Genomic DNA, 120,285 nt, shown 5'->3' on the forward strand with positions numbered 1-120,285 from the left:
TTCGCTTCATGTCCTACGTTGCTTTATCCATAGCTCTACACATTGCCACGCCTACTAGCCTACTACAGCTAACCGCCCACGAGGCCGGCAGATCTGCAGAGTGTATCCTATTTGCGCCCGAAACTAGGCACCGAGAATAACTCTGCCCGTCCTCAAGTCACTTTAGAAAATATAAAATGAGGAAAACAGGTGGTTGGTTTAAAAAATAATACATGTAATTCATATATATATTCATACATAGATGTATGTGTGTGTTTGGGTGTGCATAAATAGGTTTCTTAGAATCGCTTAATGTTTTTTTTTTGTGTATTTGGTATAAAACAAACTATTTGCAATATCAACTTATTAACTAAAAACGCTACCGCTAAATTAAATTAGGATTAAAAAAAATATTTTATGGATACGGATATTTGTATATATAGAACTACGTAGATATATTTATGTATATATAATATAATAATGTGACTTGTTGTTGTTTCTGTTGTTTTTTTTCCCTAAAGATTCTCGTTAACTGTTTGCAGCTGAATAAAATATTATACAGAAATTTATATCTCTGAAATCAAATTTCCGAACTTAGACGAAACAAAAAAATATATGTCAAATTAGAGTACAAAATGTGTGTGTTCCATCGCTTACAAAAACTAACAACAAATAAAAAAATATACCAACAGCGCCTAGCAAAAATCGATGTCAAGCCATCCAGTTTTCCGCCTCTGGAGCCAGAAATCTCAATTTGGAGAGTTAATAGTTAGATTGGTTTGTCTGTGCGCAAAGTTTTTGCCTGAGCATCAATGGGTTAAGCCTGGTTTTAATTATAGACTTTAATTATAGACTAAACGACAGAAGAGGATGTCTCATTCGTAAATGTGTAAATGAGTGTAAATGGAAAAAAGTGGAAACCGTAGGTTAGGATATTAAATTATGGTTGGTTCAGTTATTCCTAAAATAATAATCGGAATATTCCAAGTTCTTTTCAGACATGCACGATAATCATTACAATTTATAGTCGGTAGACTTGATTTGGCGATTCAAAAATCGGTTGTACCAAAAAAAAAAAACTATTTCAACGACTATCCGAACACGTCTTAGTTACAAAAAAAAAAGTAGCAATATTTTCTCTATTCGGTAAGCCGCAGAGATCTCTACAGAACAAATGGATTTAGTTTTGAGAAAAGTCAAATAAAATCGCACCAAGTCGGTTTGCAGAGATTTCTGCGGCACACCAAATAACTATTTAGCCATGGTAAGAGACTAAACTAATGGATATGATTTTCGGTAGTAGGTTAAACCAATTCCATGAGCGATTAGAGCAAAAGCGAGCGGAAAACTGTACACAGAATGTTGACTAACTTCGATACTAATGATAATAAATACATACAACTTAATAACAAAAATATCCGCGTGTGTGGGAGGGTTGGCGGGGGGGTGGGGTGTGTAGTCAGAATAAATAAATTATGTAATACAATGTAAAGTATTTAATGCTTTCGCCTAGCAGTTGTCTTCCAACATTTTCCCTCTTCTCCCTCTTCTCTTCTTTCTCAAAATTCTCACGTCTAAGTGAAAAGCCTTCGCCTACATTTTGGTCTGGTGTGTGTATTTTTTGTGTGTGTGTCCGTGTTTAGCCGTGTGTCTTGGGTGTAGTTGTGTGTGATCCTTTCCTGCCCCGACAGAGGTAGTGTGTGTGTACTTGTCCGTTTCTGTGTGTGCTTGGGTCAGGAAACATCGAGCGACGGGCGCAACAAGAGCAATCGAAATTTGTTTAGGAACAACGAATGCAGATGCACAGCCCGGTCTCTTCCTTGCAGATATCTCTTAACAACAAAGACAAAAAATATCTTTAACAATACTGTAGACTGATCAAAACAATGTAACTTTCTTTCTATGATTTCCTTGTCCTCTGCCAGGGCTTTCTCCATCTCCACTTCCCACATCGTTCCCTTACGCTCCTCCAATTGCCACTGCAATCCGAATTTAAGCTAATGTTCCTACACTCCGCAGTTCATCTATCGCCTGGGTTGATGGGACCTCGATCGCAATGGCTCATGCCTTGCGCTAGCTGGAGGTGCACACGAGACCGCTCTTCTGGGGCAGCTTGAGCAGACGTCGCGTCCGGAACTCGTAGGCTCGGCGGCAGAACATCACCAGCTCCGGATTGGTGTGTTCCGGCACCGTTCGCACCGGAAACCCAGGAGCGGTGGCACTGCTTGGCCGGCGAGGCACAATGCTTACGTCTTCCACATCCTCTTCGGCGGCACGCAGGCGGCGACGATACCTATGGCAATAAACTGGTCAGTAAAACACACTCTTAGAGTTTCCCACAGCTTCCACTAACCTGCAGTACTCGCTGAAGGTGAGCACATAGCACTTGTCCTCGACGCAGGCCACCGAGTTGTGGTCGCGGTGGCGGGAGGCGTAGACCTCGTCCGGACAATCGTTGCGCTGCCGTCCCTGATCAGTATGCTCCGGTCGGTAGTACCAAAGCAGCGACATCATCATCTCGCCTGTTTTGAATTAAGCGTGTTTAATTTACATTTCACAATCAAGCAATTAATCTTTGGGCACCCACCGTCCTCAGGATTCTGCCAGAGGTGCGCCACTTTGGCCACATAGGGCAGCTCGTTGTCCTCGTTGGCCTTGAGCAGCACACAGTCCCTGATGCGGATGATGTCGCCCTCCACGTGCCGCATGGCCGGGTAGCAGGTGCGCAGCACTAACGGATCATCGCTCTACGAAATACAAAAAAACTTCAAGTTAAGAATTGCCCAATACATGACAATCAACAACTTACATTGAGAAAGACGGCACCCTGGAACGCCTTGCCGGCCCACATCCAACCATTGTTCCACTTGGGCACCACATTGGCTTTGGTGGCCGGCGGCTGGGTCACATCCAGCTCGTAGCTCACGCCGCCAGGTCGCTGTCTTTGGCGCTTCCGATTCCCGAACTTGCAGCGCGATCTGGCCCGCTTTGTGTGCGTCGCATGACCTTGACGGCTGGGCGGAGGAGTGGCTGCTGGGGCCGCGACGGCGGTAGCTGTCGCTGGCTGACTGGGCACCAGGAACTGGTGTTGCTCGTCGGAATGTTGCTGCTGCTGCTGGGCGGCTGATGTGGATGTCGCTGTTCCCGTTGCCGTAGCCGTTGCATCAGTGACAGCCGGAGACTCGCGGAACTTTTGTGCTTGCAGATCTGCCGTCTGATACTCGTTGTTGTTCGTCTCCTGGGTGGATACCGTGGAGACATTTACCGCTTCCGTTTGCGTTTCGGCTGCGGACGCAACTGTTGTCGCTGCTGCTCCCGTTGTCTTCTTGCTCTTGCCTTTCGCCTTGCCAGCAGGCTGTTTGCGTGGCTTCTTGCACGGCAGGGCTGACTCGGAAATTTCTCCAGACGTTGGCTTCTTGGTCTCCGACTTGGAACGCTTCTCCGCCGTGGGCTGTTTGCCCCTGTGGTCGGTCGCCTGTGTTAGCGGCGAGGAGGCAGCATACAGTCCACCCACAGCTGTCGGCGCCTGCTTGCAACTGCTGTGATTCAGCTCTGGGTCACTGAAGTATCCACGACTCAGTGCTGTGTCCAAGCCTTCGAGCAGATGCAGAGCAGCAATCTCCTGTTTCCGGGGCCGTGCTCTTTTCGGCGAGGCACTGGGCGTGGCCGAGCTGTTGGGTGTCTGCTCCTTTACGATGGAAACATCTGATCCTGGCTCCATTGGGGTGCCCGCCAGAGATGGGGAGGCCACTACTGCTCCTCCTGCTGTTGCTGCTGCTGCAGCAGCTGCCTCGCGTTGCTGACGACGTTGCTGCTGCTGCTCGCGGCGCTGCAGACGCATTCGCTGCTGCTGCCGCTGCGTCAGGATCATTTGACGCCGTTTGACATATTTGGGCGGAGCACGTCCGTGTCGACGGACGAACCTGCGACCGGGGCACAGGTAGTTCTTGGGCTCCGCCTGTTTGATCAGGCTCTTATAGCTGTGGTTCGTTTTTGTCTTCTTGTTGCCGCTGGAGGAGGCCAGCAGGTTGATGCGTTGCTTGCTGCCGCCTGGCGTGGGCTGCTGATCCTCGCCAGCTGGCTGTTCCTGTTGTTCCATTCGCTCCTGTTGGTCCCGCTCCATTTCTGGTTCCGGTTCCGTTTTGGCCACAGAAGGTACTGCAGCCGCTTCTGGCTCCAGTTCCTGCTCTGGCTCCGTTTTGATGGTGGGCTTCAGGTCCGGCAGTTGGCTGATATGTGTGCTGGCCTGCGCCTCGCCGTCGTGTTCGATTTTGATTTTGGTCTCTGCTTTGATTTCCGCTTTAAGTACGAAAGGCATCTCTGGTTCCGCTTCCTGTTTCGCAGCCGCGTCCTTTGGCTGCTTCAGCTGCTTCTCCGGAAGCAACTGCTGCTGCTGGGCAGCATAGACCATTTCCCTGGCCATGCTCTTGCCAATCCTCGCCTTGCGCGGCACTGCTGCTGCCTGGGGCACGGTAACTGGGGGCGGGGTGCTACAGGTGAGATCGTACGCCTCGATGTGCTGCTGTCCACCGTGATTCTTCTCCAGCCCCAAGCCCAGGCGCAGGCGGAGCTCCAGCTCGGCCTCCTGCTCCTGGTCATCGAGCAGCTTCTCATCACTGGCACAGTAGCTCTCCGGCGGAGTGGGCGGCGGCATCACGTGCGCCTCGTACTGCATCTTGGTTACCTGAGGATTCTCGCCCTTCAGCTCCGTCTTCACCAGCATCTGGCACTGGGTGCCTGTTGTGGCCGTGGTCGCCGTCGTGTTCGTCGTGTTGGTTGCTGCTGTTGCCCGTGAGGTCGTCTCAATCGTCTGGCAGCTGCTGTTGCTGCTGTTGTTACTGCTGCTGTTGCCTGTCTCGGTGCTGCAACTGTTGCTGGTGTGGTCGCCACTGTTGCTATTGTTGGGGGTCACATTTTTCACTGGGCCTCTACTGGTAGTCAACGCTGACGCTGTGGTTGTTGTCGTAGCGCTGCTGCAGGCAGCCAAGGTGCTGCTGCTGCCGCTGATGTTGCTGTTGCTCGTGGCACTCAGCAACATGCTGCTGCTGCAGCTGCTGCTGTTCTTGCTGCTGCTCTGGTCGATGTTGCTGATGATGTTGCTACCAATATGAGGCCCAGTATGGACGTTTTTTGGACACGATTGAGGCATTGGGCAGGGACACTGCGGTGGATACTCTGCGAAGGACAAAAATGAATCGGTATTAGATGTGCGCACATACTAAGCAGTGTTGCCAACTAATCGTCTTCGCCAGTGTCTGTATCTAGTCGCAATGGATAAGATTTACTTTAAAGTTAACAAAAAGGTGATTTTCTACGTTCTAAAGTACTACCAAGTAACCTTCTCTACAAACAGGCGAAATGGGTATTGAAAACAGACTTTTCTTATTTAAGATTCTTTGATCTATTTGTGTTGTGTTTCAGAGTAATCCCATGTAGAATATTATTTGATAGACTTTCATTTCAATTTTCTACATTAAAGTGTAATCGATTTCCTGGCTAGCTTAGTTGGCAACTCCTCGCAGTGGCTGTCATGCATCCGGGACTGGACCATACTTTTCCTTACCCATATACGGCCCTTGCAGTCCGCGCGTGTAGCACTGACCGGCGGACGCTCCTCCACCGGGACTGTATCCGGCGTAGTAGCTAGGCGGTCCCGGGTAGTGCTCCAAGTGCTGCTGCTGGTGCTGTTGCTGGTGTGCCGGAACCAACTGGCTGCCGGATGGTGCTCCCGCTGCTGCTGCTCCGCCTGCGCCTACGGCTGCTGAACTGCTGGTGGGCGGCTGCTGTTGCGCCGGCCCGGACACCGTTCCGGATGAGACGGGCGGCGGGGGCGGCTGCTGTTCGTAGAGCTCGTGCGGCGGCGGCGGACCTGCGTGCTGGTAGTACGGGTAACGGCGATAGGCGCCCGGCGGCGGTGGACCCTGCGGATGGGCGGCGGGATGGGCGGGATGCGACGGCTGATAGACTTTGCTCGAGAAGTAGGGCGGGTAGGTGGGCGGCGAGTAGCACATGACCTCGCCCGGATATGGCGCGTAGTAGTTGGGCGGATAGCCGGTCGAGTAGTGCATCTGGGCCGCGTGCATCGAGCGGGAGTAGGGCACACCCTGGTGGGCGGCGGCTGCCGCGGCTGCGGCCGCCACGGCGCCGGCCGGATACGGCTGTGGCTGCGGCGGATGCTGCGCCTGTTGCGGATTGTGGGCGTGGCTATGGGCGTGTCCGTGCGTTTGGCTCTGCGACTGTGACTGGGATTGGGCTGCCGCCTGTTCGGCGGCGGCGGCGGCTTCTGCGGCAGCCTGTTGCTGCAGCTGCGTGGGTGAACCGGCGGCTGAAACGGGACTGTCCTCCTCCTGCAGCTTCTTCACTTGTGCAGGCGGCGGCGGTGCGGCGATCACATGCGGTGAGATCAGCGGTCCAGCCGGCTGATAGTAACCTGCAACGGGAAGTAAAGGATAGTAGATCATTAGTCAAATGTGGTAATCTATTTCAATGGAATTTACACAATCGTTATTTGCAATCAGTTAGATGATGGTTTGGGTATTGAAACAGTCCATGCTTATCACTCAATACGCTGATAATTGATTTATTTTCTAAACGAAATTATTGCTGCTTTATATACCAATAAAAAATATTTGATAATTTGCTCATATGCTTATATAGGCTTGATTCCTGCTTAATTCACATGGAATCTCATAGGACAGTCGAATGAATATTTAGAAAATCGTGGATAACGCGGAAGTGACTAATCCTTCTATTGATTTATGTTCAACTGGAAGCCACAGAAAATTTAGGGTGTAAAAAGGATGTCCTGGGACTGTAAATATTTGCCATTCAGGAACCCCGCCAGAGGACTTTTACAGCGGCAAGTGCAATTCGAGTCGATGTGAAGTGAAGTGCGGCAACAATGCATAAAGTGAAAGTTGGCCTGGCCGAAAAAATGAAAAAAACAAAAAAAAAAAAAGCTAGCGAAACCAGTTGAGCGGCTCCAGTTTGCTGCTGCCCACAGCAGCAGGTCGTGCAACGAAACCCCCCTAAAAACTACATGTACATGCTGCATCTTCCCCCCTTTTTCGCCCACCGATGGCGGTGCTGTGGTGGTGGTAGTGGTGGTGGTAGCTCCTTTACCTCTTCCCAGCATGTGGGCCGCATACAAAATGTCGCGAAAATGATGCGCCGCATGCTGCTGCAGGAACGTGAAAGACTCGGCGATGTTGGCCGCCAGTGCAGCGGCGGCGGATGCCTCATCGCCCGGCGATCCCGCTGCAGCTCCAGCTGGACCCAGTGCGTCGCCCGCCCCGCCCAGCCCGGGCATAATGCCGCCAATGCCACCGATGCCGCCGGCGGGCGAAAGCGCCGATGAGCAGGAGCCGGCGGACTGGGAGGAGCGGTCCGTTTCGCAGGTGCCGCTGCTGCTGGTGCTGCCCACGCTGGAGCAGCGTTGCTGGTGTGGCTGGTGCTGCAAGTGCTGCAGCTGATGTGGCTGATGTGGCAAGGAGTGCTGATGCTGATGCTGCTGCTGCTGTTGCTGTTGGTGCAACTGATGCTGCAGCTGCACGGAGAGCGGCAACTGATGCAGTGGCGGCGAGATGTGGAGCGTACTCAGCAAACCGCCGGAGGGCGGTACGGTTTTATGGGTGTGAGCGGATGTTGTTGCTGATGGAGCCGACTTTTTTGTGGTCTCTTTTAGGCGCATTTTCGAATTGCGATTCCAAGTGGTTACTCCTTTCGTCACTCGTATAAAAAATATATATATTTCAGATCTGTATGCTCCTGGATTTCGTGATATTTGTTTGGTTTTTGCTTCTTATGCTTCTGCTTTCTCTGCTGTTACTTTTGTATATAATATTCTTGTATATATGTACACTGTATATGTATTTGTATATATGTATATGTAAGTCAACAAGGAAGTTCTATTGTTAAGGCAACTCTTGTTTTAAACATTTCCCTCGCTTGGTTCCGTTACAGTTTTTCCAAGGCGCCCACTTCTCCAAGGCGTTTTCCCTCTTCACTTCTTTTTCCGTTCAATTATTTTATTCTACTCGAATTCTTCTCTTCATTTGACGGGCTGCAATCACAGAGGTAAATCAAGAAAAGCCATTGAGCATTCGAACACAAACACTTTTTACTGCATTCACTGGCGCACTTTCATCACTTTGAGTCTGTGCCTCGAATTTATTGTTCTTTGATCGCAGTTCGTGATTTATGATCAGTGGCACGCAGTGTTGGTAAACGTTATGAAAAGCTCATTTAAAACGCGAATTTTTGCCGAGTTTCACTATTTCTGTTGGCGACATTTTCCGAATGTTCATTACTTGTTTAACTTCATAAGTTTTTAAATTTTGCGGTGGAGTTTTGTAGGTGAACTGCATAACTTTGTTGCCCGATTCGCTTTACAAGATGTTATTACTCGTTTTTGTTTTTATTATTTTATTGCGTTACGTCCGCCGCGAGTTTTTTAATTGTTTTTATATCAACGTTTATATATTTATTTTTTTTATAAAAAGGGGGTTCTGAAAATGTGTTGGGGAAAAGATCTAAGGCACAAGCATGGATTTTAGGCAAACCAGGTCGCGCAAGCCAATATTTAAAGAGCGTCTCTAAACGTGTGTTTCGTTACCAAATAAGAATTCAACTAATGATAGCAGATACAAGCTCTACGGATACTCCCGATGCCCAAGTCCCTAATGCGATTTCTCGCACCTTCTTCTCGAGAAAGCCAGAAAGCCAAACGACCAGTGACGAACGAAACCGAATGCCCGAGAGCAGCAAAAACAATAACAATAGCCTCCGAAGTTGGAGCGTGTGAAAATCGACGCCGGCAGAGACGCAGGCAGAGCGAGAAAGAGAGACAGGGACTTCGGCACGTAGCACGTAGTACGCTGACGTCACGCACAGCAAGTTGTGCTGACAACCTAGCTAGTTTATAGCCAGTTGAAAGGAGACTTTTATGTAAACGGGAAATATGTAGCAATATTTTTCAATAAAAATAATACACTAGCATAAAAGAAAGTGAAGTTAATCTGCACGTGAGCAATTCAGGAGAATATTAAATTTTTTACAAATTTTCGGGCATAATATTATTTACTGTAAAAGAGATAGATACTGAGGCTGAAACACTTAGGTAATTTGGAGCTTGAAAAAACTGCACTTGTTGATAGTTAGTTTGGCTTAAAACAAATTCAAGGATACACTTTTACAGTTTAAACTACTTAAGAGGCAATTTTCGTGTCTGAAATAGTGTCAGCACTGGCCAACAGAACATGCTGATGGCAAGGGGTGAGTGAGTCTGCTCTTCGCTGTCCGTTCAAAGGGGGGCAGACTGTGCAGGGAGCGGGCAAATGGAAATGGGATAGATGGCGCTCGAGTGCAGGCCAGGTGCTGTCATCATTATTGTTATTTTATGCCATCGCCTGTCAAATGCAAACAGGATTGTGCAAGACAGCACGCAAACACCGACGACAATTTGTCAACGCCTGCACTTGACCTACACACAAACACATACACACACACACAGCCCCACAAACGACAAAGGAATACGATGATGTACAGCAATTGACAGCTGATTAGACGCACGAGTAATGAGTTATTTGCAGATGGCATCCTAACTATCCTGGTGTTATTTTAAAAATGCTAATCAAAACCTAACTACAATTAAAATTTATTGTAAGCTGTACATTTTTAATGGCAGTTTTTATATTGGAATACATTTAAATATCCAAGAATATTTATTAAATATCTATTCAGCTTTCAATAGCTGTATATCAGTCTTGTGTATTTCATATCAGGATAATGGAAAATGGTGTCCAAATGGGTGGCTGCATTAAAAGGCAGTTAAGTAAAACGACCAATATAAAACAATTTTGTTTCCCCGCTTTTCCATAACCCCATTTCAGATGGCAAACTTAATCGAGTTAAGTGTGAGCCCCAAATGCAAAAATGACATTTAAAGCGAGAAATGCGAGTGACTTTTAATGCCATACAAATAGCACTCTAAGATTCTACCTCTTCATTAAGTTGGACATTTTTTGGTAACAGGAGTTTACCAATGGGGTCCTACTTTTTACACATTTTCAATTAAAAACGCCACGAGGAAGCTGTAGAAAGCGGATAAGCGAAATGAAAGGCTTTCGCCGGCATCGATTTCAGATTCTTCTGGATCAACGGAGCTTAGTGAATGCCTTGGATTCCAGGTTCCACAATGCGGGTCAAAAGAGAATGGTTATCGCACATGAAGAAGCACAACTCGATTGCGGATTAAGTACTATACTTTAAACTACAAATTAGGCTGAAGCTTTATTTAAGTGCTCAAAAAAAATGTTATTCACTTGAATAGTAAGCAGAGTAAATAGTGCATAGTTATATTTAAAATTAAAAAATCTCTATAAAATATATTCCATTATCTTTCTGCGCGGTTGCGTCACTTAGTCAATGCTAATCGCCTCGCCTACGAGCCACGTGAGAATTACAAGAAAACGCGATGAAGGCAAAACCTTAGGCGGCAAACACGTGTAAGACACCAGTTTTTACAACTCCCCCCCTTTGGAAATCCACTCCCAGCCCTAGGTTTTCCAAAGCCTCTTGGCTCCCCGCCCCTGTTCTTGGCTTTCATTTTGATCGCGGCTCGTGCAATTAGCGGAAAACGCTTGCAATTAAGGGCCCACGAACGTCATCTTTATGGCTGTTGCTTTTTAATTTTTTTTGTTCCCCTTCTCTGCTGCTGTTGGCATAACACACTAAGTGAATAATTACGCGTAATTAGGCGCACGCAACATGTGCCACGCCCCAAAGGAAATGCATTCCGCAGCAGCAGCACCTGCCGATCAGATTTGAGAGCGCCGAAAGCATATTGTCCTGAACCAGCTCCCCAAAAAACATCGAACTTTCTCCTGGACCAAGCGATTTTTTAACCTTTTTGGGTGAAAGGAATCGAAAAGTGGGGGAATTTTACATGATGCATCTTAGTTCAAAAGTAATGTACACTTTTTAGATGCTACTACAATCCTAGACGTAATATAGTACCATGATGAAATAGAATATGACTCAATTATATGAAATAAACCAATAAAATGATTAACCCGGCAAACGTAGCACTTTGGAAATAAGAACAATAGTTAATTGAAATAATTACCATACCATGTCCCAGTTTAATAAAACTTTACAATAAGAATACCTCAATTGATTGCAAATCGATTTGGTGATTGGGTTTAAAATAATTGAAATCTGGTGGGTAAACAAAGTAAAGTTTGTGTAAATAGGGTCCACCCATTTTTATTAATCGATTGAGTAAGCTAACCCACATGTGGCAATGCCAGGATGTACTAAAGGTAACAACGATAAAAATCGATTAGGAGCTCAAGTCCGAAAGTTAAACATTAATCATGAAGAATGCACACAGTAAGTTTAATTTTCTCCCCTCTCTCTTTCTCATTCTCATTCTCTTTCTCATTTCTTTTATTTTATTTTCTTTTCCTTTCTTTTATTTTCTTTTCCGGGTGCGATAAGTCGAGATTACGAGTAAAAAGCTAAGGGAAAAGCGTCGAAAAGAGGCAACAGTGACACAGGCTGGCCAGCAGACAAATAATTTATAAAAAAGATAAATATATAACTGTATCTGTATCTGTCTCTGTATCTGTATCTGCATCTGTGTACTCAGGAGGAAGAGCTGGCAGCAGCTGAAGACGAAGACGAAGACGAAGAGTGGACTTCCCGTTTGCGTGGCGTGCAGTCAAGAGTAAAAGTCAAATATTGTAATTATGCTAAATACATAATTTACTTTGAATTAACAGCTGAAAACGGCGACGAAACGGCAGGTGAGAAGGATGAAGACCCCGGCGAAAAAATATTGAAATTGCTGCCCAGCGATAAGGAAACACACAGTCAGACAAAAGGAAGAAAAGAAGGAAAAGAGAAAAGAACGGGGAAGGAAATAAGGAAGAACAGGCGGCAAGGGGCGTTACCCTAATGCCGCTCGAAAAACCGAAATAAAATTCAATTAAATTGCGCTCAACTGCTGGCCAACAGGTAAGAACGCTGGCCAAGAGGTAGACCAGCCGAAAGAAACAATATTTTGCGGTTTTGTTTTGGCACCTGCCACAAACCGCAGACAGACAGGTGAGGCAAGGGCAGCAATAAGAGGCAGGAGTCAGCTGTTCGCTTGCCACCGCACCAGCAGCATCGATATGCAGAACGAGCCCAGTCCCAAAAGGGCATCGAAAACACCCGGCATTGACATCCTATCCATTATCCATATCCCTTCCTTACCTCTGTATCTCCAACCCAGCGAAACCCACGAACTGAACGAACCGAACTCAATTGGGCGTGTTCATTCATACGTTAAACTCGTTTGCGAAATAAAATTATGGGCTAGGAATATATCAATTAAACCATCTTTAGTGGCCCCCTCTTTCTCGCAATATATCCCACATCAGTTTATAAATCATCTTAAGTTCATTTTTAGTTGAATTTGTAATTCATATACACTTTACACATCTTTTATCTATCTTTTTATTGTGCACATTGTGCTGATCGTTAGTCAAGTCGATCAAGTCATGTTCATTTCAAATACCATACCATCATACTATTCCTTTAAAGGTTATGCTCGTGTGCTCGTAGGTATCTGATAGTCGAGTCTTATTTTTTGGATGTTATATAAATGTAGATAGAAGATATAGAATATACAATACGTAAACTGTAAAGGGAAAACTGAGAGATTATCACGAACAGAAAAAGAACTTGCGATCAAAACTGAAACACAATTCTTAGGAATCTACCTTGGAAAGAATTGTTGATAAGAAAGCTTTGAACGTGTGACTAAAAGTTGGACCCACGAGATAGTTTAGCATTAATTAAAACATATTTTCTGAATACAAAGTGGTTAGAATACGTTCATATGACAACGAAATGTGCGATTGCAATTGCGGTAATGAAATGTGATATTATGATATTATGTGGAATATGCTGGTAATGGGAATGATATCGAAAATGCCACTTTGTAGTAACAAAAGTGATTAACAACAGCAAGAGTACATATTTGATTAACAACGACAACAAATGGAACAACGGCAATAACAACCAATAACACACAGAAACGGAGAAGACGAAGACCATTGAGGTCAAAAATACTCACACGACTGTCTTCTCGCCTAAACATTATTCTCATTTTTGGAATCGTTTTTGAAAACGCGGCCGCGTTTCGATTTCTTATTTGTTTGCCTACAGTATTCGGTTAGTTTAACTTTGTTTTCCATACCATTTAGGGCAAGTGTGTTTGCGAAAACTAAGAAATAATAAATACAAATATTAGCCACTACCAGCTCGAAATATAAGCGCTCGCGTTTTTATCGCCACTTTTGTGTGCGTGTTTTATTATCTCGTTTAAAGTGTCGTTGTTGCGTTTGCTGCTTTTTGTTTTATGATATTATATTTATTCATTAGCTCGCTTGCCTAGTTTTTACGATTAACTTTTGAAAACTAAACAGCAACCAGAAAAAAAGAGCAGAATAATAGAAAAAGCCACAAGAGCAAGTAAAAAACTGCTCAAAAAACGCAGATCCGAGCGAAAAATCGCGTCGTCAGCTGTCGGACCTCTGCCAATCAAATTAACACATTTAAATTAGCATTTTTGCATAATGCCCGGACATATATGTATATACATCAACATATACATATGTATATACATTCAGACAGTCAGCCACACACATATACCAATGAGCACAGACAGTCGGATGAAATCTGATTTGCAAATTTTTGTGAATCGAAACCGAATTCGAAATGTTACTGCCACACAATCCGAACATAATGAGATCTCCTCAGTTCGATATCGGATTTTCGGATTCGGATTTTCGAGTCAAAGAGTTGTGAAATAACCCTCAAAACTGCCAGTAATTCACACTTTCAACCAAGCTAATAGTATTGTAGTTATCATTGTTTTATGGAAATGTTTTAGAACATGGAATCCGAACTACGCCACATTTTTAACTGTGTAGGAAAAGTTAATTTATGTTTTGGTTTATTTTTCTCCGTTTTGATGTATTGTAAATGTCGTTCTTTTTATATATTTATGTTAAAACAAAATTATAGATAAAACAAACATACAAAACCCAATCAAAACAATAGGGAATGCATACATACAAACTCAAATGGCGTAGAATTAAATTTACACCTTTTTTCTCATATTTTTAGCACTTTTCACTTTTTTCAAAGTGGAAATTTTTAAAAACTAAATAACCCGAAGTGATGTTTCTCCATCGAAGGAAAAGTACCAACTGTTTGAGAAATTTTAATCTTCAGATTTAATAAATTCTTTGAAAACAAATTCGCGCATTGATGAGAAACAGCGGAAATATACGGAGAATAATTTTATTTTTAAAGATAAAACAATAGCTTCTTGCCAACTAATAGTTAATTGGTCGAGTGTTAATATCCTAATGGCCAAAACCTGAGATGCTTCTATAATAAAATATATACATGTGTACATGAGGTTCAGAAAAATGCTCTTAATTATTTTTTAGCTTGCTACCCATTGATTTCAACCGCATTACTTTCTGTCGAGAATTCAGCACAGATACAATAGAGCAAATCACAAGGGAAAAAATACCATAAAATAGGCACATGGCAAAATAGTTTCGGTGACTTCCGGTTTTGGAGTTCGGTTCGAGTGAGTTCATTATTCTTTGTGCCGCCTGTGCCGACGTCGAAGTAACAACACCACGCCACTTGAAGGCGGCTCCGGATTTCGGTGTTTCGGTTTGGACACCAAGTTCCGGAAGGGTCGGGCGATGGACGGTGGATGTGGTGGATGGTGGACGATGGGCGACGGGCAGGGAATTAACATATACGACGAAACTATGCGATAAAGCGTGGACTCGGATAGCCAGCCAGAAATAGTAGTAATAATACTTTTATAATAAGTGAAGCTGTTCGGTTGTTGTTGTTGACTGACGACGATGACGACGATGACGACGACGCTGGCGACGCTTTGCTATGCGAAGGTCACACAACCAGCCGGAGCCACATATAAAGCACAACTGCTCCATGGAGTGACGATAACGAAAGCCAGACCAAAATCGGGTGGAAATACATATGGTACATAGTTAGTGTGGGCGTAGTAAAAGGCGAGGCGAGGCGAGTAGGCGCTACGAGAAGACTAGAAAACCAGAAGACGAGGGAGAAGAATGCGAAGACTAATGGCAGAAATGATCGAAAGAAATTTCCATAGAATAAATTAATCAAAGTGATCCGCAATGTAAAAAAAACAAACGGAACTTATCTATCCACTCGTTTAAAGCCCATAAAGTCGCCCATGGAGCGATTGATACGATAATATTTCTGAATGTCTACTAACCTAAAAACTTGTTTTGATTTCCTAGCCGCCGTTGCGCGTAGTCCGTCATTTGTAATACATACATTCAAATCAAAGTAAATGGATCGAGTTTGAGCAGTTCCTTCAAAAATATCGTTTTTATGAGCCCGCTAATCTGTGATCATTCAATCGAGTATAAATAACATAACTTTAAACTCTCATCTTAAGTCAAACTCGGAGTAAATCAAGGGATAACCTTTTACATATTACTCAACCGAAATCAATGGTTCTAACTTTGGAAATGTAAGATTGAATCCTATAGCTAGTGATTCTAATCAAAACCTTATATGATAGTTTCATATTTCATACTTCATTCGGGATGCTAGACTTAGGCTTTTGGCGACTTTTGACCGCGAATGCAATGCTTTCCTTTCGAAACGCTATATCTCCAATAGATAGAACCGAATAGTATATGTATGTATGTATATCTGCCGTGTGTTATAGCTACATTATATAGAGTTGACGCGTGCCAACTGCCCCTATATCGTGGATGCATCCAGTCCCCCCAAGCCACTCGATTATCCAATGTCCGACATTCAATTGCGCAGCGGCGGCAGAGAACAACAGTTAATTGCATTTACAATATTGCCACAGTTATGTCGATTCTTTATGGTTTGTATGGATTGTATGGGTTTTAGGAGAATGGTGATCTTTCGGGGGGCGTTACGTGGGGCGGGGAGGGGCGGTGCAGTGCAGCAAGCATGTTCGCTTAACGATCTCCCCGACTCATGTTTATTTATGAGTTGCCAATCGAATCAATTCCACTCGGCTCGACTTGACTCGGACTTGACTTGAATCGCTTCCAACTGTTGTTGTTGTGCGACTGCAAAATGCAAATTTTGGACAAAATCCATGGCTTTCATATATATGTATATGTATATGAACATATGTGCGTTGTGCACCTGTGTTCCAGATAAACGTCGTAGTGCCGTCCTCTCCTTTTAATTATTAGCTAGCATATATGGTTATGAACCCCTTATATCGTCTGATCACCCCATATGCAGTTGGATATTTGCATTTTAACTGTTGGAGATCCTTTCAGCTATATGATTCCTTGTACATATGTATGTGTGTACATATACGTGACTTATCAATGGTTGATTACTAAGCCGTTGATACAGAACAGGAACTCGTGTATTATATACACATAATATATAATGCCACAAACACACCCCTTTACCTGTTGCATACGCTTTCCCCAAGACAATATACCCGTTTCAGAGCGAGTAATTGAAATAGAGCCCAGTACGAACCCTTATTTTGACAACAGCTGTAGCAGAGGTTGCATACGATATGCGTACTCATATGTAGTATGGATTGCGTTCCCATAGATGGCATGGCAATGGCATGCAGGTCTAGGGCAGTGCCAAAACAGACGACGAAAGCAACTATCAAATGCCGTTCAAGGCCGTTTCGAATTGCGTGGCAGGCAGAACAAGTTCCACACATCGGTGTGTGTATTGTTATTAACCAGCTGATGTGCGTGTGTGTGTGTGTGAGCCTTCGGAAAGGGTGCGCACATCCACATCCCAAGTGCGCAAACCCAAAAATTGCAAGCTTTTTTCCAGGAAAACAATACAAACGGCATATTCGGTCATTCAGGCAGGCAAATTGTCAAATGAGCACCGGTTACTTTAATTCTCATTGAGGTTATTACGTGTTTTAATAGATAGCTGCTACTACCCTAGTTATTTTGCCATTGCAAATGCAATACGATAAGATACACATCTTCTGAGAAACGTTTTTATATTTACCCATTAATATTATCATTACAAAGCACGAGTATCATTTCATCATCATCCGGCAAATTTGGAAATCACCTACGAAAGCCCTTAGTCGTATATTTACTCCTTTCCCTACCCTTACTACCATATAATAACGATAATGAGCCAGAGATGATGGTGGGTCAAAGTACACTGAAGAAAATAATACGTTCAGCTCTCTGCTTTTAGGATGCAGATGGAAAGCGCACAAATTTGAAGTCTGTTTGGGGTGAGAAGATCAGAGATGCAAAACGTCATATGCAAATTACATACGTATGAGCGCGAGGAAGCTGCTCCTTTTCTCTCAGTGTGACAGAGAGAGTGAGAGAGCGAGCGGCCGGTTTAGGTGGAGGTAAGTGGGCAGGGAGCATGAAATTGAGAGAAAACAAGGATAAACAAGCCGAAGGATATGGGACGACACTGTTGCTTCGCAAGTGTGTGTGCACGTCCTGACCGCGTGCACACACGTCGTGTGCCCGTGTGTGAGTGTGCGAGCGAGAGGGGGCGAGCGATGGTGTGAGTGACTGGCAACAGCCGCCGCGTCTTATTGACATTAAAACCGCTGCTGCTGCTGCCGCCGCCGCTGCCGCTGCCGTCGCCAGTCGACTTCACATATAATCGCTCGCTCGAGTCCTTCCCCATACCATCGCATCCCTACCATTCTTCCTGGCTCGTTCTTCCTCTTTTATTTTTAAGTAACACCCGGCGCAGATGCTAAACAAGACGCCAGGAATTAAAGTGCAAAGGTGTGTGCTGCAACAACAACCACGACGACAACAACAGCGTCCTCGAAAGAAGGACGATACTTTGGCGTTGTACTTAGCATCAACAGAAGAATACGACGAAGAATAAGACAAGGACCGCGAACAATGTGGGCAAGGATCTAAGCAGATAAGTACATATATATTGTATGTACATATATACCAACTGTTCCGAGCGTGCATATGGTGCGGATTTAATCACGCACACACGTTTGCATTCATAAAAGAATATCGGATATGTATAGAGTATCAAAAGGAACCGCTGCGCAAGATGGAAAATAGATTTGATCGCTGATCAAGAAAAATTAGTGATACCCATCATTGCCGAACTTGAAAGTAATTTACGAATTATGCAAAAACATGGGGCATACAATTTAAGATCTCTTAGAAATCATTCAAGATTAGCTAAAACGCAAAAAAATAAAAAATAAAAAAAAAAAAGCCAATTATCTTCTCGAGATACTATAATATCTTTACGATGCATTCATATCTACTGATTCAAGCACTTCTTTGTTTCGAAAGTTATTTATAAGAACTGTGATCTAAGGAGGGAAACTTGTGAAAACTTGGATTTCCAAAACCATAATTGCAGTGGGGAAATCGAAATGTCGAAATTGTAAGTAATATTTAATACAGTTTGTCCAAGCATTTGCTTGAAAAACCAAAAATATACAATAAATTTTGTTTAACTTCAATGGCAATAAATACAATAAATTTATAACTGTTCCAAAACTAAACAAAAAATGGATCAACAATTTGACAAACTGTATGTACTACTACATTATTGCCGAGCAAAATAACAACAAGATAAAGCTGGCTTGTTGTCAACAACTATCAGTCTAAAAAATGAAAATAAAAACAAACAGAAACGCAAAAAATTGCCGAATGGAAATTTTGTGGCACGCAAACTTGTTGCTCCATCCGTGTGTAAGTGTGATGTGTATGCTTGTGTGTGTGAGCCAGTCTATGAGCGCGCGTGTGTGAGTGCGAGGAGAAGCTTACTTTGCGATGTTTAAATAATAAATGATTTATTTATTTTTCGGTTTGTTTTTGTTTTGATTTCCACCAGGCTGATGCATTTTGCTGCCCACTTTTGCGAAAAAACGCCGAACTAATCGCTTTCATTATATGTATTTATTATTATTTTTTGTTGCTTTTTGCATGTCACCAACAGAAACAGAAAAAAAAAAAACGAAACACACTGAAAAACGCGCGCGTACACTTGTATGTGAATGTGTGCTGGTATTGGCGCGCGTGTGAGTGTGTGCGAATTTGCAAGAGACGGGGCGTATGAGCAATGCCGTGGCGAAAACTTTGCCACTTTTGTTGTCTGCGACGAAAGCAAAAACAGCGAGACACCGTAAAAAAAGACAAGTAATATAAACACAGCTTTACATGCGCAGTTTTTGTTGTTGTTTTTATCCGGCTGCTGTGGCGTTGCACTGCGTATTACTGTTTTTTCCTCTCTTTTTTTTTTCTTTACTTTTTAGAGCGTCCGCGTTGCGGCGACGCGTTGTACGCGGTTCGAAAGGTAGCACAGCACTGCCGCTCTGCCGCCAATTCGATCAGCTGAGCGCCAGCCGAAGAGCGAGCCGAAGAGTGCCGAACGACGCAACGCGCTCTCCGCCCTACCACTACCACTGCACTACCACTCAGTAGCTGTGCGCTGGTGTGCTGTAAACGCTTTTACATTCCGCGCCCGAATTTTTCGTGTTTCCCGTGTTTTCCCTGTGGGCCATCGTTTCGCTGCTGCTCGGTCTCGGTTTGGGCCAACACTTGTCGCCTCTTGGCCATTATGCAACGACAGCGAAACGAAGGGGCTCACGACGGGCTCGCGAAGTGGCCAAGCTGCTCGCTGATTGGTCGGTGGTCAGCGCCACGAGGCCACCCGAAGTGCGCGCTCTCTCTCGCGAGAACTCGATAGCTCTCTCCGCCGCTCTTTTGGGAGAAATGCGATAGAATAGAAAAGCCAAAACACTAGAACAATCCAGAAGCCAAGTTTTCCGACTTGCACATACGCCGTATTATCTGCATTTTTCGCCAACTCTAAACTCTAGTTTAACAGCTTAATATTACGTTTTGGCCCTATAAATGTATAAAATAATATTATTTTCTTTTAGTGTGTGTATTATATTACTACATGTACTTTAGTCAAAGAACTAAGAACAAGTACCGGTTAAACATTTTTGGGTATGGAAAAGCGACCGCATTGGAGCGAAAAGAATGTTTTGGTATTGAAGGCGTGAGATTGGGCGTAGTGACCAAAACATTGCCGAGGGAGCCATCAGCCATCAGCATCCCATCCCCATTCACATTCACATCATCGTCAGCGTCGAGAGCTCTTTCGATCGAAATGAATTTGAATTGAGTGCGATTCGCAGCAGAATCAACAAGGCGAAGATAAAGATTTCAGAGCAATTGAACAACTAATGAATGCTATTCCAATCCACTCCTTGCGCACTCCTAGTTAAAGTAGAAGTAAATGTTTTAAAGAAACTGCACGATAGTTCTTTGGCATTATTATGATTATAAATAAACTGATTTACTGATAAGAATCGTAAATTCAGCTCATTATAGTCTCAACGCACTTAGGGGACCACTTTGTATTGCCACGCTTCGGTTGAAGGTTTTTTTTTGACTTGCTTTCTATTTTCTCTGGTTGATAAGGATAAAAGTGGGTTATAGTCGAATTATGGCTCTACCCAACAAGTTGAAATAGTAACAAATACAAGGCAGAGTACCAAATATTTGAAATAAATAATAATAGTTCCAAATAACAAAGATATTCTTTGAAATGTCCCATGAGTATCCCAACAATGTTTCCAATACGATTGCTTTAAGCTACACCCATTTGTGCAGCAAATAGGGTATCATTGAGTCGGGAATGAGTTGACTATATCGTTCTTTGTTGCTTATAAAGAAACTGTTTGCCGTTGTTTTTGCACAAACACTTACAAACCCAGCTGATAAGATAGTCGAGAGTCCGTAGAAATGCCAAAACGACAACTATACGAAAGTTCGGGCAGAAGGAAATGAGGAGCGGATGGGATCGAATTCAGCGCGTGCCCAAATGTCCCGTTAATGAATACATTTGTGTGTGCCGCGGTATATTCGTTCCCTTAGTTCTGGATTTTAAAGTGACCACAGTGAGTCATGCGAATGAATAAATCACAGCGGGACTCGCTTCAAATTTCATCATAGAATGGAATATATTGCACCCGTCAAAGTATTTACATACATATATACATTTATGTGCATTTTAGATCTTGATTCGTTCAAATGTCGAGATCTTTACAGAGACTATAAAAGCAGCTGGCTTAGTATTCGTATTCTATAAGCAAGGTCAAGTTCAAATATATGTATGTGTATGTACTTGTTTTTTTTTACTTCAATTCTGTTTTCTGTTGAAACATTTTGCGTTTGGTATATTATATGTTCCTTTTCAAACTTGACAAGATCATCTTTATATTGGAGTAGATTTGCCCTATTAAGGGCAGGCAATCCAAGCCGGACGCATCGGAGAAAGTTTTTTTGGGAGGAAAAAGAGCGCTTGGCTCAATTTCGAAGATTGGAGCGAAGAGAGTGGCTGAAACGGCGCCGAAGAAATGACCAGAGATGGAGTGAAAGGGATGGCTTGTGCGGGCCAATGTCTAATTTTCTTTATTTCCCAATGCATTTGTGTTTGTTGATGCGCCAAACCTATCAAGCTCTTGACCATTCATTGTTGGCAAACTTGTTTGACGCCAACACCACTCTCCCCACTCCCCATTCCCCACTCTCCACACCCCCCCTCCTTACTTTCTCCAGCCGCTCTTTCCCCGGCGATAATTTGGCTCTTTCTGCAGCCGAAAGAGCCCGGTAATTGAGAGTGGCTAAGTGGGATACCTTTCGACTTTTGCGGAGCGCGAGATTTTTTTTTGGCACTCCGAAGAGCCGGACGCGACGGACTTTCGGAACGGAAATGAAAACGGACACACATGACGGCCAACAACACTGAGCGATAAGATAGAGCGTGGCGATCGTACACTGAAGGAATACATACATACATATGTACATATGTGTGTTATCTCTATCTAAGCTGTAAGGGACCATTAAATGGTATACTTTAGCGTCGCTTCATTTGAATATAGAATTCTTCTTTTGCCTTCGGAGGTTGGGTAAACTTCTGTCACATCTCAATTAGGATAATTTCAACGTGTTTTCGCAATTAACACACCTGGAAGTGATGATAATTAACTCTTTCCACACATATTTCCGTGGAGAAAACAGCGTTTGATTGTTTAAATTATTTAAAGTATTTATTCAATAACTGAATACAAAACCAATCCTGTATATTTCCCAACATGTTTCATAGGATAATATCTATTTATCTGTTAACTACGACAGTTTGAAGTAAATTTTCCCTGAAATGCTGAATTCGGCAGTTATTGAACATTGAATTTGTGCGACTATGGCATCTAAATACTATTCTAATTTGTAGCATTTTTTTCGAGTGTCTAGGTGGGAAGTAAACTGCGGCGGGGGAATAATGAAGTCAAAACGGTCACGCTTACCCGCACATTGATGGAAAATTATAATGAGCGGCGAGAAGAAGCAGCAGCAGGCGGCAGTTGAACAGTTGAGCAGTTGAACAGTTGATCCGTCGAGGAAAACGATGGAAAAAAGAGCAGCAGATGATGGGGCAACCACGACGGACGTGAGAACGGAACGAACCGGCGAGAAACCCCCGTCCACACAGGAACGGCAAACGAGGCGTCCAGCGAAAGAAACTTGAAAACTTTGAAAACCTCGTACCTCGAATCGCCCAACCATGCAAATGAGACCGAAAGCGGCCGGCGATCGAGGGATTTCCATTTCCATTCTGGGGTTCTTGAGGTTGCGAATGGAACGCAGCGCTGGAGGAGCGGTGATAATGCAGCCCGCCGACAGCTCACATCCATTAGTCCATCCATCGATGTCGGAAATATATAACCTAATAACCCCGAGCACGTTTGTGCATATCAACGAGATATGAATGGATGTTATACGCTCACTGAGTATAATGACTTTGGAATTATTTTATGATTTTAAATTAGTTCTTTTGAACTGTCTAAAATGCCTACACATTCCATTTATTGACATGGTTAGCCGGTACACTTTCTAATATTTATACTAAGTGCTGAAAAAGAGAAAGAAATCATAAAGCCAGAGTAGCCACTCTAAGGCAATAGGTTAAGATTCAATAGCATGGCGAGTTAAGTAAATATAGATGTTCGCGACCAGCCCCATTCAATAACGACTTCCTAGAACAGCCACTGGTATATGCCCCCCTTGCTGACCAAAGCCCATAATTTGCATGTTTAAGTTGAGCCTGCCACCAGCACTTTCATCATCACCATCACCACCATCACCATCATCATCAGCAGCATAAGCATCGTAAAAGGCGTTATCATTACCACACTACAACTCATCAACATCCACATCAGACAATCATATACATATGTACATGCATATGTATGTATGTATGTTTGCATGGACGTGAAGCCGAAGGGTTTTTCGTCCGATGAGAGGCAGCTGCTTCTGATTCGGACCAGTTGAGTTGACCACTCGACAACCTTGACACAAATGAATGCGAAAATCGAAGGACGAGCACGGCGGCCAACTGCAACTGGTTCGCAGGGGGCGTGGCCGTCATAACAACAACATTACCCACCAACTAGCCAGCCAGCAAGTTTGGCGAGAGCTACGCTACCTGGGCCGAACTCATTTGCCTAATAGAACAATTATCGATGCCTGCGGCACGTGGGATGGCTATGCGATGGAAATGGTCCCGCACCATGGTCCTTTCGGCCTGGACTTCGGCTCTTTGGGAACCAGGAGCGCAGGAGGACACTAACTGGGTGTTGCGCAGCTATTACGATGATTGTGTCCATGATAGTGACGATAATTACTCTAACGACGTCAACAATAATGGCCACAAGTGGGCCTCCTGCTCAAATACCTTGTCGATTAAACGGAAGCCTTCAATTACATATTTTACGGCAGCCGAGTGATATTATATGTCTGTACACAAACACGTTGACTGCATAATGTGCAAATGTGTAATTTGTAAAATACCTTAAAATTTGAACACTTAATAAGTTTGTAAGCTCATTGTGACACTTACACCTAATAAGTGTATAAGTGAATTGGAGTCTTATAGTGGGATGAAATAATAGTGAAGGAAGCTAAAATTTGTTAGAATATGGTTGAAAATTAAACGTCTTAACTACTGTCTGGAATTAACTGAAAGACTAGTCTTAGAAAGGAAGGATAAACGGACGGACATACGGACAAACATTTGAAATCCTTGAGCGGAATTATCACGCTATTTAAAGATAATTAATATCAATAAACAACATAAAAATTAGATTTTACTATATATGATGAAGTTCAGTGCCATCCATTTACATCCACGATACACAAGCTATTCAAAGCGAAGAGACCGCCCACTTTCTCGCCCAACCGCACCATGTGACATCCACATGTGTTCCCTGCTCCTTGACCTTCTCCGTCCGCTTGCAAATCAACTTTGGCGCAGAACAAGACAATGAACGCCGTAATGAATAAACAGAGGCGTCGCGGAGGGGCGTTTTGCAAGTGCAAAAGCGCATTTAACGGCTTTTGCTGGCAAAGGAAATGCAAATAAGCGACAAGGACGCGAACAAAGAAAAGGGGGGCCGACTGCTGGAAATACAAAAAAGAAATCTACGGAGAAGGCCATCCAGTGAACTATGTGTTTTAAAAATGTCAAGGCTCCTTTTTTGGGGGTGGGGTGGTGGTAGAGGAAGGGCAGGAGCAAAGGAAGAGCACGATTTCTGGCAACCCTTTTGGCCAACCAGCCAAATCCATAAGCCAGCGAGAGCTCAAGGGCAATTCGGTTAACAAAACAATGGCCACGACGGCGAATCCGCCGACGACAATGTTGGCAATATGCAATCCTTTGTACGAGGGTAAAATTGAAAATTGCTGGGGGTGGCGTTTACACTTGATTCCACTCGCGAAAACAGTCCAGATAGCTAATGGCAAATAATAAGCAAAATTATCGATTACTTGAGGTGTACCCATCGATAATAATAATAGTGGTAGTATTAGGAATGCACCTCGCAATGGTGAATGTATCCAACTTAACAAAATGCACTTATGATACTTGTTGATATACATTAAAAAGAAACATGTATTTGTCGCCAATTGAATAATGTCAAATTGCGCAATCTATCGAAGTCATCGATAATATCGATACTTTAATCGGTGCTTTTGCAGAACTTTTTTTTCATATTTTTAAAAACACTGCAAGCTATAAAAGTAACTTTTGTTTATTGTTCTTTTAGGATTCTCATTTATGTTTTCAGAAGTGTAGTTGGGTAACAAATTCGTTTTCCTATAGGTGCGAGGGTATTAAAAACTTTGGCTTGCTTAAGTTAACTTTGGTTCTGGCTTGTTGTTCCTTGGGAACAACAATTTAATTAGAATTTAAAACTTTTCCTCTGCAGGTTGAAGGCACTGACCTTCAACTTTCTTAAGCGCGAAAAACTGTTTGACAAATACCAGACATCGCTTAGCAAGATTTTGGCAGAATGGTTATTGTCAACGCACCTGCCTCGCTTTCCATCGCGAATTTCCGAGCACTGGTCGCATTTTCCATTTTCCAGAAGACCTCGACAATTGTCCACCCCACTACGAATGCCACTTGCACACCCTTGATGACATTGATTTGTCATCAGAGCAGCATAAAAGCATTAGCATAAACGCAAGTATAATCTGACTGCCGCTAAACGCTTTTGCACGCCAATCATTTTTGTGGCCGGCAGCATTTTCCTGCCTCCCACTGCCACGCCTCCCGTTTGCCATCGTTTTGTTTGGCTGCTATTAATGCTATTGTTGATTTTGTTCACTTTGTGGCTTTGCGTGTCAAATCAGATTTGGAATTTCAGTTACTGCTGCTTTTGCTAGCAGAGCTTCGGGCAAATTTTCCCCCTTTTCCGTTCCCTAATTTCTTTTTCCTCTTTGTTTTTTTTTTTTATTGCGCACTTGTACTTTTCACTTGTGTGTGTGTGTGTGTGAGTGCCTTCACTGGGAAACTCACCGGCCAAAGAGCTGTGTTGCGTGATGTGCCGATGCTAATCAAGGGAAACAGGGACAATTATGTTGGCAACACTCGCAAATGGCCTGCTAATTTGCCCAATGCTCCAGGAACTTCAGGCTTGCTTTTCCGAATGCCATGAATCAGGTACTACATACTACTCTTGTTTAGAGAGTAAATGAAGTTGGGAGCAAAATGTAGGACTGTCTGGTTTTATATTGAATGATAAAATATGATTAAAATTTTAAAGTGCAGTAAAGAGTATAACAATGTAGTTTTGCAACAATAAAGGATTCTAAAGGTAACTAAACTGTTCTTGAATGTCTGACAATTGAAGAGGTACATTTCAATTCAAACTGTGTACTTTCTCAACCATTAAGTACTGATTGAGTGTAAAATGATTGCTGAAAAAATGTATTTAACGTGCTTATGCTCTTTCATCGAAAAGGAGATAATGAGCACGATGACGAATGAAATTACCACAATTATTACTTTAAAGAGATACAAAATTTCGTCGTTGCAGTTCTCTCTACAAGACTGCCACTCATAATTAAAAACCCTCTTTGAGACTGCGCTGCATAACCAAATATTTCAGGACAACAACCTTGAAAGGCTTAAATCCCTGGCACAGAGAATCAAACAGGTGGTGGGGAGGGGGTTTCGGGTGTTTGCTGAAGGGGTAAGGAAAAGGGAAAGGGGCAGGGGCAGGGACAGGGAAAGCAACAGTTCAGGGGTAAACACCGGCCAGAAAATTGAAATGTGCGTGTGCAGTGGAATTGCGTTCGAGTCACAACCACAAACCCCTGGCCAAACCACCCAAACAACCCAAGCCGCCCAAGGGGTACTAATTGTGGGTGGGCTTACTGACGTCCGTTGCAGTGGGTGGAGGTGGTTCAAAGGTCACCAATTCGGTTGCCACCAAACCATGCGGTTCGCCCAGCCATGCGAGGCCAATATTATCATCCATGTTCCACAGGATCTGACACATCGATGACAGAATCCGGTGGCGAACGGAAGTGAATGGTTGTGGGTCGTTGTGGGTGGTGACTGTGGTTGGTGTTGTTGGGTGGTGGTGTACGGATGCAAATTCAATTTCGTTGCTTGGCCTTGTACTGGATATTGAATGCCATCTGATTGCTGCGGTTTGTCGTGGCGAACTGCGATTCAATTCTAGTCAATTCGATTCGATTGCCATCGATGCATGCCTTTGCGTGCATTCATCGCCTAAGCGGAATAGTCCGCTGTGATTAGTTATGCATCCCCACTCACACCTGCCTAATGCCCACCTGAAATTGGTTGGTGCAACAGCTTCGATGACAAATAATCCATTTCACCAGTGCATTTTATTGGCGAACGTCGTGCTGTTGACTCACAGAACTTAATGAGTAACGCCCTTTGCGGTCAGTTTGTTTCCCGTTTGCAATACACAGGTGACGAAACTACAACCCATTAAAGTCGAATAAATATCAGGATTAGCTAAACATCGGCTATTGCAAGCGTTATGAAAAAATAGGTGCGTTTAGAGGTAAATTAAGTTAAATGATTGTACGTTCTTTTCATTGTCCAATGCAGTTCTAGGAATTCTAAAAGACACCTGCCTTCCTTATCAGTTCCACTTTTCGCTATACGTTTGTGCAATGGATGTCTTATGATAACAGCTTTGGTTACAATAAAAGTAACACTTTTTCTTAGTCTCAAGCCCTAGCTGTAGCTGTATATATTAACATACCTAATTATAAATTATTGATTTACATAGACAAACAGTTAAACTGCTAAATAGTACATCCAAGTTGTTGGTTTAATTAATAATACTTATAAAATAAATAATTATTTAAAGTGTTTTTAATATTCTTTATATAAGGTTGTACATTTTAAAAGGCGTATATTTTTAATTATTCTTGCAAAACTTGAGTAATGATTTTTTTTTTCAATTAAGCTGCAAATATTGAAAACCCCATTTCCTTGAGTGCAACTGTAAATGTGTCACGTTGAGTTATTTTCAACGCAAATTTTCGAATTTATTTTTCGAGCATTGGCCGCGTCTGTTTCCGACTGCCCGCAGGTAAGTATTGTGTGTGTGTGTGAAGTATGTGGCAGGGGGATCCCCAACATGCATTCCCATTCGCATTCCTTATCCGCTGCCTTTCTGCTCTTCTCTTGCACGTTTCCTCTCTTCTGTTTCGGTTACTCTCCGTGTGTTTGGGCTCTTATTTTTTGTGCTCGTTCACTTTGTTTTTTTTTTATTTTCTTTTTTTCTGTTTTGCCTTTTTGGACATTGCCAACGATGGCATTTTTGTGGCCTAAATTCATGGCAGCAAAGTGGGAGGCGAGGGGGGACCAGGAGGGGGGCCTGCACTGGCGACTGCAATGTGTCAGCGGCAGTTTGCCTCTGAATGAATCTGTTTACATTTTCCACATTCAGATCTCCCTCTCTTGCTCACTCACTCTGACCTGCCAATGCCTTGTCCTTTTCCCTCGCACGCGATCTTGTTCTCCCATTTTCTAGGAAACCCACCCACCGCCACCCACAGACTGCTCATTACTGCTTGATAGCTGATAACAACCTCAAAAGAAGTGACCAACAAAAGCTGAGCGGAAAACCTGGAAAACGAGAAAGGCAGAAAAGACGTGGGAGAAAGGAAGAGCCATCAAGAAAGAACAAAAGCGCGAAATTCTTTTCAAGATGCAAAATCGCAGTTTTTTCATTAAAAAAAACCCAGTTCTTAATAATTAACTATGTATGTACAAAGAATAAGTTGTATATTTTAGGAAAGAAATTTCTTTTATTAGAAATATATAATTTAGAGGAATATATATTTTTAAGATTAATTTATTTTCATGCCATATCCGATTGCCTGGTAATTTTAATACGTACTATCAGAAAATAACAAAAACTACAATTTCAATTTTTGGGTAAGCAGTGTTATGGCAAAATTGAAGTTTCTCTCGGTGCATAGACAAACGCCGACTTAGGAGCACCGTTAAGCGATGACGACGAACACAGAAGCAACAAGAACCAAAAGCAGAGCCATGAAGAAGATGAAGCTGCCAAAGTTGCAGGCAAAGCAGACGACGACAACAACAAGAGCAAAAACATCTCAACTGACTACTGCCAATGACATCCAATATAAAAAAGCAAGACAGCGCAGCGGCAGCGGGAAAACTGCTCAGGAAAATTCTTATAAGAAATTAGCAAAAACGATGACGACAGCAGCAGCGATGCGATTTTGCCGTTAGCTTTTCCCCCTTTCAGCTCTTTTAGTTGGGTGAAACGAATTGCTGAAGAACAGGACGGAGAGCGAAAGAGAGGAAACTGGACCAGCGAGAGCGGAGAAGAGAGCGCGAGAGAGAAGACAAGGCGCGACTTGCAGCGCGGCGGCAATGGCAGCAGCAACAACAACCAACTCAAAAGCAACAGCAGCAAGAGCAGAAGCAGCAGCCAAAGGCGAAAGACAATTGCAGCACAACCGACAACCGAGCCAGGCGACAAAAGTGGCGTCAATCATCTCACAATATCCGAATTCTGAAATCATGCACGCCGAAACTCAAGAACAACAGATTTCTAAAAATGTAAAACATAAACAATAGGAATAAATTATAAAAAACCCAAAACGGGAATAAGGAAGACTATATTCGGAAAAACACCGACTTATTTCGACAATATTCCATCGAGCGACCGTTTTGTCGCCTGCGCCATTGGACTAAGAGCACTTTTCAGATGCTTGGGCTTTAGGTTTTTTAGCTTTTTCTCGCTGCCCCACAACGACTACGGTATATATATATAGTTATATATATATATGTTCGGGAAGGGGGTTAAAAAAGGAAAAAACCACACACTCAACGAAGGAGAGCAGAGGCAAAACAAAATATTGCAGACGCAAAAGTCAAAGAGAGAGGACTTTAAAATGATTTTGTTGTTCATAAATCAGTTGCAATTAAAATTAACTGGGGGAAGAATGCGAGGCTTATTAGATTTGTGGTCAGCGGCAATTTAACCGCTCGCAGTCGCAGTCGCCAGTAGCCGGCACGCGAATGCAATTTTTCGTTCTTTTTTATTGTATTTTTTCTCGGGGTGGGGCGCGAATTACACTTGTGTTGAAATTGCCATTGCATTCTTGCACATAATTGACACACACACAAAAAAAATGAGGAAAAAAATACGTTTCGCATTTGGGCATATTGTACATACATATTTACGTACATATGTACGTATATATGTTATTCATCAACGCACGCGGCGCATTTGTTTAATAATCGAAATAATACCCGCTTGTTGTTATTATTTTTAATACGTTTGCTACTTGTTCTACAAGTGCCGCATTTATTTATTAACACAAACGCGAACGCGAGTGGCGCACGTTACGTATACGCAATGTGGCCGCTTCATCATGCTGATGACGTACGAATATCAGCGTAAGCATTATCGTTAGTCACGTCATTATCTGCATCATCATCGCCGTCGTCGTTGTTCTGATTTGTTGTTGCTTCGACCAACAACAACACGCATAATCGCGAAACACGCGCAGCCCACGTTACGTATACGCAACGTTGCCTGTGACAGCATCTTCTTTTCATTTTTCCTGCGTTACCCACGAATTCGAGTGTTTCTGAGGCATCGCCGTCGCCGTCGCAGTCTCAGTCTCTCAGTTGCTCAGTCTCGCACTTTCTCAGTTTCTCGATTTCTCAGTTTCTCGGCTTCTCAGTCTCCGTTGCCGTCGACGTCTAAATGCGAACTAAAAATCCGAGAAACATGGCGGAACATGCGGCGGCTGTCCGGTACGGTCCATTCCGTCCGGGTGGCGGAATAAAAAGGCGCAACGAGAACCAAGGAGAACCATCCGAGAAGCCAAAGAAGAGCCGGCACAAAGCGGACGAAACGCGGCCAAAAAGGCAAACGCCAAATCCTTTCTAGCTCTCTCGCTGGCTTGTTATCGCTGCGTTGGTAACAGAGACGCAGCAGCCGAAGAAAGGCGGGTGTTCAGTTCAGTTCAGTTCAGTTCAGTTCTGGCGGCTTGAGTTGATTTTGAGTCTCTCTCATTCGGCCACACTCTCTTCCTCTCTCTTTGCCGTACATACAGAGGCAGGGTGAGTGTGTGTGTGCAGTGCACTTTAGGCTGAACCTTGGTAGATGGAGAGCTTTAGGTTCTAAAAGTTGCAGCCAAATAAATGAATATGTTACAGAAATTGCAATGTTAAACTATGTCTACTGCTTTATTGCCCACATACACAATTGTGTTTTAACACCAGAGAGCGATAATTCAGGTCCACCCTAGCGTGCACTGCGTTGCGTGTGTGTGTGTCCGCACGGATGAACGAACGTCAAATAGAACATGTGCTAACTGTCAGCACAGCGCAAAGTACAAACACTCACGCGGACACGAATGGCGGTGGTGGGAGGGAAAAAGGGTCGACGGAGATGGAAGCGGTAATGGAGATGTGAATGGGGATGTGAATGTGAATGAAAGCCCCAACCGACCGATTCCCCGACCCACTGCCAACTGCCAACTGGGCGGGTAGCCTACTTAAAGGATGCACACGACAAAGGCGACGACATCGACGCCGTGCACAGTGGATAATTAATGAGTTCGGATGGAGGAGTGCGCCTTGGGTGTGAATCAATGGGGCGGAATAAATGAGTTGGCATTGAGCGATCCTGCAAGCGAGTGAGTGAGTGCGAAACGAATCAATCTTCTCCGCATGTTTGGAAACCCCCATTTGCAATTTAAAATTTGCCCGAATTTCCTCTATCAGCGAAATAAAAGAAGTCAAAATCTCAATTTGCTTTGGATCATAGCAGCTGAATGCTATTGTAAATAGCAACATAGTAACGACAAGCGATTGCATTCCGATCATATTAGTTAAAATCGATAAGTGACGTTTTTTTGGCGCCGAAAGGCGAACAGCCAGAGAGCACGCCCTATTCCACCCCTTTTTCATCTCGTGTGAGAGAAACGCGAAGTAAAAAAAAATATGCTGCCTGCTTTTAGGCGTTTAAGCGCAACTTTTGTAATATGCATTCTGCCCTGCCTACGTGTGTGTGTTAGTGCAAGTGTGAGTGTGGTGTATCTGTGTCTGCGCTAGTCGAAAGGTAAATGACATCAATGGAGGTTGGCTGGCTCCTCTCAGTCGCTGCCTGCAGGCTGGCTTGCTTTTTGCTTGCATTTCGTTTCCGTTTGCTGCTTGCCTGCTTACAGTTTCCGACTGCGGCCAGCACTAACACAGGCCCACAAGTGCACCCAAACACACACACACACACACACATAGGAAAGAGAGGCCTTTTGGGCGCGCGCCTAAGTGTATGCAGTGAAAAATATGAAAGCATTGCTGATGATGTATCTCTGATATTCGCAGAACAAAAAGATGAACCTCCTCCGAAAATTGATAGATCAACAAGATATGTATATTTGTGATATACTTTTTGCGGCTGTATTATATGAAAACTTTTCTCGAGACGCGTATGTATGCACTATGTAGTTGATATAAACAGAAATAAAGTCCTTATACATTGAAGAATTGTTATGACCTGGAACACCAATTCTAAAAGCCAAAGAAATAAATATTGTATATGCACACCCATTTTCGCCCTGTGTAAGCAATACATCTTGTCGACGACCGCCGAAGGTGAAAGATGCGCGAAGGGTATAAGGTTTACGAAAGGAAGGAAGGAAGCCAAAAGGACATCGCCAATCCGCACACATCTGTGCGCCTATTTAATAACTAATCCCAGCCACAGACTGCTTTCGCAACCCCAACTAAACTTCCTTTGGCAAAAAAAAAAAAGCATCATGAAATTTTGTGCTGCAAACTTTTGCCGGTAAGAACTAGATTTTCCCCCTATTGTTCAGCTTGAATAGAATTCAATGACGATTCTGGAAGATTCTTGGCTATAACAAATTGAGCTGGGCAACGCAAAGTCCCATCGATTTTTCGACTCTTAAGTTTGGGAAATAATTAAAAACTAGCAGTAAAACGTTTACGATAAAGTTGCAAAGTTCCCATATCAATGCAGATGCATATACTTAATCTAAACTATTAATTTAATTGTACTGTATTTGAATTGCAAAATATATGCGATTAAGTTTACTTAGAAAGATGCAGTACATTTACATATCTATATATATAATATCATAAAATCTACTGAACAGTAAGCACTTACCACTGGGATCGTGATGCGGTGGCCCAACTCCAGGGCCCGGTTGCTGGTGCTGGTGTTGGTGATGGTGGAGCGGACTGGGGGCGCAGAAGGCGCTCGAGCCACCTCCCAAAGTGGGCGGCGGCATGCCCACGCTGGAGGGCGGCGGATAGGCGCTGGCGCGGTAGGACGGCGGCGGAGAGCCCACGTCGCAGCGCTCGGGCGGCACGGTCACCGTGTTGGGCACGGCCACTGGCACCGGAACAGGTGCGCCCGGCGGCGGTCCATAGTGGCCCTGGGGCGGCGGACCGCCGTAGTGATGCGGTGGCGGGGGCGGTCCGCCGTGATACTCGGCCGCCTGCTGGTAGTGATGTGCGTGGGCCGCGTGAGCGGCATACTGATGCTGGTGGTGCATGTGCAACACTCCGCCGCCACCCGGCGCCAGCTGGTGGGCGTGGTAGGCGGCGGCGGCCGCGGCCGCTGCTGCAGCAGCTGCGTACGAGGGCGGTGGCGGACCGTGGTGATCCGGCAGGGCGTGCTCCGTGTGCAGGCCGAGATCGGGAGCATGGTACATGCCGGCGCTGAGGTGTTCGCCGGGCAGCAGGACATGTGGTCCCGTCGGCGCTGCATGGACAGGCAGCGGCGGCGAACTGTGGGCTGTTGGAGCACAGGGAAATCGGGGCATTAGGAATGGGAATCTAATGGATAGATTTCTAGATATAGATAGGTATCTCAGAGTTTTGACATCACAAACATTAATACAAATATGGGATAAGGTTTTCTACTTGGAATAATAAAACATCTAAAGTTTAACCCCACTTGCTCGAAAGATTAATTAATGATAGACTTACCTTCGCTGAGTCCGGAACTGGCTCCCGGTGGCAGCATGCTGGAGAGGGCGCTGAGCGGCGTGTAGGACTTGGGGGGCTCCACGGAGCCGGGTCGCAGGACGCGCTCCTCGGTGACGCTCGACTGGACGCGGTACTGCATTTTGCAGTAGGCCTCCTGGGCGGCTCCGTTGCTGGCGTTCACATAGACGCCGGTAATGGTGACGTCCGTGTCCTGGACAATGACGACTGACGAGGAGGTGGGCCGGCTGCAGTCCTTGGCATCCTTGGTGCTGGCCGCCGAGTCGCGGTAGCCAGTGGTGGTAATGGTGGTGTCCGTGTTCGTTTCCTTGGTCTCCTTCGAGTACTTGGAGTCGTTGCTCTCCTCGACAATTTTGCCAATGTTCGAGTTCAGCTCGTTATCCCGCTCCCGCCTGCGCTCGCTTTCTCTTTCGCGTTCCCGCTCGCGCAGCGATTCCTTGGACTCTTTGGGCTCCTTTTTGATGTGGATCACCTCGGTTTTAATCGCGGCAGCTGACGTCGCCTTGCTGGTGGTGGTGGGCATGGTATCCAGCTCGTCGTAGCTCTCGAAACTGCTGCAATCACTGGCCAAATTCTTGTCCAGGTGACGCTCCACCTCGTAGGTGGCCGCCACAATGGCGCTGGCATTCAGGCTGGCCATGCGCTTTCTGGCCAGGATGCCCTTGTAGTCCCCGATCAGCTCCTCGGTGAAGGCCGTCTTGCGCTTCTTGGGCAGCTGCTTGGGTGGCTTGGGCTTCTCCTTTTCCTTCTCCTTCTCCTTGGCTTCCTCTTCGTCGCTCTCCTCGATCTGGACCGACTTCTTCTTTCGCTTGGCTTCCGTCTCGCTGGACGTGGCCTTCTTGGGCGGCGCCTTCTTGGGCAGCTTCTTCTTCTTGACCGGCGGCAAGGACTGTTGGAGTTGCAGTTCCTCGGTCTCGCTGTCGCTGTCGAATTCCCAGTGCTTGCCCACTCCCCTGCCTCCGGGCACGTAACGCAGTTCCCTTCGTGGCTCCGCCTCCTTGGGCGGAGCACTCGGCGCTGCTGGTGGAGCCGCCGATGTGTGCGTTGGACTCACGGATCCCTTGTCCCTGTCCGCATCCCCTTGACGCGGTGAGTCCTTGTGGTTGTCGTCATCACTTCCGTCCAGCGTGCGAATGCGTGGTGGCTGCTGCGTCGCCTTGGACAGGCCCAGCTCATGGGCAGTCCGGGATTCGTTCTCGTATAGGCACTGCACCTTGGCCAGCGCATTTAGCGAGGCCATCCGATGGCGCTTGGGCCCACTGTAGGCACTCAGCTTTCGCTCGTCCTCGGAGGAGCTGCTCTCTGCGGAGCTGCCGCTGGGAGGAGGCTCCTTCGCTGCGGCGGCCTTTCCCTTGCCCACCGGCTTCTTCTTGCGCCCAGCAGTGGAGGGATTTGGAGTAGCTATCTTTCGCTTGGCTTGTTTTTTACCCGACGATGTGGAGGTGGCGGTGGTGCTGGTGGTTTGCTTGGCTGCTGGTTCGGACTGCTGTGCGTTGCTCAAAGGATCTACGTCTTTTTCTTTTTCCTTCTCCTTCTCCTTGGACTTTACCTTCTCCTCCTTCTTGACCAGTAGCTGCCCCTCCTCATCCACCTGAATCTTTGTCTTCTCGACCGGTCGCTCGAACAGCTTTAGTGGCTTGTTATCCTCATCTGAGAACTCGCGCAGCTCCTTGAGCGACGGCAGCACCATCTTGATCGGCTCCTCGTCCTCCGATCCCGACTTGAAGTCGTATATGTCCTTGGCCCCGCTCCATGAGGCAGAGGGTGCCTTCTGGTTCAGCGACTGTTGCACGCGACCCTTCGATCCCGCCGATGTCTTGGTGTACTTCACCTTCGGTCGCTGTTTCGGTGCTCCCCCTGGTGGTGGTGGCGGTGGAGCGGGTTGGCTCGCCACCATGGCAGTGGATGAGGAAGTCGAAGTGGGTGCGGGCGTGGGCGTGGGAGTTCTTGTGCGTGTGGCCGTGGGCGTTGGCGTTGGCGTAAGCGTGGGCGTTGCTGTGGGCGTCGGTGTCGCGGTGGGCGTGGCCGAAGGCGTCGGCGTCACCGTGGGCGTACTGACAATCTCCTCCAGCTCCATTTGCACAGATTCCGTATTGGAGTCCGGCAAACGGGAAGTGCTCTTCAGCAAGGTGGCTTCCTTTTTCGGTTTGCCCATTTTGGTCGACTTGGATAGCTCTTTTTTCGGCAGCTGCTCTGAATGGGCTGATTTCTTGCCAGGATTCTTTGCCGTTGTGTGAGTTGTCGTTGCAGTCGTCGCCTGTGGTGATGATGGCTCCACCTTGGTCTTCTTGGCCTGCTGCACCGTCTTCTTGGGCACCTTGGAGGCGGGTGACTCCTCTGGAGCGAGAGGCGGCGTGATTTGCTGCTCCGCCTTGGGTTTGTCCTTATCGAGAAGCTTTTCGGCTGGCTTCTCGGCAACTTTTTCCCTAACTGGCTCCGGTGAGGGACGCACTCGCTTCACTGGCGGCATCTTGCCGGGATTCAGGCTGGATATCACCTTGACCGCCGCTGCGCGCGACTTGGTCTTGACGTTCTCCGAAATGGAGGACTTTAGCACGCCATCGTTGAGCCGCTCCTCGCCGCTGGGCAGCAGGTTGTCGAAGCCGTGGATCTTGATATCCAGGCTCTTTAGCATCTTGTTTATGGCCCGCGCCTTGCCATCCTCGTGTCTCTCCTCCGGCGACAGTTTCAAGCTATTGGAAGCGGAAGCGGATGCGGCGGATGTCGAGCACGTGGTCGATGTTGAGGTGGAGGTCGTTGGTTTTCCGCCACCATTTCCAGCACCACCCTCAGTGGCGGCTGTGAGCGATCCCGATGATCCTGTGGGATCCTTGGCCGGCTTCTTGGCCGCCGTGTCTGTCTTGCTGGCAGACTTCTTGTCGTCCGCCTCGTCGCCGCCGCTGGAGGCCTTCGTCTGTTTCCCGGGCCGCTTCTTGCCCTGCGTCGTAGACGCCGTCGCTGCTGCGGCAGCTGCTGCCGCCGCCGCTGCCGCAGTCGCCGTCGAACGCTGGACACGGTCGGCGGCATTGGAGCGCTTCTTCGAGACCATTTCAAGGGGCTGTGCGAGAAAGAGGAACGGTAGACGGGGGAGGTTAATGAAGTATTTCTAGAAGAGACCAAGAAACAAGGGACTGTCTCCACGTTCACTTTCGTTTGTGCCCCTTCCCCCCTTTGTGCTTTGTATACAGTATTCAGTTGGGTTCCTTCTAATTCAGCTGAAGTGGCCGCACGTGACAAACAATGGAAGCGCCAGCTACGAAATGAAAGTGGAGGCCGAGTGCCAGGAAAGGCATCTGAATTCGAAAGTGTCAGTTGAAACATGGAATATATGGAGTAGCATATAAAGAAACGTTTTATTTAATTTTTAACCATGATTTTTAAGTTATTACCTAAAATCGTGTATCTGCTATTATAAATATCAGTATTTTGGTCAGAACTTTCAATATATTGGTCCGAATATTGAATGGCATACCTCGTTGAGCTCGTAATCAAATTTCCTATCGAACTGTGTTTTCAAAAAAAAAAAAATATTATTTTCACTTTTCTTCCAATTTTTGGTGATGATTTTTTGCCAATAACCGCTTTTCTGTTATTTTGCGACTATAAATATCAGTATTTTGATCAGAACATTAAGTATTGGTCCGAATATGGAATGGCATATCTCGTTGAGCTCGTAATCAAATTTCCTATCAAACTGTGTTTTCAAAAAAATTTGTATTTTTTTTTCACTTTTCTTCCAATTTTTGATTATGATTTTTTGCCAATAACCGCTTTTCTATTATTTGGCACTATAAATATCAGTATTTTGGTCAGAACATTTGAAATATTTGTCCGAATATGGAATGGCATACCTCGTTGAGTTCGTAATTAAATTTTCAATCGAACTGTGTTTAAAAATGGAAGTGGTATTTACAAAAATTTTTTTTTCAATTTTTCATTAGATTTAATATCTATTGACATGGTCAACAATTTTAATAAATCTGTATGTAGAAAGTCGCGTAAGCTTGCGGGTATATCGAAGTCGTAAATGATCATTCCTATTGAGTGATCACTGTATTCCCACCCACTACGCCCAGTCTTCCTCCCTCTCTCTTTCTTCCTCCAAGTATTTTCCTTTCGATCGTTCTTTTTGTCCCGGTGGGTTGGTGGGGGGAGGGACGTTTAGAAACCGCTAGAAAGCCAAAGTCACTCACCTCTCGCTCGCACCTTTAGTGGCGCTCGCTTGCCGTTCCGCTCGCTCTCACTGCACTGTGGCCCTTGGTCCGCTGCAGCTACTGCAACAACAACAACTGCATGTGCAACGGGAGCTGCAACAACAACAACAAGCACGAAGAGAATGGCCAGCGGAGGGCACGTAAATCCGTTGGCCGCCCATCTGCCGACCTTTTAATAGCGTTCTGCGATGCTTCCTATTCAGGTTGTTTTTCCTCTACTTTCGGGCGGGCGCACTTTTATTTATGTTTTTATTTATTTGTGGTTGCTGCGCCACTTTGTGGTGGGGTTTCTTGTTTTTGCCGATCGCTTTTCACTTCAAACTTGTACGGCGCCTATTTGCATAGAGGTGTGCGTGTGCGAAGGTGCGGTGGGGGGGTGGGGAAAAACATAAACATAAACATTTTATACACATTTCATCACAAATTGAGAGGCGCACACACATACACATGCACTCACGGTGTATCAACAAAAGAAAAGCCTCTCTCTCTCTGCCCCTCTTTTGCGCTCGCACACAAAACACACAAACACAGGCACAACGGCCAAGCCAGGTGAATTTCTCTGAATTTTCATAGATGCTTTTCGGGCTTTTGCAAGTGATGTTACATGCATGTTTGAGATAAGTTACAGGAAAACGAGGAAAAACACTTTTACGAATCCTCACCCTCTCACGCACACACACAAATGCACCTTACACCCCACACATACACACACACACACACGCACACACGTCGAGCGTTTGGCGTGCGAAAACATGATGCAAACTTTTCCTATTGGAAACCAATTGTGTTTTCCATCTGAAACTGATAGCAATATGCCCGAAATACATTCTATTCGCGCATCAAAATCGCATCGTATTGGGCTCACTCAATAAACAAATCACAGGAAAAAAATAAATAACCCAACGCACAATAGAGGTGGAACTAGGAACGATTCCCATGCAATACTATCGATAGATTCGGATCAAGTTGTGTTGGTGGTGTGTGCATTGGGCAAAGTGAATGGATTGCAACTCTTGTCGTGGTGCGTAACTCCGCTAACAGAAAAGTTGGCAGCGCCGAATTATATGTATTTGATAGCATGGGAGCGTGTACTCGCTAAGTGGAAAATTCTGGCAGCACTGGTGTGGAACATATGACCACTTTGTGAAAAAAGGTGGCAACAAGAGTGGTAAACGATTTAAGCTTTTGGGAATAGATTCATTTCGATACCATTATGAAAAACATCGATTAGGCCGATTTTGAATCGAAAAATGGCAAATCAGCTTAAAAATCATTTAATGTAAAACTTTTGTTGTCAATCAAAAAATGTAATGTAAATGACAAAGCATTGATTTTCTGTTAATGAAACCGATTTTTTCGCTCATCCAGCACATCGATTAAATCGATTTTAAAATCGAATTGCTCACAGCTCTAGCGACAACACCAAGTGGCTTATTTTAAACCGCTTACTATTTACTATTTATCTTAGAGCTGGAAAACAATCGATGGTGGGCACCATCGATGTTTTCGATGGTTTGCTAAGAAAACATCGATAGTATCGATAGTTAAAAAAAAAAAATTAATTCAACGTGAACCGAAGTTTAGATACCCTTGTAGAATATGTAAAAAAATATTAAAGTCGGCCTTTATAAAAATGCAGGAAGGACTGCAAAGGAATTAAAAACGTATTAAAAAACATTAATAGAAAAACGTTTAATGTCATTAATTAACAAAATTTATTTGCTTCAATGCAAAACGGCTATAATTATCACAATAGAGAGATACATTTTTTTTTTTCTTAAAAAGTAACATAACATTTTTTGGCTTCAATGCAAAACTGATATTAACATCTCAATAGAGAGATACATTTTTTTTTTCTTAAAAAGTAACATAACATTTATTTGCTTCAATGCAAAACGGCTATAATTATCACAATAGAGAGATACATTTTTTTTTTTTTCTTAAAAAGTAACATAACATTTTTTGGCTTCAATGCAAAACTGATATTAACATCTCAATAGAGAGATACATTTTTTTTTCTTAAAAAGTAACATAACATTTATTTGCTTCAATGCAAAACTTATATTAATAAATCAATAAAGAGATCAATTGTTAAGGTTTTTGTTAAGAAAAAGTAACATGTCAAGCAACCTTGTTTAACACCACCAAAACTCATAAAACTGTTCAAACTGTTTCTCTAATCTGAAAAAGAAAACTAAAATTTCTATTCCTTATAAAATTTACCGAACTTACTCGTCCCTCTTGCTATTTGTTAGTGCGGAGAAACCATCGTTTGTTTTCGAATACCATCGATGGTTTGAAAAAACTGAAAAACATCGATAGTATCGATAGTGCCATCGATGGTTTTGCAGCTCTAATTTATCTGCAATCCTGACAGAACCATGAATGATTTGAACCTGCGCGTAGCCGCCTTGAAGTTGTGTGCTCATCCCAAGAGGTTTGCGGAGCTACGCGACGCCCTTGTGCCATTGCCCAACACGTGGATTACCGGTGAGTTTTGGGTCACGTCGTGACCACCAGTGAACCATGTACACGCATGCTGAGGCTCCAATCGTCTTTCCAGCGCCACATGACTTTGTGCGCCAGTTCGCGGCGGCCGAGAGCAGTGCGGAGCAGGTGCAGGTGGTCAAGGATGTCTTCTACGAGTACCAGCAGCAGGATCACGAAAAGGTGCCACGCTTCCTGGCGGATCTCCTGCTGGCCAGTCCACTAAAGCACGCCGTGCGCAACCAGCTGACCAAGTACGGTGAGCCCTCGGCGACTCAAGCCACATGATCCCACTCGATGTCCTATATCCAAATGAACAATCCCATCCAGACTCTTCTCGGACAATGCGCTGGCCAAACAGAATGCGACGCCGCATCGCAGGCACTCGAGGGAGCTGCTGCTGGAGGCACTGCAGCAGTCGCTCGGCGAAATGGCCAGCAGTCTTGCGGTGATCACTCCGCCTGATAGCCACGAGCGCACCAACGATGTCTTTGCGTCCGCCAATGCCTGTCTGCAGAACTTCCCCTTTGGTAGGGAGGCCCTAGGCACTCAGGTGCATCTCTTCGCACCGCTGCTAACCACCGCCCTGGAGCGCTACTGGACGGACATTTGGTGGGTCAATCTAATGTAAATGATAGCTGCGCACAATGCTGACTCCACGATTACCTTGCGTTAAGACAGTGACCCATCGCTGGAACTCTCGCCAACGCGCCGCAACGAGCTGTATCTGTACGTGCAAAATGCGCTGCGGTTTCTGGTCAGCCTGCTGGCCGAGTGGAGCGACCAGTTGCACCTGACCGAGGATCAGCGCTTTTTAGACACGGCAAATGTGGTGGCCCAAAAGGTGGCTCGCCACGAGGACACTCCGTGGGACGTACGCTCCATTGCCGGTCTGCTGATAGGTCACCTGGCGCGTTTCTCTGGAACATTCAAGACGTACGTCGAAGACTGCTCGCGACCCCAGGCTGAGCAGGATGTTCCCGTACAGACGGCCGCCCTGCTCGTCCTGCGACCCGCCGATTATGCGGAAAACGCTGCCCAGGCACTGGCCATTCTAAAGACAATCGTGGCCGTTGGCGAGCAGAAGAGCACCGTGACCAATCTGCTTGTCTTCCTTTCCAAGCACCTGTTCATTTACTCCAAATCGCTGGGCGAGATGCACGTCCATCTACCCGATGATCAGAAGTTGGTATATGAACAGATTCTGGCGCAGCTGCAGATCTTCGCCCTGCAGAACATCTCGAACGACACGGATTCCGTGCGCCACATGAGCAGCGCCCTGCTGCACCAGGTGCTGCAGCACGCCCAGGCCGCCGGTCAGGAGGAGCTCTTCCAAGTCGTTTACCGTCAGTTCGAAGATCGCGCCACATCCCTCAATGCCAGTTGCATGGCGCTGGAGCAGCTGGTCGCGGTGGCGGGTGTCAGCCAGTCCATCGAGAACTGTCCCTCGCTGTTCGGTGTCATATTCCCGCGCCATCTGGGCTGTGAGGATGGTGTGGATGCCCTGTTCAAAGGCAAGTATACTTCATTGGATGCACATTGAAATTCTTTATTTATTGCTTCTATTCCCTCTTAGTCATGATGGTATCGGCCCACAAGACGGAGCCCTTCGCCGAGTGGCAAAGTCGGTGGTTTGGTCAGCTTCTAGCGGCGATCCACGTGCCGGAGAAACGCCGACCGGTCATTGAAGAGCTGATCGCACAGGCCGTGCAGCTGGAGCCAACGAGGCTGGCGCAACTGCTTCTGCCAGACGATCGGCTACCACTTAGCTGCAAGCTGGCGGCAATTCTGGGCGTGAGGCAACTCAGCGTCAAGCGGCAGTTCCTGTTGCAAAGTATGAAAGAGGAGGTGGAACGGGCGCTCATCGGACTGGACGATCACACGCGCCTTTTAGCGCTGCGTTTCTTGGTAGAGACGCCGCGTCCCAGCGAACTCCTAAATGCCGACCAGATGGGTGCCATTGAACTGTATGTGCGGCACAACGCCAACAATCCCAGTGCCCACCTGCGGCAGATAGGCTACGGTCTGCTGCAGAAGGCTCTGAAGAGGGTACATTTCGGTCTGGTCGAGTACCGGAAGAGCCGCTCGCCGGCGTCCCAGGAGGTATTCCAGTTCCTGATACGACTCATCCGCATTCTCTCGGAGAATCTGTTTCCTTCGGCGAACTACGGACGCCGCTGGTTGTCGCTGCGCTTGCTGCGCGATTGCCTGGAGTTAACCGCGATGGTGGGCATCACGTTCAGTGAGATGGGAATAGAGCTGCCCACCAAGGCACTGATGGCATGCTTGGGCGACAGCTACGAGCACAACAAAGTGCTGGCCGCTCAGCTGCTGGAGACGTTTCAATCGCATTCCCTCTTCAAACCGAATGAGATGATCCAGCTGCTGCTCTCGCTGCGGCCATCGGACTCCGCCACCGGTGCCTTCCAGCTGCAGGTCTATTGCAAAGGCAACATAGCGGAAAGCGCGCTGCCCACGCCAACGCATGGAGACACCATCCGCGAGCCGCTTACCTTCAGGGCATTGCAATGGTGCCTGCAGCACTTGAGGGAGGGCCTGTGCCTCGCCCAGCTGGATCTTGGCGAGGCGGCCAAGCTGAACCCTTTGTACGGCCTGCTCTTTGCCAGCCGGCATCTGCTCCAGCAGCTGAAGCTCAAGGAAGTGGCGCAAGAGCCTGGCTGGAGGCAGTACATAGAGGAGCTGGTGACCATCTGCCTGGCAGTCAGCAGCGTGGTACTGCCCGTGGTCAGCAGCGCCTCTCCCGAAGGCCACCTGCCCGAAACCTGCGACCAGGAGACGGATCAGCCGCTGACCAACGTGCTCGACCGCCAGATGACCCGCGAGGAACTGCAGCAGGTGCGCACCACGCCCCAGATGATACTGTTGTGCGCTTGGCGCAGCAGCAAAGAGGTGTGCCTCATTCTCGGCGAGCTTGTGCAGCGGGCGCCGCTGGAGGAGGAGGAGCAGCAGCGGCAGGGCGACTTTCTGCTCAGCTGCGCTCAGCTGGAGGCCATCGGGGAGCACTTCCTGCAACTGCTGGCCGAGACGAAGCACCGCGGCGCCTTTGAGCAGGCCTACGTGGGATTCACGATGCTGTGCCGCCGCTTCTGGCACAGCGAATCGCTGCGTCTCAATCAGCTGCCCGGCCAGTGGGTCAACGAGGCCATGGCGATGGTCAGTGGCCAGGAGGAGTGGGCGAGCAAGGGTGCACGTCTGTGCGCCACGCGTCGCAGTGCGGGCATGCCCTTCATGCTGCAGGCGCTGGTCTGCACGGAGCTCAAACTGGGCACCCATGCCACGCTCTATCGCTGCATGCACCGCCTGCTCGAGGTGTGTGAGCGCCGGACTGCTGGCGCTGCCGGCATCACCGCCCGCAGCCACGCCCTTAACATCATGCGCGCCCTCTTCCGCAGCAGCGAACTGGCCGAGCTGGTCACCGAGTTCATGGCCCGCGGCATTCAATGCGCCCTCGACGGACTGCTTCTCGCCGATGAGTGGGCGGAGCGGAATAGCGCCACCCTGCTGCTTGCCGCCCTAATTGTGCGCGTCTTTGGCGTCGAGCGCGCCCGCCTGGAGACCGGTGAGCTGCATGTGCGCAACCGGATGACGGGACGCATCTTCTTCACGCGCTATCCGCAGCTCTTTGACTATTTCCATGCCGCCCTGCAGCGCGAGTCGGAGCAGATGGACTCGGGCGCCAGAGGCAGCGAGAATGCGAGCGGTAAGCGGCGGCAGGCGGTCCAACTGGAGGCCATGCTGCTGATGCTCAGCCGGCTGTATCCGTCGTCGCTGGAGGGCGCGGAGTCAACCCTAAACGTAGGTGGATTGTGTGCATCCTTGGGTGCTTTCTTGCTTTTCTACTTGTATGTATATGTATACGTATTGTTTGCCACAGCTATGCGAGTTTGTGCCCTTTCTGATTGGGATCTGCCACTCGCACGATTTGATGACCCGTGAACTGGCTGCCCAGGTGGTGGCCAACTTTGTCACCCACGAACAAGCGCTGGCCGAGATCAGGCGCATCGTCATTGAGCTAAAGGCACTGCAGCTACGACTACCGGTGAGTACGCATCCTGCCATCACTCGGATTCCCCTCCAGAGCAGCTCTTTTCTTTCAGCGGCAAGACGAAGCGCTCAAGCTAAACACCAATCTGCTGCACGGCCAGCTGCTTCTGCTGCTGCATCTGCACCGCTTGGTTCGCTGGACGCGACCTTCGTTGGTGAGAATGCAGCTGCACACGCTCGCCGCGCTGGCAACTCCGCTCCTCCAGCACGACGAGTGCGCTTTTGGTGCGCTGGTGGAGGTGATGGTGGCAGCCATGGAGGATGCCGTGGAGCCCGGCTTGCTGGACTTTCAGCTTCTGGAGCAGATTGGCGCCGTTTACCTGCTGGATCACAAGGAGGTCCACAGACGTTGCCAGCAGCTGGGCATCTCCAAGCGGTTCTATCAGATCTTTGGCCTCCATCTGCACCGCTTACGCGGCATCTCCCAGGGCATAGTGCTGCACATCGTCGAGGATCTGGCCGAACCCATGTGGGCTCTGGACGAGCTGAGGGTGGAGCTGTGGCTGTACATCCTTCTACAGAGATCCCTTAGCAAGCAGCATTCGCTGGTCAGCGAGCAGGACATCGAGCACTTTGACTTTTCCAGCGACATTCGTCGATATTACGAGACCCTTAGCCAGGAGCAGCGGCAGGAAGTCGCCCAGGAACTGTATGAATCTCCGGCTGTACGCTCCAGCGTCCTGCAGATGCAGATGAAGAGTTCAAGAAGCAGCTGCTGGAGCCTTCAGCTGGCCGGCCGTCTGGCCGCCTTGCAACCGCTGCTCCGAGATCCGGAACTGGACCTGAATCAGCTGGTCCAGCGCTGCTCAGAGGAGCACTCCGTCCACCAGGAGGCGGGCTTGCTGCTCGGCCTGAGACGGCTGATCGGAGAAAGCAAAACTCTCGAGCGCAAGCACTGGCTGCCCGTGCTGGACTACGCGCAGCGCCTGGTCCATCCTGGCCAACCGGTCTACCTGCGCCATCAGGCTGCCGAGCTCTGCGATTTGCTAGCTCGCCATCACCTGCGGCATCAACTGGGCGCGGGCATCTCGAACGTGGACATTGAACTGGTCGGACGCTTTGTTGCACTCGTACTGCTCCTGCTGCACGACGACGCGGAGTGGGTGCGTCATCGAGCTGTTCAGCTGGTGTGCGGCGCAGGGTTGAGCAGTGAAGCAGCTCGGGAGTCAGTACACGGCGCCAGGGCGCCACTCATCTTGCCCAGTGCCTTGACCCAAGACTTCTTGGACACCATGATCGACAAGCTGAGCGTCGACGATGTCCAAGTTGTGCAGCGCCTGGTAGACATCATCAGTGAGCCCTTCATCTCCGCGGAGGCGAAGGAGCTGTTCGACAAGCAGGAGAACAACCACTACTGCGAGAGGAACCACGTCTTGGTCGGGTTGTGGGACGCACGTTCGCGTGCCAGAAGAGCACTTCACGAGGTATCAAATAAGTGACGATCGCACCTTTAATATATGTACAAAAGATTTCATATCTGATATCTATCTGATAGTCGATCCTTTTCTGTTATATTTTGAGCTAAGTGAGTTTGATTACAATGAGTTTACTTAAGAACTCTACATCCTCACAGATACAAAGCCCCTTGAGTCCTTTCTTTGTCTGCGTTAAGGGTATGTGGTAGTCGAGCACCTCGTGTTCTATTGTCATGTTTTGCAATACGTGAATTAGAAGGAGACAGACCTATAATGCCAGTGAATGCATTTGCAATAGCCGCACTCGCAGAACTATGAGAAGCACTTGCTTAAGAAAATCAACACGTTTTATTGAAATTTAAAGACTAAACATAGCGGATGGTCGGCGACGCCTACGAGGCGTAGGTGGAATTGTCGCCATTGGCAGTGATGGGTGCGAACTGGACGAGCGCCTTGATGCGGCGCAGCAGCGAGCCGTTGAAGCCCTTGCACTTGACCGTGTAGTCCTCGCTGGCCGTGATTAGCTGCGTGCAGAAGGTCTCGTTGAAGGTGGAGATGAGCAGCTGCTTGAGCTGCAGTATCTCGTCCTGGGAGGCGTTCAGCACGGACACGTTGTTGTTGCCGTTGTCCAGGTTGCTCTCGTTGATGGCGTTCCTATTCTCGTTGGCATAGACGATGGCGTTGCGCAGATAAAAGTCCAAATGGATCCACAGCAAATACAGATTCTGCTCGGCAATGAAGACCGCCTGCATCAGTTCGCTGCGCTTCTCGTTGTGCCGCTGGCTCAGTTCCATGTAGCTTTGTTTACCTGTGGGAAATGATCAGTTGAATGTTTTGAATCGAATGACAATGAATCAATGCAAGGAGAACTGACCGTTGGGGCCAAAGCTGATGTTGGGCAGGGAGGCGCGTTGCTGGAGGAGATTGTCGGCGATCGACTTCTGCGAGAGGTAGTAGCCAATGGAGCCCTTCAGCTGGTTGAGGATGGTGTGCATGATGGCCGTCAGCTTCTTGCTGTCCATTTTGCCAGTGCTTCAAGGAGAGTAGTTTAATGTGATTAGCTCTACAATAATTGCCAATTGAGAATAAGGGGACAATGACTCACAGTGGCGTCACATCGTTGATCATGGTGGTCAGCAAGTACTTGGAGGTCATGCTGTCCTTCACATGGCTGGTGACCACGTTGCGGCAGTAGAGCGACACGTTGGCGGCAATGTCCAGGAAATACTTGACGCGTAGCGTCTTTGAGCCCTCAGTCTGGTCGCTCTGCTCCTGATCCTGCTGCAGCATGCGGCGTATGGTGGCCTCGCTCACGCAGAAGCGTCCAAACACAACGATCATCAGTTGCTGCAGGCGGCCGAGACGATTGCGCAGCTCTAGATCGTTCTCCATGTCCAGGCTGTCCTCCAGCGCGGTCACCTCGTGCGTGGTGGTGCGGGCAAACAGATTGCTGATGACCGCCAGCTGCTGCAGGTGGCCCAGGTCCATGAATGGCGTGGCCGTGCGCAACATTGCCTCCACCATGTCGAAGTGGGCGAACAGAAAGTTGAGCACCTGCAGGGCGGCGGAATTGTTGCGCGATCCCAGCGTATTGACAATCGCATCGCAGAGGGCCAGTGCCGGCAGAAGGATCGCACGGAAGCGCTCATCGACGGCCGGCAGGAAGGACTGCGGCTCATTACGTTTCAGTTCGCTGGCCTTCAGGTCGGGCTGCAGATCGTAGACACGCATATTGGACAGCACGCCGAGCGCGCGCTCGGCGAGAAGGAGTCGAGCGCCCGCATTGCTGTTTGCCATGCGCGTGAGGAAGGCCATGCGCGACTCGTACACGTAGAGCGGGCGCAGGTGATCGGGCACGGGCTGCAGAATGCCGCACAGCGCCTCACTGGACTTGTCCAGGCTGTCCAGTATGTGCTTGAGGTAGCCACGCGACGCCACAAAGTCGCACAGCGTGCTCACCGCGTTCAGCTCCGAAATCATGTCCAAGCAGGCCAGCGCCAGCATGCGGCACACATCGTGCCCGGTCACTGCGTCATGGCAGATGGTGTCGATCAGCTTCTCGCCGAACGTGCCAATCACCTCCGCTGCCATCGCCTTTAGTTGCTGGCGGTCGTCGCGCCGCAGCTCCATGCTGCTCATGCGGGCACTCTCCTGGCGCGAAATCAGCCTGAAATGAAATGATGGATGCTACAAGTTTGTTTGCTGCTTTGGGTAAACGCTAGAGAGGATGCACTTACGTCTCCTGGTATTCCAGCTGCTCGTCGGTGCGCAGTCGCTTCGCAATGCGCAGGCAATTCAGCAGCGCACTGTACAGATTGATGCGCAGCTTCTGCGACTTCACCTCGCTGATCATGATCCACTCGACGAGGTTCTTGAGGATGAAACGCAGATTGCTGCTGTTGCCGCCGGCACCGATTTCCCGTCCGCCTCCGCCATCCGAGCCATTGCCAATGGTTCGCTGGGCCAGACTCAGCTTGGAATCGATGGCATTGGTGAGCGACTCGTCGGCGGCCTGATCCTCGCAGCACTGGTCCTCCACCTGGTAGCAGCAGTAGCGCAGATTGACCAGCAGCAGCAGCACCGTCTCGCTCACCTGAATGGAGATCTCGATGATGGGCTGAATGGGCTGCACCTTGATCAGTACCTTCTCGACAATGTCAATGATGTGCTGACGGCGCAGCGTCACCGGTAGCACCGCCTCGGGCATGCTGCTGAATAGCACCTGCACCAGTTGACCCCACGCTCCCATGAAGGCCAGCGTGGCGCAGCGCTTAGTCCGCACGCGGTTGATGTTGACGGCGTGCTTGAGCAGCAGCATGATTTCCGTGGAGATGGCCTTGCGCTGGCCGCTGGCAATGGTGCTTTGCACCATGCGCAGTTCGTCGTTGAGAATGCCGTACAGTTTGCGCACGTTGATCAAGTTGGCCCTGGAGCTGGCGCCGGCTTCGGCGGATGCCTCGCAGTCGCGCAGCAGTTGGGTGGTCAGATGCGAGTCCAAGAACTCCAGCTGCGGCTGGCTGAGCGTGTCCACTTCGAGGACGAGGCAATCTAGCAGCCGTGTGGCGTGCAGTCCCTGCGATGTCTCCTGCAGCAACGGTGGCTTCAGTGCTTTGGCTCCAGTACTTGGAGCGCCGCCAGGTGCAGAGGCCGCTCCCGATCCGACGGCGTTTATCGATCCGCCGCCCGGTAGCAGATCCATGGCGAGGAACGGCGCCGATTGGTTTATCAGGCTGTGACCCATCTCCATTGGCAGGCCGTGAGATGAGCGCTGCGCCTCCGTTCCGTTGCCCATTAGCAGGATGTCGCACATCTGGTTGTAGCGCGTCGTCTGGCCATGTGTGGCCGCCAGTTTGACGTCGATGGAGACGCAGTTGAGCAGGTGGCTCATGGCGTGCAGCACGTGATCCTCGCGATGCTGCCGAAAGGGCAGCGAGTGTAGGTGCCGCAGCAGAAAGTCGTTGCACGTCAGTCGGAAGTAGCGCAGTATTGTCTCCGTGGTGCGGCGATTGGCGCACAGCCCGTGGAACAGATGGTAAATGCGCTCCACAATGCTGGCCGTGTGCTCGCAGTACTTCTCGCTATGGCGCTGTTGCTGCAAAATCATAGATTGGTTGGTTGGATTAATGAACGCGTAGAGGTAATGGCATTGTACTCACATCGAGGTACTTTTCCAGCAACAGAACTACGGAGTTCACGCACGAACAGTGCATCTCAATGCCCAGATGCTGCCGCCCGTTGGCCATAAAGTCGCGCAGCACGTCCACGCCGAGCAGGAAGTACACAAAGTTGGGCATCTGCTGGCTGAGATTCATCTCGAACAGCTGGACAATGGCCTCCTTCAGCTGCAGCTCAATGCTGGCCGGTTTGCTCTCCAGAGCGGCCTCCTCCGCCTCCAGCTCGAGTTGCAGTTCCAACGTTTGATCGTCGCGCTCGCCGTTCCGCTCCCGCTCCTTGTCCACATCATCGCTGAAGCCCAGATACGGTACGTGATTGTTGAGGGCCAGCTGGTCCAGCAGATCGTCGCTGCGCTTGTCCACGCCCACCTCCATTTCCAGGCACTCGACGAAACCCTGCCGGATCTCGAGCTTCTCATTGCTGCCCTGGGCGTACATGCTGAGGATTTGGGTGGAGACATTCGGCAGCTGGGTGACCGCACTCAGGATCTTGACGGCAGCAAGCGCGTGACGCGGCAGCCAGCTGTTGTAGGTCACAAACTTGACGATGTTCAGCACGTGATCGGGCTTGCGGGTGCGTGGATTCAGATCCAGGAGCATGCGATTCAGACCGGACAGCATGATGGGGCAGTTGGCCGCCGAGTGGGCCTCAAAGAAGGCGTTCTGCTTGGCCAGCGCGGCTTCGAGTAGCAGCAGTGCGTACAGGGAGCACTCCTCGACAAGCTCCTTGCCGTGGAAGCGATTGTAGTCGTCCAGCCGCTCACGCACCTCCTCCACGATGCGCAGCAGCAGGTGCAGCATATCGGACTTCACCTGCAGCTGCATCATAATGTGGTAGCCGGGATAGGGATGCTCGTCGCGCGTCTCTAGAAAGTCCGTTGCGTGCGGCCGATAGGTGGCCAGTAGGTAGTAGAGCAGTTTCAGGCACTGGGCGCCAACCTGCCACTTCTCGGCGGGATCCTTGTACGCTCGATTGTAGAACTTGAGCAGCACCGAATTCATCACGCACTTGAGATAGCCATCGTAGCCGGGCTTGCGTGGATACACGCCCAAGCTCTTTGGCATATTGGTGGTCATCAGTGTGTAGAGCAACTGCAGGATGCCTCGCGTCAGATTGTACTGCTCCGAACGGCTCTCGATTTGTTCAATCTCCTCCGACAAACTGCACTGGCCATAGCTGCTGGCCACGCGCACCGTGGGTATTATCTGCGAGTCCTCCAGGTGGAACCAGATGGCGCGCGCCGTCTCCTTGGACTTGGCCAAAGCAGCCAGCGTGTGCAGAATCTCCGCTTTGAGCGGCAGCGGTGTGGCGCACGCCACCAGGCCCAGCAGCACCTGCGGCGTCTGCCAGTTGGCCTGCTCACAGATCATGATGCGCGAGATCTCGTCGTGCTCGGCCACGGCCTGTATGACGCCCATTACGGCCACCAGATGCTCCGCCTCCCGCTGCGTGATGATCTTTGGCGTCGAGCGGTTGCGGTAAATGGTCTCGCCGCCCGTGCTGATGTTGGTGTTGAAATCGTTGCGCATCGAGCTAGAAATGCAAAGATGTTCGCTCTAGAGTTGGATCTTCAACTTCAGATGAAGCCATTAAGCCACACTTACTTGTAGTAGTGGCCCAGTGTCGTGAAGAAGTGATCCCAGCTGACCGCATAGCTGCCGGTGGTCATCTGGGGCATCTTAAGCATGTTGAAGGCGCAGCGTGCCGAGAACTCGGTGCGTGTGAGTCCGGCAATCATCTTGAGGTACGATTTGTACAGCGTCTGTGGCAGCAGCTCGCTGGCCAGGCTAATGAACTTGAACAGGGACACCGAGCGCGAGATGTTCTTCAATGCCGTGGAGCCAGTGGGATCGCTGGGACCCCAGTACTCGTTGCACAGCCTGATGGTGACGCGCGGATCGCCGTACAGCTTGGCTACGCACAGCATGAGCAGCTCAAAGTTGGAGTCCAGGTTGGGCGGCGGCTCCAGGCCCTCGTTCAGGAAGCTGATGATCGTGCGTGCCGACTCGTCCGCCCGGCCGCGTAACTCCGACACCTTGGCGTTCATGAAGTCGATGAAGTCCGTGATGAGCAGATGGACGCGGCGGTAAATGAACTCCGTGCTGCCGACATAGATATAGATGATAAACTTCCAAGTCGGGAATTAGCAACCATACTCACCTATAGACCAGATCCTTTTCGAGCAGCAGGCGGTAGAAGAAGACGAATACCTGCGCGGCCAGTGCCTCGTCGATGAGGATCTCATCGCGGTTGATGGTCGAGAGAGCGGCGGCCTGAAGCTGCCCAGGTGCATGCCGCAGACTGGCCAGCGTGAGTCCGAAGCTGTAGGTTATGATGGCGTCCAGGCGCGGTGTTTGCCAGCTGCTCTGCGCGTACAGCGCCTCCAGGAAGCACTTGGCGAACTCCGGATCGCTGAGGATCGGCAGGCGGGCTGTGTGCGGGTTGGTGTGCTCGTTGACCAGCAGCACAGAGGTGTCGTACGCATACAGCAGTGCCATCAGCATGATCAGGGTCACATCATCGATGTTGCCGTCCGCATCGTGGGTCTTTCGGCTGGCCAGGTGCTGCAGCAGCCGTATGGCAATGGGTCGCGGCAGGCCGCGCTGCGCTGACCAATGGAACAGGGCCATGGCCAGTGCCTGTTGTATGTCCTCGTAGAGGCCGAGCACCTGGTTCTGGTGCTTCTTGGAGCCAAATGCGCGGTTTTTGGTCAGCATAATGCACTGGGAACATTTGATAATAAATGAATAAGTACGAAATACAGTAACAACAGCATAACGAGAGCACAATGGTGCAGAGAAACCCACCTCCTTGTCAACGTCCATCTCCTCGAGCAGCTCCAGCAGGCGTCCCAGTATGTTGGAGTCATCGACGAGACTCTGAGCGTAGTTGGTGACCAGGCAGGTGATCTGTGTGCAGAGAGAAAGAGAGAGAGAACCCGGCTCAGTGAATCCCGACAATCACACTCCGATTTCGAAACTTACCTCCCTGGGCAGCTCGGTGCTCCAGGAGACGCCGCTAACCGTCTGGAACATGTCGCGCAGGGCGCAGCTGATGGCCTTGCGTCCATCGTAGTAGAGCAGCACCGCCACAAGGCCGCGGGGCAGGCCAGGATGATGCATCTGCTGGCGCTGTGCGGTGCATAGCAGCTCCACGGCGAACACCTCGTCCAGATCGAACATGTCGGACAGAATGAGCGCCTCGTCCACCAGGTCCTGTGAGAGCTTTATCTTTCGCGATTGTCCCGGCAGCGAGACGCCCTCGTTCAGCGCATTCCGCAGGTAATTGCGGCTCTTCTCGCTTTTGGCCTGCCGGCATTTGGATATCAATGATTAGTGGTTACAGATATCGCTACTCGTTGTTCTCTACCCACCGGATTGCGCAGAAAGTTGGTGAAGCTGTGCTTGTACTTCTTGAGGCACAGCTCCAGGTCCGAGGTGACGCCACTGGGATTGGACACCGTCGCCTGGAAAACGCTGTACAGATGCTTGTACGGCGTCCACATGTCCTCGGTCACACCTGTGGACGGGCGGGCATTAGTCGCTTGGCGGCCTACCTACGCACCCGCAATCCCACTCACCATCCATTTCACTTGGTTTCACAGTTCGCTCAGTTCTCGTTGCTCTCGTATTTTACGCAGTTCTGACAGTTTCCCAGTTTCCCAGTGATTGGTTTTAAAACGCGGCAAGTTTGCTTCGTTTTCGACAAGGCGCCGGCTACCAGGGCTGGGTGATGCGAATACTGGAACACACAGATGCCGTGCAGTATTTCGCTGCACGTGCTGCCAGCCCTGGCTCACCAGCAAACAAACTCACCACTGTGTTCCCGCTGCGGTGGTTGTGCCCGCTAAGTGTGGTTGGTGTACTCGCTAAACGGTTGATTCGAACAGAGAGTATCGGAAAGTCGATGGTTATCGAACGGAATCGAGTCGCTGCATCGGTGCGTTGTCGCACCACTAACACACAACTTCAGTGCGGCGCGGGCGGGGCGTTTTCGTGAAAATCTACGCACGGACTTTTCGTAGTTACCCGATAGTAGCATCCGTTTGTTTTGTTCCGATTCGCATTATTTTTTTTTCTGTTCTCCGCCACTCTGTTTGGCAAGCGAACGCACTGTCCAAGTGCCCAGTTCGAATTGTGTGTGAATCACCGATGGCCGCGGGCAGGCTGAACTGCACCATAGTGGGATGCTGGTTCTGGTTGTCAATGCAAGTGGATGTGGAAGTGGAGGAAGAAGTGCAAATGCAAATGCAATCTGCGCAGTGCGGCTGCAATAAATGAGCAATAGGATTCTTATTTCATAAAGGACACGAAAGCTACTGCAATTGGAAGGCAAATTCAAATTTGATTGGGAATCATTCGAATTGGAATTGAATTTGTAACTGGAGTTGGAGTTCGGAGTACTTGGTACTGGGTGTGCGAGAGCGAAAGAGAGGGAGAGAGGCAGTGCAAGTGTGTGGGGGTAGCAGTCACACACACACACACACACACTCGCATACTTACAACTCCAGTGCATAAAACTCCAAACTGCGTTCGTCTCTCTCTTCGTTTCGTTTGCTCTCTTCCCTACGTTCGCCCACGCAACGCCTGGCGAGCGAGAGAGAGCGGTATAGAAGAGCAGGGGAGCCAGAGCGAGAGAGCAAGGAAGTGGTTTTTCCACCGAAAATATGGACAAAGGCGAACTGCAGAGTTAGCTGAAAATATAAAAAAGGAACGAGACACAAACAGCGACTGAAATAGCGGTTAACTGCGCTCCCTTACGGCGAATCGTTGAAATTCAAGACGGATCGCTATCGCATTTCTTCAATTATGTCTGTTTCGCTTTTCATTCCGCTGCAGTAAGCGATCGCAACTCAGAAAAGGAGAGCAGAGCGCCACAAAGGCGAAGGAGCAGCAATAGAGAGCGAGAATTAGGGAGAGAGAGAGAGAGAGAGCGTGCGTTCCCAATTGACGACTCCCACTCCCACACACACTCACCCCCGCCCCCTTGCACCCGTAATTACTATGGATTGTGGTGGTATTGCGACACATCAGCAACAACAACTACAACAGCAACAACTGCACTTACTCCAGCAACAGCTACAACAACAACAACACCAGCAGCGGCAACAACAACAGCACAGCCTCGAGGAAGCAGCAACAATAACAAATGTAAGTATCTCCCAAGTTTCTCCAAATGTGTGTGTTTGTGTTGCTCCTCTATTGCTATTTCCTCTGTACTTCATAATTCGCTCCCACACACAAAAAAAAAAAGAAGTCATGGGGCAGCGTACACAGGAAGAAACTGACGTGTACTTTTAAAGAATATTTTCTTCAAATTCTTTATAAAAACATTAAACTAGACTGATCTCAGACACCCGTGGTTGGCGACTGTTTGTGTTCTAACGAAATTGAATCAACTATAATTCTCCGTTAGCTATTTTTTCGAGTGTACTCAACATGTTTTACTCCTTGGCTATGAAAATAACCTAGTAATGCAGTGTGAGGAGATCAAAAGTCTTTGGCATTCGGTGATCCAAAGTTGAAAGATATCATTTTAGTTTGAATTTAGTTTGATAAAATACGAAGTTTCGAATTTTCCATTCCTGCCATTCAAAGGGGCCAGTGCGGAATTAATAAAAAACCAACACAGAGAGCGGAATAATTAATCTTTGGACCAGCTGCTGGGGCAAAAACCACAACAATAGCAACAACGATAAATGCTCAACGCTTTCAAGTCCAACAGAATGCCGACCTATTAATTGGTGTACTAACTTTTTCGCTCTCTCTTGCGGCTCTTTCTCCGTTCTTGCCCCATTACTTTCACCGTGCATAAACGCTGAAAGAGTTCCCGATCGCTGTGGTTCTGTTTTTCGTTTTTCGCCTCTGAGGTTCTCGATTTGTTTATGCGCGGGAGGCGGAGGAAAACCCGATTCCCGACGAAAGACGATGTGCGATGTGCGATACCATGGGGCAACAACAACAACAACAACAACAGCAGCGCAGTTGTTGCTGTCCCTTTGTTTTTACCGCCCCTCTGCCACTTCACTTCCCAGCAGTTTGTGGCACAACCCCAACAAGGAAGGTCGATTAGTTTCTGGATCAGGATGGTAAAAAACAGCTAAAACAAAGTCCATTTGGGCGAGATAATAATCAGACCCAATAACAACATCTTGTTTATAAGTGAACTTTATTTAAACCATATTTGAGCATGCAAATATCGCTTGGCACTGTATCGATAATTGTGTTTTTAGTTTAGGCGTATAATATGGATACATTTTGTTACAAAGAAAATAAACCTTTGATATGGTTACTATTAACAAGAGTTCAAAGAAGTTAAAATGGTTTAACAATTGGAATCCCTTTAGAGTCCATAATATCTATTATATTGAATTTATATTCTCCATATCTTTTTTATAATCCGTTTGAGTCCCTCACTTCGAAAGTAAACCCTGTTTGTTGTCAAACAGTGTTTTGTACACTGCACACACACATTTGGTATTTGGTATCTACACTTTAGAGTGAATTGTCAGGATGCCACGACGTGACTGCGTGCAGCTCAAGGACGAGGACATGGGAATCGTTCTCCCGGTGCGTGTCAAATTTGCCTAATTGCGCCCAAAGGTCAGCAAAATTCTGAAAAACTGCGCTTGCCCAACCATTTCTGCTTGGCCAGCACGCACAATTTTCATTTCCCAAAAGCAAATATTACACATCAGCATAAAAGGTATGCGTGTGGTTGAGTAAACAGTTTTTAAGTAGGCAATTTTGCATTGTGTCAAACACACACTAGTTGGATAGAAAACTCATGGGAAAACGTTTCAGAAACAGTTGAGAACTCTATTTTGACTCCATTTCAATATCTTCTTTACGTTTAGAAGACCTAAGTGAAACAAATTGGGATAAAATTTACTTTGACTTAACTCAGTCGATGAGTGACAATATAATGGCAATGTAAATCCTTTGGATTTCTTCTACATTTCTCTAGTAAAAACATCTCTAGAAAAAACATCCTTTTAATTGAAGTTTCGCAGACAAACGATTGATTTGGTGTTGTTATCCCCGATTTGTAACCGTGTACGCACTTGCATCCGTCGTCCAGCGCTGCCAACTTGCTTGCATCTGCAGCCCGGTTGGCAGCGCCGTCGGCTCTCTCGCTCCCGCTTGTTGTGTTTGAGTTTGAGTTGCTGCGCTTGTGAGTTTCTCAGCTTGTCGGTTTCCGACTGCGCCATTTGGGTTTCGACCGACGCGCGCAGGAGACGTGACATCGCAGAACATCGGCGAACGGAAAACGAACACGAACACGAACATCAACAACGAGTGCGAGTGCGAGAGTGATTGGAAGTAAAGAGCGCGCGCGGAATTCGAAGTGCACAATTATTCAATTTTATTTTTATTTTTTTGACTTTGCGTTCCGTTTCGGTCCAAATACGTCGCCTTCTTTTGTTTTTTTTTTTCGCTTTTTTCTCTTGTGCGCTGCGCTTATTAAGTTCCTTTAAAGTGCCTGGACCATTGTGTTGTGATTGTCGCTTTTAAATACACAAACATCGCAGGAAGAGGAAGCAGCATTGTGCGGGGTAAATGAAGCAATAATTAAAAGTGCCCTTTATTAATTGCCAAAAGGGCGAAAGTGATGGGTGGAACGGGCTGGGGAAGAAGGGTGCAAAAGAAAAGAATCCGATGACTTTAAAGAAAACCATAACGATTGGCATTAGAATCAGTATATTTTATCATTTCCTAACTACCGATAACCTCATTTCACGGCGACACATGTGCATATCTCTTTGAAAAGCAGCACAGCGAAGTGCAGATGAATACTGGGCAGTACAGTAAAGTGTGTTAGATGCACACAAGTGGAAAATTAAACATAAGCGAGAAATGTAACTCAACATTTTTTGTCAAATATTTGCCGCCGCAATTGATAGACACTTGTAAATATGCATTACAGCTGGAAAATTCAATGATTTGAAAAAATCATTAAATCCCTTCGTTAAACTAAAGTGATATTTAATATTGATTGGAATTCCACCATTTTGACAAGAGAAGGGTAGACCTTGGGCTCATTTAGCCATTGTTTACTGTGCCTTTCCATTTGTTGCGCCCCCCACCAAAAAAACGGAGCTTGCAACGCAAGCGTGGGTGGCAACCCTGGCCACCACGGCTCTCCCTTGTGATTTTCGCCGGTTTTTGGCTCAGTCATATGTGCGTCATTCCGCTCCCTCCTCCTTCGCATCCGCCACCGCCATCGCCACCCCGCAGAGAGTCACCCGCATTGTCGACTCCTTGGCCACTCTCTATTCTCGCCCACTCCTTACTCCGCCTTCGCCAAATTGCTTCTGCACGTTCGTCAAATATTTGCTCAACTCTTTTTAATTACATTACACACACTCACGCATTTACCGCTGTTACCCCGTTTGCCCCGTTACTCCTTCACACGCGGAAAACAGTGGCTTACGCAGAGGGAGGCTACAAAACACTCCACTTTTGGCTGTTAGAATTCTAGTATGCAATAAAGTCTTCATTAAAATGCAAATGGGAAACAAACAATGTAAAGAGTTAAATAGAAACCCCCCTTACGATTTACTGGGTACGCCACTGGCACGCACACAACAAACAGCTTGTAATTGCAGATCTCTCGCCGATTTGACGGGAGACTGGACCAAAAAGAGAGCTGCATTTGGAAAAGAGTGACTCACACGCGGCAATTCGTGGAAATTCTGTGATTGATTTTATAGATTCCAAGCGAGAAAAAGACACTGGACCAGTTTTCCGATCATAGCAGGCCCATTAATTACACATGTACATACGCATACAGACATATCTAGTTTTGGGCCTCTTTCATTTATCGCTGCTTGGAGTTGGGGGTGTCGGGCATTCTCATACCTCTAAAAGGGACATAGATATGTATGAACAAGAGTCCATAAAGTATCAGCATATCCTATCTAGACTGTAGGATCTATGGAACTATAACAGCTAGAGAAATGCGAGTGGATCTAGTTACATGGTAGTTAGATTAAAACAATTCCAATCTTATTTTCAAGGGGATTCGATTAAGAGGAAATCTTGACCTGATTGATTTCGGAAAATGTACTGCATTGCAATGCTTACTTTGGTAATGGTCCACTTGAGCAATGGAAATGTACTGAGGCGATTGTGTTGCGATTGCATTGGCCCTATTTGATGGTTATGGTCTTCTGTTGGGGCCCCCAGCCACCCACACATGTTTGTTTCGTAAATCCCAGAACAACGCAATCGCAGACGTGAAATGAGATTTTCATCTACAAAAATATTTAAAGTTTTTAAATGTCTTGCAGCGAGATATTGACAAATTATTGGATTTCTTGTGCTATTTTCTGATTTAATAAGAGAAGAGAAATGAATAACAAGATAATTTCATGGTCAATTATTTAAAAGAATATATTTATTTTCAGTTAACTTTTTATATATTTCTTTTGAAAATTGTTAGTACGTAAATCATATCATTTCTTTTCTTTATTCTTGTTGTTTTTTTTTTATATTTACTACCACAACTGGAAAATTTTCAAACAAGATATGCAAATGTAAAGGTATAAGTACGCACTAGAAAGCCCCTCTATAAGAAAGTACCATAAAGTTTGTGATCCCCTCATATTTGGAGGTACGACACTTTGGCTGCATATTTTGGGTGTTCTGATTTTACGATTTTTTCTTGTAGCACGCCCTGCTGCCTCTGATTTGCTTTGCTTGTGCTTGTGCTTGTGCTTCGGTTCTTGCTTTTTGCTTCTGCTATTCCCTTTCTGCTTTTGCTTTTACGTATGTACATACATGCGATGCCGGGTGCGACATCGTCAGAATTTTTATGCGGCAACTGCGACGCTGTTCATTTGTTGTTGCTGTCGCTGTAAAAATTTTATTATCGCTTGTTTCCGTTTAGGAACCAAAAATGGGGAAAAATAATGTACCGCACACGCAAACACTCGCCTGCGTTTTACCCGAAAGCATTTTCCATGATGGAAACCATCGTTTAGTAAAGTACGGCAGTTGAAAATGGCAGTTCACGCATTAAATTAAACGAAAGAAAGGTGTCAATTGTGGTCGAATGGGTATTTTAAAAGAAAATATATAAATTGAGTATATGTAAATGCAATGAAGAATATATAGACTTAAGAAATATTAAACCGATTAACTGTCATGCTATTTCCCCAAGCAATTATCTTGCGGAAGTTCTAGATAATATAATTATAGACTGCTCCTTTTTTGTCGCCATTATGCATTGCGAAATCGTGAATTTGTAAATTTATGTTTCTGCCCCCTTACTAATTGGTGCCACTTGGTGGTTCATTTCCTTCACCCACATACTGAATGTATTCTAACCGTCTGCATTTCGCAATCTTGAGCCACCTTGAGGCACTCGGTCATGGATGGGCCAGTCCGATAATTCTTTCTGTTTTTGATAATGCTCACTGCCACTGCTTCTTGCCGAGCATGCCGTCCAATTTAGCCTCTACTCCAGTATGCTATCGGTAGTAAAATGAAATTGTATGGATGTTACCATTCTGGAAAGAGTGGTTCTTTGTTTCAGTGGACAATGAATAGTTAGTGCCATAAGATTATGTTCTGGGTCAAGGTAGTCTGTGCAACAATAACAATCGTTTATTGAGCAATAATTATATATTCACTACCTGCATGGAACAGCCATTATGATGGTATACTGATCTGTAGAGAAATGCGATCACTTTATCTTTAATTTTTGTTAATCAACAATTATTATTCGAAACCATGAGCTTCAAAGACTTCAAAAGTGCAATTTCAGTCATTTATGTGCATAGCATTAGTTTATTTGTAGCGTAGTGTTTTTTTCTGTTAATCTCACAGTATTATCTACTGCATATGCCCAATTAGAGAGTTTCCCCATCTCGTTTTCCCTCATCTATTGATTTTTCCTCCCCCCTTTCGCTTCTGGAGATGCTGCTGCTGGGTCTCGGGGTCGATGGGTCTCGTCTTCATTTCAAAATAAGCGGACATTTTCTCGTATATCGTATTTTTAGTTGTGGTTTTGGTTTTGGCTTCGGATGGGGCTCCCCTCCGTTTTCGCCTTTCCCCATGCCCCATGCCTCATCTCTCATGCCCCATGCCATTCTTTATTCCCCACTCATCTTCCGCCATCCGCAGTGGGCGTCTGTTACACTTTGTAAATTATATTTAAACACGAGCTGGCGTTCGTCGTCTTTCGATGCGGATTCGTACTCGCAGTTGGATTCCGATTCCGATTCGGATTCGGGTTCGGATTTGGTTAGCGTCGGAGCAGATCGGTTTCGATCAGATGGCAACTGCTGCGGGAATGGGATCGGTTGGTGACCGGGGGGAGGGTGGGGGGCTCTCTGTGCGCCACCAAGTGGGCGTGCAGTGAGCCAATTTGGCTAATAGATTGTATTTCGCTCTTTTGCCACACTGGCGAGGGGGAGGGACGGAGGCAGAGAGAAGAGAGAAAGAGATACACGAGTGCAGTTGCATGCATGGGATGGGATTATTTAGCACACTGAACTCTGCGTTAAATGGGCCTTCGGTCACACTGTAAATCAGTTGGCTTGCTCCCAATTCAAATGCGGCTCCATTCCCATTCCCATTCCCGTATCCATTTCCATTTCCATTCGCATTCCCATTTCTATTACTATTCCTATTCCTATTCCAATTCCCATTCCCAGGCTCAATGTTTTCGCTAATTGACTTCGTCTAAAGTCCGCAATAAACATTTCAGCAATTTAAAGCGGACTCGCACACTCAGACATTTCACACACACACACACACACACATGTGCGTTGTGTTTACATATGCAAGATCTAGATATAGACTAGATGGACTGTATAATTTATAGATGGTCTTTAGCACATTTTGAATTCCGCATTCCGTTCCTAATTGATTCCGTTTGAAGAAACGAAAATGTTCTGCGTGGGCTTTGCATTTAGCTTCCAATTTGCCGAATTAGTTTCTATGATATTATAATGCACATTGATCGGAATTGAAATTGGAATTGGAATTGGAATACAAGCGCGCCCATTTGGGCCAATGATTGATTGAAAGTTCTGTGCTTATCACCGGCTCTATATTCCCCAGGGCACCCCACCAGCAGCCACCCCCAATCTCTTCTGAATTGATTGGGCTGCAATAAAAAATTTGTCCAAATTAAGAAGGGGTGGGTAAATCGACCATAAAGCTTGTAATCACACATTCTGATGATTTACAATTCAGCCCAAAAAAGAAGAAAATTATAACGAATGCGAGACCTACGAACCCCAGTCCACGCTCTACTACACTGCACTTTGCAGTATCAACAAGTGATTGATGTTGATGTGCATATGGTAGCTCTGGTTGAGGAGGCAGTGGAGGGCAGGGCACCGATGGTTTGCTCCTGGACAAAGGGAGACCGATTCGATCGCAGCCGGAGTGGCAGGAAGAGGGAAGGGGAAGGGGAGCAGCTCTAGTTTCAAGCATGGCTCTTGTTCTCAGTGCACTTGAAAAATAATATGCGTCCATCTTGAATGTATATCTAATAGCATCAATTACAACAAGGATGTTATATCTTATAGATTTTGCTAAGGAACGGTCGATCTAAAATAGGATAAAAATGGTTTTAAAATGGTTTCCTGAAGAATTCGCGTGAAGAAAACATACTGAACCCACTACTTTTTCTCAAGTGTACTTTGCGACACGCCTTGCATATGCGCAAATGGGATAACCAACCACCGCTGGAGGATGTACTCGAAAAACGCATCTGTTCCATGGGTCTGCGACGTCTGAGACGGAGACTATCTTGATCTCATAATCAACGGAGTGCGTGTAGTGTGTGCGGCTCAGTTGACTCAGGGGTTGAAGAAACGGGCAAGATGGTAGAAAAAAAACATGCTTAAATAAGCGGACGAACGGACGTCATCAGCATTTTTTTTGGGCCTGCTCGCTCTCTGTTTGCCACTTTGCATTGTGTTCAAAACTCGGTGGCAGGTGCAACCTCTGTTTGTTGCCATTGTTGTAGAGGTTCCCCAGCGATATGGGCATCGAATCGCGATGGGTATGGGTATGGTTATGGTATGGTATGGGTATATGTAGGTATGGTTATGGGTATGAATGCGTAGCAGCAGTTGCCCCGAAAAAAAAGGGGCGAAACCTCGGATCCGATTTATTGTTGATTATATTGTACAGGCGGCAGCTGCATTTAAGGACACGCGTCACTTGCCGCTCCTTTTGCACGCGCCACACAACACAACAAAAAAACAAAATAAGAATAAGAAAAGGAAGCGGAGAACGGTCTTCGTTCTTCGGTCAACAACGCAGATTTCTTCAACTTGCCCATGGTCTTTATTCCGAGCCAAGGGTTTCGAACCGCTTCTCAAGTGGCATCAGATGTTTCCTAAGGATCGCGTGCGCTGGTTTAGTGAGTTCTCTGTTTTCTTCCGCTTCCTGATGAGTTGCAGAGGGCTATTTTCTTGATGGGGGACTGAAATCGGGAACGGTTGTTAAGGGGATAAATATGATTGTTGATGACGCGTCTCCTTAATTGTTCAGCTGCTCTGTCAAATGCTTAAAACTGTCTCAAAAATGGCGATTAATAATGCATTTACTTGGCAATCGTGTCACATTGTGGGGATCTAGCAATATGACAATATAAAATCAGTTGTGGGAACCCCTGGGCAGCATTTCCGTTTTCCGGCAATTTGGGTTGTCCTTCATAGTTACTTACTCTTTAGTTTCCTCCGTTGCATCGCCTTGCCTTGAACTTCAGCGTACAGAGACAGAAATTCGGCAACGATTTGCAATGTCATCGTTTTGCAAAGGCAATTAGTAACGATATTGTAACAGTATCAAACTCTACAAGCTGCCTAACCGTATCAACTTCATATTATTTGTCTGTTTGCGGTACCACAGATTACTTTCCCACCAATTTCATCATATCCATGTTCTTTTCTCTCCGTGTACAACGGGGGGAACCTCCAATTAGGCTGCTTAACGAACCAAACCCAAAGTCAAACCGAAACGAAACGACGCAAAGTTAAGCAAAGTGTAGTAAAGTCAACTGAACTCAAGTCAACTCAACTCAAGTCAACTCATCTAAAGCCGAGTTTAAACACAACTCTGTTGCTTCTTGATGGTGCTGATGGTTATGGTGATGATGATGGCCGAAATGGTGGCGTAAATTCGAGCTGTGACATTATAAATTCTGTATGCCATATACTTACATACATATGTATACATATATTATTATATATATTCGTTTTACGAGCGACAATTTCGCCAAAGGAGCGAAACGCCTGCTCTATAAGGCCGTGGCTCCATGACTCCCCGGCTTTTGGCTGTGTGTGAATGGGGCCCATTAAAAGTTAAATTTAATTTATTAATTTATTTTCTGTTTGCCCGCCAGTGTTGCTTTTTGTCCACTCTTGTGTGTTGTTCGTGGTTTTTGTTTTTGTTTTTTTTTTTTGGCAACGCTGTTTGTTGTTTTTATTAATCGACTGCGGAAGTTGCTGTAAATGTCCACAAACATGAGAATATTCATAATGCGTTCGGCCGGGCCTTGAACAAAGAGCCCCCCCGACTTACCCGCCCATCTGGTTTGTTCCACCTCTAAACCTCCACCAGCCCCCCCTTCTTTGCCATTTTGGGGCACAGTGACGTCAGTGGGGAGGAGGGGAGTAGGGAGCGACGGGACTCTCGCTTTTAGTTAATTACTGGCGATATTATTGTAGTGTAGAAGTAATTACTTTGCTGCTGACTCCCGCGGGAGTGGAATGAGCTCCGAACATGCGACTTTGGTTGAGTAGGTCATGAGTGCTGAGTGCTGAGTGCTGGGTGCATGAGTGGTAACCACTTGTTAGATGAAGTTAGATGGGGCACCTTGGGTGAGGTAGGTCCATCAAAAGATCACAGCAGCCCCAGCACTTGGGGCTTAAGACCCAGCCTCGAATCGGAACCAAAAACCAGCTGCCCCCCCGTCCAGCTCTTTGGTCTGTCTGTTCATACAATTATCGGATCCGCTGGGTTATAATTGGTTTATCATGGAAGTCGGCAAGGCGGGCCGCCTGGTTGGCGCACCATTGATTTAGGCTCGTGTGCTTCGCCCAAGGTGAACAACAGAAAACCGATCCGCCAAGAACATTGAACTGCAGCTGAAAATCTTATTTACTTATTTACAGATCGACTGCGACTGAAACGCGGCGTTTCACGGAAAAACAGCAGTCGAGTGGTTTATCCCATTTCAGACTTTTAGACTTTCAGACACTCCGATTGTAATTTAAAACACCTTTAAACACAGACGTTTCAATAACGAGGCGATTTTATTGCCAGCAGTTACAAGGAAAACAAAAACGGGGAAGAGCTTTTCAGCAGCAAAAGTCAGCAAAACATTCCACTTTATCATGTGTCGAATTTGTTACTAGGAAAAAATGTTTATGTGGGGCAAGTTCCATTTCAAAGTCAGGAGCAGAAACAATAAAGTATTCAGTACTGTGGGTAATTACAACATTTTGCCGCCGTAAAATTATATGGTATTTTAGATTAATGCACGTATTTGTGCCAAAATGCCGCATAAGTTGTTATGAATTGAAAGCAAACTTACGTGAGTAACTTATAGTCAGTAGCAAAAATGTATAATTAAGTGTTTGGCTGCAACAGGAAATTGCAAAACGCCAAGCTTATTAGTAATACTCGTTCGCAGTGAGCAGAATTTGTTGGGTGTTTAGGCTAGAAACTTTCATTTAGTAAAGCTGAGTTCACAAACAACATGCTGTCGCCTTCTACTTTTCTATTTGGACTTGTATTGTTGACACTAGTCTGCGTAAACTGATGGTCCAGCAAATAGAAGACAGTGGTCAGCAGAATAGTCCACTAATTACTGTAGAAAATGTTAGGTATTTGGGGCCAGAAAATCGAAAATAATCAAGTTGCCTTGGTGGTTTATTAGTTGAAGGTATATAACGAGGAATTTCCATGTTTCATGTTAAAGTCACCTAGTTTTTGGTTGTTATTTCCATTTCGTGACTATTGCGACTGCAGTTGAGATAATGCTTATGAACTCGAATACATTATCGTTGTGATTCTATTAGGAGGTATACATCAGTCGAACGAGACGTTTTCCGCTTCTGTCGCGCTATAATTCCCAATGGGTTTTCGCGTAAACTGGATTCAAACCGGTTCTGATCCCTGGATTGATAGCAATAAAAAACGATGAAACAAATCTAGGCTAATTAACGACCTTGTTCATTAATAAGCTCCACAAACATGCAGCTTGCGAAAATCGTTCTCTGTAGCTAATAAAACTGACACCAAGATCGTTTTGTTGAACGAATCTTAAAGTGTTGCCGCTTTTTTTCTGCGTGTAATGGAGAGGGAATGCAGGGAGTGCAGTGGTGAAGCGACCTATGCAAATATGCAAACAAGAGTCGTAAACTAACAGCAACAAATGGCCGGTAGAATGGGATTCTGTGTGGGGTCTGTGCCTCCACTTCTGACCCCCGTGTCCATCCATTCCCGCCCTGCCCTCCTTTCCCCTTACCCGGTCATGTCAATGAGAATCTGTTGTTGCGGCTGTCATTGAACTTAGTGGACAAGCGATTGCGGGTTTTTGAGGGAAAAGGGCAGCCGTGGGGGTTATTTCTAATAACCGCCTTCTCTCTCTCTGTGCACTCCACATTCCGCTTTCCCATATGTATTTATGTACACTTCGGTCCATAAATCAACGCTAACCAAGCGGGGCGACATGTGCATTGTTGAATGGAACTGGAACTGGAACTCTAACCTCGTTTTAACCTTCCCCATATCCACGCACGATGATGTATCCACATCCACATCCACATGCACATCTATATCCATATCCATATCCATTCCATGTCATCATCAGCAGCCGCTGCCCTTCTCGGTGCGTTGAGCAGCTGACACTGATGGCGGATCATCACGAGTCCCGGGTGGAGTTCACTTGAGTAAAGTGCCAATTACCTAAAAAGAAAAATAAAAAACTACAACAACAACAGAAACCAAAAAACAAAAACGAAAACAAAAACAAAAACTAAAACAAAAAACCTTTTCGAGCCACGCAATGACTCATTCAGTGGAGCGTTGAAAAGGCCATAAAGTGAACCCAACTCCATTGGCAGAAAGTAAACGAAATGAACAAAATGACCAGTAAGACGTCGGCGGTTGTCAGCGATGTGACATGTATCATAGCCAGTTGCGATCAGATTGAGTGGATGTGTTAAAAAGCTGGGAAGACTTGAAAGACTTGACCAAACATGAGCACCACACTAGTGTGTGCTAGGGTAATAAAACAGTGCTTTACTTTTAGAGTGTGTAACCCAATCCATCGGGCATCGTTATTAGAAGTTCTTGTATCCGACATACAAACGGTCTAGTTAGTAAATACTGTATGTAAAAGAGTTGCCGATTCCGAACATGGTTTTAAATATATATTTGTTGGTTCCATTCAAATCTGTCTTCACTGCAAGTCGTTCCACCTCTTCCGTCTTTCTCTTTCTCTTTCTCTTCCCCTTCCCCTTACCCTTTCTCTTGGCCAACTGCCAGTCATTGTGATTGTTTTTGACCCCCTACCTCCATCCCTCCCTCCCTCCCTCCGTTCTGAGCCGCTTTAATACGTGACTTATGCCCTGGTAAATTACTTAACACTCGCCAGTCGTCGGCCAGCTTCAACTGCATTATATCGACAGTGCGGATTCGTCGTGAGAAACATCAGGAGCAGTAACAAGCGATAAAAAAAACAGTACTAATACTAGACTATATCGCCAATGGCCATTATAGCCATTTGGCTGGAGAAACGCCAAAAGTACTGGACTTGGAGCGAGGAAAGTCGGCTTAGCTTTTGATTGGCGAGCGTCAGCAGTGTTAGCGAAATGCACAGCAAGAAACTAGTACCTAGCTATGAAATGATTTGGGTTAGCAATTGAAAACTGTTATGAAACTCTTTCACATGAATGAATAAATATGTTCTTGAGCATTTCGTTGCGCTGGATTCTGTTCGAAACTGATAAACAAAATCGTTGAATCAGTATCAGTATTTCTCCAGGTGTGATTGGTGTTGGCGGCGGGAAGTCGTTGTCGTCCAAAAGTAAAATGTGTAACGTGTTTGAAGCGACAGAAGGCGACAGAGGAAACGGTTGGGCCAAGCCAGCTGCATTGGCCAACCGACTACAGACTTCACACTTTTGACTTCTGACTACCGACAATCGGCAATCGCTAATCGGAAAATCGTCGTTCGCCAGCGGACGCTGCATTGGGGCACGTTTCACAGAAGCAGCCGCAATGGCAAGCAAGATGGGGAGCCCTACTGATAGTACTTGGGTATTTCTGGGTCTCGTTATAAAGCCAAAGTTCCCCCAACTATTATTATCATCTGGCGCATTTTAAATTCGAGCCATGGCGACGACTCCACATCGCGGAGAATCGGTTCAGGCATGTTTTACATATCTGCTGCGTTTTGTACTTTAGTTTGAGCCAATGTTTCTGGGTCGGAACTGATAAACTATGGTCACTTAAAACAAACATAGTTTTAGAAACATTAGACCGATTGGAATCGGTGTGTTTATAGCAGTTGGATTCAGTTTTGGAAATGGAATTTCATGTTAGAGAAATTTATATATAAATAAAAATAAATATATAATGGTTTTTCATTGGAAAGCATGTTTACTAGACTTTTATAAAGTATATGGTAGCTAATCCAGTCTTGTCGCTTTCCATCTTTCCAGATCAACCTAAGGGGCATCTTAGTTGGCGGCGCTGCCAGCGGAGCAGCGGCTGGTGGTGCGACGACAACGACGACGACGACGACCGCCGCTGGCTTCGTGGCTGGTGGGGATTGCCCTGTGATCGGCGCCGGTGCTGGCGCTGGCGTCAAGCTGCGCAGGCACAGCGATCGTCCCCTGACGCCGGAGGCCAAGCAGCTCTCCCACACATACCGCATCTCGATGGCCAACCTGGAGGATTCGCAGGAATCGGAGCTGGACCAGATCCTGGGCGAGCTGAGTCTGCTGGAGGCGCAAATTAGCTACACCGAGGCGTCCATGCTGCCCGCCATGTGTGCACCCAGCGCCGGCGCTCAGATGGCACCGCCACCTGGAGTGGCCCAGTTGCCAAGTAGTGCTCCGTCGATGGTCTCCATGTCGGCAGCATCCTCGCGCTCCCACTCGCGCACCAACAGCACCATCTCAGCGGACGTGAGCAGCTGCTCGTCGTCCGGGATCTCGGAGAATGGACACGGACTAGGACTTGGCGGACCTGGATCGGCCGGAATGATCGTTCAGCCACCGCCACCGGGCGGCATGACCATGGGTATAACGCTGGGCGTTGTCACTCCCCGTGAACCGCGCACTGAGTCGCCAGACAATGACTCCGCTTTCAGCGACACGGTTTCGCTGCTGTCCAGCGAGTCGTCGGCCTCCTCGAACACATCCCTGCAGCAGCAGCAGCAGCAACAGCACCAACAGCACCAGCAGCAACAGAAACAACAGCTGGCCGGCGCGGAGAAACTACTCCACGGTGTCCATGGCCAGCACGGTGGCCAGCAGAGTGGCGTTAACAGCATCACGAAGGCGGACAAGATCCAGTTGGCACTGCATAAGCTGGAAAGCGCCCCCATCCGGCGGCTGTTTGTCAAGGCCTTTACCTCCGACGGTGCCTCCAAGTCACTGTTGGTGGATGAGCGCATGGGCTGTGGCCATGTAACACGCCTCTTGGCCGACAAGAACCACGTGCAAATGCAGTCGAACTGGGCGTTGGTCGAGCACTTGGGCGATCTCCAGATGGGTGAGTGTTTTTGAGTATGCACTGTGGATCATAGTGCCGCTTATTGGCGTTAAGTAAGGGCTTACATGTACATGTACTAATAACCTATTGCTTTCCCCACAGAACGCCTCTTTGAGGACCACGAACTGCTGGTGGACAACCTGATGACGTGGCACTCAGACGCCGGCAACCGAGTGCTCTTTCAACAGCGACCGGACAAGGTGACGCTGTTCCTGCGGCCGGAGCTCTACTTACCCGGACCCCAGATGGCGCCCGGATGCCAGCACGACGAGCAAACGCGTCAGATGCTGCTGGACGAGTTCTTCGATTCGCACAACCAGCTGCAGATGGACGGACCGCTTTACATGAAGGCGGACCCAAAGAAGGGCTGGAAGCGATATCACTTTGTGTTGCGCTCCTCGGGTCTCTACTACTTCCCCAAGGAGAAGACAAAGAACACGCGAGACCTGGCCTGCCTAAATCTGTTTCACGGCCACAATGTGTACACTGGATTGGGCTGGCGCAAGAAGTGGAAGTCGCCGACTGACTATACCTTTGGCTTCAAGGCGGTGGCGGACTCTTCGCTGGGCAAGTCGTGCCGCTCCCTCAAGATGCTCTGCGCTGAGGACCTGCCGACGCTGGACCGCTGGCTGACAGCCATACGCGTCTGCAAGTACGGCAAGCAGCTGTGGGACAGTCACAAATCGCTGCTCGAGGATCTCTGCCTGAGCCGCGACGATGCCGTCTCGCAGTCGAGCTTTGCAGCCTCCATGCGCAGCGAGTCCATCTCGAGCATCTCCTCGGCGGTACCGTCGCAGTGCGGCAGCGTTTCCTCGGCCATCAGCAGCATGTCCAACTCGACCAGCGGCCGCACATCGCGCGCCTCCAGCAGCAGCTCCAGTGGCTGCCTCTCGGACGACAACAACGCCTTCGACTCTGAGTTCACCACTGGCACCATTAAGCGCAAGCCCTCGATGAAGCCCAATCTCCCGCTGACCACGATGACACGCCAGCTAAAGGAGGTGGGCGAGATCACCATTTGCGAGAGCGCAGGTGGCGATGCCAGTTCCCCGGAGCGCAGTGGTACTCTAACGCGTCGCCACAGTCGTCGCAAGTCGCAGGAGAGCAACGGCAGCGGCACGCTCAAGCGCCGCCCGATTGCCGTGCCGGTGTCCACTGTCGTCAAGCAGACGGAGCCAATGGGCAGTGCCTCGTCCACCTCGTCCAGCAGCAACTCTACGCCGACGCCCACACCCAGCATATGCGCCAAACCGCCGCCAGGCGATTCAGCCTCGCTGATGTGTTCCTCTACGCTGTCTTTGGACTCGTTGCCACCGCCCCCGCCGCCACCAGCTTTAGATGGATCGGAGGACCAGGATGTGTACGGGTCACAGCTGTCGCTGGCCTCACTGCCACCACCACCTCCGCCCGAGGATGTGCTGGCCATGAACTATGCAGAACCCTCCAGTCCGTCTACTCCCACACCAATGAGCACTCCAATGATCATGCCCAACAGCAACGGATCGTTGCCCCCGGCGGTGCCGGCCAAGCCCATGAAGCCAGCAGTGAAGCAGGCGGCGGGCGGTCTCAAGGCCGCGCCACCATACAAGGCACCGCCGGATTACGTGGGTCCCGCCCTGCTGCCCGGGCCGCCATTGCCGCCGCCGCCTCCCGCCCAGAAAAAGGTCTCGTTTGCAGACTCTCCGGTGCTGTTGCGTCGCAAGATGTGCTCACCAGAACCCGTGCTGCCCCAGCGATCGCCCAGCACCACGCTCAGCTGTCATTCCAGCTCCAGCGCGGGATCGGCCTACCAGACCTATGCTCCCGGGCCTATGTTGCCGCCTCGTGCGGATGTGGCCCGCCTCTCTAGCCTGAGCAACGGCAGCAGCAGCGAGGTGACCTCGCCAAAGCGCCTGCAGGAGTCGGCCTCGAATCCGCCCCGCGACTTCCTAAAGGATCTGCAGCGCGTTATGCGCAAAAAATGGCAAGTGGCGCAAAAGTGCAAAGCGGAGCCGGCGACGACGCCGCATGAGGTCCTGGGCTTCCGGGACTTTAGCAACGAGGATCTTCTGGCCGCCCACAATCTCAACTCCGGAGCCAACTCCTCGCACTACTACCGCGAGACGGCCAACGTGAGCCACTGGGTGAGGAAGCACTACGAGTATGCCCACAACGCGCTCTACGAGAACGTGCACGCCCAGGCGGCGGCTGGAGTGCCTGGTGGAGAAGCCACCACGCCTCCTCTCCCACCACCACCTGGTAATTCAGTGGCAGCTAAGAAACGTCCGCCGCCGCCGCCTCCGAAGCGGAGCGACAAGACGCACCTGACCAACCGGGTGTAATGGCATTAGAGGAAAAGAGTAAGTCATCCGCTAAAGTGAATGCACATTCACCAAGGTGAACAATTCACTTTGACTTTCAGTAATTTTTGAACCATGGCTAATTTGTTTAATTTTCAGGTGAACCCGCTTACTTACTGAGATCCTCGTTCTAAAAAGGATGGACTTGCGTGCATGATCACAGTAATGCACTTGTCTAAAAGAAAGCAGAGAAAAGAATCTTACAAATTCCTATTTAAGTCTAGGCGACAACAGAGCGAGATGGAAAACCACTAATTAAAACCTACATATATTTTCTAAGAATATGCTATGGCCACGCCCACTTCTCTTACAAAAGTATTACGCATAATAGAGAATCAAGCTGTTGAACTTATTCACAGTTCAGAGTTAAACCACATCAAAAGTGTCAACAAGAAAGATTTTTAAAATTCTGCTAGAAGCCAAAAACGTCCACACAGGACCTTCTTGCTGTTAATCGCATATTCAAATTAAAGTTGTGTCTTTTATCTTTTTTAAAACTTAGTTTTAAGAATATTTGTATCAAAAGTTTAAACAAGAGTCAATAGTTTCAAGATTCTCCATTACATATTTTTTTTGTTGGCACTCTTGGCTTGGTTTTGGCTCATTATCTATATTTTCATTTTGAAAATCGAAAAAATTCTGCGGTACTCAACTGCGGAATGAAATGCAAAATGCAAAATGCAAAAAAAGGAATTCTGGCATTAGTAAAAATATTAAAGATACATTTTAGTTTGTAAAAAGAAAAAATGCATTTTAGAAACGATAGTGCATTATTTAAAGAACACTAAATTAGCGCTAGATAAGTGTACAATGTTTTTATATATACATGCACTCTTTTAATTGTTTAGTTGCTCGTAGTATTGATTTTACATATTTTTTTTGCGATAATCTTTGTAACGGTAGAGTGAACGTTTTATAAGCGCATGAAATGCGCTGCGCTAGCAAAAGGAAATGCCTTATAAAGCATATAAACCTAAAAAGGGGAAGCCCTGCATAAACACCTAATATACATAAATACACACACATAGGTACATGTGTTGATCTATCCAAATGTTTTGCTGTTTAAAGCGATACTATTCTCCCTTTCTAAATTTGTAATACCACTTTGATTGTTCAGTTTATAAAATCAAATGCTTAGTTTCAAAAGATTTGTCAAGTTCCTCAATAGTGTTAAAGTTGTATTTCTCTTTGTGCTTAGAAAACAACGCAGATAAAGCAGACAGATCAGCCATAAAATACAATTTGTATGTGCAAATCAAACTATTTATATTGAAGGCAATAAGAGAAAATGGAACTATTTCTGTACACAAATCAAATATGTATTCATATAGTAATTGTAATTGTAATAATATATAAATTAATATTTGGCTACATTTCGTTTGCGAATTTTGTTTCTCAACATATAATTTTTGAAGCGTTCCTATAGGTTCAATTTTTATATGCATATATTAACAACGTTCGGCGAAGCTTAATGGCTTTGGATTCTATATAATCGATGCAATAATCGAATAAATTTGATTAGCAATCCCTAAGTGATAGATTGGCAATTATCGATTTTGTATTGATTGTAATTTGTAATTGTTTTTGTGTAGTAACTCGTTTGCCATTTGTTTTATGTGTATGTTTGTGTACAGCCTGAAACAGCCATATATATCCATAAATATAGGCCCATATATGTACGTGCATGTGTGCATTTGTGTACGGTACGCCAATATCAGAGTATCAGCTTAAATGTCGTTGCTGCACGCATTGCATATATGCAAGTCTATATGATTCTATATGAAGTTTTGTTACGTTTATACCGGCTTGTGTGCTGCGATCAACTAGTGATCGAATCCATCAACTAAACTTCAACTTCGCCTTCTCTCTCCAGCCATCCTAGAAGTGTTCGGACTCCAGTCCTCCAGTCCCCAGATACCCTGCATCAGCTAGATAAGCCTGCTTTTGTTGCCCATCCTGTGTCACAGATCCCTACATGTGAAATATGTGAAACGTTCGTTTATTATGGTGAAATTGCATTTTACTTTCCTACGTATACAACACTAAAGGGTATTATGCATATAGATCTAGATATAAACATACTTAAATAAAGGAAATGCCAATTTTTTAAAGCTTAAATTTATACGAACATATTTTTTAGAAACTAAACGCTATATATATATATATATATATATGGTATATATGGTAGGAACACAAGGATGTGCCATAGGCGCCGTCGTCGTGTCGAAACAAAAAAGGGAATGGAAAACCTGCAACGTTTTTTGCTAAGGAATGTATTGAAATCTAACAGAACCTAGTCATTAAGTCCACGATAAAAGAAAGTACATTAAATGCTAAATAAATTTATTAAAAATGACACGCATATACAAAAGAAGGTTAAATCTAGAAACTTACTCGATGCTTTAGCTACAGAAAGCATTTTAACAATTTTAGTTTGCCATTTAACACATTATTTGTATTCTTTTGTTTCCGTTCGTTTGCTTACACATTTCGAACTCAATGTATAAACAATTAAGTAATGCAGTGACATAAATCATGGTTCAACTAAAAGAACAGAAATCAAACACAGAACAGAATCCTAATTATGCTAAATAAGGAAATAAGAAAACTCATATTGCAGCCCAAACTAAAACTAAATGAAAAGACTACTTACTCACTTCAATGGAGGTGAACAGAATAAGTATATCGCCGACACATTCAGACATCATATAATTCATATGCATTAACTACAAATTTACAAGTACAGCAACGGAAAACTACGACATCTAACTAAATAAATCAAAGGAAAATTCAATCTAATAAGTAAAAACCAGAAATTCTTTGCAGGGCTATTATATAGTGAACAATGTTGCCATTTGATACCACTTTTTTCCACAAATCAAACACATTTGATATGAAAATATATAATACTATATATACCTTATATTCCGCATCAAATGGAATTTTTTTGTAATTTTGATAGAAACATTCAAAACATAATTAAAACGAAAGCGAGCAACACACAAACTGTGCGAATGAAACGTGTTACGAAAACTATGAAAAATAAATGCGAGAAATGCCTAAGAAAATTTGAACAAAATAAAGTTGCCATTTTATTTGTTGGTGGGTCGCACTATAAACTAACAATATGCATTAGCAATAACGCAATCAGGATGCGATATCATGTTGTGCTTATCCATACTTCACTGTACCTATGCCCAGCACACGCCCACTTTCAAGTTGAGGGGAACAAGCGAAGACTTGCAAATTTACGCATTTTAATGTTCTCGCAACGAAACTGACCAGGATCGCCGCTTCGAAGGATGTGAGCCTGCGCTGCCCCAAACTCCTGCGTCGACGTCGGCAGCGGCAGAGACTGCGGCAGCGGCAGCAGCCTCAGTCGACATAATTTTCAGTTTCCTTGCCGCATTTTGTGGGGCTTTTTGGTCTTTTTGGGCGTTTTTTGCGAGCTTTCTTCTTTGGGGAGTGGGGCACGCACTGGCTGCCCACTGGCCGAGCAAAAGTAAGAAGAAGACGAAGATGCAGAGAAAGGGTTGCTCTGCATGCGTGTGTGTGTGTGTGCGTGTGTGTGTGTGTGGGGGGGTTTGTGTGTGCGGACCTTTGCTTGGCAGGCATTTTATTTATGCTGCGTAGTCGCTTCCTTGTAGCAGCCCCCCCTTTCAGCCTACCGTTGTTTATGCCCGTCAGACGGACATTACAGGGTATATATTTGATTATGCCAAAAGTTATGCAACTGGAACAAGGTAGCGTCTAGTTGAGAACCTGTAGATCAGGAAACTTGGAATAAAAGCGCTGCTTTACTAACAAACTAATATGATACAAATTAAAATAAAATTGTGCGATAATTTTGAAATTATTTTTTCAAAAGTTAAGGTCTTAAAATAAAACTCGTATATAGGAAATAAATAGTATTATTAATGTTTTAAGTTGGTTTTTAAAACCCAAAATATATTTTTTATATACATATACATATGATACAAATATATGTGAATATAGATTTCGCAACATACATACATATGTGATTCTGGTGGGTATCGGTTAGTCGTGGCATCCTCTGCTGTTTAAATTGGCAAGTGCCGGCGGGCGTAACGGCACCACCCCCTGACCACTGCCTCCTGGTTGTCCTGGTCGCCCGGCTCCTCCCCCACCCGCATCCGCATCCGCATCCTCATCAACGTGTTCGATGCTCCGAGCTGCGAACCCTTCAACCCGTTCGTGCGTTTGCTGTCCAGCTGGAAATTCGCTTCTGCTCCAGCTCCAGCTTCGTTTTGTGGGCGCTTTTGGGTGGGTTTTGGGTGGTTTTGGGTGGTTTTGGGTGGCTTTTGGGTGGTTTCCGAGTTGGGTGGTGGCTTCTGATGGTGGCCAGTAGGTGGGCTTAATTTAAGCGGGTTTTATTTTTTCTCAATTCCTCTCCCCGTTCGCTCTCTTTTTTACATGCCTCTCGCTTCTCCGCCTATTTTTTGTGTTTTTTATTTGATTTTGCTTCGCATTTTTACTTTTTTTCGGGGTTGCTCTCTGTGTGTGTGTGTGTGTGTGTGTTAATCTCGTTATGTTGTCCTTTGTTTGAAATGCCCACTGCTGCAGCGCTGCCGCGTCGCAGTCGACGTCGCTGCTGTAACTCTTTCGTTTTTTTATTTTCTATACAATTTGATATACATATGTATATATAATGTAAGATTGTTGTATTTACTTGTTCCGTCCTCGTCCAAGTTAAACAATTTTAATTGAATTTTGACAAAAATAGGGAAAACCATTTATTCACGAAAAAAGGGTTCGAAAGTTACAGATATTCCGTTTTGTTGCACGCAACCAAACAAATGAGTTGCAAGTGGGTGCTGATTTCGGCGAAGAGTATTGCCTATGTTTTGGGGCACAATAGAAGAACTTCTAGTTGCTTTAGTTTTTGAACTATTTTTAACTATCAAACTTGTGGATCTCGCGCTAAAGCATTTCACTTAAAAAGTTCTTAGAATTTGCTGTAGGAAAGTGCCAACTTTATAGAACTGAACTTTAGCTACATGTATGTATGTTTTGAAGAGTAATTACATCAATTAGATATATTTAAATATATACATATATATATATGTTTTAGCTAACTTTGTATCATTATTCTTTATTAATTGTACAATTAACTTGGTTTGATACAACTTTCTTTACTATATCATAGATTTGTAAATAATGTGGCGCTGTAGAATCTTAGACATTTGAACACTAAACTATTAAAATTTAATGGTATTATAAATGAAGTAGAAATTCAAGGAGCTTCTTGCTTAAAATTCCTAACTCAATGCCCCGGTCTCCGCTGGTCATAAATACATACTATATCATACATAGGTATACAAGTTCTAATAATTGCTAGCTTTTATGATTTATTTGCAATGGTTCCTCCGACTTTCGATCCAACTCCAAAGAAGACCTTAATCTAAGGTTAGACCTTCTTGCCATGTACTGATTAGGCTTGGATTGCGCCAGGGAAGGAGTCCTCTGGCATCGAGTTGTCCACCTCCTGGCACGCCATTAACCCGCCGTTGCCATGACAAATGATGCAAATTTAATTGGGCAAGGCATCGGCAAGCGGGCAGCGGGCATCAGTTTGCCAAAAAAAAGATGGCCATGCGAAATGTGAGCAAAATTGAGAGCCGAGTCGGTTGTCCTTTGATATTTAATATGTTTAAATATGCGAAGTCCTTCGAGCATGTCAGCAAAAAAGGACCCTGCTGGACACACACACTTGCACCCATGCACACATACACACACACACGCACACACACACGCATAAGCGCAATGTGTGTGTTCCGGCATGGCCAGAAACATCAGCAAAAGTCCAAAGCGAAATTCATTCAAACGAATCGAAATGAAACGAATTCAATTGATGACGACGACGGAGCTGGAATAATGCCAATGAAGAGTAAAGTAGATCGATAGATAGCCCATACTCACACACACACACACACATGCCCATAATGTGTGACGAGGGGTGGGGGGAGGAAGTGGGTGGCAGGTCCTACACAAAGGAAAAACCATCCACACATTTATTCAAAACTATTGGGCTACGAGAACTATGAATGCTACGTAAGACTAGGATGCTAGGACTAAACCACCAAAAAACACTTGATTGTCTTATCTTATCTAAATCTTATCTTTATATAAATTAGCTAAATACTAACAATTGGTTATCCTTTAAGATGTGACAGCAATGAAAGGCTGCAAAGTGAAGACGAAAGGGTTTACTTACACAAATATAAATAATCTTGTAAGATCACACAAGGGAAAGTTGCAATATTTGGCGAGAAGATTGTCTTTAGGCATCTTGGAGTTTGGGTTTTCATTGTTCTCTGTGTAGCGACGGGGTTGACTAGAGATCGTAATGCAAACTGTCAGAATGCGTAACTCAATTTACAATTTTCCCTTTTCCTTTTCTTCATCGCAACAAAAGAAAAGCAGTGGGCGGACAATGGGCTGGGAGGAGGCTAGGCTGAATTAAAAGAAAATGGAAAATACTAAAAAAAAAAGGCGAGGAGAAAGCAGCAGCAGAGAGAGCCAGCCATCCTGGACGGCCGAACGGACATCGTCAATGTCCTTGCTTCAGGGTTGAGCTCGCTGCGTCCCTTTCTCGCGCGCATTCTCCACTACTCCCACTCCCACCCCCACTCCCACCTTCTCCCTTTTCCCTTTCTCCGTGATAAAGACACCCAAGTGTGCGTGGCGTGTGTCAGGCCGAAGAAATGTATGTATTTGTGTGTGTGTGTGTGTGTGGAAGGGGTAGTTGTGTGGGTGGTCAGCGATGGGCAGTCTTTTTGTTTCGCACGAATCCTTTCGACAAAAAAAAATATGAAAAAAAACGCAACACAACAAAAACGAAAGTGAACAAAAATGTAACAAAATCAGTGGGTGTGGAAGGGGAAGGGGAAAGGGCATGGGGAAGGGGTTGAAAAAGTGCAGGGAGGGGGGAGGTAGGAGGTTGTGCAAAAAGAATCAAAAGTACTATACATACACGGTACAGTGATCCCTTGCCACATAAAGGAAGCAAATGTCAGAAGAGAATAAAAATTTGTAAATTTAATTTAATTTAAGATCGCGTGCATTAACGTAATTGGAAAATATTCTTTTCGAAATTAAATACTTTCAGAACACTAATTGGGAACTCTCAAAACCGCAGAATTATTATTATTCTCTAAAAACGTCAGTTAACTGACAAGTTGGCCAGGTGATAATACGTATCCGGCTCGTGGGACCATACAATACTTCAGTGCATTCCCTTGTACGATCGCAGGAGCATTTTGATTAGGATAAAAGACGTAATGCAACGTCGGCAAGCGTAGTGTTCACTGTACACGCAAATCGTACAATGTTCGCTTGGACAATTGGCTATGGCTTTCTGAACACCGCCCCCGCCAAGCCGAACCTTAAAAAGCCTTTCTACCCTTCCTACCCCGTTTTCTGTTTTCTTTCTTTCTGTTTTTTTTTTTATTTATTATTTTTTTTTTTTTGCGATGTTTGCCAAGCGTGCAGAAAAGCTGACCAGCACAAAAAAATGAGAACGGATGAGAGGAGCAAGGCAGGAATGAAGGAGTGAAGGAGCAAAGGCAAGCAAACGCACAAAATGTTATAGAAAATATACAAACAACAACACAACAGGAACACCCATAAAAAACGAGCGAAAATCTCTAAAAGAAAAGCGCTGCGGCGGTGGTGGAGGTGGAGGTGGGTGAAAGTGCCCAAAAGGGTTACCAAAAATTGCGTCGGCAAAATAAAAAAAAATAAAAAACAAGAAAAAATAGGCGGGCAAAGAAATGTAAAGAAAAATACGAAATCACCCCCTTCGGCCAGGCTTACGTGCTTACAGTTATTACCATGATAAGGTGGACAGATTGTCCGGGGACGGGGACAGTGCCAAGTGTCCGGGTGGTTAGCTGGTGGCATGCAACGCCTTCCCGCTTTCCCGCTTTTCCGGGAAAACCCACGCAACAACACGCACCACGGACCACGAATCACGGGCTTATCTGGCTCGTCCGGAAATGAGTTGTGCCAAAAACGCAGGCTGCAAGTTTATGACGGGATGCGAATAAAGGAGTTCAAGTGGGTTTATGTCCTTCGGAAAGGGGTATACTCACCTCACAGAACTATTAAGACGGCCATTGGGCATTCAATGTAATTAGCCGTTGCTAAGTAAAATCAAATAAAGTTAATGTTTTTTCCGCTTTTGTCACAATAATCAGTACACTTTACTCAAAATGTCAAGGTGAATGCATATAACATTCGTACAATATTATGTAAGAGATAGAATTGGTTGCTCTATTTTAGATTTAATTTTACTTAGAAAACATGCAACGAGTATTTGTAAAGGCATATATGTACATATATATTTATCAGCATATTTGATGCCATTTTAGTAACCGACTATTTAGGCTGCTTAACTTTAGATTACAATTTACTTTGGCAACATATTACACATAACTTTTTAAATCGTTTCATGTTCGCTGGGGCAAAAGGAGTGCTCTGCTCTATTCCCAGTTGATTGCCACCAAATCGCCCGGGGGATATAAACACACACGCACACACACACACCCCACTCCACTCCACGGCACTGCACCCCAATCCAGGAATACCCGAATCCCGGAATCCTGGTGCTCCTTAAGCCGGTTCCTGATTTGGCAGCCACGCTAATTTCCAAAAGCCTTGGCCGACGGCGCTTATGAGCTCTGGACCCATGAAGTTCGCATTACGTATGTAAAATAGTGCAAAAACCCCCCAAACGAACCCCAAACCCAAACCAAAACCCAAACACAAGGTCCCAAGCCCTTGGACACAACTTACGCACTTTACATACAGCGCGGGGTGGGGGTGGTGGGTGGTGGGTGGCAGGAGGCTGGGCAATGTCCTTTATTGTAAGTTAAGTCGCTGCCCATGTGTGTGTGTGTGTGTGGAGGGTGGCCTTTCTTCGTCCGTCCGTTTCATGTGTGTTTGAAATTTAAAATGCTCTGTGGAAATTGGTTTAGCCATGTATGTATGCGCACAATGTGTGTGTGTGTGTGTTGAGGGGGTGAGAACATACACATACAAAAATGTCAGGTGGGTATGTGTGTGTGTGTGTGTGTGTGTATGTGGCCATTGGCTTTCCTGCATAAACATAACAAAAATATAGCCAAATATGCCACACTCGACTTGAGATTCTCAATTGTAAACTACGCAATGCCCTTGCACATGTACATATATATATATAAATATATATGTATATATATGGAAATTGCCGACGATGCGAAAGTGTGTGTTTTAATATCAAAATTTATTTACTTTGTGCCTAGTAATTTGCAGGAAATTCAAGTTCTTAAAGTTCAAAATAACAGAGATTTCACGATGGTATGCTGTTGATAGTAGCTGCTCAATATTTTGTATATATCATTTATTATGTTATTAATGTTCTCAACAAAGCTTAATTCAAAAAATATATAATAGCTTTTTGGTTGAAAGTTTGGTGCAAACTAAATTGGTAAACCATATATATATAATACAAAAACGACGATAATAAATTTAGAAAGTCAACTTAATTTTAGAAACAATTTATAGTATTTTGCCCCACTGTGCGGCGGCTTTGCCTCGGGCGATTGTTGTTGCTGGTTGTGTCTGATAGTGGAGCGGATAGTTTGGTTGGCCATAAATTGTGAGGCGTCCTTTGTAGTTTGCAACCGCATCCCCATTTCACCGGGCATGCTTGTACATACATAATGGCCAAGTCGGCGACACACTTCGAAAGGATTAAATTCTGTTTTCCGTAATTAAGTTGAAATTTATAATCAAGGCGAGGGTGGTGGACCAGTTATGTACAGGCCCATCGACATATTCTAGTTTGGCCAACTTCTGGTCATGCGTGTATGCGTGTTTCTGAGCTACTTTGTCTTGGCCAAAGTAGTTTTCAAGTTCTGCTGCGACCACAGACAAACAAATGGAAAGTGGAAAATAGAGGATGGAGGATGGAGGCTGGTGGAATGGGGGAATGGGGGAGGTCCTGCGGCATCTACGACTCTGGAGTGAAAGTTTTCGCCAGCTTTTTTCTGGTAACTTTGGCATTCGCACGCCTCAGCGCATTTGCAATCCGAGTTCAAATCCATAGCATACTTTTGCGGGCGGCATGTTTAATTTATGACCGAACAGCATCCCACAAACGCATGTGTGTGTGTGTGTGGATGTGTGTAGGTGTGTATGTGTGTAGTTTTCTTTTCGGTTTTTAAGCTGGACCCAGTGACTTAGTTTCCACAGCGTGGCGGGATATTTGGGTTAAAGTCCTGCCCAGAAATGCAAAATCACGGCGAAATTCTTGTTTTTATTTATTTATTTTTATTCTTCAGCCTGGCAGTGACAAGCGGAGGCGACATTAATGCACTGCGAAAAACGCCCAGTGCTTGATATCCGGTAATGGTAGATTTGCATATTTAGCTCATAGATGCAGAATCAAGATGTCATGTTACTAGCATTGTTCGAATATGTTTATATTTATATGCTTTTAGCTTTAGGATTTTAATTCAATGCAATACAATCTTTTCAAGTGCCTGGGTAACTTTTCCGTATGTGAACACTTGCCGGCTTTTTTTTTAAGTGCACTGGTCCTGGCCAGAAATCAAGCTCTGCCAAACACCACCCACCAAGCCAACATCCAGATGGGGTGGACTAAAAGGGTTGTCTTGTCCTTGGCCGCCTGTGACGGGCAGCGAAAGTTTACAGAAGAAAATCATTTGATAAGAAGGACAGAGATGGGAGAGAGCGAGAGAGAGAGAGAGAGAGCGGAGACAGCTCGGACACAATTTCCTACTTAAAAAAAAAAAAGAAAATCGAAAGGGGGCATCTGGTCGTCGGTCTGTCAACTACATAACATTGCGAATGAAAATTCGGGGGAAATTTCCCTTCGTTTTTTTCGTGCGCTTTGGGTCGTTTATTTTTTTTTTGAGGCACACAGATACGCATACACATGTATACAATTGGATTTTTATGTAATTTATCATTTTCCTACTGGCGATTTCTGCTCTGCAGTCGCTCAAAATTCTTATTCTTCGAGGGGTTTGACCATCAAGTCATATGTGAAATATGGAGTTTGAGTAGCCATCATAGAGCTGCAAAGGGGGAGGAATTACTTTACATAGATGTATGTATATATATATATATGTCTGGGCCTATTTTTAATGATATATGCATATGCAGGAACAGGAAGACGAGTTTGCCATGCTTTTATGTACTTTGCTCTTCCTCTGCGGTTCAGATTCAACGGAAAATGCTCGGAAAATATGACAAATTTTGATCGATTGATGCTGATTGTGGATCTGATTTGTTTAAAAATATTATTAATATATAAATATATAGATACTGAATTGAGCTAATAACGCAATTAGAATTAAGTGACAGTGGAATTCGACTTTATTAACTGAGCAAATCTACAAATTTCGTACTTCAAATGTACTTAACGGATATTTATACCATCAAATCAGTTAGTAAGATTTGACTTCAACTTATTATTATTGTCTATGAAGCACTGCAATTAAGTGGAATTATAAAATAAAGTTAAGACTTCTTAGTTTTCTTAAGAATTTACAATCGGTTTTCATATTCAAGAACATTATGCATTATAGATATAGAAAACCTCTGAGATTGGAGTATTGTGTTTCGAAAGAAGACAGTTTCTAAGGATATTATACCCAGTATGTTGGCATATCATCGTTGAAAGTGAAGTGTTTTATGAAAATTTTGATTGTGTAGCACTTCTGCTGGCGTAAGTAGTGTAAGTGAGTCCTAATGCCAATTACGGATGCAATTCGGTCGACCGAGTGCCAGTTTTGGATGGCTAATAGTTCCAACTTATGATTGACATAGAACGCGAGGAAGGACACTGGCAGCACAGGATTCCCAGAGGAGCAATTTTTGGCCTGTTTTTGAAGTCCGATCAAATCGCTTGAGCTCAAAACGCTGGCATCCGCAAATGTTTTCAATTTCCCAAATGTATTCCAAGTTTTACCCCGCCCATCGTCCTGCGTCCTTCAAAATCGACGGGTGCATGGCCAGAACTTTGATCTCTGTATTATTCAATATATTGAAATTTGAAGCGTAGATGTCTGGCTGTATTGGCCGGGAATTGCCAGCAGCTGCCGGCTGCGAAGGACGAAGGACATCCAATGACTTGTGACTGACGGGGACGTGTGTATTTGTGTGTGTGTGTGTGTGTGTGCGTGGGGGTGGGGAGATAATAGGGGGTGTGTGTGAGTTCGACCGTGCCAAACGCACACACACGCATGAATTTTTTACACAGAACTCGGGGAGCTTTCTCGTTTCCTGTTTTCGCAATTCGCATTATTTTCTTTCTTTTTTTTTTTTTGAATTTTTTACTGGACGCCAGGACTTACGTGCGATTACGTTCTTTAGCTCGGGCCACATGTGTCTGTGTGGCTGCGAGTGTGTGTGCGTTACTACCCCCATTTGACTTTCACTTGCGTCTGGACGAGCCGTTTGCCCCTTTTTTTTCCCGCTTTCACTCGCTTTCACTTTGCCCGCTGGCCAAAAATAACGAAAGTGTGAAACGTTTGTCTGCCCCTCTATTTGGTTTATTTGACAACATTTCTGCGTGCCTCTGCGTGTGTGTGCGTGTGTGTGCGTGTTATTTATGCCAATATATGTGCGGCCTTTAAATTTTTCATTCACTTTTCCGCCCAGAGTTTTCCTTGCGCTTCTACGCAGATCAATGGACGTTTTAGCTTTGAACGCTGGCCAACAGATGGCGTCGCAGCCTAATTAAAGGAATGCAAAAGAAGGTGAAAGGAAGGGGTTCGCTCTACCCTTTGCTACCAACTGTACCTACTGGGCGTTTCAAGGCTTTCTCTCAGTTTTTGGATGGAATTTCTCGCGCTGCGCATTAGCCGAAAATGACATTGAAATATTACAAAATTTAAAAACCATTAGAAGCAGACCCCATCAATCTGTCCCACTCGCTCGCGCTATTTACCTCCTATATATGTATATATGCATATACTCGTACAATATACATACATTCATCCTTTGCGAAGGAAGAGCGAAAATCTTAGCACGGAAATTGCGAGGCAAATCAAATAATACAACAGCAACAACAATAGAAAATCATCTAGAAAAAAAAGAATAAATAAATAAAGAAAAATCAACCACTTTTCCACTTTTTGTTTTGTCCTCGCCGACGGTTGGTTGGTCCACAACCGACTGACCTGAGTGGGCGGGGATCCTCCCGTTTTCTGCTGGCTGTGTGCTACCAATTTGCTAGTGACCATAATCAACCCCTTTTCATTTGGCCCCAGCTTCCACTCGCCTCTTCTGCATGCAAAAAACTGAAAAAAAGCCAAAATCGTGCGTAAGAAGGAAAAAAGCGCGTAAGAAAAAGTTGGTTGGGGGAGTATCGGTTGCAGGGGCGTCAATTACGAGGGGATCTATGTAACGTCTTGAGAGCAATTGGTCAGGGATCAGTCCACATCCATGTGACCTACGATGAATTTTATTCTTGACCCCAAATCAGCATAGTAAAACTATGTTACTCATCCTCCCAGTTGCTTGGTGTCCTGGTTACATTTCAAATCAGTAGTTGTAAAAGTGGTTACTTATTTAGAATTTAATAGTTTAGTTTGAAAACACAGCTTGATTCGAAATTTATTTACGAGCTCAACGAGGTATGCCATTTTATATTTGGAAAAATATTTCGAATGCTGTGATCAAAATACTGATAATTATTTACGCAAAAAAACAGAAAATCGATTTTCGGCAAAATTTCAATATTTACGATTGGCATTTTCTGTATTTCTTGGCTGAAAATGGTCAGAAATCGAAAAGAATTACAGTTTTATACTCCTTATTACCAATACTAACCAACCAAATCACTTTTTGACCGACTGTGTCAAAATAATTTTTGGACATTTTTTCGCATTTTTTGTAAGGGGTACCATCATCAAAATTTGCAAAAAATTGGAACGACATAGAATTTTTTTTTGAAAACACAGTTCGATTGGAAATTTAATTACGAACTCAACGAGGTATGGCATTCCATATTTGGACCACTATTTCGAATGCTGTGATAAAAATTCTGATAATTTTTTATCCCGAAAAACAGAAAAACGATTTTCGCCAAAAATTCAATATTTACGATTGGCATTTTCTGTATTTCTTGGCTGAAAATGGTCAGAAATCGAAAAGAATTACAGTTTTATACTCCTTATTACCAATACTAACCAACCAAATCACTTTTTGACCGACTGTGTCAAAATAATTTTTGGCCATTTTTTCGCATTTTTTGTAAGGGGTACCATCATCAAAATTTGCAAAAAATTGGAACGACATAGAATTTTTTTTTGAAAACACAGTTCGATTGGAAATTTAATTACGAACTCAACGAGGTATGGCATTCCATATTTGGACCACTATTTCGAATGCTGTGATAAAAATTCTGATAATTTTTTATCCCGAAAAACAGAAAAACTATTTTCGCCAAAAATTCAATATTTACGATTGGCATTTTCTGTATTTCTTGGCTGAAAATGGTCAGAAATCGAAAAGAATTACAGTTTTGTACTCCTAATTACCAATACTAACCAACCAAATCACTTTTTGACCGACTGTGTCAAAATAATTTTTGGCCATTTTTTCGCATTTTTTGTAAGGGGTACCATCATCAAAATTTGCAAAAAATTGGAACGACATAGAATTTTTTTTTGAAAACACAGTTCGATTGGAAATTTAATTACGAACTCAACGAGGTATGGCATTCCATATTTGGACCACTATTTCGAATGCTGTAATAAAAATTCTGATAATTTTTTATCCCGAAAAACATAAAAACGATTTTCGCCAAAAATTCAATATTTACGATTGGCATTTTCTGTATTTCTTGGCTGAAAATGGTCAGAAATCGAAAAGAATTACAGTTTTGTACTCCTAATTACCAATACTAACCAACCAAATCACTTTTTGACCGACTGTGTCAAAATAATTTTTGGCCATTTTTTCGCATTTTTTGTAAGGGGTACCATCATCAAAATTTGCAAAAAATTGGAACGACATAGAATTTTTTTTTGAAAACACAGTTCGATTGGAAATTTAATTACGAGCTCAACGAGGTATGGCATTCCATATTTGGACCACTATTTCGAATGCTGTGATAAAAATTCTGATAATTTTTTATCCCGAAAAACAGAAAAACGATTTTCGCCAAAAATTCAATATTTACGATTGGCATTTTCTGTATTTCTTGGCTGAAAATGGTCAGAAATCGAAAAGAATTACAGTTTTGTACTCCTAATTACCAATACTAACCAACCAAATCACTTTTTGACCGACTGTGTCAAAATAATTTTTGGCCATTTTTTCGCATTTTTTGTAAGGGGTACCATCATCAAAATTTGCAAAAAATTGGAACGACATAGAATTTTTTTTTGAAAACACAGTTCGATTGGAAATTTAATTACGAACTCAACGAGGTATGGCATTCCATATTTGGACCACTATTTCGAATGCTGTGATAAAAATTCTGATAATTTTTTATCCCGAAAAACAGAAAAACAATTTTCGCCAAAAATTCAATATTTACGATTGGCGTTTTCTGTATTTCTTGGCTGAAAATGGTCAGAAATCGAAAAGAATTACAGTTTTGTACTCCTAATTATCAATACTAACCAACCAAATCACTTTTTGACCGACTGTGTCAAAATAATTTTTGGCCATTTTTTCGCATTTTTTGTAACCATCATCAAAATTTGCAAAAAATTGGAACGACATAGAATTTTTTTTTGAAAACACAGTTCGATTGGAAATTTAATTACGAACTCAACGAGGTATGGCATTCCATATTTGGACCACTATTTCGAATGCTGTGATAAAAATTCTGATAATTTTTTATCCCGAAAAACAGAAAAACGATTTTCGCCAAAAATTCAATATTTACGATTGGCATTTTCTGTATTTCTTGGCTGAAAATGGTCAGAAATCGAAAAGAATTACAGTTTTGTACTCCTAATTACCAATACTAACCAACCAAATCACTTTTTGACCGACTGTGTCAAAATAATTTTTGGCCATTTTTTCGCATTTTTTGTAAGGGGTACCATCATCAAAATTTGCAAAAAATTGGAACGACATAGAATTTTTTTTTGAAAACACAGTTCGATTGGAAATTTAATTACGAACTCAACGAGGTATGGCATTCCATATTTGGACCACTATTTCGAATGCTGTGATAAAAATTCTGATAATTTTTTATCCCGAAAAACAGAAAAACGATTTTCGCCAAAAATTCAATATTTACGATTGGCATTTTCTGTATTTCTTGGCTGAAAATGGTCAGAAATCGAAAAGAATTACAGTTTTGTACTCCTAATTACCAATACTAACCAACCAAATCACTTTTTGACCGACTGTGTCAAAATAATTTTTGGCCATTTTTTCGCATTTTTTGTAAGGGGTACCATCATCAAAATTTGCAAAAAATTGGAACGACATAGAATTTTTTTTGAAAACACAGTTCGATTGGAAATTTAATTACGAACTCAACGAGGTATGGCATTCCATATTTGGACCACTATTTCGAATGCTGTGATAAAAATTCTGATAATTTTTTATCCCGAAAAACAGAAAAACGATTTTCGCCAAAAATTTAATATTTACGATTGGCATTTTCTGTATTTCTTGGCTGAAAATGGTCAGAAATCGAAAAGAATTACAGTTTTGTACTCCTAATTACCAATACTAACCAACCAAATCACTTTTTGACCGACTGTGTCAAAATAATTTTTGGCCATTTTTTCGCATTTTTTGTAAGGGGTACCATCATCAAAATTTGCAAAAAATTGGAACGACATAGAATTTTTTTTTGAAAACACAGTTCGATTGGAAATTTAATTACGAACTCAACGAGGTATGGCATTCCATATTTGGACCACTATTTCGAATGCTGTGATAAAAATTCTGATAATTTTTTATCCCGAAAAACAGAAAAACGATTTTCGCCAAAAATTCAATATTTACGATTGGCATTTTCTGTATTTCTTGGCTGAAAATGGTCAGAAATCGAAAAGAATTACAGTTTTGAACTCCTAATTACCAATACTAACCAACCAAATCACTTTTTGACCGACTGTGTCAAAATAATTTTTGGCCATTTTTTCGCATTTTTTGTATTTTTGAAAAAAATGTGAAAACAATATAATTTTTTTTTGAAAACACAGTTTGATAGGAAATTTAATTACGAGCTCAACGAGTTATGCCATTCCATATTCGGACCAATATTTCGAATGTTCTGATCAAAATACTGATATTTATAGTCGCAAAATAGCAGAAAAGCGATTTTCGGCAAAAAATCATCATCAAAAATTGGAAGAAAAGTGAAAAAAAAATTTTTTTTTTTTTGAAAACACAGTTTGATAGGAAATTTAATAACGAGCTCAACGAGGTATGCCATTCCAAATTTGGACCAATATTTCGAATGTTCTGATCAAAATACTGATTTTATAGTGGCAAAATAACAGAAAAGCGATTTTCGGCAAAAAATCATCATCACTGGATCACTGAGATCCAACCAAAACTGGCCTGTCCGCCTACGCACGTGGCATTCATCAAAGAACCCTGCGCTCATGCATATTCAAATGATGCCGGGCAAGGCAAGGAATCACAGCAACGAAAATCAAGCCGACGCACTTTGGGGGCAGCGCCCACACCCCCCACACCGCCCACACCCCCCACACCGCCCACACCACCAACCAGCCAAAAAATTCTTAAAGGCCATAAAGCGCGACAAATGCAAAGCAAAATAAAAAAAATAAAAATGAAACAAAAAACGAAAAACGAAAAACGAAAAAAGGGTAAAAACGATGAAAAAGAGACGCGAAGAAGGAGCAAAGTACGCACAAAGTTTTGACAGCCGAATTGGCATAATGATGGGGTTAGTGACGCCCATGGCAGGGGCTTAAATGAGGGGGGGGTGGGGGTGGTGGTGTTGTTGGCTTGAGTGGGGGTGGGTCGATCTTCCGCCCATGGACCACGCACCGCATTGTCACTGGCTTGGCCAACCTCCACCTCCAGCTTCTTTAGCCGCAATGCAGATGGCCCGTCTAGCTCCTTTGACCATCGCAGCCTTTTATTTTTTGGCCCCCTTTTTCAGTTCTTTGGGCATCTCGCCATCATCGTTAATTTTATCTACGCAAATGCAAAATAATTACTTTACTTTTTCTTTCGTTTTTTACAACAGCCGCCGCTGCCCAACCCCCTTTTCTTTACCCCTTTTTCAGGACAACGGCTGTCGAAATTTATGTACTTTGCTTTCCATTTTTCTGCTGCTTTTTTGTTTTTTTTTTTTTTTGGTGCGTTCGGGTTCGTTTTCTCGTTTTTTTTGTTGGTTTTTGTATTGAAAAGCATTTTAAAATCCAGCGCCAGCTGTCCTATCATGGCCTTCGTCCTTCCTCCTTCGTCCTTGGCCATCATCATCTTCCTATTTCTCGACTTCTTCTTGCAGGTTCCCCTCCCCCTCCCTCCCCCCCACACTCGCTTTTTTCCGTTCGTTTTCTGTGTTTTTTAATTAAACAAAAGGGTTAAAAAGTTTCGCTAAAGGACGAGATAAATCTATGCCGCGAGGAGGGAAAGAAAAAGGACCATGGAGCAGGGGAGGGGGGAAGGGGTAAGGGGGGGTATAAAAAATCGAAAAGAGCGAAATGGGGGTAAAATCACATTTTTGCCCCCCTGTCTCTCATTTTCTATTTAGTTTTCATTTATTTTTAAAAGGAAAATTTTAATAACCAGGGCTCGGCCGCCCATTGAAAAAACTTTGGATGGGGGTTGATCTATGTAGCGCCCACCGACTGAAATTACATTTATGTAATTTTTTACATTTTTTCCTGCTATATACGTGTATACGGTGTACATAGATTTATTGGGTGGACATATATTATTGGGGGATGGAGCATATTGGGGGTGGCCAACCCCTTTTGCCAATGTCCGGTTTTTCCCGTTTTTCACTTTCCATGGACTCGTGTGTTTATCTCTCGGATTTTCACTTGAATTGTTAACTGAGGTACATTGAGGTACATTGTACAAACCTTTCATTTTGTTAATTTGCCTTTTGCCGTTTGCCTTTGATGTGTAAATAGTTGGCAAAACATTGGCAGTTCGAAGTCAGTTGGGTCAATTCGGGGTCAATTTAGGATTCCACGCAAGTTGCCTATTTCAAAAAATGTATATCGAAATAAAGGAATTTTTTTAAGTGACTAAAATCAATTCCCTAAAACAATATTTCCTTTTTCTCACTGAAGTTAAAAGGGTTTGAAGCCGCGTAATTTAGTTTTTTTCTATTATCGCGTTGAAAAGGTGAGCAGATCAAAATTTTGTGGTTTTCTGAAAGTCATAATCCATTATAACAACCCCAAATTCTAATTTAAATTCAGTTTTTTTTTTTCAAAAATACATTTGTCGCCGTATTTTACCCGCTTCCATGGGAAAGATTTTCGTTCAACCCTTATAAATACATATCTAATAGTTTCTACTGAAAATGAGCAGTCAATTAAAAATTTGAATATTAAAGTTTTTTCTTAACTAGCTGAAAGCCATTTGTTTATTTCGATATTAGCATAACTTCGGCATTCTAGTTTGGAAACAACATACAATCCGTTTGGATTTTTGAATATTAAACTGCAAGCTGAATTCAATTATAGAGTTCTTAGGTAAATTTTAACTGAGAACCAAAAATACTACCAGAAATTAATTGTGAAATATAGAAATCTCAAAACAAATTAAATAAATGCTCAAATAATTTGATTTCCATGTCTTAAACTGTAACTGTTGAGTGAGTCTATCGGGAAATAAGATTTATATAATTTAGTCCAAATCGTTATGATTGATTTTTGATTTCTACCTTCCCAAATCAGAAATGTAATGCTTAAACGGATTCCTCGTTAAAAGTGCTGCACATATCATAACCTTACCTTACCTAAGGATCTTCTGATGAAAAACTCAAAAACTGCAAAAGGGGCTAATGGCGCTGGGGAATTTAAGGCCGTAATGGATGGGATTCCTTATGTGGTTCCTTGGTTTCCAGTCCTGCTCCCATTTCTATTTCCATTGCCAATCCCTAGCCCAATTCCGGCCACAATCCCCAGACAGATTCTCGGCTCGTTAGGGCCAGTAGCAACAAGTTTCGTGCCACTCCCATTAGCCAAGAAGCCCCTTCCACACCTTCTGCACACATGGCCAAATTTAAACTCACATGAAGTCGCATTTATTTTTATTCAATTTGATAATAACCCCAAGGATCTGCGCCCAGGATGAAGTGGGAGCGATGGTGGCGCTGGAGCAGCTGTTCTGGGTGGCCACAGTGGAGCATTTAGAGTGGACCCAATGTAACAACGGCTGCTTAGGCTCTGCATCTTTGCCCCACTGGCCCCCTTACTTACCAATTTCCACACTCGCCTTTGGCCCCCTGAGTGAAAAAACTCATTTTCCCCTTTTAGTCGAGAGTTTTCGTACAATTTTTTCCCTTTTTTTTTTGTGTGCTGGCCAAACAAGAGAAATGGTTAAGAGGGAGAAAAGTGAAAGTCAAAGGACTGGACAAGAGGGGTGCGGGGGTCGGGAAAGGGGAGAGCTTCCCAAGGAATACCCCCTTGAGTTTATAACTTAAAAATTCAGAGCACGAACAAAGTTCTAATTTAAACACCCGAAAAAAGTCCCGATACTGAAAAGAAGAAGGCGCTGCAAAATAAGAAGCACGAGGCCCGAAAAAAACTGCGAATATATGCTGAGTGAAAAAAGAAAATATCAGAAAAAAGGAAGCCAAAATAGAGGGAGAATTTCTTCCTCCTTCGGACATAAAGTGCACGCTCCAAGGCGAGTAAATAAAAAGCGAAAGCCCGGACTTTTGCGAACGGACAGCGTACGGACAGAGTGTAAAGGGGTGGAGTAAAGGGGTGGACTAGTGGGAAAAGAAGGTGTTCGGAAGGGCAGAAGGTGACTGGGTGAATCGCAGAACACCCACATTCGTATACACTTCCCTTGCTTTCAAATAGTTGGCTTCGACAAGTCAATCTGTGAAACTAGAGAATAACTCCTTATAGTTTCTGGGATCTTGTAAAATTATTATATTTAATTTTTAGAGGCAAATGCCATGAATTAGTATTTATTAAATGAATAAAAAATATCTATAAAAACTGGAAAATATATTATTTGCTAACGAAGATTCATAGAAAATACAAATTATTTATAAAATACTGCTTGCGAAGTTAACTAAGCGAACTGGCATCTCGGAAAAGCGTGTGTCAAAGAAAAATTTCGACTGAAAGTGAAAGTAAAGTAAAAATGGGCAGGGGAGAACAAATGGGGAAAGGGAAGGAAAGGGAAAGAAAGTGACAGTACAAAAACATTTAAGTCCGGTCAGTTTTGCCCGACGAACCTTAAAAAATAGAGAGATCTTGCGAATATTTAGATCTTCTATAATCCCAAGGATGGATTTGTGACCTGATGCAAAATGAATGGCTTTCCATTAATGAGATTGATTATCTTAATGGCCTCTCAATCTGCGTTTAACCCACCACCACCACCACCACCAGCAACACCACCTCCCGACCAGCCACCCTTTTTTCCCAACTTTCGCTCTTATAATTTCCCTTTTTTTGCGTCTCACTTTGCATTCCGAATTTATATAAATGCCAATTTTCATTTACCCAGTTCGGCTGGACCAACCCTTCCACCCTTCCACCCAGCGCACGACTGCCACACTCCCGGGATTCAGGATCCAGGATGCGGGTTGCGGGATGCAGAGGGGTGTCCGAGTTGCAAGGATCCAAGGCTCTATTTACTGGACTTTCACTGGGGGTCCAATCGTTTCATTCGCTTTTTTCTTGCCTTTGTGCCATTCTTTGGAAACTTTTCCACGTTTTTTTTTTACTCGGGATTCTTGGTGGATTCTTGGCGGAGTTGAGGATTGGGTTGGGGGTCGGCAATTATGTTTAATTGGACCTGGTGGGCCTTTCACTCTCAATCTTTGCGCTCAAGTACTTAGCCCAGGGAAAGGATCCTAAAAGCGGGCACTTGATGGACTGGAAGCCTCAAGAAAACAAGTCAATAACCGTTGCCCTTTGTAATAAACTCTTTCCACTGCGAATTTTCTCGCTTAAATAATGAGCATTATTAATTGTGCCGCCATTTCTATGATCCCATCTATTTTGCACATAATTCGAAGAGTCTCCCTGCAAATCATAAAATATTGATAATTATTGTTAAAATACTAATAGAGATTGAAATACATATTACGCGGTTAACCATTGCGATTTTCTAGCATGCATGCGTTACTAAAGATATACATAAGCATGATAACTATTTTCTGAAAATTACTTTCTATTAACACACGGCCAAGCACCCAACTTCGAGATTCCAAACTTGGTAGATCCCGTAACCCTTTGGAGCCATTACAAATAATTCGCCTTGCTCCTAATTGTGCACGTAATTCTATTTTGCGGAATGGGACACAAACTATCGTAAAACTTGGGACTACTACTCACAGCGATCGGCGGAGACAAGTGTTTAATGAATAGCAAAGTTGGGCATTTTATTTTAACAGTTATTGCCGAACAAGGAGCAATCACAATCACAGGACGAGGAACGAGGACGAGGCCATGACAATCAAACTCGGAACATTTTTGGGCCAAAACTTTCCCTAATGCCTTCATCCTTTTCCCCAAAAAGGACCAGCAGCAATGCTGCTACATTTGCGTCATTTGAGCTGCCACTTAGTAAAAACTCACTCACACTCCCACGCACACACACACACACTTGCATATAGCTGGGACACATAAATTAAGTTATTTTGATAATCAAAACTGGAAAGCGAAATATTTGGCTTAGGCAACAGTGGCTCCAACTGTGAGCCATTCGGTGGGCATTCATTTGTAGTTTTCGCCTTTTTCGGGGCAGGAGAATTTTGTAAGTTGTTAGTTGTTAGTTGTAAGGGTTGCTCCATGTTCCTCTCGGCCATTGTTTGTCACACACACACACACACAAACTAGGCACACATAGCTGAAAAGAACAACATGATTTCCCCAAAATCTAACCCTTTGCGCCACCCCCCTCCCCCGCTGGGCCCCTCCACCTCCAATAAATCAGGAGGCAACATAGTTAGCCCAATTGTGTTGCATACTTTGTTGAGCATGCGTCAGATGAACATTTAAACTTGCCTATGTGTAGGTGAAGCTGCTTACGCAAGTGTCAGTGTGTGTGTGTGTGAGCTTGGCCAACAACTGCCCAAGCTGCTCCCCTTCCCCCCTTTCTCCGCAGCCCACTCCCACTCAAACCACTCAGCACACACAGGCACAGGCATAAACTTACAGTTTTAAAGCAACATTCCTGATGCAGATGAAGTCACTGAGCGAAAAGTACTGATAACATAACGAAAATTAGGAATCCTTACAAAAAAATAATAATATATACTTCACCGCATGTATATATTGTAACCATGTTTTTTTGAGAATATTATAATCCTATCCCTAATTAAGTTCGGATAGCTACTGATACGATATATGATACTTTTTACTTTGGATGTTTACAGATTTAGTTTGGAATAGTCTTTTAATGGTTATATTTATATTTCCTCGAATAAACTGTATTTTCCAGTGTATTACGAAATTGTGGGGCCATAGGAAAGTGTTCGATAACAGTGCACACCAACACCACCTTCGCACACACACACACACATTGGCACATTCATAGAGCAACTAATTTACCTACGCCAGCAGTTTTTGGCACACGCACACAGCGAAACAGACACACAATCACAAGCACACGGACACGGACACGGACACGGACATGGACACGGGCACACATATGCAAATTTGTAATGCTCTTTGGGGTTGGTCCACGTGTGTGGGTGGAGTGGGACTGCTTAAAGCGCCTTCGCCATTGTGCTGAACTCCACTACCCATCCCCATCCCCATTCCACTCCTCCTCCATCTCCTCCTCCTAATGTCGTTAGGTTGCCTTTGGGCCATTGTTGGACTTATGTTTCCCTTTCACTTTGACTCTCCCCCACCCCCCTCCACAGTTAGTAACCCCTACCCGCTCGGCTGGCCATGGCCATTACCAAAAAAAGGGGGTAGCCATGTAAGAAGAGTGGGACTCTGCTGTCCGTATACTCGCATATACGGACACACACCAATTGGACTATGTTTGTATGTACGCACGGACATATATTTTAATCTTTAATTTATGGCTTATTCAAAACTAATGACACTGAAAGCATCCAGGAGTTGGCCTAAGTTCGGGGTAAGAAGTGGATAACCAAGCTGGTAGTGGGAATGAAGCAGACGCGAGCAAGGATTAAGGGTAAATTTCCATTTTGACCAGCCAAATATTGCTGGTCTGCTGATGAATGGAGCTCATTCCGGCATATAGAGGTCAAACTGGCTTCTATCTCTATCAATCCAAAGCCCAGAACCCAAACCGTTCTCTAAAAAGAAGATGATGCGGCAAGCGACAGAGGCCAGTGCAATCGTTTACATTCCTTGGTGCTCTCCACTGACGCCGCTTGATGCCTTCATCGGCTTTTAAGCGAAATAGTTTCTAATTAAATCGGATCAAGTTTTTGGTGCCATTTTCTGAAGCAAGGGCAGCGCTCCTATAGAAAGAAGATGGAGCTGTAGTTTTCAGGAGTGGTTTTAATTGAAACCCTTTTTAATGTCGAAGTCGATTGATTTTTCAACGCATAAATGTTGATTGTTTTCCCAGCCTCAACACATTTAAAATCAATCATTTCTTTTCCTACAAAAGTGGTGGGTTGAAATCTTTTTTAAAGGTATGCAAAAGTCTGAAACAATCTATGCATTCCAAAACACGACGCTCTCTTTTATTGCATATTTTTAAACACTTTTATGTGTAAATTGCCCAACTGTCCATTTATTCAAGTATTATTATTTTAGATTATAATTTAGGTGACTATTGTTGCACCTTGTCTTCGTTATCTTTGCAGGATCATGGCTATTCCTACTTTCAGTTTCTGCCGCCTTTTAAGTTTTCCTTGCATCTTGGAACAAGGATCTCTGCCACTCCCCATTTACCCCTTTTCCGTTGCTCGTTTGACCGCCTCGCTCCTGCGAATTTCCGGAGATGTTCGCAACAAGATGCCACAACGTGAGTGGCCCAGCACAACCCTTGTAGCCATGTGTGTGTGCGAGTATGTGTGCGTTGGGGTGTGGGTGTGTGGGTGTGTGTGCGTCGGAAATTGATTGCCATTTGTAAGCGCTGTGTGTTCTAGGCCTTGGCTCGTTCTCCTGTTGTTTTAAAATTAAAATGAATGCCCGCAAGCAATAACTACGACAAGACCAGCCCACCCAACCGCCCAACCACCCAACCACCCATCCTCCTGTTCTGTGGGCGCCTGCTGCTGTCCAGGACAAGCCAACATCATTATGCATGGCTGTGTGTCCATATCCCATCCGCCCCATACCCAAACCTACACCCACACAAGCACACAGCCCCCGTGTGCGTGTGCGTGTGTGTTTGTGTGTGCGAAATAATCTCGAAAATTACGCAAAAGCAGCAGCAGCTGAAGCTGAAGCCAAAGAAGGAATCAGGACGCAGGACGAAGGAGGAAGGACGAAGGACGAAAGCTGTGGCCGGTGGTTGGCTTTGATGCCAGACGACGAAAACGACGACGCACCACGTGCACTTGGACACACATCCACTTTCTCCCAAAAAACGCACACACAGCCCACTTGCTTTCCATACTTTCTATACTTTCCATATTGTATGCTTGTGTGTGTCCACGTTGAACAGGACAACTAGGAACTGTATGTTGCGAAAGGAGAGTACACAAGAAAACATAATTTAAATATACTCGTACACTTTGGCAAACTTAGTGCTATTACCATGCTTTTCTTTTGTTTTATGGATATTTTGTAAGTATAATTAATAACAATTAAATTTGATCAGACCATTTTATACTCTGCATTTTAAAAACCATTACCAATTTATCAAAAAAAAAATTGTAATAATTTTTAATAATACTCACAATATATTGTATTATTTACAAAAAGTAGAAATAAGCCCAATGAAAAGCGATAGCCGTAAAAAACTATTTGCTGACTTGCGAAACGCGTGAGATCACAACTATTGCGACAACCCTCGCCATTTGCATACATACATATATTTATGTGTAAGCCCATGTGTACACACAGAGTGAGCAGCAGGAAAGGAAAATTGTAAAATTCGTTCGTTTTCCCACTACCCACTACCCACTAGCCACTACCCCATTCCGCATTTCCTCATATCCTCATTTCCCGATTTTCAGCAAACCCCACCCCCCAATTCACTCCCACTTTCTCATCTGCTTGGAGTGGCATGTCCATTCACAACACTTGCCACGCACAATGTCCGCCCACTGCCACCCCACCCCCCCAAAGCAACAACAAAGTCAACGATGTCTGCGTTGGCTCCTTTTGGACAACACACACAAACACACGCACACACAGGGGCACACATGCTGATGCTGGTTCACTTATGATGAGTTTACATTTTCGAAAACTGGGCAAGCAAGAACAGCAGGGCCAACAGGAGAGCACTGAGCGAAATTTCGGTGCTATTGACACTTTTCTTAAAAGCGAACAATGTGCGTGTGAAATATTGTTATATTTATAACAGCAATTTAGGTTTATAAATATAAATTAACCATATAACATGTGCAATCATTGTACCACACATATTTTTTCAAGTGTAGCTGTCGCTGGGAGCAGCCATCACCCCCTTAAAACGCTTACAGTGACTGCGGGGAGGGGGGTACGGGGCTAGGGGGCCACGGGGGGGTTTGTTGTCGGCTGTCACACATTTAAAACAGTTCAGGAAGCAGTTGGCCAAAAAGGATGTGTGAGGAGAGCGGGTAAAGGCGGGGGGGAGGTGGGTAGGGTGAAATGGGGAAATGGGGAAAGGGGAGTCTGTGCACAGACGCACACGCAACCAAATGTGTTCGTCTATCGCGCTACTTTCAAGTCCAAAATCTAAAGGCAGCCACTACCCCCAACCCTGCCCCCTTACCACCCACCACCCCCAATTCGACTGTCCGTTACGTATTACGTATACATATCCCGTGTGCTGGAGGAGGGGGGGTGACAGCCCGGGGGAGGGCAGGGGGCTGCGTCAGTCGAATTCCGGTGTGTGGTGCGGAGAGGGGGGCGACGGGGGCGATGTACAAATGAGTTTGGGGCAAGGACGTCGAGCCAAGATGTATGAGGCAAAGTTGCGAGCGAGAGAGACAGGCAGACCAAGTACACTGTCCGAAAATATATAATGTGGAAATTGTTTAAAACCATACATGTATTTTTACTTCTTATATAAATACCAGCGCAATAAACCTAGCATAGTTCACCATTTTGCTATATTTCTTAATAATTTTCAAAATCATATGCTAGGTTTAAAGTTTTGAAGACATGAGTTATCTTCGTCATAAGGCCCCACGATTTCTCTCAGTGCACTGGTGGGAGGGGGGCGTGGGGGTTTGGCTTGGCGGACGCTGGCGATGCTGACTTCGAATGTCCACGGTAGACATTTTGCAATTTTGAAATACATGCGGATACACACACATGCGTTGTTGCGAATGAAAGGGAAATGGAAAGGGGGAAATGCGAGTAAAAGGGAAAGTGAAAGCGAAAGTGGGGGTGGGGAAGGAGATGGAGAGGGAGAGGGAAAGCCTTATGGAGAAGGAGGAATGCTTTTAACAATTTCTAAGATTCAAATTTCGTAAATTATCCCTTTGCGAGTTGTGCGCGTACATGTGTGTGTGTGTGTGTGTGTATTTCCGGTGGGGTGGAGGAGACAGGGGAGGCGGGGGAGGTTTGGCCATTACGAAACTAGGCACATAAAGCCCCACGGCAAGGTGGAGTTTTGGTTTTGTCCAGCAATTCGCGAGGGGAGTGGGCACAAATGAAAATCCACACGGCTCCACAATTTTCGCTTTCGTCTCGATTGCACAGCATTCAAATGTGATGATCAACTGCTCCTTGGAGACTCACATTCGAATAGTAGCTTTATTTTCGTGCCTACAATAAATTAGAAAATTAGAAAAAATGCCATTTTAAATGTATGTTTAAGATGTGGAAAAGTTGTTGGGAGTTCATTGCATTGAGAATAATTTTGGAAGCTCAAAAAGTCGTAGTCTGTATCAGAGAACTGCAGCAAGCCACCGGCACTCTAAGTGCACCCGCTAAACAGCAACTAAGTACTTAATACCAAATACTAAATACTTAATACCAAATAATACTAAATACTTAATACCAAATAATACTAAATACTTAATACCAAATAATACTAAATACTTAATACCAAATAATAATAGATAATACCAAAATATAGGTGCCCTCCTCTGCGCTTCTCAAAAGTTCTACATAAGCAAAGAACTTTTTCGATGTTTTTTTAAAAAAAAATACTAATTGTGAGTGAGTGGTGCAGTGATTTTTTGTGGCAGCAGAGGATATCAATAGTGTGATCTCGGCCTACTGGCTCTCAGCTCTGACGTGGAAAGAGCTTGAGGAGAGGGGTGAGTACCTGTGGGGAAATGGAGAGGGACGCTTAAGTTTCTGACTTTTGGCTGCGACTTCTGTGGCTGCTTGCTCTTTTTTTTTATCATTTTTAAAAAGAAAAAATTATATATTTCTAAAGTTAAATATGGCAACCAAATATTAGAATTTTACCAAAGCAAATAATATAATATATAAAATAGGAATGTCTATTTCGTGTTGTTTAAATTTCTAAAAAGAAAAAGAATGAAAAGAAAACAGATTTTCGGCATAAATTGTTACCACAGACACTCGAGTGTCTACCAGACACCTGGGTGTTTCCGTGTTTTGGCCACTCATCCCTTTTTGGGCACTGCCTTCTATACCAGCATTACTATTAACGTTAAATAATAGAAAGTAGTTTGTAATTGTGCAGAATTTATCTATTTGACAAAACTCACTTATAAAGTATACAAATAAGTAGATTTAAGATAAATACATATAAATAACCATAGAGATATGTGATTCCAACTTCCCGTACTTGCTGTTTAGTTTTAATGAGTGATCATCTAATCCGCATTAATCCAAAGCTTTTAATCTAGTGGAAAGTCAACCCCTTCTTTATATCTGGAGTATATCCTTTGGATTGGTTTTGTACGTCTGCGTGTCTTCAGTTTAAATTGTGTTTGTTGTCCCCTCCGAGTTTACATTCGAAATTAATTTATTTGGGCTCGCAGGCTACCGCACACACACACACACACACACAGACAATCGCACTCGCAATCGGAAGGACATGGAAACACACACACACATACACAGCGGCGGCCACAGAAATTTGCATGTGAAAGTGTCGGCAGTTTGGACCACGTACCCACCCCCCTTGGCCCTTGGCCGATTTTCTCGCAGTGTCCGCGCATTTTGGTTGGCTGCCATGTGAACTTGACGCCTGCCAAACACCCACACTCCACACTCCACCCCCCTCTCCCACTCCCCTGAGTTTCGGACGAGTGTGCGTGTGTAGTTGCCATGCGGTTAAAAAGGTATCTCGAAGATACTAAATACTTTATGCATGAATGTGCCAAATAGATTTACGAGAGTACAAGGAGCAGCAGGAGCACCAGGAGCCGTCCTGCGAGTGTCCTGCGTGTGTCGGTGGTGGATTGTCCGCCCATGCGTCGATATTAAATTTAAATTGGCGCTCGGATATTTTAGAATGAAGCGAGTGGGGCGGGGCAATGGGGATTATTTGGCCGAGGGGGTGGTGGTGGTCATGTGGGCGAAAATGCGGCGACGCTCATTCCGCACAGTGAGGAAATACAGTTAAATTTTGGGAGTCCATGTGGAATTAAATGTATCAAGCTGCACTGCAAGAATATGCTATGTAATCACCGCTTAATTAATTGACATTTATTATAAATAATTTATTAATCATAAAATAAATATTAAATGTTATTAGTTATTACTAAAAAGATTTTGTTTTAGTCACGCTTGTGCAGTTTTCTCTTTCCACGTCAAAAATCGCATTATAGTATTTGAAGTTCGTGGATCAGTATTTCCTTTGTTTCAGCTTGGAGTACTTCACCTGCGAATATCTGATCTACATTAGAATCCTGTGTACAAAAGTGTTGCCTACCTAAGAGGGCTCTTCAGCTAATGATAAATCGTAATAGTTCATTATATTGCTATACAACAATCGATGGCGTTTTTTTTAAATATTTTTAACTTATTTGTTGAGTGCGATAGTATACTAGAATCCTTGCAATGTATGCGTAGCGAGTATGCGTGTGTGAGCTGTGTGTATGTTTTCCATTATGTGGAAACCTTAAATATTAATAACAGTTGCGATTTTAAATGATTAAAACTCGGCGCATGTGTAAGCAAGCCTGCTCCTGTGCACAGCTGTGCTTGTGTTTGTGTGCGTAACAGAAAGTACAGTTGGCCACAGGATTTGCCAGTCAAGCTGTGACCCTTCCACATTCACATCCATTTCCCACCTTCCACACCACTTTTCCCACACTTTTCTTCCGGAAAGCCAACTGCCCATGTCGATGGGGCTGCGTTTACCCAATTTCCGGTGTCAATTTGACTTGTCGCACTATGTGGCAACCCTAGGACTTTATGGCATTAATTAATAACTTAGAAACGAAAGTTGAGATACAGTTGGTTTTGAATTATAGTGTTAAAATATGTATAGAAATGTAGTCGTCGGAATTTTCCATTTAGCGAAAAGTCACTGTCAACTGCCGTTTTTCAGTTAATTCCAGCAAAATTTGCAGCTTTGAATAATTACGTGTTATAAATTGGGGATGGATAAGTAATTTAACAGTTCAATAGAAACCCCTAACACAATTGAAATTTACCGGTATACCGCGCAACAGAATGTATTTCTGTTTCCATACATTTTGGATACAATTAGATTAAGATTATCTCCTTTTCACACTTATTAAAGCCGGACCTACCCTGTAGGTTAATCTATGTTAATCTTCAATTATATTTTAGAAATTTAAGAAAATAAAACCTTGACGAATGATCATAGATCATAATGAAATGGGCACAGGACAAAACTGATACATGAATATTTAGTTGAGAGTTTTTTTTAGTTTGAAATACATCTTAGATTTCAAAAACAATAGTTTTTTAACGTTGTTCATAATATTTCCTCCAGTGTAGTCTCTGCCTCTGCCAACGCCTATGCCGCTGCGCTGCTTTCTTCTCCGCTCATTTCGCTGTTCGTGTTTCATTGCCATTTTGTTGCACTTCCCATTCGTATATGCTTGTGTGTGTGTGTGTGTGTGTGAGCTGCATTGTTTGCATTTCAAATTGAATTCCTTTAAATTTCCAACTCCTTTTCGTGTCGCTCTCCCCTCTCTTTCTCGTCCTTTGCCACTGCTTAAAATATGCGATGGCATTTGGTTGTTGGTGCGTTGTGCATCTGCTGTTTTTTCTCTCCTTGTTGTTTTGTTGTTTTGCTGTTGTTATTGTTTTTGCTGGCCAGCATGCATTTTTCAATTATGATCGAGCAGTATTTGTCGCTCGTTTTGTTGTTTTGGTTTGGCTTAGTTGCCCATTGTGTTTTTCCATCGGCATTCGTATCTGTGTCTGTATGTGTACATACATATGCATGTGTGTACTTACATAGTTTTTGTGATGTTTTTCTCGCTTTTCACCCTGTTTTAAGAGACTCAAAAATCATTATTTTGCTTGCCGGCTGTTTCGATCCGTTCTTTTCTTCTTCTCATCGATCTCCGCTTTTTTCTCACCACCCATCCAATGCCACCCCCTCCCCCTTTCACACTCCTTCTATCACTATCACTCTCTTCTTCTGGCGAGTAATTGAAATCGTAACTGGCAAAAATCTTTGAAGATATGCAAATGAGAACCGAAACTCAAGGCGCTGATGAAGAAGAAGCAGAGCCAAGATGAAGAGAGAGCCGAAGAAGAAGTGTTCGGCAAACACAAGCAGTGAGTGGGAACAGAAAACGGAAGAGGGGAGCCAGGAACGAAAGAGAGGGACGAAAGAGATAGAGATTGATATTGTGCAAACGAAAACAGCCGACAAGCAAACAAGACAACAAACGCAGCAACAACAACCGTAACAACAACAACAATGGCCCACCACAGCGATCCACACAAAGTATTAATAATAATATGAGTAATAGTAATAATAATACAAAATAACAATACATAAATGGGGGAGATACGCTGATGTAAGATCAAATATGACAGATAAAATTCACAATTCTACATGATCTTGTACATCGTAAGTTATACGAAAATTTTTAAAATATACTCAAGTACAAGGCAAGAATTATATTATAATATTTGAACATATCTTCAAAATCAACCCTTTAAAGACCACAATATTTAATACGGGTGTTTTTATACGATCGTATGAACATACATATATGTACATATGTATATACATACATACATAAATATGTTGTACAATCCCTTGGTTTTTTAAAATTTTAATTGGATTGTCCTTTAAGAATATGTTTGTACATATAGTGACCATATGGAAATAGGGCTTAGGAAGTTTAATTTTCAGCGTTACAAACAACTTTGTAAAATAAAGATACCCTCTGCTAGAGTATCGAAAGAAAAGAAAACTAGGCAATTTTTGCTGTGTAATTCACAATTGTCGTGTGAAGAGCAAATACTAGATAATAGCATATGTTTACATAGAAATGTACATGAGTACATATACATATATACATGCACATACATACGTATGTATGTGTATGTATGTCAGCCAGTCCAACATATTTGAAAGTTGTGCTAAACACATTTCTATTTGATTTTGAATATAACTTTAGTTTAATGGAAAAGCAGACAAGTTTCAGCATAACAAAATAAATAGCAAACAAAATTTAAAAAAAAAGTAATGTAGCATTGAAGTCTTGCATCCTCGACGTTATGATTGTTGGAAATTCAGTGTTACAGGTGTAAGCTGCCCATTTTGCTGCCTTCGTCCCGCGCAATTAAGAGAAAAGGGAAAAAAGTGACGGCGCTGGGACTGACATATGTACGCGCTCAATTAAAAAGTCATTAACTGCGGCACACAAGTGCACAAGTTGCACGCAGAGGGACCAAAGCCGAACCCGAGTGATAGAAGGACTGTGATTGACACCAGCACGCAAGATCCACCCTCGTTCCTCCCTCCTCCGACCGTCTATCTGTCCGTCCGTTCGTTTGTCCGTCCGTTCGTCTCTCCGTCCGTCCATATAACTCTGCCGATATAGCAGATATATATCGCTGCACGCACCTTGCAATTACCCGGTTGGAGATCGAGAATCGAGTATGGAGGCATGTGGCGCAGAGACCCGGCGTAGGATTCCTCAAGTAGCAGGGATGACAAATCCCATTCTGCAGGTGGTAGGTCCAAATTCAGGTATTCTGCGCTCGTTCAGAAGGATTTTCCAACGTTATTTCAACGTGATACGGCACCATACAAGGAAAATGTTAGAATAAATATTACTTTTTTATTTTACAAAAGTTTTAAATTAATTTATAATTTAATCGTCATTATGATTGGAGGGAATATAAAGCAATATGAATGCATATAGCTGTTTAAAAGAAAAAAATATATATGTGAACTATAATAATGAGTTTTAAAGTAAACTCTAATCAATAGAGTAATATCTAACACCTTCACATTTGCCCACATAAAGGGTATGTGACAAGTTCCGTCTTCTGGCACTTTGTGGTTATTACATCCGATTACAGTGGATAATTAATTGCCACCATGTATCTGTATCTGCAGGCCTGAAGGGGCAGATGACCTACCTGGAACTTCTGCCACTGCAGGTCAACTGTTGCGTGCCCATAAATGCGCCATAAAATGGGCTAATCCCACTGCAGTCGACTGCATCAGCTGCAACAGTTGCATCAGCTTTTGCACCAATGCTCTCCCCTCTCGCCACACCCCCCTCCTCCTGCCATTTCGCCACCTGCCACCGCAGGCAACATATGCTAACAATTCATACGTGCGCATAATTCTCCGATAATATGTATGTATATATGTACATAAGTATGTTTATTTGTACATATGTATGCAACGTTTATTACCGATTAGGGGATAACTACTAAAATGGGGACAACTATGAAATGCTCAGTTTAATAATCTTTTAAATAAGTAAATAAATTATAAAATCAAAGAAACATATCTGAATAGCAACACCAAAGCAAGGGAAAATCCATTGACCAAATAATAATATATTTTAAACAAACCAAATGGTTTCAACTATCCCTCAGATTCGTTGGATAGCAAATCTCGGGATTCACTGCCAATCACTCATATCGCCAATCGTTTTCTCCCTCCCTCATTCTCCCTCTCCTCCGCTTCCACCCACTTTCGTCGTCCGTCGTCTCGCATGCGTCTTCGTCTTCGCATGCCTCTTCGTCGTTGCTTTATTGTTTTATTGTCAGTTTAGGGATTTGACAATTTGCTTGCTGATTTTTTATGACAATCATGTATGTAAATTTCGGGCCTCTCTGTCGCACTCCTCGCCGCCTGCCACTCACTCTCGCCCTCTCTCGCTCTCTCCTCCGGGCCTACTCCAATCTAAACTCTTCCTCAAGGCCCCACGCACACAGACGCACAGCTGTGGAATCGTATCTGTGTGGATGCGATGGAGGTACTCGTATCTGAGCTCCATTAGCCCTCGCCTTTTCTCTTACGAGGTTTTTAAATACTTTTGGGCCATTCTCAGCTGAGCTTGATGCCCAGCTCCAGCAAAAGAAAAAAAAATAAAAAAGAAAAACGTAAAACAACTTGAAATACCATAGTTACCTACAAATTCAAACCCTTGCTGTTGCTATTTATACCCCTTAATTATAGATAAAGAGAGCATACCCGTCTGAGAGACGAAAGATCGCTACATATTCGAAAGTGATTAGATACCAGTTTACTGCATACTTACTATATCTAAATCATTTACAAATTTATGAAACCTCCAAAATAATTGTTTGAGTATTTGGTTTATTTAAAAATAATTTCCAATTATTTAAGCTGAGCATTTTGATATTCTAAGAGTGTGGTAACAGGGTATCTGTGTAGCCGAACCGCGCGATTTTGCCGTTCTTTTTAAATGTAGATTAGCTTTCGTTGTCTCTCATCTCTGCACTCCCGTGTGCCCAACGCAATAAAAGTTTGGTTTATTAATTTTTTGAACGTTTTCAACCTTTACGAGACCCGTGACGTCGATAATCGCCGGTCGCCGTGTAGAAACTAGGCTAGTAGTGCGAATTGGTTTTGGCCCGGTCCAGTGAGTCAACATCTGACTAAGCCGCACCGAGGAGTCTATTAATAAGCCGCTTTTCATACCAAGGCTAAAAGCGGGCAAAACAAGCCAAAAGCTGCAACACAGCTTTAACTTAAGCAAGTAGCGATATGGTAATCAATGGATCACTAAAAGGGCCACCCAATCAGTTCCAGACTCTTAAGTCATCCGCACAAGAGTTCCTCACTGTGTTCTTTAGCAATCCACATTTCGCCACTCAAGCAACATTTTGATATTAGTACAGAGTACATAAACATTTATATGGTGAGTTCTTCCATAGAGTAAATGAATTCTACGAACTGCAAGAGTTTTAAACTAGAGATCGGAACGAAATAAACATTTCAAATTCCTCCCATCTTAATGAAAACATTTATTACATTTTTAGTGCCTAGAACGGCTTAAATATGGTTCGCTGTATATACACAGAAATGCAAATACTGCGAAAAAAATATTCAAATAAACAATGGAAAGTCATTTTCACATAATCAAAAACTATATTTATGCGCTAGAAATGCAATGCAGAAGTTGAGTGCTTTGTATCTTATTACAGATACACTTTGCAATTGCAATACTTCCAATTCCTATGGATTGATCAGCCATTTAAGGTCCTTAGGTTCCACTAACATTTTTAATGCCATTCAAGTCTTAAGAACAAAGTATAAGAAATTAATTTGGATCTAATGGTATATGGTTAACCAATGCTGAGATTTATTTATATTTCAGAGTTTGCAGAATGTAACAGTTCTAAGGAGTTATGGAATATGAGCATGGATAATTGTTGAATGTACAAGTTAGATCGTAAGTAATGCTAATTGGTGAGACTATTTGATTGAATACTGTATCTTGAATCCGAGATAAATCGCGGTACTCTCCATGCAAAGGGTATTGCAAAGCAAATGCAAAGGCAGCGCAAAGGAAACGCAAAACGCAAAACCAAAAGCAAAGTAAAATCAAATGCAGCGGCGGCGACAGCGGCCGTGCGCGACAGAGACAGCGACAGCGGCGGTCGGCTGTCGGCACGCACACACACGAACGCATATAACCGAAACGCCGCCGCGCAGTGTACATAGCGCACACACACACAGCCACGCATGTGCGTCGACCGCGACGCCGCAGCCACCGTCGCCGCTGGCGTCGCTGCCGGCAGAACGGGTAGAACGAATGTGCCGCATGCACGGCGGTGTATTTGTCGGTCATTTGTATTTGGAACGCCGTAGCAGACAGAAGGACACGGGTGAAAAAACGACGAAGCGTGCGAACGGAGTGGAGCGGCTACTTTTAGCGCCCTTTTTTGTTTCATTTTCCCCACTCACAAAACGCAACATTTTTGGCAACAACTTTTCGGCAAACCAATTGAAAAACAAACTAAACGAACTAATCGCGGCACGGGAATCAACAACAAATTCTATTCCGATGCAATACTTGTGTTCGTAAACAATTTTTTTCTGTTCGATCCGATCCCCGATAAACGATAAACGCGAATTCCAGTGATCTTTTGGAAAAGGGCGAAGTGGAAAGCGAAGAACCCAAACCGAAAAACTCTAAATCACCGGTAAAAAAAAAAAGTGGCGAGAGCAAGAGTGTGTGATCGGGAGAGAGCATCGCATCGCCATTCTCGCTTCCCTCGCGATTCGCAAAAACAAAATTCGAAATTCAAAATTGACCAGCATTCGTTGCGGTTCCGATATTGGTTTCTTCAGTTCAGTTCAGTTTCGTATTATTTATCAAGTCTGCTGTTGTGTGTCTTTCGTTTCGCCGAAGAAGAGAGAGCGAAAGAGAGCGCAGCAGGAGCGGTGAAGGAGAAGGAGGAGCGGAGCAGAAGGAGAAGCAGCAGTCCAAGTCCAACGAAGACGTGCCCAAAGCAAGGCGCAGATAAGTAAGAAACGCAAAAGAGAACGAAAAGGGATCTTCAGCGAGGATCCTATATTTTTTTCAAGTGTGTGTGTATGTGCGTGAGCGTCCATGTGTGAACTTCACAAACAATTGCAGTTGACATTACGTTAGCAGGGAAAAGCTATTGCATTTCCGCGATCATCCAAACCAAATAACAAAAGTGCGTGCGAAATCGCATCAAAGTGAAATGGACACCAAGAACCGTTAGACACCAAAAGCTTTAAAAACACTGTGTGCATGTGTTTGTTTTTTTTACGTTTGCACTCAAGTAACTTCAAATTAATAATGGCTTAAAAAATAATTGGCTTATTTTCAGTACAAATACAAAGCACAAAAAACCACTAAAAACCCAAAAAAATAAAAAAATAACGAAACAAGAGTATATAACATAAAACCCAAAACAAAACGATCGGCTCAGCAGAGCCAACGAAAAGTAAACAGAGGAGCAGCAGGAGCAGAGGATGCACCACTGATCCCGGAGAGCTCGAGACATGAGAAGCGGAACACCGAGCAGCCATCAAGCATTGACTTATGTAGCGGTCCATGACGAGTATTAAGACCGAGATGCCGCCCCTGCACGCGGCAGAGGCGCTCGCCTCCAGCAGTGCCACCGATAGCGGTGGGGGAGGGGGAGCAGGAGGAGGAGGATCGGGCGGACCAGGAGCGGGAGGATCGGGAGGCGTCGGCAGTGCGCCCGCTACGCCCAATGCCACAATCAGCGCCGCCGCCGACTCCAGTGATAATCAGCCCGGCACGCCGCAGCCCACGCAACAGCAACAGCATCAACAATCGACGCAGCAACAGTTGCAGCAGCCACAATCGCAACAACAGCAGCAGGCCATGGGTGGAGGCGATCCCCAGCAGCAGCAACAGCAGCAGCAGGTAACTGGGATCACCCACCAGCCGTACGCCACCCACCACATGTACTCCGCATCCGGCGGACAGCAGCAGCAACAGCAGCAGATCTACGGCGGACTCTACGGCGGGGACATGCAGCAGCAGCAGGGCTACGCCAGCAGCTACATCAACAGCTACGAGCAGTTCTACCAGCAGCAACAGCAGCAGCAGCAGGGCACTGACTACGCCTTTGGCGCCGTTGGCGTTGACTACGGCAAGAGTGCCGGGGTGCGCTATCATCCCTACCTGCAAACGCCCACCTCCGGACTGGGCGGCATTCCAACGGCCAGCGCGGCACAGGAGGAGGCGGGCAGTGCGCCCAGCGCCGTCAGCACCACCACGGCGGTGGCCATGAGTCCTCGTGTGGTGAGCAGCAGCAGTCCAACGTCGACGTCCTCGCACCTGCAGCTGGGCAGCTCCAGTGGCCAAACACCGGGCTCACCAGGCGGAGCAGCCGGAAGTGCCGGATGCAAGTTGCAGTGCAAGAAGTGCGGCATCCTCACCACCAACGAGTCGGAGCTACAGGAGCACATCGCCAACGTGCACGGGGAATCGCCGTATGGCAGCAGCGGTTACGCCAGTTCGCCGTACATCAAGGAAGAAATGCCCACGCCACAGCCACCCGGCGGTGGATCCGCAGCGGCCAATCCCGGCGAGTTGCTCGACCTAGATTCCCAGAAGATGGTCTATCACCAGCAGTTGCTCCAGCAGCAGCAGCAGCAACAACAGCAACACGACGTGGTGGCTGGACTGCCGCTGGGCTCTCTGCCGGATCCGCTGCACTCGATGCAATCCATGCAGCAGCGCGCTCTTCACAGCTGGGAGCAGCAGCCACAGCAGACAGTGGCCTCCGTGGAGGGCCTGCCGCCGTACATGCAGCAGGGATTGGGCGTGGGGTTGGGAGTAGGCGTGGACAAGTCGCCCTACTACTCGCCAAAGCAGTCGCCCTATCATCAGTCAGCCGGCGTTGGCGGAGCCACGCTGATCAAGCAGGAGTACGGCGGCCACGGACTGATCAAGTCCGAGTATCCCGATTCGCAGCACTACGTGGACAAGTCCTTCGACCCCACAGCAGGCGGAGGCGGTGGAGCGGAACTGTGCGCCAGCGTGGCCACCAGTCCGGCGGAGTTCCCTAGCACCACTACTGGTGGACCCGGGCAGGAGAGCGCGGCGGGTGCGGCGCCAGGAGGTGGATATCGCGGTTTCGAGCCGCCCAGTTCTAGCTCTGTGCTGCCGGCCAACAGCCTGACGGCCAAGGCGGCCACCTGGAAGTCGAACGAGGCGCGCCGTCCCAAAACGTACAACTGCACGGCCTGCAACAAGTGGTTCACTAGCTCGGGCCACCTGAAGCGTCACTACAACACGACGCTGCACAAGAACGCGGTGAAGTCGAGCGGCCAGCCGGATCCAGCCACCCTGCCCATATCGGCGCACCACCATCCCGCTCGCGATCCGGTGACGAAGCCCAGTCGCAGGGGCAATGCCGCAGCCGCTGCGGCCGCTGCTGCAGCTGCCGCCTCGGCCAGCGGTCAGGGTCAGCAGCAACAGCCGCCGCCACCACCACCGCCGGCCAATGTGCCACCCCCGGAGCCGCCCAGAAGTCCGCCCGAGTATGGCGGAGGAGGCGGCTTGGGCGTGGGAGCGATGGGCGGCGCTGCCATGTCCCAGTATTCGGCCTCACCCTCGCCCACACAGCAGCAGCAGCACCACCTCAACCACCATCAGCAGCAGGCCAACGGCTATGCTAATGGCACCGCCAATGGCTATGGCTATATGCAGCAACAAGTGCAATCCACGACAAACGCTTCACCACAGCACGCTTCCAACAACAACAGCAACAACCAGCAGCAGCAGCAACAACAGCAGCACCACCAGCAGCAGATGCCGCAGCACCACAACTCCGTTTTGAACGGTCACCCAAACGGGCTAGCAGGTCCCTCCGCCCCACACAACAACAACACCACCCAAATGCCGTCCTCCCAAATGAGGGGCCTGCTGAACGAAACAACAACCACGCCGCCACCAACAACAACAACCCGAGCACCACAAATCACAACAACAGCAATAACAACAACAACGGCGGCCACCACGGTAGCTATAAAGAGCGAGCAAATGGAGGACAGCAACCACACCCACACCCACACACACACGCACACGCATCCCAATCACAGTCTCAGCCAGGACAGGAGCCACAGCAGCAGCAGCAGCAGCTCAATGGCCACGGAGGAGGCGGAGGAGCAGGAGCTGCGGGATCAGGAGCAGGCGGACGATCACCTGCATCAGCATCAGCAGGCGTCGCAGCAGTATCTGCTGGCGGCGCGCCATTACCACAGCAGCACGCCCAACACGCTCAGCAGCAGCAACACCAATCCCAGCACGCCCAGCAGCAACTCGCCCCATACTATCTACCGGCAGGAGCAGCAGGGAACGGATTTCTCGCGCACCACCCCGCCGCCGCAGCCGCTGCCGCCTATGGGAATGCTGCCGCCTATGGCAATGGACTACAACATGCTGGCTTTGGATATGCCCATGCCCATGCCCACGCTCATGCACAGCAATATGCTGCAGTGCAGCAGCACCAGCACCACGCCGCTAGCTACTACCACCACCACCAGTATGCCGGACACTATGCAGCCGCCGCAGCAGCAGCTGGTGCACCACTACCAGGCGGTGCTCCACCCGCTCCATCAGCAGCTGGGGGAGCAGCACCAGCGCCAGGAGGAGGATCATCATCAGCAGCAGCGGGAGCTTCACCAACTGGATCAGCAGCAGCAGCAGCAGCAGGCGTTAATCCTGGCGGACAGTTTGCCGCACAGCAGCAGTTCGCCCACCAGCAGCTCCCCACCGCCCACCATGCCCATGCCGCTCACCACCATCACAGCGCCGCAGCTGCTGCCGCTGCAGCCGCCGCCGCCGCACATCACCAGCACCATGCCCATGCCGCCCACCATGCACATGCCCATCATGCCGCCGCCGCCGCAATGCTACCAGCAGCTGCAGCCGCTGGACCCCACAATGAGCTATCACACTATTATTGGTAGTGGCCCGGAGGCGCATGCCGCAGCCGCCGGCGGTGGCTACAGCAACCAAATCACCACCAGCGATGGCCAAATCCTGCAGCTGATGCCAACCTCTCTGTTCGCGCCCTATGCCCCGCTCTCGCCGTACTCGGTGGCCGCCCAGCGATCGCCGCAGGAGGGCGACCTGCCGCCCGTTCACACACTCACCACAGCCCTGCACGCCCATCAGCAGGGCGGGCAACAGGAGGCGCAGACGCCAACGCTGACGGTGCTCTCCACGCCCTACTCGCCCACAGTGAGCAGCTCGCGGGCCACTCCTGCGCTGGAGATGGACATGGCCACGCTCATGCAGCACCAGCAGGACTACGAGATGGAGCAGTACCAGATGCAGCACCAGCAGTTGGAGCAGCTGCAGCAGCACCAGCAGCAACTGGACCATCAGCAGCAGCAACAGATCCTGGCGGATCAGACCCAATCGATGGCCCAGCAGCCGCTGACCAAGAAGCGGCGTGGCGGCAACGCAACACCATCGACGACGAAGCGACGGCGGAACAGCAGCGTCGGATCGACGTCGCCGCACTCGACCACCCTGCCATCGGGACGGATCAAGTGTCTGGAGTGCGACAAGGAGTTCACCAAGAACTGCTACCTCACGCAGCACAACAAGAGCTTCCACTCCGGTGAGTACCCGTTTCGCTGTCAGAAGTGCGGCAAGCGCTTTCAGAGCGAGGATGTCTACACCACGCACCTGGGTCGCCACCGCACCCAGGACAAGCCGCACAAGTGCGAGCTGTGCCCCAAGCAGTTCCACCACAAGACGGATCTGCGCCGACACGTGGAGGCCATCCACACGGGGCTGAAGCAGCACATGTGCGACATCTGCGAGAAGGGCTTCTGTCGCAAGGATCATCTGCGCAAGCACCTCGAGACACACAACCGGCCGCGGGTGGTGGGCAAGAAGTCCGCCGCGGCAGCAGCCGCCGCAGCAGCCACTGCCACGGCGGGATTGGGTGGTGTTTCAGCCGCCGGCTCCATCAAGGCGGCATTCGCTCGCTCGCTAACGGTGGCGGCTGTGAGCAGTGAGCCAGGCGCAGGAGTTGCAGTGCCCTCAGCTCCTGTCCCTGCTCCTGCATCTGCTCTTGTCCAGTCCGTCAATCCCAGTCTGGCTTCCAGCCTCAGTCTGAAGCGGCACATTGACGATGTGGCCGCCGACGATGACAGTCTGCTGGAGGAGGACGAGGATGAGATGGAGATGGAAATGGAGACGGATATGTTGGAGGAGGAAGATGAGGAGGAGCTGGGCGATCACCACATGATAATCAAGGGCGAGTACGCGCAGGAGGAGTTTCAAATGATCGAGAAGAGCATAGAGCTGTACTGAATATGGGGCAGGCCAGAATCTGGGTTTTGAAATGCTCCTGGGCTTTGAGCTTGGCGGGATCGAAGGAACGGAGGATCAGTGGGCAACTGAGCGCGGCTTGGGCTGCGGGCGCAGCTGGAGCGGCTCTGCAGTTGAGTGTCCTGTTTTTGGGGTCAGGCCAGTCGGTGTCGATGAAGCAGCTAAGTTGTTCCGATTCAACTTGAACGAGTTTCGCCCCGTGCTCGTTAAGAAAACACACTTTGTTGCTTGGCAGGCAATAATTCGCTGTTTTGGCCGTTTCCCTCGTTAAATTGATATGTTTTTTTTTTGTTTTTTTTTTTTGTTTTTTCCTCTGGGGGGTAAACACGAAAGTACTTAGAATTGATCGCAAAGCCGCAGCATTTCAATAACTTAGACAGCAGGCCACTCCTTGGCTCGTATCAGCTTAACATCGTAACGATCGTATCGAAGTGCCGAAGTGCCACCCACCGCGCCACAATCCAATCCAATCAAATCAATCCATTCATTCCTGTAATTTGTAGTGAGTCTGCCATATGTGTGAAACGATTGAAAGACGAAAGACAGCCAGAATTCCTAATTGTTGTAGCAGCAAATTATTTAATTTTATTTGTATGTTAAAACTGTATTATTATTATTTGTACTCTAGCTATTATTACGCTCCTTATTTGTAAAGCCTTATCATTACGTGTAAACCTAAACCATCAAGTATACCTCAGCAAACAGCAGTCCACGAAACGCTTAAAATCAGGGCGCCTATATATTATATATATATATAGATATATAGATATTTATAAATATTCCATTTTACATGTGTAAACACTAGTTTTAGCACTTTTTTTTGCCGTATTTTAATTTGTAACTTGTTTTAACTATTATTTGATTATTGATTATGTTTTATAATCGGGAGAAACAAACACACAAATGCCATATACACGATATGTAAACTAAAAATCAGCAACTATATGCCAATTGATATATATATATGTATATATATATATATATACTATATCTAGTTACTAGACCAACGCATAACAACACACACATATGTACCCGCATATACATATATGTTAGCCTTAAAAACGCCAAATTGTCATAGCAAAGGAAACAAAAGAAACGCAAAAGCAAAAAGCAAAAAGCAAAAGCAAATGGAAATGGAAAAACCAAGCAACTCTCAAGAAAATGCGAAATCAGGGATATTATTATGTTTCTAAGCCACAAACGCACGCACTTGTTCGCGTATTATTATACCTATATATTTATTACGATTAGTTGCCCCTAACTTATGTTCCGCCAATAAAACCAATTGTAATTATTTAACATTTTCATTTGATACCCATCGTATGTCCCATCTCCACCCCCTCCGCATTTTGTTTGTAATTATTTTTTTTTACCTTAATTGTTAACCAATATAATGCTTTCCCCCTTCGCACGCCTACAATTTTTTTTCAATGACAAATATAAAACAAAACCAAAAAAAGTGAAAATTACGCAAATTATGTTTTTCTTTCATTTGATTTCATTGGATTGCATATTATTATTATTATTATTATTATTGTTATTATCCAGCTTGTATTGTTTTTCAGTTTGGCATAGTTTGGATGTAACGATTATGTGGATTCTTCAGTTTTGCAGACCATGTTTTTCTTTCGCCTGAAATTGCCGGCCAAACCGTTGGCCATAAAATGTTGAACAAATGTGCGTTTGTTTGTGTGTGTGTGTGTGTTGCTTCTCTCTTTCGTTTTTCTTAATTATTTTTGTAGAAATTCATTGTTGTTCCTGTTGTTCTTCGCAGCTAGTTCCAAAGAAATTACGTGCGTGTCTTTAATATTTATTTTTCGACGCCGTTTCTTCTGCACCCCCCCCCCCCGCTTTTCAGTCCGCAGTTTTTGATTCAGTTGTTGAGGTTGCTGTTGAGAATCGGAATCCGAATCCGAATACGAATACGAAACCGCATCCGAATTCGTAGTTCGCCTGAGATACAAGGCATTTCAGTGAGGCTCAATTTTTGCGAAGAAAGAGGCGCAGCAGAAGCGCCGATTGGCGGGCAGAATGAGGCAGAAGCGGGCCAGAGACATGTGTAGATACAAAGATACGCGTCGCTTGTGTGTGTGTGTGTGTGTGTGTGTGTGTGTGGCAACTGGCTGTCCTGCTGTGTCCTGTTGCTCCGCTGCCGCCGCAGGATCCTCGGCACAAAGGACTCCGCCATCCTTGCGCTGCAGCACCACACCATTCCATTCCATTTCAGAGGGATCGCCTGCGATCTGGGTTTTCGCAGCGTGAAAACATTGCGCCAACACATGTTCGAGTATCTGTATCTTCTGCTTCGCATTGCCAACGAAAAGTACAAGATATGCTCGGCGTTTAGATCGGAAAACACGAAGCCCAGGGGTGCAAATAGACCCAGATACAATTTATGTATAAGTATGTGCACGCACAGACACACAGGGAATTGGCAAGCAGCATAGCAATTTGGGTGTCAATCTGGGTTGCATAGCAACCAAATAGGATTTCCAACGCCTCTTCCTCAAATTATGTCATGCCAAACGTTGAGTCGTTGCAAAAAAGCAAACTATTATTAAGGGATTAGCTCTATAACGAATGATCTGCAAAAACACTCTTTATTGTGTTTACCACATCCTAGATACTTTTACTCTATCAAAGTGTTTGTTAATTAGTTATTTTGCATGTGGAAAAGATTCAAATTCGTAAATCTTGAGAGTATCTTTGGTTCTCTTATAACCTAATTCAAATTTAAGCTAATTCAAGTTTTGTGGCACAATTTCATTTTCAATTTATGTTTTGTTTTTTACAAGCTACTTCAATAGCATCTCTTAGGATCAGTTCCCAGCTTTAATAGATTATATTACAAAGATACTATTTCTAGTTTCTATCGACTTGGATCAGCTGGTTTATATGAATAGCAAAAGGTGCCCCTGTCTATGGAACGTTACCATTGGGGACCGCGCGAAGTGGCTCCAAGTTTGCCGGCATTGTGGCGGGTTTTTGGACATTTTCAATGATTTTTGGGGGCTGCGCTTGCGCGACACTCGGCACTCGAAGCAAAGGCAAAAGCAATAGCAATAGCAGTGGAAAGAAGGCAAAAGCAAAAGCAGCAGCAACAACAACAACAACAACAACACCAGTTGCGGCAGCAGCAACAATTGTGGCTATGCCATCATAACGCTGCCCTCCGCCGCCTCCCCCACCTCCTCTTGCTCCTCCTCCTCCTCGTTGTCTTCTGCTGCTTGGTCTTCTTGCGGCGTTTGGCGCGCATCAGTGTGCGTGTGTGTGGTGTCCGTATCCGTGTATTTGTGTATCTGTGTCCCGCCGCATGTGTATCTGCATCTGTGTTTGTATCTTCTACTCGGTTTTCGGTGCCCGTGCGTTTCTTGGTTTCTTGGTTTTTGTTTGTTGAACATAAAAACTGGTTTCCTGTACATATGCTCATCCAGCAACAAACCATCTGTAATTTTAATTTTTCGGCAAGATGTTGCGCTCAGTTGCTGCCTCCCTCTTTCGCCGTTTCTATCTTCTCGCTCTCCTCGTTTTCGTATTCGTATTCGTATTCGTTTTCGTTTTCTTGTGTTTTTCGGCAGAGATTTTGATCGGGTATCCAGGTAGAAATTGTCTACCTTCGTGTCCGTTTGTCCCAGTGTGTGCGTGTGTGTATCTTGTAGATACATTCGTACCCTCGAAAGACAGTAGATCGCCCCGTCTCGCTCGCACACGCCAGTGTAATCCTTGAAATGTGCGCTCGCTCTCTCTCTCTCTCTCTCGCTCTCTCACTACCTCTCCCTCCATCCCTTTTGTGCGGTTCTTTCCTTGGCCTCTGCGCCTGTTTCCACCGATTCTTCAGCTATACGGTACGGGTATATATGTACAGCGTTAGCACTTACCATGATTCATAGTTATACACACACAGATCGCTCGAAGGAAAGAATCTTCCTTTGAAAAGCAAAAAAAAAAAAACAAAAAAAAAATGAAATAAATAAATATGTATATATCTGTGCATGTGTATACACCACAACATATGTGCATATGTCTGTAGATTGAAAACATCTCGCACAATACACAATAGGTTCGCCTTGACAGGCTTTTGTGTCTTTGTTTTGCAGAAGGAAGCAGCTCGCAGGCACTATACTATTCAATAGTGAGGCAACCACAACCGAAGCCGAAAACTGAAAACTGAAAACCGAAAACCGAAAATTGTGCTATATGATCGATGTGCAAATTTCGCATTCAACTTCTCCCTATTCCTCTGCCTCTTCTGCGGCTCAGAAGACCCGTCTTGCAGAGCCACAGCCCCTTCTTCCCACGCGATTCGAGAAACATGTGTGATGTGCTCACTTCCTTGGCTCTTTCCTCTTCGCCGACTGTGTTTACATTTCTGGCCGGGATTGGGTGTGGGATAACTGTTCTTTTGTATTTGCTCTTCTCAGGGTCACCCCTGCATCTCCATCTCCGGACTGTCCGGATTCCCCCAATTCCTGAATCCGCTGTCCATCTAGAAACCAGTAGCTACTGTGCACCTCAGAGTTTACAATTGTGAGTGAACAAATATCTTGGGTCTTCGCTTCATTTGGCTTCCTTTTACTACAATATTTTTTTTATGATAAATACACTTGTGCAGAGTATCTATGTGCAAACTTTCTTATACTAACAGTTGACAAGCAAAGAAATGTGCTGATTTGGATACAAAAAATAACAGCTAACATAATCCCAAAACAATCACATGGTCTTGCTTAATTTCACGACCTAAATTGGAGGAAAAGGTTAAGTTGGAACTGTCAAAAAGCTACGGCTCTGCTGACATCTAACACAGGAACTCAATCACATTAGCCCTCGGAAAAATGGAAATTAGCCCAGTGCCCACCCCCATTGCCACCCCCCTCCTCATTCTGGTGTGCGAAATGTTCTTCTTTCCGAGGAAATGTACAATTTTCCAGCGTTTTTTTTTTTAAAGGTTTTGATAGGCTCTCCCCCCCTCTATTGACTTTGGCTTAGACTGAGAAATTTCTTTTTTAATTACCAAACATTTGACAGCATCCTAAAATGCTTATTGTGTTCCACATCTATATGTATGTATGTGCGCTGTGTGTGTGTGTGTGTGTGTGAGTATTCATGAAAGGCTCTACACATAGCGTCTTGGCTGTTGTTAACCATTTCTTGCTTTCATTTCGGGCATGTGTGCGAGCACTACTAGAAGAAACCAACCCCCGAGCTACGGTCTTAGATATTTGATTTCCAAAATTCAATGACAAACGGCAATGGCAAGAACAAGAACAGGAACTCGAAGGCCAAGAGATGCGAGCGGACCAAGATGACAGGATAGCATGGCCGCCGCATCATCATCGGCATCATTATGATTATCGTTTCGGCTCGACTCGACTCGACTCGGCTTGGCTAAACATTGTTTCGAGCATCTGCCATGTCTGGCCAAGAATGCGAGCGTCTGTCTAGAACCTTAATTACGCCGCTTGGAAAATGGCCATATATATAGTAGATACAGATACCAACACATGTACAGATACAGTCGCAAGATTCGAAGTATCTAGGCGTAGTTCCTTCCCACAGCCAAACAGGAGAGATCCGAAACGATCTGGAAAATAGTAAAGGTTCACAGTAATCGCCTGCAAAATGAATTTACATGGGACTATGTTTTTTGAATGCACTTGCAGTTTTCGTAGATAGTAAATTAATTTTAACTAAGAAGGCATCAGCCTTATAGCTTCATCCTGTTGTTCGAATGAATATAACAACAATCATTAAAACTATATATATTTCGACCAAAAGAAGTCACAATCCGTCTGGGAATCTAAAACTAGAGCTCCAAACAAATACATATTTTTGCGAGTATGCTTTTGGGGTTATCTGCTCATCTAACTGGCTAATTTT

The 120,285-nt window shown here is 45.4% G+C and overlaps 6 protein-coding genes across 11 annotated transcripts; 4 read left to right on the forward strand and 2 right to left on the reverse strand.

Annotated features, from left to right (window-relative positions):
* Positions 1-1,460: 1,460 nt before the first annotated feature.
* Positions 1,461-39,095, reverse strand: LOC120457271 (mucin-5AC). 3 transcript variants are annotated; one of them, XM_039644693.1, is made up of 9 exons: positions 39,043-39,095; positions 38,157-38,510; positions 33,946-37,021; positions 33,119-33,751; positions 5,543-6,409; positions 2,789-5,154; positions 2,567-2,726; positions 2,333-2,501; positions 1,461-2,272 (listed from the first exon to the last, which is right to left on the reverse strand). In XM_039644693.1, exons 3-9 carry the CDS (start codon positions 37,010-37,012, stop codon positions 2,053-2,055), a joined length of 7,482 nt encoding a protein of 2,493 aa, XP_039500627.1. In that variant the 5' UTR covers positions 37,013-37,021; positions 38,157-38,510; positions 39,043-39,095; the 3' UTR covers positions 1,461-2,052. The 3 variants fall into 3 exon arrangements, with proteins under 3 accessions (XP_039500627.1, XP_039500629.1, XP_039500628.1); XM_039644695.1 differs by lacking the exons at positions 33,119-33,751; positions 33,946-37,021; positions 38,157-38,510; positions 39,043-39,095 and adding exons at positions 7,102-8,041; positions 19,345-19,392; XM_039644694.1 differs by lacking the exons at positions 33,119-33,751; positions 33,946-37,021; positions 38,157-38,510; positions 39,043-39,095 and adding exons at positions 7,102-8,041; positions 19,257-19,392.
* On the forward strand, positions 19,257-19,860 carry LOC120457272 (amnesiac neuropeptides). Its single transcript, XM_039644696.1, is given in 5 exon segments — positions 19,257-19,444; positions 19,446-19,580; positions 19,582-19,687; positions 19,690-19,755; positions 19,758-19,860. Coding segments are annotated over 5 exon segments (558 nt in total). The 3' UTR covers positions 19,821-19,860.
* Positions 39,096-40,347: 1,252 nt separating the features above from the next.
* Positions 40,348-46,303, forward strand: LOC120456089 (thyroid adenoma-associated protein homolog). 3 transcript variants are annotated; one of them, XM_039642682.2, is made up of 7 exons: positions 40,385-40,667; positions 40,741-40,918; positions 40,995-41,276; positions 41,346-42,178; positions 42,241-44,480; positions 44,560-44,724; positions 44,783-46,303. In XM_039642682.2, the coding sequence occupies exons 1-7, from the start codon at positions 40,559-40,561 to the stop codon at positions 46,166-46,168; spliced, it is 5,193 nt and encodes a 1,730-aa protein (XP_039498616.1). In that variant the 5' UTR covers positions 40,385-40,558; the 3' UTR covers positions 46,169-46,303. The 3 variants fall into 3 exon arrangements, with proteins under 3 accessions (XP_039498618.1, XP_039498616.1, XP_039498617.1); XM_039642683.1 differs by lacking the exon at positions 40,385-40,667 and having other exon boundaries at positions 40,789-40,923; XM_039642684.2 differs by lacking the exons at positions 41,346-42,178; positions 42,241-44,480; positions 44,560-44,724; positions 44,783-46,303 and having other exon boundaries at positions 40,348-40,667; positions 40,741-40,923; positions 40,995-41,262.
* A 170-nt stretch (positions 46,304-46,473) lies between these two features.
* On the reverse strand, positions 46,474-53,564 carry LOC120456088 (nuclear pore complex protein Nup205). Its single transcript, XM_039642681.2, has 11 exons — positions 53,400-53,564; positions 53,193-53,338; positions 52,804-53,127; positions 52,627-52,728; positions 51,980-52,542; positions 51,424-51,921; positions 49,801-51,352; positions 48,382-49,736; positions 47,250-48,311; positions 47,019-47,176; positions 46,474-46,952 (listed from the first exon to the last, which is right to left on the reverse strand). The coding sequence occupies exons 1-11, from the start codon at positions 53,404-53,406 to the stop codon at positions 46,537-46,539; spliced, it is 6,183 nt and encodes a 2,060-aa protein (XP_039498615.1). The 5' UTR covers positions 53,407-53,564; the 3' UTR covers positions 46,474-46,536.
* A 207-nt stretch (positions 53,565-53,771) lies between these two features.
* On the forward strand, positions 53,772-74,994 carry LOC120456091 (amyloid beta A4 precursor protein-binding family B member 1-interacting protein). 2 transcript variants are annotated; one of them, XM_039642685.2, is made up of 4 exons: positions 53,772-54,969; positions 68,520-69,576; positions 69,679-71,915; positions 72,015-74,994. In XM_039642685.2, exons 1-3 carry the CDS (start codon positions 54,823-54,825, stop codon positions 71,895-71,897), a joined length of 3,423 nt encoding a protein of 1,140 aa, XP_039498619.1. In that variant the 5' UTR covers positions 53,772-54,822; the 3' UTR covers positions 71,898-71,915; positions 72,015-74,994. The 2 variants fall into 2 exon arrangements, with proteins under 2 accessions (XP_039498619.1, XP_039498620.1); XM_039642686.2 differs by lacking the exon at positions 53,772-54,969 and adding an exon at positions 57,019-57,374.
* Positions 74,995-108,384: 33,390 nt separating this feature from the next.
* Positions 108,385-115,819, forward strand: LOC120455435. Its single transcript, XM_039641631.2, has 2 exons — positions 108,385-109,075; positions 109,409-115,819. Exon 2 carries the CDS (start codon positions 109,636-109,638, stop codon positions 114,388-114,390), a length of 4,755 nt encoding a protein of 1,584 aa, XP_039497565.1. The 5' UTR covers positions 108,385-109,075; positions 109,409-109,635; the 3' UTR covers positions 114,391-115,819.
* The last annotated feature ends 4,466 nt before the right edge of the window (positions 115,820-120,285 follow it).

The sequence above is a fragment of the Drosophila santomea genome, chromosome X, assembly GCF_016746245.2.
Source record: "Drosophila santomea strain STO CAGO 1482 chromosome X, Prin_Dsan_1.1, whole genome shotgun sequence".
In the NCBI taxonomy this organism is placed as follows: Eukaryota; Metazoa; Arthropoda; class Insecta; order Diptera; family Drosophilidae; genus Drosophila; species Drosophila santomea.

Coding starts and splice junctions, on each gene's coding strand:
- LOC120457271 (XM_039644693.1), bottom strand. CDS start 37,012: ATGGTCTCGAAGAAGCGCTCCAATGCCGCCGACCGTGTCCAGCGTTCG. Junction 6,410..33,118: donor ACCGCATCACGATCCCAGTG/GTAAGTGCTTAC, acceptor TTCCCGTTGCAG/GTTACTATCAGCCGGCTGGA. Junction 2,502..2,566: donor CTGGCAGAATCCTGAGGACG/GTGGGTGCCCAA, acceptor AATTCAAAACAG/GCGAGATGATGATGTCGCTG.
- LOC120456089 (XM_039642682.2), top strand. CDS start 40,559: ATGAATGATTTGAACCTGCGCGTAGCCGCCTTGAAGTTGTGTGCTCAT. Junction 40,919..40,994: donor GTGCGCAACCAGCTGACCAA/GTACGGTGAGCC, acceptor AATCCCATCCAG/ACTCTTCTCGGACAATGCGC. Junction 42,179..42,240: donor TGTGGATGCCCTGTTCAAAG/GCAAGTATACTT, acceptor ATTCCCTCTTAG/TCATGATGGTATCGGCCCAC.
- LOC120456088 (XM_039642681.2), bottom strand. Junction 52,543..52,626: donor AGATGGACGTTGACAAGGAG/GTGGGTTTCTCT, acceptor AAATGTTCCCAG/TGCATTATGCTGACCAAAAA. Junction 48,312..48,381: donor CAGCTGGAATACCAGGAGAC/GTAAGTGCATCC, acceptor ATTTCATTTCAG/GCTGATTTCGCGCCAGGAGA.
- LOC120456091 (XM_039642685.2), top strand. CDS start 54,823: ATGGATTGTGGTGGTATTGCGACACATCAGCAACAACAACTACAACAG. Junction 54,970..68,519: donor AAGCAGCAACAATAACAAAT/GTAAGTATCTCC, acceptor CCATCTTTCCAG/ATCAACCTAAGGGGCATCTT. Junction 69,577..69,678: donor CTTGGGCGATCTCCAGATGG/GTGAGTGTTTTT, acceptor CTTTCCCCACAG/AACGCCTCTTTGAGGACCAC.
- LOC120455435 (XM_039641631.2), top strand. CDS start 109,636: ATGACGAGTATTAAGACCGAGATGCCGCCCCTGCACGCGGCAGAGGCG.